Raw genomic sequence first — 144,179 nt, 5'->3', positions numbered from 1 at the left:
CAATGGGGGCTACAATATCAGAGAAGAATGGAATAAATCTCCTATAATAGTTAGCAAAGCCCAAGAACCTCTGAGTGGATTTGAGGTTAGATGGTTGAACCCAATCCTTAATGGCCTGGAGCTTTACTGGGTCCATTTGAAAACCCTGAGGGGAAATAATGTAACCCAGGAAAGAAATGCTCTCCACCTCGAACTCGCATTTCTCCAACTTGGCATACAAATTGTTCTCCCTCAATTTTTTTAGAACTGCGCATACATGCAAGCGGTGCTGCTCCAGTGATGGGGAGAAGATCAAAATATCATCCAGATATACTACGACAAAAACCCCCAAAAACTCCCTCAAGACGTCATTAATAAAATCCTGGAACACTGCAGGTGCATTAGCGAGACCAAAGGGCATAACCAAATACTCATAATGTCCCGAATGCGTATTAAACGCAGTTTTCCACTCATCACCGGCTTTAATGCGGATTAAATTGTACGCCCCTCTCAAATCAATTTTAGAAAAAATGGATGCCTTACGAAGCTGATCAAAGAGTACAGATATGAGTGGAAGAGGATACGAATTTTTTACTGTAATGGCATTGAGCTGTCTAAAATCAATGCACGGGCGAAGGGAGCCGTCCTTTTTCCCCACAAAAAAACCCCCGGCTCCGACGGGTGATTTTGAGGGCCTAATGAACCCTTTCTTCAGGTTTTCCTCAATATACTCCTCCATCGCCTTCTCCTCAGGAAGGGATAAGGAGTATAATCGCCCCTTGGGAAGTTTGGCCTCAGGAATGAGATTAATGGCACAATCATATGGTCTATGAGGGGGCAAGACGTCTGCTTCTTTTTTGGAAAACACATCGGAAAAAGACAAATAAGGTTCAGGTAACCCAGAAACTGAGGGAGTCACCATGCGGACTGGCAGGGCTAGACAATTATGAGAACATTGCTCCCCCCAACTTACAAGTTCCCCTGACTGCCAATCAAAATGTGGGTTGTGTAGTTTAAGCCATGGTAATCCCAGCACTACGGGTGTAACGGGACTATGAAAAATAAAAAAGGATAAGAGCTCGGAATGGGTAACCCCAACCTGGACCTGTAGGGGAACGGTGCGCTGTGTAATAACTCCATTGGGCAATCGATTGCCATCTAAGCCATACACCGAAATCTCTGGAGATACTGGTATGAGGGAAATCCCCAGTTCTTTGGCTAACTGGGAGTCCAGAAAATTACCCGCAGCCCCACAATCAATAAATGCCTGGCCATCCCACCTATGAATCTCAGAACAAATACATATGGGGATTAATAAAGAATTACTGGGAGATATAAGAGATAGGCCTGATAGGATGTCTCCCCGCATCCTCAGGCCTTGGCGTTTCCCGGGCGCTCAGGACAAGCATTTACCAAGTGTCCCCGCACCCCGCAGTATAAACAGAAGCCCTGAGCACGCCGTCTGTCCTTCTCCTGCGGAGATAAGCGAGCTGCGCCCAACTGCATAGGTTCCCCAAGGTCAACAGCAGAATCCTCGGGGACACTGGGCAATGGCACCAACCCTGCCCCTCGCTCTGAGCGTCTCTCACGGAGCCGGCGATCCACCCTGATAACCAGCTGCATGAGATCGTCCAAGGACATTGGTGTGGGATACTGCACCAAGGAATCTTTTATTTGGTCAGACAGCCCAACCCTAAATTGGGAGCGTAAAGCTGGATCATTCCACCCTGAATCATTAGCGTATCGCCGGAATTCAGAGCAATAGGCCTCTGCCACCTGGCGACCTTGTTTGAGAGATCGAAGGTGAGCTTCTGCTGCGGCTGCCTTATCTGGGTCATCATATAAAATCCCCATTGCCTGGAAAAAAGACTCCACGGACCGGAGAGCCGGACTGTCTGACTTCAGCCCAAATGCCCACGTCTGTGGATCCCCCTGGAGGAGAGAAATAACCAACCCCACTCTCTGTATTTCAGACCCGGAGGACAGGGGCCGTAACCGAAAATATAATTTACAGCTCTCTTTAAAATTAAAGAACTGATGTCTATCCCCAGTGAACCGATCAGGAAGGCTCATTTTGGGTTCTTTAACAGACATAGCCGTTGCAGGAGCTGCTCTACGAACCTCCTCCTGAGACTCAACTCTGAGAGTGAGATCCTGCAACTGCTGAGTAAGGTGGTGTAACTGTTCAGCAAAAACCTGGGCCGGAACCCCCGCATTGGGATCCATGCTAAACCAAGAGATACACAACCACTGTAAAGGTAATATGGTTGTGTTACAATATTATCTGGCCGGTTATAATGTTATGCGAAGGGGACCCCTGCCGGACCCTAACTCCGTTGCCTCAGACAGGAGTCAGCAGCTGTGTGCAGAGCTAGACTTCACCTGGGCCCGTCTCGGCTGGGGAGCGAGTTAGGCCCGCTCCGCTCCGCTACAGGCAGGTCTTAAGGGTGGACAACACCAGCTGCTGAGGCCAGGAGAGCGCAAGGGCAAAGCTAACTACACCTACAGAAGGCAGGGGGACCCCGGACGCCTGGCGTGTAATAAACGTAACAATACGTGAAGATGGTACTAAATGTAAATGGTGAACAAGGAAGCAACAATGCTACAAAGATGGGATAATATCACAACAACTGAGGGCAACAATGCCGAAGATGGAATATAAAGATAAAAGATACAGCTGGCAGCAATGCTTCTAACCAGGTGGAATATAGAGCTAGAAAGCACTGACAACCAGGTCCTCGGATGACACTTATCTGTAGCCGGACACAGGTAAACGGGACACGGCACGAGGAACAGCACGAGGCACGACACAGAACGGGAAGGCACAGGACTGCAGAGTACTTCTGGAACCAGGAACACCAAGGCACACTAAGGTATGACCAAAGCTATAACCGGCGTCTGTTCCCAGCAGACGCCAGCTATTTATTTGAATCTGCCGCCTGTGATTGTGCTGACGTCAGCCGCGCTGACGCCGCACGCTGCTTGGAGACTCGAGAGCGTTGCCCAGCAACGCCCCGACGTCCAGCAGCCGGAACCACGGAGCCGGAAGCTCGGGGCGTTGCTAGGCAACGCCCCCGACGCTCCCCCGGCGCTCCATCTCCGCCGCCCGTCCCGGACGTGACATCACGCAGAGGCGCTCTGGGACGGCGGCGGCTGACAGTGTTGGCGTTTTGCGATGGAACTACCATAGGTGTGCAGCGGTCAGCATCATATAAAAGATGGTCACAGGTGTTACCTTGCAATCAGAGAGGATGAGTCTTGTAAAGGTATAACTTCTTTATGTAGAACTGGGTAACAGGATCAATGTAACATGACAAAACATCATTATTCAGTAACAGCTTATTAAACTCAACATGTCTGCCACATGTGCTTCTTCCTTCACTTCATCAGACAACAAGAACAGGAAGCATCAGAGAGAGGTACAGGAATATGACAGCAGACACACAATACATATCGCAGTATATCGCCATCTACTGTCCCTCCGGTGTACATGCATATGTATATGCATATGAATGAAACCCACAGCCTGTTGCATATATTCCAATAAAAAGAGCGGCAAAATAATTTCTCCACCTTTATTGTATGCTGGAAGCTAGGGCGGTAACTAGAGATTTGCAACTGGGGCCACTACACAGAGCACAAGGCTTTGTTGGTTGCACCATCACACTCCATGGCCCTTGGCACAGAAAGTGGTTGGTTCCCAAACTCAGACCTCAAGACACCCCAACAGTGCTGGTTTTAAAGATATCCATGGCTCAGGAAATTGACTGAGGTACTAATTAAGTCACCTGTGACCAAGCATGGGTATAGTGAAAACCTAGACCGTTAAGGTCCCTTTGGCAGCGCGTTTGGGAACCACTGTTTTAATATAATAAAATCTGTCAGGGCCCAGTCATGATTGTGAAGAGAAGCATATAGGTTGTGAATTAGATAAGGGTGGCAATGATTTGGTTAAGAATAATGCCAGTAAGCTGGCAGACTAATGGGTCGATTCAATTCACAGAGCTGTGAATAGCATTGGGAGGGATATTTTAATTCTAATCTCTCTCACTCCCTTCCCTCTCTTAAGGGGCAATGTATTGACAATGTTACACCCAGTGGCGGTTTTTACCTATGGGCTGCAGCCTCCATAGGTAAAATCCACCACTGTGTGAAGCTAGATGCAGCCTGTGAGACTGCACTAGCTTCACTGTGACTGGCAGTGGCTTCTTATTAGAGGTGCGGCCTGCCAGTCACACAAGGCTGTCCCATTGGGAGGTGTTCCCTCCCTCTGTGATACCTCGACGGGCTGCTCTGGCTGCAGCCCATAAAAACAGGTTCTGTGCATGCGCCGGACCCAGGACCATAAATATGCTTCTATGGCCTGCTGCCGAACCAGCCCATAGAGGGCTGCGCCAGTGCATGCACAGTACCAAAGAAGACTGCGCATGCGCTGGTCATGCGATCGCGATGGGGGTCAGGTTGCTGCAATACAGCTCCTCCACACACCACTTGTTCTGCTTACTTATTGCAATATTGCGTTTGATTTGCCTTCATTTATGTTCTATATCTCTACAAGTGTGGGTGTCATCATGATTAAGATAATCAGTTCAGAATACTATGCTGAACATCCCCAGACCTTGTTCACGGATTAAGAAATTCTGCCACTCTAACGTAATTTTCTCCACCTACTTCTCTGACCGTAATTGCTTCTTTAATCACTGAATTTTGTATTGCAAAAAAACAAAACACTCATCAGGAAGAAACCATTAACTCCCCATCCCTCCCCATCCCTCCCCATGACTCAGCAACAAGCACTCGCAATAAATCACTGATTTGGATGAAAGACTGAATCAATTCCTTCAGCTACAAACAGTGCTAAAAGTAGTTCAAAGACAAAATATGTACCAGGTGTTTTTATTACTTTATTATTAGCTTTTACTTGAAAGAAAATATGAAGGGAAATGCTTAAGAAATACCTGACTGCTATCTATAAATGTGCTGGTAAGCGCAACATTCAGCACAGTTACCTTGTATCTCTTTTCTTCCCCCAAATCCAGCAGTGGCAAATGCAGGATTTTCAGAAGGGGGTTTCCAGAGGGCCGGAGCAAAGCACGGAGATGGACCCTTAGGTGACACAGTATATGAATATATATATAGTTAAAGTATTATAGATAGACAAAATGTATATAAATAATAATAATAATAATATATATATATATATATATATATATATATATATATACACAGTCCAGTTTCCCTGAATAGGGAAAAATGGAGCACTCTCCGGTTTTTCAAAAAAACTTTTGTATTTTATTCATGAAAGAATTACATACCAAGCGATGCTTATCAGGAAAAAACAATCCTATAGCTCCTCCGACGTTTCGATCCACCACCGTGGATCTTTATCAAGGAGATTGTCACCATAAGAATAAGGAAAAAAGCAGTCAATCAGCAATATAGTCACCAGTTCAGGAGGTCTATCCGCGTCAGCAGCCAGAGACCTACTGGTCCGCCTCCCCGTCCCGGGTTTATATACCCAAAATGCGCGCCAATTCAAATGTGTACTAATGGGAACTCCCCCGCAGCGTCAGGCTGTACGGCACAGCCGGCGTCACTGTCAGTCTGTACTTTCCGGTCTGTGGAGCGCAAGCGGTGACCCGGCTTCCGCCGGGTGACACGCAAGCAGTCTCCACAGTAACCAGTCATCCAGCTGATCGTGCGTCCGTCGCCGTGTCAGCCTGGAGCGGAGTTACCTCATTCCAGCCTCAGCTATCACCATCCACTGCTACGCTATGTGCGCCAGATAGCGTGGCTGCTTTGTGTTATAAATTCTGTCAGGATTTGCGATGTGCTGTCCTTTGACTTTTATGTGAGAAGCGTGGGCTGTACGTGATGTTTGCAGGCTATATGGAAGAGGCTATCTAATATATATATATCAGTGTATTTTGAATGCGTGGGTAATACCGGGGGGCTCGAGTGGCATAGTCTAGGAAAGCACAAAAAATGTTACAGAAACTGACAAAAATGAGTCAGTGAAAATTGTCTATAGGGGTGTGTCCACTGTTATAGTGGATGCTCATTCGTTGAGTCAAATATCACATATGGGCATCTATGGACAGTCACTGAATAATCAACAGTCTTAAATGCGGAAAATAAGGGGAAAAAAGGAGGAAAAAAAAGGAGGAAAAAAAAGGGGGGGATTTAAACTGTTCTGTACATTTGAGCAGAAAAAATAGAAATGATAAATAAACATATATGAAAAATCATTGCAGGTGTCTTGACACCAAAAATGTATCTGTCCAGTGGCTCAATGTAGGGCCAAACAGCTAAGTACAGTGATATATACATGTATGGAAAAACATACTGAAAATAAATATGAATCAATGTGAAACAATTTAAGAAGAATCTTTTCATCTGTACAAAAACCGTTCGTCCATAAGTTCACACATGGTCCATAGGTCCAAAGTCCATACAAGTGGTGGCGGACAATAATTGGGTGGATCAGGAAAGTCAAACAAATGAATGAAAAATGAAAAATTGTGAAAAATGTAGAACAATGCAAAAATTGCAAAAAAGACGCATTAGGGATGTCCAGAGATATATATCATGGGTTTATTTCAAAAAAATGGATAGCGGATTGTTTTCGTTCATCCCTCTCGGGGAGATGGTGTCTAGCTGGTGTATCCACCTGCTTTCACATTTGCGCAGTTGCAGTACCCGGTCACCTCCTCTTATGGGTGGTGGGACCCAGTCAATTAGGCGGCACCTTAGTGTGGAGGTTTGGTGACCCGCTTGCAGAAAATGTCGGGGGACGGGCTGGTCTGCCTTCTTGCTTTCTAAGGCCAACCTTACTGAATAGCGATGGTTGGCCATTCTTTCTCGAAATTTGCGTGCTGTCATCCCGACGTATGCCAAACCACAAGGGCATTGTAGGACATAGATGACGTGGTCGAGCTGACAGTGAAGTCTGTATTTGATCTTGATAGGTTTCCCTGTATGTGGATGTGGGAAAGTGGGCCCCGTCTGCATGCTGTTGCAGGTCGTGCATCCCGTACAACGATAACAGCCTGGTTTTCTGCTATGCAGCCATGTGGTGCCAGCTGTTTCGGTGGGGTCAGCAAGTGGGCGCATCAGAATTTGCTTCAGATTCGGACCCCTCCTATAAGCCATCATCGGAGGGCCAAAGTGTTGGAGTTTCAGTGAGTTGTCCGTTGCAACGATAGGCCAATGTTGCCTTAGACTTTTCTGTACTGCATGTGACGTGTGGTCGAAGGTATTGACGAATATCATCCGCTTCTGTTTCGTCTGCGTCTGTGTATCTTGTTGTAGATCTCTGATGGTTGCTTTCGACATGTTAACACGAGCCTTCTTTAGACATCGCCTGGTGACACTCCGGGAGTACCCTCTCTCGTGGAACTTTTGGGCCATCTCCGCTAGTTGGATTTCCATCTGGGTCTGATCGGTATTGTTCCGTATGACTCGCATAAACTGCGATACAGGTAGATTTTCTTTAAGGGTCGGTGGGTGTTGGCTAGAGTTCAACAAGAGGGTATTGCGGTCAGTCTCTTTGTGGAAAAGACTTGTTTGAATTCGTCCCGCGGAAATGCTGATGTTTATATCCAGGAAATTGATGGATGTCGCATCCACCTGGTATGTAAATTTTATGGGGTGCTCCATTTGATTTAGGTGGTCCACCATTGCTTCGAACTCCGATTTATGACCTTTCCATAGTAGGAAGATGTCATCGATGTATCTTTTGTACATCGTGACATGTTGCTGGTACCTGGGATAGATGTGGCTTTGTTCGTAGTCGGTCATGTAGATCCCGGCGTAAGAGGGTGCCAGGTTAGATCCCATAGCCGTTCCCGCGATTTGCACATAATACGTGTTATGATACAGGAAATGATTGCAAGTGAGGACCAGTTCGGCCAGGTCTACCAGGAAAGCGGTTGGAGGCGATAATGTTGCTCGTGTGTCAAGGGCAGATTTCAGTGCCCGTAGGCCATCGGTGTGTGGGATCACTGTGTACAGTGAGTGTACATCCATGGTGGCAAGAAGGTTCGTGGTGTCAGAAATGTCCATTTCGAAGAGATTGTTCATAAAGTCTGTGGTGTCCCGAATGTAGCTCTCTCCACTGGTCACCAGTGGTTGGAGATGTTTATCTACATAAATAGCCAAAGGTTGTAGCAATGATTTGCGAGCCGAGATGATCGGCCTACCCGGTGGGCGAGTGCAGGACTTGTGGACCTTGGGTAAGGTGTACAGTATGGGACAAACAGGGTGGTCCACCGTGAGAAAATCAAGAGTGTCCTTATCAATCCATCCCGCCTGAAGTGCCGACTGTAAAGTGGCATCCACCCTCCTTTTAAATTTGGGGATGGGGTTAGTCGGAACAAGTTGGTATGTATCGGTATCATTGAGTTGACTCATAATTTCAGAATGGTAATCAGACCAGTTCTGGACAACCACGGCCCCACCCTTATCGGCCGGACGGACCACCAGGTTGGTGTCCCTCTGTAGGCTCCTAAGGGCGGACCTTTCGGTGTGTGTCAGGTTATCGTATCTTTTCATGGATTTGACCTCGCGTAGGTCTTTATCGACCAAGCGTGCGAAAGTCTTGAGGCTGGGGTTGGAAGAGATTGGGTCGAACGTCGAAGGTTTTTTTAATTTTGGTGTTGATACAGGGTTCGCGGTATCACCGAAGTGTTCCCGAAGGCGAACTTTACGATTGAACTTAAAGAGATCTACGGTCGCATCAAAAGAATCATGTTGCACCGATGGGACAAAGGAAAGGCCCCTTGAAAGAAGTTGTATCATGGCTGGTTCAAGTGGGGTGTCCGACAGGTTGAACACTAGGTTCTCCCCCGTCCCCTCCCTTTGTGGCCTGTGCCTCCCCTTCCTAGGGTGGGGTCTACGCCTTTTGGTTTGATTTGGCGAGCTGTACGCCGAGGGCCAACCTCTAAAAAATCTTCGTGATTGGCTCTAGAACGGGGTTCAGAGGATTCGTTCTCTGAAGCAGAGGTGGAGGAACCTGTGCCAGGTCGAGAGGGGCGGTTATATTGGCGTCTATTTCTGGGGAATCTTTGGGATCTACCAGTACCTGGTTCGCCCAACAGCCAGCGGTACACTGTATGGTTCTGGTAGTCAGCGGTAACCGTGGCGAGCTTATTCCGCTTAAATGACACCAGATCCCTTTTATAGGTCTCTATCTGGGTTCTTAGTTGTTCAATGAGATTAGTGGACCTGTCAGTTTTGATTGTGGCTAGGTGTGCCCGGCCAAAGTCTTCGATCTCTTGTTTAATTTTCTTTAGCTCAGTACCAACCTCTTCCACCACCAATACCATCAAGTCAAGTGAGCACTTATTAAGAACGCCACACCAGCGACTACAGAAGGCTGGGTTATATCTCCCGATAGTGGGTATGTTGGCTATACGGAAGCCCCTGGGGATATACTTTTTCCGATGATATTCGGATAAAAAGTGCCCGTGAAGTGATAAATCGGTTTCCCGTTTGCGTAATCTGTATAGTCGGTGGTATAGGTCTAGTGGTGATTCAGTTGGCAAGATGTCAAAATCTGCCTGGTCAAATAGGACTTTTTCTACGTCGTCGTCCGTCAAGGATATAATGCCGTGCTCAGCCTGGGACAATAAGTTATCATCTAAGAATCCAGGGTTGTCAGTGGCCATGTCAGGGTGGAGGATAGTGAGGATAAAGATAAAGATAAAGAAGCAAAGTGACTGTTGTGGACTGTCATGTAACACAAAGTGCAAAATGACTATGCTGGCGGGTTTCAGAGGTAAGTGACCACTGTACAGTTGCAAATAGACAAATACGTGGGTGTCAGGTAAAGGGAGTGAAAAAATTGGATTTCCAATCCCAAACACAAGCGAAGGAATACCTGCACTCGCACTCACACAAGTAGCCAATGTTGGGGTGCCCCAAAGACACACCTTGGTACTGAGCTAAAGAAAATTAAACAAGAGATCGAAGACTTTGGCCGGGCACACCTAGCCACAATCAAAACTGACAGGTCCACTAATCTCATTGAACAACTAAGAACCCAGATAGAGACCTATAAAAGGGATCTGGTGTCATTTAAGCGGAATAAGCTCGCCACGGTTACCGCTGACTACCAGAACCATACAGTGTACCGCTGGCTGTTGGGCGAACCAGGTACTGGTAGATCCCAAAGATTCCCCAGAAATAGACGCCAATATAACCGCCCCTCTCGACCTGGCACAGGTTCCTCCACCTCTGCTTCAGAGAACGAATCCTCTGAACCCCGTTCTAGAGCCAATCACGAAGATTTTTTAGAGGTTGGCCCTCGGCGTACAGCTCGCCAAATCAAACCAAAAGGCGTAGACCCCACCCTAGGAAGGGGAGGCACAGGCCACAAAGGGAGGGGACGGGGGAGAACCTAGTGTTCAACCTGTCGGACACCCCACTTGAACCAGCCATGATACAACTTCTTTCAAGGGGCCTTTCCTTTGTCCCATCGGTGCAACATGATTCTTTTGATGCGACCGTAGATCTCTTTAAGTTCAATCGTAAAGTTCGCCTTCGGGAACACTTCGGTGATACCGCGAACCCTGTATCAACACCAAAATTAAAAAAACCTTCGACGTTCGACCCAATCTCTTCCAACCCCAGCCTCAAGACTTTCGCACGCTTGGTCGATAAAGACCTACGCGAGGTCAAATCCATGAAAAGATACGATAACCTGACACACACCGAAAGGTCCGCCCTTAGGAGCCTACAGAGGGACACCAACCTGGTGGTCCGTCCGGCCGATAAGGGTGGGGCCGTGGTTGTCCAGAACTGGTCTGATTACCATTCTGAAATTATGAGTCAACTCAATGATACCGATACATACCAACTTGTTCCGACTAACCCCATCCCCAAATTTAAAAGGAGGGTGGATGCCACTTTACAGTCGGCACTTCAGGCGGGATGGATTGATAAGGACACTCTTGATTTTCTCACGGTGGACCACCCTGTTTGTCCCATACTGTACACCTTACCCAAGGTCCACAAGTCCTGCACTCGCCCACCGGGTAGGCCGATCATCTCGGCTCGCAAATCATTGCTACAACCTTTGGCTATTTATGTAGATAAACATCTCCAACCACTGGTGACCAGTGGAGAGAGCTACATTCGGGACACCACAGACTTTATGAACAATCTCTTCGAAATGGACATTTCTGACACCACGAACCTTCTTGCCACCATGGATGTACACTCACTGTACACAGTGATCCCACACACCGATGGCCTACGGGCACTGAAATCTGCCCTTGACACACGAGCAACATTATCGCCTCCAACCGCTTTCCTGGTAGACCTGGCCGAACTGGTCCTCACTTGCAATCATTTCCTGTATCATAACACGTATTATGTGCAAATCGCGGGAACGGCTATGGGATCTAACCTGGCACCCTCTTACGCCGGGATCTACATGACCGACTACGAACAAAGCCACATCTATCCCAGGTACCAGCAACATGTCACGATGTACAAAAGATACATCGATGACATCTTCCTACTATGGAAAGGTCATAAATCGGAGTTCGAAGCAATGGTGGACCACCTAAATCAAATGGAGCACCCCATAAAATTTACATACCAGGTGGATGCGACATCCATCAATTTCCTGGATATAAACATCAGCATTTCCGCGGGACGAATTCAAACAAGTCTTTTCCACAAAGAGACTGACCGCAATACCCTCTTGTTGAACTCTAGCCAACACCCACCGACCCTTAAAGAAAATCTACCTGTATCGCAGTTTATGCGAGTCATACGGAACAATACCGATCAGACCCAGATGGAAATCCAACTAGCGGAGATGGCCCAAAAGTTCCACGAGAGAGGGTACTCCCGGAGTGTCACCAGGCGATGTCTAAAGAAGGCTCGTGTTAACATGTCGAAAGCAACCATCAGAGATCTACAACAAGATACACAGACGCAGACGAAACAGAAGCGGATGATATTCGTCAATACCTTCGACCACACGTCACATGCAGTACAGAAAAGTCTAAGGCAACATTGGCCTATCGTTGCAACGGACAACTCACTGAAACTCCAACACTTTGGCCCTCCGATGATGGCTTATAGGAGGGGTCCGAATCTGAAGCAAATTCTGATGCGCCCACTTGCTGACCCCACCGAAACAGCTGGCACCACATGGCTGCATAGCAGAAAACCAGGCTGTTATCGTTGTACGGGATGCACGACCTGCAACAGCATGCAGACGGGGCCCACTTTCCCACATCCACATACAGGGAAACCTATCAAGATCAAATACAGACTTCACTGTCAGCTCGACCACGTCATCTATGTCCTACAATGCCCTTGTGGTTTGGCATACGTCGGGATGACAGCACGCAAATTTCGAGAAAGAATGGCCAACCATCGCTATTCAGTAAGGTTGGCCTTAGAAAGCAAGAAGGCAGACCAGCCCGTCCCCCGACATTTTCTGCAAGCGGGTCACCAAACCTCCACACTAAGGTGCCGCCTAATTGACTGGGTCCCACCACCCATAAGAGGAGGTGACCGGGTACTGCAACTGCGCAAATGTGAAAGCAGGTGGATACACCAGCTAGACACCATCTCCCCGAGAGGGATGAACGAAAACAATCCGCTATCCATTTTTTTGAAATAAACCCATGATATATATCTCTGGACATCCCTAATGCGTCTTTTTTGCAATTTTTGCATTGTTCTACATTTTTCACAATTTTTCATTTTTCATTCATTTGTTTGACTTTCCTGATCCACCCAATTATTGTCCGCCACCACTTGTATGGACTTTGGACCTATGGACCATGTGTGAACTTATGGACGAACGGTTTTTGTACAGATGAAAAGATTCTTCTTAAATTGTTTCACATTGATTCATATTTATTTTCAGTATGTTTTTCCATACATGTATATATCACTGTACTTAGCTGTTTGGCCCTACATTGAGCCACTGGACAGATACATTTTTGGTGTCAAGACACCTGCAATGATTTTTCATATATGTTTATTTATCATTTCTATTTTTTCTGCTCAAATGTACAGAACAGTTTAAATCCCCCCCTTTTTTTTCCTCCTTTTTTTTCCTCCTTTTTTCCCCTTATTTTCCGCATTTAAGACTGTTGATTATTCAGTGACTGTCCATAGATGCCCATATGTGATATTTGACTCAACGAATGAGCATCCACTATAACAGTGGACACACCCCTATAGACAATTTTCACTGACTCATTTTTGTCAGTTTCTGTAACATTTTTTGTGCTTTCCTAGACTATGCCACTCGAGTCCCCCGGTATTACCCACGCATTCAAAATACACTGATATATATATATTAGATAGCCTCTTCCATATAGCCTGCAAACATCACGTACAGCCCACGCTTCTCACATAAAAGTCAAAGGACAGCACATCGCAAATCCTGACAGAATTTATAACACAAAGCAGCCACGCTATCTGGCGCACATAGCGTAGCAGTGGATGGTGATAGCTGAGGCTGGAATGAGGTAACTCCGCTCCAGGCTGACACGGCGACGGACGCACGATCAGCTGGATGACTGGTTACTGTGGAGACTGCTTGCGTGTCACCCGGCGGAAGCCGGGTCACCGCTTGCGCTCCACAGACCGGAAAGTACAGACTGACAGTGACGCCGGCTGTGCCGTACAGCCTGACGCTGCGGGGGAGTTCCCATTAGTACACATTTGAATTGGCGCGCATTTTGGGTATATAAACCCGGGACGGGGAGGCGGACCAGTAGGTCTCTGGCTGCTGACGCGGATAGACCTCCTGAACTGGTGACTATATTGCTGATTGACTGCTTTTTTCCTTATTCTTATGGTGACAATCTCCTTGATAAAGATCCACGGTGGTGGATCGAAACGTCGGAGGAGCTATAGGATTGTTTTTTCCTGATAAGCATCGCTTGGTATGTAATTCTTTCATGAATAAAATACAAAAGTTTTTTTGAAAAACCGGAGAGTGCTCCATTTTTCCCTATTCAGGGAAACTGGACTGTGTATATTTGACACACTAAGGTGTGTCTTTGGGGCACCCCAACATTGGCTACTTGTGTGAGTGCGAGTGCAGGTATTCCTTCGCTTATATATATATATATATATATATATATACACACACACACACACATACATACATATATATATATATATATATATATATATATATATATTAGGGTTACCACCTTTTTGTTGAGAGATTCCCGGACAGTGGCCCGCCCCTTGACAAACCCACTGCCCCACCCATGTCCCGCCCCCAGCTCCGCCCTTTGACCCGCCTTATGTTGATTTTTTTTTTTAAACCTTTGCTTCAATTTCATTCTTGATTTTGCATACCATAATGCCAGTTACATGTTACATCATACACAGTAATGCCCATTACACGATATGCGAGAACTGAAAACGTTTTTTGGTAAGGCGGAACAACACAGACAGTGCGCGCCGAAGGCGCGCGTCAAAAATTTTCAACATAATGCTGATTACATGTCACACACCCATTACATAGTGTACAAAATGCCATAGTATACCACATGCCATAATGCCCATTACACGTCAAACAGCGTGATGCCCATTACACGTTACGCCATACACCGCAATGCCCATTACACAATATGCTAGGACTGAAAAAGTTTTTTGTAAAGGAGGAACAAAATAGACAGTGCGCGCCGTAGGCGCGCGGCAAAAATTTTCAACATAATGGCGATTACACGTCACACACCCATTACATAGTGTACAAAATGCCATAATGCCCATTACATGTTATGCCACACACGATGATGCCCATTACACATTATGCTTATTACTTGTTATGCCAGGACTCAATTTTTTCCGAAGATAGGGACAACACAGACACCACTGCCACCTCATAAACAAGCGGAGGGAGCTGGGCGGCCAGGGCGGGCAGACGGGGGACTCATTCCCGCACTATGTATAGTCCGGGGAAGCCACCTGTCCGGACTCCGGACGCCGGTCTAAATTACCGGACTGTCCGGAGTAATCCCAGACGGGTGGTAACCCTACATCATCTGTGTGTGAAGCACCTTTCTCATCAGTAAACCTGACTTCAAAAGCCATATGTAATATACACATATCATATTATACACATCATATATGTATTAGACACACACTGCATATAGTAAGGGCACACTATGTCCTGCACATACAAATTATACACACAACAAGCATATATTATATGCATGTCACATATGTATTAGATTACACATCCACTACACGCATGACACATCATGTATGACTCAAACAATACACATGTATGTTACAGCCCCCAGACCTGTGATGTAATTGGTCCATTTGTAGAGCACCCCTTCCATGGCTATGCTCAGTGCCGGCTCATCCTGCTGCTAGACTCCGGGACCCTGGGGCTGTGGGGCCGGCCGGCTACTCATGTCGGGGCCGGGGGATGCTTCAGCGTACATCCCGTACACTGCGCTCCGTCCTCCCATCCAGACAGCCGCTGAGCGCCGCCGCCGCCTCCCCCTCCTCTGTCACCTCACCGCGCTTCCCGGTCACCCTGATGCCCGCATCACTTCCTGGGGCCGGGGTGACCAGGGTCATCGCGTGCAGGCCAGGCTGCCAGCCTGTGTGTGTGTGACTGCTGCAGTCACAGTGCTGTGCAGCGGAGGGAGCCGAACAGCCGGGGCGGGCAGACAGAGCGAGGGGGGGACAGACTCATTCCCGGACTAAGTATAGTCCGGGAAAGCCACCCGCCCGGACTCCGGACGCCGGTATAAATTACCGGACTGTCCGGAGTAATCCCGGACGGGTGGTAACCCTAATATATATACATACTTATATATACATACAGGGGCGTCAACAGCAGTGTAGACCCCTGGGCATAGCAATGTATTGTTGCACCTACCGATCCTCCAGCGGTAGGGGTGGGGGAAGCTTTGATGTCCCGTGGGTGGTAGGGGGTATTATATCAACCGCTCAGCATGTAGGGCCTGGATCAGTAATTTCCACTAATTACCCCTTAACTGCACAGATGGTGGGAGAAGGGGGCATTGGGCTGAATGAAGGGGTCCTGATACATAACTTCCAGGGTGGTAGAGGATGTTTAATATGCAGAGGAGGTGTGCATAGTGGAGTGGGCTTATTATTCATAATTTTCTGGTGGGAGGACAGCTTGCTTGACTGCAGATATCTCCAGTTTCCGGAAATAGATTTCTTAGATTTTAATGGAATTAAAAACTAGAGGATCCCACCTACCGAATGGTACTGGGGACTAGCAGATGAGAGTTCAGGAGGCAGAGCAATCTGCCAACGAGTATATAAAACTACATACCAGGTGTGAGGAGCTGGAGCAGTAACCAGCTGCTGGAAGGCTGATATCTCTGGTACTGGGCACAGTAGACAAGCTGCTAGTGTCCATCAAAGGGAGAGAGTCCCAGCTTTTGGAATATACCCTTAGAAAAACTCTAAGTCAAACAGAACCTGAAATATCTGACTGGGAAGAGCAATTAACAGGCTTGGATGGGGACCACTGCTTTGAAGTCAGATATCTCCGGTTCCCAAGGGCCGATTTTAAAAATTCTTGTACCCATGGAAATAAGGGACCCTCAGCTTTCAGCCTAGTGCCCTCAGACTCCTGGGGTGGGGGGTTCTGGGTACTCAGAACCCCCCCCTGCGTGCGCTACTGTCCAGTTATCTTTTTCCAGGAATTTCCTCTCAGTCCTAGTGCAGGCATTCACAACCTTGGTCCTCAAAGCACACTAAGAGTCCAGTCCAGGTTTTAGTGTAACCAGGCTTGAGTACAGGTGGCTTATTAGTACCTCAGTTGTTTTGAATCATCCATCTGTGCTGGAGCCTGGATATCACCATAACCTGCACTGTAGTGTGCTTGGAGGATTGAGCGTGGGCAAGCCTGCTTTAGGGTGATCATGTACAAGACTCCATGTTTTACTGACTGAACGCCATGCCTGCTTCTCCTGTTGTTGTTAAAGCAGCTACCGCATATTTTACTGAAAAAGGTCTGGCTGAAGCAGGGGAAAGAAAAGTCACCCTTTCTATGCAGGACCGGCGAGAGAAATCTTGGGGCCCGGTACAATGATGTCTCTGAGGACCCCCCAACACCACCCCCTTGAGTGTGTTTTTTATTAAACTGTATATTAAATGTGTTTTTTATTACAAAAAACCCTGCAGATAATTAATATTCACTATGCAATGTATAATTTTATTAAACTCAGTAGTATGGAGAGATAAACAAGTAACCAGGTCTAGGGCTTACCGGAGGGGGTTCTCTTCCAGGAATCCAGGCCCGGTGATGCACTTCCATAGATATGCTTACAGCCCCTGCATCCTTAAGAACCTTGGGGCCCTTCACAAGGTTGGGGCCCTGTGTGGGTGCACCCATTTACTCCCCCGTCACTGACCCTGCCTCTGTGGCACCTGCAAAGGCTGGTGCGGAGTGTGTGGACTCTTACCTGTACCTCAGTACAGTGACTATGGAGGTTATTCAGACAGATGTGAGTTCACAGGCTTGATGATTATCTATAGACTGCACATGCGTACCGATCATAGTATGCATGCGCAAGGCCATACCGAGATGAACTTTTTGTCAATCACCAGCCGCACGCAAGTTGATTGGCAGAAAGTCGCCGTTTAGGGGTGGTAACCGGACGTTTTCTGGGAGTGTCAGGGAAAACACAGGCGTGCTCAGGCAAGGCATGTGATGTCAGCTCTGAGCCCCCGATATAACTGTTTGGACTGCACACACTGGGAAAATCATAGAATGGTGAGTGGATTGCAAATGGATTTGTAGCAAATCCCCAATCCAGATACTTTTGAAATCCTTCCCAGGCTTCCACGGGGCGGGATTTCACTTAGACTGGGCAGTGGCTATCTAATCGCAGGGTGATTGCAGGGCACTGCTAAATTGTGCCACACATACTCGTTCTAAATAACCCCCTAAGTAATTGCGTGTATGACATGGGATATCATGGGGTAATTGTACAGGTTGAGTATCCCGTATCTGAATATCCGTTATCCGAATTATTCCTAAAACCATACATTCCAGAAAGTGAACCAAAAAAAATTTTTTTTTTTGCTAAAAACTTACTGTGGACATCTATAACAGCACTACTAAGGGAATGATATGTAACTGCCACTACTGGGGACATCTATAACAGCACTACTAAGGGAATGATATGTAACTGCCACTACTGGGGACATCTATAACAGCACTAATAAGGGAATGATATGTAACTGCCACTACTGGGAAGCACCTCTCTCAGGTATGCGCACAACATACTCCCACATAATCAAAAATGGGCACGTGCCTTCTTCAGCCCACAATTTTGTCCCTCTTCTGGATGGGAGAAGTTGGCAGGTGTAGATTAAGGATTAAAGGTGAAAAATGGTTTAAAGAAGTATAAACATGTCTATTTTGGCTGGGGTTACAGAGAATAATCAAACTGTGACCATTCTCTTAAAACAAGTGGGAACAAGTATTGTTCATAACAATATGGGGCTATTAAAGCTAATAAAGAAACACAGGAATCAAAATGTTCTTTTTTGATGCATTGGTCAACTTGGCTGAGGGCAGTATTCCAGAGCAAGTGGTGACCTCTGGTGGTCAGGAGTAGGAAAACATGTCAATAAATTTACTGACATGTGGCCACCATTAGTCAGGAGCAACTGTCTTACCTTTTTGTCTACTTGTCAGGGCCGGCTCTACCATTAGGCAGCTTTAGGCAACTGCCTAGGGCGCCTGGATCTGGGGGGGCGCCACAAAGTCTGCCTATCAAAAAAATCAAGGATGTCTATGAGGATCCTTGTTGTAAGTAATGCAGATGGTGGCTGTGGAACCTCTAAGACTTCACTTCTATACTTTCCCTAGGGTCAGATTTCCCTACTTTTCTGCCCCCTCCTCCTTGTACTCAGTTGTGGGTGGCAAAGGGGGACCTACAGGGAAAGCAGGGGACATGCCCACCTTCACGGGGGGGATTTTTAGGAACCTCACCCCCATTCCAGAATGTGAGGCAAGTATGCCTTAAGGGGTTGGAAAGTGGGTCTTGGTGGCAGTATAGGGGGGCGGTAGTTTGAATTTTTGCCTAGGGTTCTGAGAAGCCTTGCACCGGCCCTGCTACTTGTTAGCAATCATTCTTGTTTTATGATGTTGCATGTTCCAGATTGTAAATCACCACAGTGTTTGCTGGCTCTATATAACTAAATAAATTAGATCCCATCCTGACATGTGGGGGAAATGTAATAGGGTGTGAGAAGCCGGAAATGCAGGAGTTCATCAGAAAAACCACACCTGGCACAAATTAGAAGAGAAGACAAACCTGTATTATAACTAATAAATGGCGAGGTGAGCATCTTTGATGGAGTTTCCTGTCTAATGTGTCATACACACTGCAAGGCCATTCATGATTTCCCTTGAACTCACTGGAATTTCTGGACAAACGATAAAATGCATATGCACTCATCAGTGGTATAGCTGTCATTGACCATATCCTCAGATTGAGCTGTATGTACAGAGGACATCGCTAACGACATGCAGGAGCATGCATCGTTAATGATATAGTGTGTACACACTAGCAATATACGTACTAACAATTTGTGTGTCATTATGACTGGTCGTTATCGTACATATTGTTTAAAATATTATCTAATGTGTACGCGGCTTAAGTCAAGGAGACACTACTATCTCTGATTTTGTGACTATACTGCAGAACCACTAGTGGCCACAAGAGGGCAATACTGAATTATTAAATTAACTCATATTTGTGTCATATTATCCAATCTCTGATACTGCAGCTGCTGATGAGAGCCAGGATTTGTACATTCTGTTCAAAGTTATGCAATTTTTGTGACAAAATGCTATGACTACATGAAAATCATCAACAGATTTTCAATGAATTACTCATTTTGAAATTGTGGCCACTTGAAATCACCAGTCTGGGCAAATCAGTGGTGGAATGGACTTAAAGATTGGTAAACACTATACAATTTGCTTTAACGATTATCCACAATAACAATATTGGGTACTTGTGGATTATCACGGCTCCCATCGCATGCCATCGCATGCCAAATGTAGTGGCATGCAATGGCATGCGATTTGATACGATTTTTGCCGTTTTTAGGCATTTTTCAAAAATCGCATGCAATTGCATCGCATGCAATCGATTTGATCGCATGCGATTTTTCACAGAAAAGCATCCAGAAGTATTAAAATTAGTATGAAACATGTTTAATGGCCCCCAAATGGCATTTTTGAGGCTGTACCACCCCCACTATCAACGTGAACCCAAAGCGTGGCGAGCGCAGCGAGCCCGCGAGGGGTGTCGGTACGCGTCCTACGACCTTTTCATACCCCCACTATCCACGCCGGCGTGGAGTTGAGAATACAAAGTGTGGCGAGCGCAGCGAGCCACCGAGCCCGAAGCGTGGCGAGCGCAGCGCGCCCCGCGAGGGGACGCGGATACCTTCACAGGTATCCGCGTCCCCTCGCGGGCTTCACAGGTGTCCGTGTCCCCTCGCCACGCTTCGGGCTCGAGAAGTTGAGAATACAAAGTGTGGCGAGTGCAGCGAGCCACCGAGCCCGAAGCGTTGCGAGGGGACGCGGACACCTGTGAAGCCCGCGAGGGGACGCGGATACCTGTGAAGGTATCCGCGTCCCCTCGCGGGGCGCGCTGCGCTCGCCACGCTTCGGGCTCGGTGGCTCGCTGCGCTCGCCACACTTTGTATTCTCAACTCCAAGCCGACGTGGATAGTGGGGGTATGAAAAGGTCATAGGACGCGTACCGCCGCCCCTCGCGGGCTCGCTGCGCTCGCCACGCTTCGGGTTTGCGTTGATAGTGGGGGTGGTACAGCCTCAAAAATGCCATTTGGGGGCCATTGAACATGTTTCATACTAATTTCAATACATTTGGATGCTTTTCTGTTAAAAATCGTATGCGATGCGATGCGATTTTTTCATGTACGATGGCCATCGTGGGAGCCGTGATACTCCACAAGTACCCAATATTGTTAATGATATAATTGTGCATTTCATTCAGTGCGTTCCCACTACATCATTAGCGGTGCACGCTCCCCTGGATCGTTAGCGATAATCCCTATTGTCTGAACATGCAGTCCAATCTTATGATATCGCCAGTGACTGCATGTTCGATGGGGCTCCCGGTGACATCACTGAACAATATTGTTAACGATATCATTCAGGGCCAGATGTACTAAGCTTGAGAAGTGATACAATGGAGAGTGATAAACCACCAGCCAATCAGATCCTTACTGCCATGTCACAGGCTGTGTTTGAAAAATTACAGGCAGTAGCTGATTGGTTGGTGGTTTATTGCTCTCCGTTTTATCACTTTTCAAGGCTTAGTACATCTCGCCCTCAGTGTTTAACACAAAGATCATTCATTTCATGGCGAAACGCATTAGTAGCCAACTTACCAGCCTCTCCCTGATGTCTGCCATTCTATTTTCTGCCATTCTATTTGGAACTACTGCACAATTTTGAGCCATCTGTCCCGAACCAGACCTAGGACCGTAAGTCTCAACAGGATCCACTGAGAATCCCCATTTATATGGGCATCAGGATCCCCCTCTCCAAAGAATTCTCCACTCCAGGAATAGCTCAATAACTCATAGCTCCCAATAAGCCAACAGCAAGTGAGAATCTGCACTAGTGAGTGTGTGAGATCTACATCTGAGGGTATTGCGAATAGGATTCCAAAGGTCCACCTAGGAACGGGACAATGCATTCATAATTTAATACCATTGTAAGAGACTACCTAACCACTACAGTACCATTAATGCCTACTGTATTATATGTTTATCCATTTTTTTATGCCTTATAATTATGTTTTATACATTATGAACATCATATTAATTAAATAAATAATATTCTAATATCCCATGGTATTTTGTTCCTCCTCAAAACAGCGCTGTGTACCTAGGTTGAAAGATTATAACTGGGATTTGTAGCTCTGTATGGAGCGGGTGGGCTCAAATTATGCGAAAATGCATCATTTTGCTCAGCCCATACCTGTAGATCATAACATTTTAATGTGAAGGGGTGGAGCCTAGTGAAAGCCTAGAGTGGCAATGCAGCGACGTTGCACGTTCACATTTCTTGTCACGATGGTGGCATGACCAGCTCTGTGACAGAGATGGAGGGAGGGACTTGCTTGAAAGCTTACTTATAGCAGTTGCCCCAACCTGTCTTGTATCACCGCTTCCTAGCATATTAGCATTGTTTCTTATTAAGAAACACAACAGAAATTATTAAATTAAGTCTATTGTGCATACAACATATTTGGGTTTAGTGATGCGGTTGCAGATAGTGCTGCACTTCTCTTTGACCACATATTTTGTAATTGGCAGTCACCAGAACTCTTTTGCCTGTCACATTAACCAGAAATAACTTTAATTGATAATGGACCACCAATCAACCCTGCAAGTATCCTGTGGAACCCCAATGTGCCACGGCACCAAGTTTGGGAACCACTGCTCTATAAGATATACAGAGGGAAATTTAATAGGATGAAAGATTCAGAAACTGAGAGATTTGGTAAGAAATCTCCAGGGTTTTTTTAAAGCAGCAATCATTTACACTGCAAAATCAAACTGATTTTGCAGTGTAAATGATTGCCGCTTTAAAAACATGGAGATTTCTTACCAAATCACTCACTTTCTGAATCTCTCATCCTATTACATTTCACCCATTGTATCTACAGTCATTTTTTCTGTTACCTCTGGATTCATGTGAGTCGGTTCCTTTAATTTGTTGTGCAGTGTTTGCAACCTACCACTAGATGTCCTTGCTGTCCTATATCAGGAGATGAAGAAATGGTAAGGGCCTAACCAGAAAATAGACTAATGCTGGGTACACACTGGGCGATATACCGTTAATGATATGGATAATATCATTAACTATATGTATACAGCAATTTGTATGCTCCTGCGCTTCGTTAATGCCCCCCACGATTTGCGTCACTTTAGCCCCTCAGGGGGGGGGAGGGGTGCAGCTCAGTGTGGGAGGTTTGCCCACCATTCCGGGGGGCGGGAGGGAGACTAGATTTTCTGGAGCCTCCTGGCCATTCTGGGAAATAGGCAAGTATACCACCTACCCATTGTGCCAAGTGGATTTGGAAAGTGTCATGTGAGCATGTACACCCTCTACATTACCTGCTCCAATGTCTCCCCAAATACATAAATCTACAAAAATGTGATTATTTTGTATGTAAAAAAGAAATACATATTGTAACAATTCTGTTTCTGGCTGACCATGTGACCATGCTGCCATGATGATGGGACGATTTTTATATGGATGCCTGAAGTTGGAGTTCCCTCTGCCCCACTGTTTATCTGAAACGAATGGTGTGTACACACGATACAATCCAGCATGAGATTTTGACTATTTAGTCAAAATCGCATGCAGATCACATAGGTTTTTTACCTTGCGATCCTGATGCGCGCTCCCGGGACAGCACAAAATCGAAACCCAGATAGACAGGGCAGCAATGACTATATAGTGGAAATCTAATGCAGATTCTATGAATTGTATGTAAAAAGCACATGAGACGGGGTTTAGATAATACTTGCCTACTTTTGAAAACGAGTTTCAGGGAGATTATAGTTGGTAGCGGAATTTTGCACAAGGGGCGTGTTATGCTCCACCCAAAGGGGCATGTCTAGTTCAATATATGGAGAGATTGCGAAAAGAGATTGTCAACGAGGCATCTAGAATCGTGGGTGTATACAGCTATATCTGAGTGAAATCTTTTAAAATGACTTATATCCAAATGTAGATGAGCCCCAAAGCAGTTAGCAAGATATACTATACTTGGTAAAGTGCTGGGAAATAGTGCTGATGATTCAATGTAAATGTATCTGTGTCTTATTCCTTTTTAACCCAAAAATGAAAACAGTCTAATGTGGGCTAGGTGAAATGAGGGAGATTGGTATACTAATGAGGGAGAGAGGGAGATTGCTGTTCTTTCAGGGAGTCTTCTGCAGAATGCAGGAGGGGAGGCAACTATGGATTAGATACTGTAAGAATATACAAAAACAGAAGTCGTTCGAGAAGTGGAAGCAGAAGCTATATTGAGGATGGAAGGAAATGACATCCAGTCATTCTGCCGGTAATTTAGATAAAAGGCTGCAGACAGATTACAGGGACAGACTTTACTAATACTCTCTTCAGTCCTGATAGTAGCTGCCAGCCTGTTACATAGTCTACTTAAGCTGTATTTGTGGCCATTATGTGCATTGTGTGAAATCGCTATTCATTCAGTGTGAGGATAAGGAATAATGACCTTCTAATCTAAATTATTAGTTAAACTGAGTGTGTGAGGTATCTGTATCATTCTTTGCTGTATATTTATTTTATAAAGCTGTCAGGCTCTTGCTGGAAGACCAGAATGGCAGATAAGGAACAGGTATAGAATCCACATGTGGGAGTGAGTCAGGCACTACCTGACCTCCTGTTGCGTAGTGCTTAAAAACATAAAGGGACAGTGGGCCTGATTCATCTTTGTAAGTAAAGCAAAAAAGCAAGTAACCATGCTGCATTGCAGGTGGGGCAGATGTAACATGTTCAGAGAGTTAGATTTGGGTAGTGTATATTTTTCCTGTGAAGGGTAAATCATACTTAGCTACTTTAAAAATCTAGATTCAAGGAGATTCCATGTAGTAGCAGCTGGACCAGACATCAAAGTCTGCATTCTGGAGCTGAGCTTGTAGTGTCCGGTCAGGGGGGTGTCCTTTCCGGTGGTGGCCCTGTGATAGCTTTCACCAGGAAATGGGGAAGTGAAGATTCCAGTTTTTAATATATCCACCGGACCATACAGGGAGGCTTTATTCTTTCCCTACTCTTCTCCCTGGTGACAGCCCCATCGGACAGGACACTACAAGCTCTGGAATGACAGAGATTGATAAATGGAGCCAGTCCGGTCAGGCCTTCCGGGGTGTTGTCCGGTTCTGGTTTTTTTTTACCCATACCTGTAGCAGACTGCATAGCATGAAGCCCAGCACACCTTTGAAGGGGATTCATACCCTCCAACATGACCCATTCCATTAGGTACAAAATGCTCTAGTCCTGGACTTCCCTGCCAGTGGTAGTTACAGAGGTAGGACTCCAGCACAGTCCAAAATTCAAAGAGGGGGGTCACATCAACTGCCAGTGAGTCCAGGACAGTGAGGCTTGAGGTGGCAGTAGGTGTGGCTCCCCAGTACTTGTTTTGTTTCTCGGCCCCCGATATATCGGATGCGATATTGGCCGATATATCGATGCGATCCGATGCAAATTTTTACCTGTTCATAACCTCACTATCCACTTTGCATGGAGTTGATTTTATATAGTGTGGCAAGCGTAGCGAGCCACCGAGCCCGAAGCATGGTGAGCGTAGCGAGCCCCGCGAGGGGACACGGATTACTGCGCTCGCCACACTATATACAATCAACTCCATGCATAGTGGATAGTGGGGTTATGAACAGGTAAAAAAATCGCATCGGCTCGCATCGATATATCGGCCGATATCGCATCCGATATATCGGCCGATATCGCATCCAATATATCGGGCGCCGTGAAACGAAACAAGTACCGGCTTCCCTTTTTGAATATTGGATAGTGGTGCAGTCCCACCTCTGTAACTGTCACTGGCAAGGAAGTCCAGAAACAGAGCATTGTGTACCTAATGGAATGGGTTGGAGGGTATGGGGATTGTCATGCCCTGGCCAAAGATCATGTCTAGCTCCACCTATGGGCATACGTATTGTTGCACATGGGACCGTCTTGCTATGGCAGCGGAAAACTCTAGTACTAAAATAAAAAAAAATAAAAAAAAAAGTTATAATAATATAGGTACACTGGAATAATAATATACTATAGTACTAGGTGTACTATATATTATTAATGTGCCGTGTACATTTGTGAAAATAAACTGACAAATAGAAACTCTGTATACACAAGTTCCAGCATGCCTTGCCCCAGCTTTGCTATTAGAGAATGCTAAAACTGTGGCAATGCATGCTGGGTATGTGTAGTTTCACAACAGTTGGAGAGTCACAGGTAATGGGCTATAGCAGCTGGAGAACTGATGTGCCTGTGAGAGTGCATCCAAAGCTCGCCAGGGATCTAAGGGACCAAGAAATTATACAATGACAGGGAGGAATTCACACCAAAAGATCTAAAGCCTAACATTCATTACAAATGCGACTGAAAAAAGTGATAAAGCATATATAATATATATTTCATATATTATATATGCTTTATCATTAATACAATATATGAAATGTTTTATGATTATGTACTTACTGTATATTTTGATATTGCAGACACACACCCCTGATGAAGTCTACCAGAAGACAAATCGCATCAGTTTTTTTTCTATCATGTCCATTGTGTCCCTGAAATTGTAAAGTGGAATATTTATTGAATATCAACATTTTCCGATGTATCAAGAATCTTGGTGATGGCAGATGGAAGCCACTCTCAGCCTGCCATAATGGCATCACCCTATTGCTCATGCCAGACTGAAAGAGACTTCCAACTGTGGTAAACACTTTATCGAGATCACGTTCACACCTGTCATATCCCTGTATACATATTATGAAGCTATGCCAATATGAAAAACAACTAATATCATGAATCAAGAGGATAAATGCATCCTTCTTTAATGGATTTTCTTTTGAATTGTTCATTTCTGCATTCTCATCCATTGCCTGCTCTGTTATTCTTTCTTTTTTATTTTATATTTTGGAATATATTTGCCTTATTGTGCATGTCCTTGTCATTATATCGTCTGTTTATATGAAATTTTTTATGATGTATATTTTGATATTGCAGACACACACACACACACACCCCTGATGAAGTCTATCAGAAGACGAATCGCATCATTTTTTTCCTATCATATCCATTGTGTCCCTGAAATTGTAAAGTGGAATATTTATTGAATATCAACATTTTGGGCGGGATGTATTAATATACATCGCCGCCCTTCGCGTAACAGCCGCCGCGATGCTGCCGCATATGTACTAACATATGCGGCTAGCATCGGGTTGCGGTGACGGAGACCCCCACGATACCTGTGATGTGGTCTGCGGGGGTCTCCGTCACCTCCTGGCGGCTGCCAGCGTCCCCCTGCGTCTCCTCCTCCCCCCTGAAGCCGGATGTCCTCCCGGCTGTGACACCTTGGGGAGGAGAGCAAAGGAGGACTGGAGGGGGGGGGGGGGGGCGCGCGGATGGCGGATGGCGAAAGAAGCCTATAGGCTTCTACAGGGTATCGCCACCCAGAGGGTGGGTTTTCACTGTTTTTTTATCCGAATGTCGACACAGTCGACATGGACACAGTTGGCAATGAGAATCGGACCATCGCTCGCTTCGCTCGCGATGCTTCGGGCACGGTGCCTCGCTGCGCTCGGCACACTATTTTATTCTCCCACCATGCCCTAGTGGATGGTAGGGCATGAAATACCGCCTGTCGGCACATGTTGGCTCAAAAAACAGTGAAAAACCCATGTCGACCTTATGACCAGTCGACCCTTCTCATGTCGACCTTTATGCAAATTCGACCTTAAGTCATGTCGACCTTGGCCCATGTCGACCTTAAGTCAGGTCGACCTTCCTGCCAGTCGACCTAGTGGGGTCGACCTAATGACTGTAGACCTAAGTTCATTCTAATAGATGACCGCTTCCCTTCTATGCGTTTCCAATGAAAATACTGGATGTTCCCTTAAAAATCGCTGGGTGTACAGCTCACATCACCGGATGTGAACGGCCCGCTCAGTTCCTCCCGAATGTGCACGCATATATAAGTGACCTGAGAGTCACTTTATATATGCGTGCACACACCACATCTTTCAATGGTCAGCTACCATCGATAGATGTGGGAGTTTCCCACCGGCCTGTGAATGGATGTTTATGTAAAACTGCCATTCGCAAACCATGCGGATGTGCACGGTGTGCGAATGGGGTGTGGGCAGCCTGCCATTCACAGGGCCGGTTCTGGTGGTCTCGCAAGGGTGCAAATTCACATCCAAGTGAGTGAACCAGAATAACCCCCTCAGTTTAGCAAGGGAATTCCGGCAGCGGGGGAGCCCTGCATTCACCAGAGCGGTGTTAACCTTTTCGCTATGCTCAGAATATACCCTGTCTAGCAAGCAGGTCTGAATCAGGCTCAAAGAGCAGATTTTTGAGGAACCCATGTAATGACTCACTGAGACATGAGACAATAGAAAAGGACCGTTAGTATGTTTCAGGTGGTATGTTCAGTATGTGATAAGGGCTAGGAGTCCCTAACGACACAAGTACAAAACAAGAATTCCTTGGGTGTCTCTCTCCTTGGCGTTGTCAGGTGCTGCTCCAACGTGTCCAGACTGATCTTTTCCCAGTAATTACCAGCAGCTCGTCGACTGGATCAGATTTCCTATTAAATGATTTTGACAACTTTTAATTATGAATAAAAATATTTGTGCTGTGGGTGTGAAACCAAATTGTCCTTGAGGATAAACACTGTGTGCTAGTCTTTTGTGATAGGAAAAGTTGAATGTGAAATACAGTAGTAAATTACATTTAATACGAGTCATAACATACTTTGCTGCAACTGACAGCTATTGCAGATGTTTTACTGTGTATCTGTCTGGAACAAGGACTTCACTAAGAAAATATGGAATTACAATTGTATAAAACGTACCCTGGGTGGTCACATGACTATGATTGAGCTGTGTACAACACTTGATGGTCACATGATTTTATGGCATATAATATACAGTTACTCACTGCTAAACTGAGATACACTAGATCATTACAGGTATACATGATGAATGGTACAGACTACTTCTCTATGCACTCAAGATCCAAACACAATCTGTTTTCCAGATATTCCAATATTTGTTGGTAATAGACTTAAGCTGCCCATACACGTACCAATTACCAGGTACTTTTTGTGCTAAAATAGCATCGCATCGCATCACATGCACAACGCATGCACAACGATGCTATTTTAGCACAAAAAGTACCGGGTAATTGGTACGTGTATGGGCACCTTTAGGCATTTATAAAATATCACATTACTATGCAATGTTAGGAGGATTTTGAGGCAGGTGTGGAAAACCCCTGGAAGCTTCACGAAACACACCAAATAACCCCCAACATTCCAGAAAACAAAACTGACCGAGTTCCTGATTTCCCAAAATCATACCCCTTTTAGGACATGCCCCCAGAGAGCCACAATCAGCAGCAATTAAACAGAGCATGATCAGACAATCCAGGTAATTTTCATGAGATCTTTGGGACTAGAGTCAGGGACTGAGAAGTCTCTCTAGAACACTCCTTCCAGGTGACAAGAAAACAGAGAAAGGATTAGCCAGTGGGCAAATTGCAGTAAGCAAGTTGTATAAGCTTGGAACATGGTGAAACATAATTAGATGCTGGTAGCTCGGAAGAAAGGTAAAGTATATTAATCTACCAGTCTTTCAGAGCAACTTCCAGACAGTTTGTTCTCCAGGCAATGGAACAGAGGAGGCTGTACCTGACAAAATTGGAAGAGGACCCAGATGAGATGGCAGAGTTGGACCCAGAGCAGGGAGAATCAGCAGCTGGATTTGAACTGAAGTAGGTGACACTGATGCACCCAGAACAGGGTAGGTCACTTGCTTTATCCAAAAAAGTATATGGATGTCAAGTTGCAGCAGTATTTTTGTGGTATAGTGGTTGCCACACCTCCACTGTTGCTAAGCAGCAATATGGTGGATGTAGGGTTACCACCTTTGTGTTGAGAGATTCAGCCTGGTCAGGTAAGTCCTGGAGGGGGGGACCCCTTTATTGGGGGGGTTCCCACTCCCCCAGGGCCCCTGGCCAGGCTGACTGGTCGGTAGGGTGAATGTTTTGGCCGCGGGACCTTATATAATAAGTGACCCCCGGCTGTGACATAACCCTGCTGGCTGGTTTGGCCTGGGGCTGGTTCTTAAAATATGGGGGACCCCTACTCATTTTGTCCCCCGTATTTTGGGAACCAGCCCCGGACCTGGAGCCTGGGGCTGGTTACAGCTATGGGGGGGACCCCATGCTGTTCTTTTTATTTATTTATTTTTATTTCTATTTTTTTTTACACTCTGCAGCCTGCACAGATCTGACTGATCCGTGCAGACTGCCTACACTAATTCGTATTAGCGGCCGTATATACGGCCAGCTAATACGAATTAATACGACATCGGAGGGTTACAAAGCAGTCGTATTTGACTGCTTTGTAAATTCCCCTCCGGAACATGACTTTTCATACAAGGTATGCAGTCGTAATCATTCGTAGCAAGAATACGAATACAATTTTTTGTATTCGTATTCTTAGTAAATTTTCCCCATTATGTCACACACCGCGACGCCCATTACACCAATGGGGTGGGCAAATGCTTGTTGCCAAGGTGGAGGGAAAATGCTCATTGCCAAGGGGGAGGGCAAATGCTTGTTGCCATGGGGAATGCAAATGCTCGTTGCCAAGGGGAATGCAAATGCTCGTTGCCAAGGGGAATGCAAATGCAGGCAGGCTGGCAGCTGGAGCCGGGCAGAGGAGATTGCTTTGCAACCTGGACACTGGAGGCGACCGTCAGCGGGAGATCATGGCGCTGCCGAGAAAAAAACAGACAGCTAGAGACCGGCAGCATCATGAGAATGAGGCAAACAGGAGTCTGGAGCAGTTCTGCCTGCGGCTATTTCAAATAGCCCGCCTGCCCTGCTCGTGGTCCGGCAGCCAATCAGAGGCTGCTGCTCCTGATTGGCTGGTGGACCGCGAGCAGGGCAGGCGTGATATTTGAAATTGCCGCAGGTGGAACTGCTCCTGCTCTCCTCATACTCATGAGGAGTCTCTAGCTGGCTGTTTGTTTCACCGCAGCGCCATTATCTCCCGCCGATGGTCGCCTCCAGTGTCCAGTTCCCGAACATTGTATAGTCCGGGAATGCCACCCGTCTGGACTCCGGACACCCGGTCTAATTACCGGACTGTCGGGAGTAATCCCGGGCGGGTGGTAACCCTAGGTGGATGAGCAGGACTGACTGTAATTGGTTATGATATGAATAGGGCAGCAGGACTAACAGAAATACAGAACAGTGCCCTGTAAGCAATTGAAATGAAGGAAGCAGCTTACATAGGTCTGGGGGGGAATTAATGAGCATCAGGTGCTGGTAATTTATTAAAAGTAATTTGTTGTTAATGACCTATGTCCAGTTAATTGCTCCCTTTAAAGGTACCATGATCTGTCATCAAATTGTTGAATGAGTATTAGGTTCAATGCACAAAGTCTGATTTGCAGTGACACCTAATAAATCCATGTTTGTGCTCAAAGTCTGATCAGTCATATTCCATTGCAGGGCACAAATGTTTAACCATAAATTGAGGTCCTAAACTAATGCTTTCAGTTAGTGCTGCCCTTCCAGAACTGCCATTATGTTAGTCCTGGCCTGCCGACAGATGTACGTGTGTTGTGACTTGTCAGTGAACGAGAATAATACCAGTAAAGGGGTGTACACACGGTGGGATATTGGCTAATGGCCAATTTTGACTAAGCAATTTTGGCTAGATGCACTGGAGATTTCGACTAAGTGATTTTGTCTTAGTAATGATAGTATATCATCTAGTCAAAATTACCTTGCCTGCACATTCAATCTATGCTAAGCATTCTATGCTAGACGATATTGGCTAAGCAGGAGATTTTAGCTAACCTAGGAGATTTTGACTGTATCTAGTCAAAATCTTCTGCCAAAATCACTGGGGGCGAGATTTATTGTGTTTACCGTTTTTGAGAAAATGCGATTTTTACTCAAATCGCCCTATATCGCCGTTTTTTAAAATTGCATTTTTGCCGCGAATTCGCATATTTAATGAGGTGAGTATTCCGGCTTGAAAAGTGCGAAAAAGTGCGATATAGGGCGATTTTAGACATGAAAAAGTGTGATTTTTTTAGTCATGAAAAGGTGCGACTTTGGTAAAAGGTGCGATTTTGTGATAAAAAAAAAAAAAAAAAACGGCGTGAGGGCCCCCCTCCTGTACATAACCAGCCCCGGGCTCATTGAGCCGGACCTGGTTCCAAAAATACGGGGGACAAAAAGCATAGGGGTCCCCCGTATTTCTGAAACCAGCCCCGGGCTCCAACAGCCTGCAGTGTCATGACACAGCCGGGGGACACTTGTTACATAAGGTTCCCTGGCCGTACCATGAGCACCGTGGCTGGTCAGCCTTGGACGGGGTACCTGGAGGAGTGGGGTCCCCCCCCAGGCTTCACCCATCCAGGGCTGAAGCCCGGGGCTGTCACCGGCGTCCCTGGCCAGTGGACGCCGGCCTGATAGGGTTAAATCTTTCAATCCTAACATTGCTTTATACAGGAGAACTACAAGTACCAGCAGACCTCCCCCGCAAGCTGGGACTTGGAGAACCACAAGTCCCAGCATGCGGGGCATTAATGGGCCCGCTGGGACCAGGGGCGTAGCGAGGGCGGAGCCGGCGGAGCATGGGCTCCGGGTGCAGGAAGATAGCAGGGCGCCGGAGCCGTTCATGCACCGCCAGCTCACCTGCTCCCCTGCCCGCTTCCGGCTGCGAGCTGTCTGGGAGACGTGCTGCTATTTTCAATGCACATCTCCTGCTGGACCGCTAGCCAATAGGCGCTTGCGGTCCAGCAGCCAATCAACTGGTGGCTGCTGGACCGTGAGCGCCTATTGGCTAGCGGTCCAGCGGGAGATGTGAATATTAAATAGCAACATGTCTCTCGGACATAGCCGGGAGCGGGCAGGGGAGCAGGGAAATTGAAAATATCAGCGGGGAGCGGGCTGGGTAGCTGCGGGCAGGGGAGCTGTTGATTGTCAGGAGCTGGTGCTCAGAAAAAGACCTGTGTGAGAGATGTGGCGGGGAGTCAAGCGACGCGGGGAGAAGAGGAGAAGTGTCAGTGCCCTGGGAGATCCGCAGCTTCTAGTGGTGACTGGCGGCGCGGAGGAAAGAACTTGAAGGCCGCGCAGTGTGACCTGAGGCTCTGGCGGTAGGCGGCGGGACACTGCTAAATCAGGTGACCTACAGGTGCCAGAGTTTGGAGACAGGACTGCAGCGGGAGAGTCGGGAAGCCCAGCGGGAGGGGAGGTGAGGCGGCTGCGTCCTGAAAGATCACCAGCACAACCTCTGGTAATAATTGGTGGTGTGTTGGGGGGATCCGGAGGGCCCACAGAAGGGGCGAAGAGTATGCCAGGATACTGGCTTGGGGGTTTGCAGCTGATTGGTGGCTGCAGGGTGCCTTGCTGAAGCCTGGAGCCCAACCTGGGGTGAGGCCACTCAGCTGCTGATACCACAGAGTACTCCTTTGAGGTGAGAAATCCCCACTCCCTTCCCTAGTTAGAGGACTAAAAGACTCATAACAGGAGCTGTCTGCCAGCTTTGTCAGCACTAGAGCTGACAGCATATACTGATCTTCCATTCCTGAGAGGGGGTACATTCTTTAACTTCCAGGGACTGAGAGGCAACTTAATATTTGGAATTGAATGGGAGTGCGTTTTAATTCCCCTTCTGTCACGAGGCACCAGAATGTCTAGTAATGGCACTGGTGCACATGGCCATTGCAGCCAGGGAATGGAAAGAACATGGGCTGCGCCAGACAGAAAGTTAAGGCCCTCTTCCCACCCTGCACCCCTCTCTCACACTGAGTGCTCTCCCAGCAATGGGCATCATATGTGGCTTTATGTGTAATTGGCATTATGGCATGTGGCTTTATGTGTAATTGGTGTTACAAAGTTAGCTAAAATGTGCAATGGGCATTATGGTGTGTGGTATAATGTTGGGCCGTGCCCGCTTTTCACTGCGCATGAGCCTCACCTACTTCAAATTGGGGGGGCGCGAAACATGCCCTTGCTCCGGGCGCCGTGGCACCTAGCTACACCACTGGCTGGGACTTGTAGTCCACCTGTAAAAAGAATGTTAAAAGAAAACACACAGAGAAGTATAACTTTATTACATACACATCCACACACCTCACTTTTACACCCACATACTTACCGATCCAGGATCCAGCGCTGGTCTCTCTGCAGCATAGCCGGTCAGCCCGCACTGTCAGCGGGCTGAACCGGCTTTCTCCGATGAAGCTAACAGCTTCTGTCGTGCTGTCCCACACAGGCTGAAAGCGTGATTGGGTGATGCGTCTGGAGACGCATAGCTGAGCCCTGATAGCCTAACTTTATTCTGATAGCCAACCCCAATATTTCATATGGCAAATCTACAGGGGGTGCATTCAGTGGCATAACCAGAAGTTTTGCTAACACCCCCCCCCCCCCCCCCCAGCCAAAAATAAATTCCAGGCACACACACACCCATGCATTTATTATATTTTTTTACCTAAATGCTTGTTACCAGGTGTTTCATGCTCATTGCCAGGGGTTTCACATGCTCTTTGCCAGGAGTTTCATACTGGTTGCAAGGGGTTACATGCTCATTGCCAGGATTTTAATGCTCATTGCCAGAAGTTACATGCTCGTTGCATGGGATTCATCCTCTACCCGGCCGACGGCACGTTCAATAGCAAACGGTTCTGCAGAACCAAAAGTACATTAGGTATTGGTTCTGCATAAACAGGCTTAATCACACTACAGTAATTTTCCAAAGGTTAAAATGTTGCTGCTCCCACCCCCTGTTCTACGCAACAGAAAAACAGGGTGTGCAAAGTTTCATCTCAATCGAACAACTGCTAGGCGACTCTCAAACGCCTTGAAGTTGAAACATAGCATATGCAACGATTAATTCTGTTCAAAAGTGTTCAAATTTTTCAAAACTTAATTTGAAAAAGTACTGAAATAACAAGAAAAGTGAAAGAATGTGAATTTGTGGTGTAAAAGGGGTGATAATAAAGGTGAACTATTCAATGTGTATGTGTATTTTTTGTAACATTCTGTTTACAGGTGAACTACAAGTCTAAGGGGGCCCATTAATGCCTTGCATGCTGGGACTTGTGGTTCCCCAAATCCCAGCATGCGGGGGAAGGCCTTCTGGGACTTGTAGCTCTCCTGTCAAAAGCACTGTTTTTATTCTACTTTTCACACTTCAATTATCAGCCCAGCCCAGGGGGGACGGGGACACACCCAGGCTTCAGCCCTGGATGGGTGAAGCCTGGGGGGACACTCCTATATTGGGAGTTCCCCACTCCCCAGGTACCCCGTCCAGGAAATCCCGGCACTTTGTCCTTCTATGGGTGTCCATGACACCCATAGAGGGAGAATAAATACAGGGAGAATATATTAGTGTGTCGAGCATAGCGAGGCACCGGGCCTGCAAGGGGGGGGAGATCCACGTCCCCCCTTGTCGGGATTCCGACCGACGGGATTTCATACCAATCCCATATATATATATATATATATATATATATATATATATATATATATATATATATATATATATATATATAAAACCATATCTGATATCCGGCACTCAAATGAAATGGAATACTTGAACGGGTGACCCCCGATAATCACTTCAAGAAGAAAAGCCCAGTAATCACACATAAATTGTTATATATACATATATATATATATATATATATATATATATATATATATATATATATGAAGAAACAGGAGAAAGTGCAAATTAATCAAGTGTATTGATAATTTTATGTAATAAAAAGATTCACATACATCTCAGTAAAAATACATCAGCTTACCATCAACGAGTATCGGGTGTCCAATGGTTCTGTAGAGCGTCTCTGCCGGAGCCGCACAGCAACCAGCATGCCGCCGAACAGACCTAGGTCACTGATAGCCATGCCCAACGTGTTTCGTCATCTATTGGACTACGTCAGGGTCCAATAGATGACGAAACTCGTTGGGAGTGGCTAACTTCCTATGTACACTTGTTAAAGCCTTGGGATCGGCTTAAAAGAGATAAAGCGGCACCATACATCCACTACTCATTAAAAAGATCAGTGTGGTCTTTTTTTGTTTCCATACACAGATGAAGCAGGGGCTGTCGAAACTATTGATTATTGATATAACTATTATTTCTTATGCACATTATTAGTCTTGTATGCTACTTCATCATATTTTCTTATCTTCCACACCGTGTGTGTCTCTGAGGATTTTAAAGACACTTTATTAATAACAACAATAATTATTACAAATATTTTTACTAGATAATTCTAAAAATATATATTCACTAGAGAGATCCACTGCTTTCCATAGTCGCTAGCTGGAGGGTTGGTGTTATAATTACTTTAATTAAACTAATTTATATCGGTGCACAGATCATTATAATATGTCTTACAACAGATCCTATGGGTTTCTGAGAGCCATACAAATGAATTGTTGAATAGGACAGATTTCCAGAAACAGGTGCACACAGTTCATGTAGTCGGTGACAAACATGAAGAGGTTAAGATGCCTCATGAAGCACCTCCTGCGCAGTTAATCTGATCCTCTGTTTTGAAGTCCGTGTTACACATGTCTCTCAGAAGATAATACTCGTAGTGGATAAATAGGCTTAGATTGGTCTCCATGGTAGCTGAGAATGATAAACTGCAGTGCTGGGTCTCTCAGGTTATACAGTACTTTAGGGAGATAGTCAAGCACCCGCCCTCAGCCAAGCACTCCCTCCCCTCCCCAATCTCCCAGAGCAGGCAGTAGCTGGAAGCAGAACCTGTGCAGTCTCTAGTAACAACCTGTTGCAAAAGGATCCAAATTAGTCATTGAAGATTTAATATACAAGCAAGCATGAAATGCAGCTAAAGTGCCCAGATAACAATTTGTTGTTCTGGGGATCGTCAAATTGAGAAAAAATATGTAATGGTTTTTTTTTTTTATGTTACAAACTATATTTTTTTTACATTTGTCTACGGTAATATAAACAAGCAATTTTCTTGTGTTCAAAATGTTGTGCAACTCCTTCTTTAATAGACAAAACCATGGGGTTTATTCTAGTTCATTCTTTCTGACAAAATCCTTCTTAGATGGACAAAACCATGTGCACTGCAGGGGGGCAGATGTAACATGTGCAGAGAGAATTAGATTTGGGTGAGTTATTTTGTTTCTGTGCAGGGAAAATACTGACTGCATGATTTTACACTTCAATATAGATCTCACTTTGAAGAAAAACCCCACCCAAATCTAATTCTCTCTGCACAAGTTACATCTGCCCCACCCGCAGTGCACATGGTTTTGTCCATCTAAGAAGGATTTTTTCAGAAAGAATGGACTAGAATAACCCCCATGCGCTGCAGGTGGGACAGGACTGATGTAACGTGCAGAGAGAGTTAGATTTGGGTGGGCTGTGTTCAAACTGAAATCTAAATTTGCAGTGTAAAAATAAAGCAACCAGTATTTACCCTGCACAGAAACAAAAAAACTTCCCAAAATGTAAAGGCCCATACACACTTGGTGATTTGCAACTGAAAATCGGCAAGTGTGTACGGGCCAGCGACACCCGACTTGCGCAGAACCTGTGCATCTCCATTAAAGAAGGGGTTTGCTTTTGCAAACCAACCAGAATCACCCCCCTGATTGCATGGCTGATAATTTGCAGAGCCCTCGTGTCACTCCCACAAGGTGGATCAGTTCAGAGCATCCACACAGTCAGTAGCCACTTAGATTTGGCCCATTTTACAGATGTGAGATCCAGCCACGCACAGCGCGAACTGGCTGCCCTCAAATCCTCTGTCACGCTGCATATGCATAATGTGGCAAACGCGCAATTTGCAATTGCTTTTTACAATAATCTCGCTTTTGGAGCCAGATGTACTAAGCTTCGAAAGTTATAAAATAGAGAGTAATAAAGTGGAGAGGGATAAAGTACCAGCCAATTAGCTCCTAACTGCCATGTTACAGGTTGGGTTTAAAAAGAGCGGATTGGTTGGTGGTTTATCACTCTCCATTTTATCACTTTTCAGGGCTTAGTACATCTCATCCTTGGCCTCGCATCCAAGTCAAAATCAGGCTCTGAAGTTTTGTTACACAAATTCTTTGAATATTTTTCCCCAAAATTTAAATATTTGTAGCACAATTTTTTATTTTGTTTTTTATTTGTTTTTTTATTGTAATGAGGCATCAGTGGAAACGTAATACAGCAATATACAATATTGTATGACAGGTACTATAGATTATACAATGTTATCATTCAGAACAGTTGTTATCATAACAAAAGACTTTGTAGCACAATCTGATGATACTCAAACTATTTGCCTAATATCATAAATGTTACACATTAATACTGTAGGAAAGAGAGAGAGAGAGAGCGCAGTGGAGGATTTGCACTAGTGACACAAGTGAGTAGTGTGTCAGCAATGCTGCTGCACACATGATGCCTCTCTTACCATATGACCTGCCCCAGACACAGAACCAGGCAGCTCTCTGCCAGGCTGTAATCTGCATTAGTAGAGATTGTACTTCTCCAGCTGACTCACCCTGACTACACATTGTTATCCTGTAACAAGTGAATCCTCTCAGCCTGCTACTCACACACACTTCAGCTGCATCCTGCGGAGCCACAAGAGGTCCAATGCACTCCCACATGTACTCTGTCACCCCAGCACCTTAATAGAGAGCCCAGAGATGCTGTCTGATGCTATTACCAACTTCATCCTCACCTTCAGCAGCACCATGCACTTGTGGTACAAACACTGAGCTGATGTATCAGTGCTGCTCACCCTGTGTGTATCACTAGCCCTGCAGGAGGAGGCCACCACAAACCCTATTACCTACAGTTCATTTCTTCATCACTGGCTGAGCTTCTGTGGCGTCAGGAATAAGGTAACTGTGTCTTTATTCATTCAGTATGAGGAAAAATTCATTGTTACATGTATGTATCTTTTGTATATCTATATGTATTAACACAAATGTGGGTGATATTCTTTTCTGTGTTTGGAGGAAGTAATATCATTAGATTAGACAGGGATTTGCTGGAACTTTACAGACTTTTCCCCATAAATGTATTGTCTGCATCCTGGGTGGCAATAGGTCAGTCTGTGACCAGTATCATTGGGTTACCCCTGTGGCTGCTTTATGTTGTATTCTGCAAATTGATTTTAATAGAATGTATTTACTTTAGCAATTAACCCTTTCAGGTCCAACATCTAGTCAGACTCAACAGCCCTAGCGCTAGTAGCAGATCCAGTGGTGAGCCACTTTAAAATAAGAACAATAACATCGTTCAATATTTACTGTAGACCATTTAAAAAAAAAATACAATTAATTTAAAAAAATAAAATTGGGAAAAATAAAAAAATGAGACTACAAATATATTCTAATTTTTATATAATCCAGGGAACATATATAATTGTATATCTTTGGAAATTGTTAAAATGCTCCTTAATTTGCCATAAGGTGTAGAACTGTGTGATCCCCCAATGGGGTGATACTGTGCTGTGCAGTGGCGTAAGTTTGTCCCAGTTGCCCGGAGGCAAGATGAATACTGGTGCCCCCCACACCTCCACCCTCCCACCCCCCACACACACACACAACGTTATTCAAAATATTTATAGTCCGTTATGAAATATATATTATAACTGTATGTAGAAAGAGAGGGAGAACACATATTTCAGAACTCAGCCACATAAGCGATTTTGATGGCTTTCAATTAATGGATTTAAACTGGCAGTGGTGGAGAGGTGCCCCCTTGAGAGCAGGAGCCCGGCGGCAGATGACTCCATTGCCTCCCAGAGTTCTGCCTCTGGTGCTGTGTATATAGAGATCACATACATAATATGATACATAATATATTTTTTATATATCTTTACATTACTTGTCTATCAGTAAATGTCCTGTATACATAAGAAATGTTGTGGAAAAGGACAGCAATCAGGTATGTGCAATGAATTATTGCAGAGAGTTGCAATGTGAGATGAGCATTTGGTCTGATAATAGATTGTAAGGGGTACATTTACTAAGATGGGAGTTCTATTGAAGATGGGATGTTGCCCATAGCAACCAAGATTCTACTTCTCATTTATTTTATTTATTTAGCACCTTCTCAAAGAAAATAGATTGTATCATTTTGGTACCCTAATTCTACATTTTTAAACATAAAGGTTTTTAGCAGAATATAAAGTCCAACAACATTCTACTTGTTATTTTTTAAACTCCTTTCATTATAATGTATCTTCAGTATAAAACTGTGACTTCAGGTTATGTCTGAAAGAATTAGCACATTTAGCCCATCATCAAAATAAGCCAATAAGGCCACTTGGTGGCATCTGAAATCTAGCTTCAGATCACAAACCTTTAGAAATAGAACCTTTTGGAATTAAATTTCACGAATGATTGTCTGCTGCTTCTTTTTCAACTTTTTCCAATATTCTAACTTCAGTTTAATTTCCTCTGAAGGTGTAGCTTGTGCGTCTGAAGTGCTAGTCCATCCAAATACATCCCCTGACATTGAAAACACCCTTTGAATTGGTATTCGTTTAGCGGATAGAAGCTGTCTAGATTGACCATTTTATGGTCGACCACCCTTAGTTGAACCCGTGTAGTTAGATGCCTAAAGATAATCAACCGTGTCTAGATCGACAGTAACGGAAGTTAGACACCAGCGTTAGAGCGACGAGATCTAGTTGAAATGAGTTTTTCACTTTTTTTTGGTGCTGAATATCATAGGGGTCCCCGTGGACACTGTATATGTGCACAGTGTCTGCTCGCCATGCCTCGGGCACAGTGCCTCGCTACTCTCGGCACACTATTATAATCTCACTTTGTCCACTTGGAACTTAAAATATGAACCAAGCCGACCTGTGACATTTGACACCAAAAACTGTGAAAAACTCATGTGACCGTAGCCCACGCTCCCGATGCTCTAATGCTGGGTCGAGCTAGACGTGGTCGACTATCTTTAGGCGTCTAACTAGACAAGTTTGACTAAGCGTGGTCGATCTAGCCATCGCAGATCCATCGACCGGATACACTTTGAATTAGCCTATTAACCAGGGGCGCCTACTAATTTGGGATTAATAACGTGAGATGTCCCACTAAAATCTGTACAGGTGTGAGCATAGTTACCAACTTTACAGCGGATGGTGTAGGTTAGATGGGTGGCAAGGGGATGTGATGGTGCGATTGTGACATCCTTGCCCACTATACAATATTGGCATTTTTAAACATGTGCACATGGCTACAGTGGTGCAAATTAGCACAAATTGTGTCATCACCCTTCCGGGCCATGCTTTTTACTAGGGAAGTGGGTGGTGCCAGTCAAATGGTGGCAACAGTGGGAGATTTGAATGCTCTTCTAAATGATATCACTTATTCTGTGGTTTTCTTTCTAAATTTGGTGACCAAAGCAAAAACCTAGGTTTGCAAAGCACCGTCCCTAGGCAACATGATCTATTTACATACTAGTTCAAGATGTGATGGGCATTTTGCTATCTATCTGTTGTACTCTTTCATCCTCTACTACTGTAAGTAGTATAGGGCTAATGTCTTCTATGAATCCTATCCACAGAAGTCCCTGGTGTTCCATGGATACCTCTCTATGGAAATTAAATGTCCTGTTCTACATATAGGCCCTTATTCTGCATCGTGCGGTACGGCCCGCGTGCGGCCGTACCGCCGATGTTTTCAGTCTGCACATGCGCAGAGGTCAATCTGCGCATGTGCAGCCCCATTCGCCGCAGACGTATTTCGTCCGCCGCAAAGGGGGCGTATAGGGGCGTGAGGGGCTTCATACCCTCATTTCCCTATGTATACGCCCCGCGTTTCATGGGCGTTCCCATGCAAACGCGGGGCGTATGCATGCTAATGAGGGTATGACGCCAGTGATGGGGGCGGAAAGCTGACGTCGCCGGATGTCAGTTCTCCGGCCCCATACAAGCTATCACACGGACGATTGTCCGTGTGGTCTCAGCTTGCGGGACCTGGTGGGGCGTGCGGCCCTGCCTTCGATGGTCGACGACCATCGAATGCAGGGGGCAGCTCCCACCATGGTGGAGGCGTACGCCCCACCATTTTCTTGCGGATCGCCAGCCGTCCGTGTACGGACGGCCGTGGCGATCCGTATCGTGGGCGGGGATTGGTTTGTGCGGCCGGAGCCCCGTGTGCGGCTCTGGCCGCACCAACCAGAATAAGGGCCATAGTATGTGCTGCATTATGCAGGCAAGTTCATGTGCTACAGACATTTTAGGGGGAAATTTACTAAGAAGGCCGATTACGGCTGATCCCGTGTACAAATGGGTACAATGGTATCGGCCATGATCAACCCGAAAATACGAATGGGGAATACGCTTAATTTACAAAGCTCCGGATTCGTATTTTCCAATGGTAAAGCGATTCATATTTGGCTGTCAAGTTTCCCGGAAGCCAAATACGGACGAGCCTGTGTAAAAAAATATGAAGAAACATAAATATTTAAAAGACCGGCATGGGGTCTTCCCCCAGGAGCATAACCAGCCCTGGGCTCATTGAGCTGGTCCTGGTTGAAGAAATGCAGGGTGAAAAATCAGATGGGGTCCCCCTGTATTTCTATAACCAGCACAAGGCTCTTGGCCCGGCCCTGGTTCCCTAAATACAGGGGACAAAAGGAGTAGGGGTCCCCCATATTTCCAAAATCAGCACCAGGCTCCAACATCCAGTGGTGTCATTCCACAGCCGGGAGACACTTTTTTACATAAGGTCCGTCAGCCAAAGTATGAGGATCCCCCTGCTCGGGCCGTGCTGATCCCTGGGCTGTGAACGCCAGGCTAATGGTATAAAAGGAATAAATAAATGTGTTAAAAGTAGATATTGGGTTCTGTAGAACAACAAGGATCATTAAGCCTTTTCCGCATGCTGGAGTTTGGCGAACTGCAAGTCCCGACATGCGGGGCATAAATGGGCCCACTGGGACTTGTAGTTCTACTACAGAACTAATACCCAAAGAACATACACAGAATAAATTACAGCTTTATTACACCCCACATACATCCATACTCACCTAAAGGGTCCCTCATAGGCCTGTCCTTTTCTCCAGTAGATAATCCATAGGGTACCTTTTGAAAAAAATTATAGGTACTTGTGTATTATCACGGCGCCCATCGCATTGCATACCATAAGGCTTAATGTGGTATGCAATGAGATGAGATGCGATGCAATGGGACCCGATCTTATACAATTTAAAATTGTATACCATTGTATATGGCATACAATGAGATGAGATGAGATACGATTTTAAATTGTATAAGCACACTAATGGTTGCTTTCAATGTTAATTGGCCCCCATATAAGATTTTTAATTGTATAAGCACCCTAATGGGTGCTTACAATGTTAAATGCACCCCCACGCCACCCCCACTATCAACGCCAACCCGAAGCGTGGCGAGCCCGCGAAGGGCAGCGGTACGCGTCCTCCGACCTTTTCATACCCCCACTAACCATGTCGGCGTGGAGTTGATTTTATATAGTGTGGCGATAGTGGATAGTGGGGGTATGAAAAGGTCAGAGGACGTGTACCGCCGCCGCTCGCCACGCTTCCAGTTGGCGTTGATAGTGGGGTGGCGTGGGGGTGCATTTAACATTGTAAGCACCCATTAGGGTGCTTATACAATTAAAAATCTTATAGGGGGGCCAATTAACATTGAAAGCACCCATTAGTGTGCTTATACAATTTAAAATCGTATCTCATCTCATCTCATTGTATGCCATATACAATGGTATACAATTTTAAATTGTATAAGATGCCATAAGATGGAAATCGTGGGCGCCGTGCCAGTATACAAGTACCAAATTATAAGGTGTAAGCCTGTAAGCGTGTAAGCCTGTAAGCGTGGTTTACACCTTTGGAGTCCAGCGATGGGGGAGTCTTCATTCTCTAGTGCTCAGACCCTACTGCGCTGAGTTAACTCCTGGCAGAGGGGAGGAATCCAGCTGAAGGACGCTGCACAGATCAATGATTCAAGAATGCAAAGCATTCCAGAGATGGTAGCCAATGCCACCTTCACATGGTGTCATCCATTGCAGCATAGGATGACATGATGGGAGAGAGGACCATAGGATTAATCACTGGCAATGAACGCTCACGCATTTGCAGTCTTACGATGGTGGAAGCACTGTAGCATTGCTGGGTCCCAAACATAGAAATCAAGCGATTGCATTACTGTGAGAAAAGCAGTGAAGTTTGATTACTTTCTGCTTTGTCCCCATTTGTGTGTGGTGCTCCTCCCCTTAAGCATTACCCAGAAGCCATTGTTCTGTATGTGTGTGGTTATTACAAGCATAACATTTATGAATATATATTTGTTAATGTGAATAACTGAAGTTGTTAAACTGTTGCCTGCCCATGTCTTCTATCGGCCTGTTGCTTTTTCTGTATCTCCTCCTTCCGCCCTGTCACTTCCCCATATCCTCCTGGTCTGTCGCTTCTTCCATATCTTCTCCTCCAGACATGTTGCTTCTCCATTTCCACCTACTGACCTGTCGCTTTCCCATCTGAGGACAGTCCCTCCTCTACTCAACAGTCTTTAAAGTACAAAACATGCCATTGTCATTGTTAAAAGAAAATAAAGAATCTCACCCTGGGCACATTTTGCATTGTATTAGCTGTTATTATTTTGCTAATATGTTTCTCTTTTGTTACTGTATTATAAAATGTGTAATTCATTTAGTGCAGCTGACCCTTTCTATCTGCCTTTCGGGCTTGCAATAACCCTGTTACTATAGCCGACTATACAGCGCCACTTGAATTGCTAAAGTACAAGTCTTTTTATTCAGAAACAAATGTAGTCACTCCCAAACTGCACTCACCATTCTCTTCAAACGTACTTAAAAACACACAGGGCCTCAATTTTAATTTACAAACCTCCCATACTTACGCTATTACCTCTTAGCTTTTCCATTTCTCCTCTTCTTACTAGAGTATCTTTCTTTGGGCCAGATGCACTAAGCTTCAAAAGTGATAAAATGGAGATTGATAAACAACCAGCCAATCAGCTCCTACCTGTCATGTCACAAACTGTGTTTGAAAAATTTTGCACACCCTGCATTTCGCCCCCCCCCCCCCCCCCCGTGCCGCGGGGGTACCTGTCCTGCGGCTTTGTATATAAATCTTGCGGCAGCAGCGGGGGGTCCCTGCAGTCAAGAAATAACGAGCGCTATCCGCCTGGCTACGCGGAAGTGCTTCTGTTGTGGAAACACTGGCCGCACGCTGATTGGCTGAGATTCAGCCAATCAGCGTGCGCCATTCGGCCAGTGTTTTCACAACAGAAGCGCTTCCGCGTAGCCAGGCGGATATCGCTCGTTATTTCTTGACTGCAGGGACCCCCCGCTGCCGCCGCCGCAAGCTTTATATACACAGCCGCAGGACAGGTACACACCCCCCCACCCCCACCCCGACTCGCCTGGGGCGCTCCGGTGCCTTGCATCGGCCCTGCCATCACCTCACATATAACCATGCCCCTAAGCACCACAGACAACATATCAGCATACACATATTCCGCCGCGCCTTACAGGTAATATTTGACCATTCACATCAGTCCTGCATCATTTTAAATAGGTTTTCATTAAAAAATAGTTTAGGTTTTAATTCAGAGCTTTCATTTGTTATTACAGAGGTCCAGAAGCTCGTGAAGAAGTACAAATAATACATTCAGTATAGCCAGACAATATTACAAAAATGGAACTTGGAACACAGTATTCCGGGATCGGGAACAAGGAAACAGGCTAAACTAGATTGAGGGACAATGGCCCTATGATCTGCAGGAAGGTTACTCTGGGTTTATAGCTGGGTACAGGCTAGGTGTCTAACCACAGGTATGTCTGCCAAAACCATTAGGAAGCCTCCAAGTTGTAGAGACAACAGTACACAATACCTCGCCTGCAGATTTATATGCTCAGGTTCTGGTCTTGGCTGCTCCTGGCGCATTTTAATAAAAGAATGCGGTGTAATATTGTCATTGGTTATCAACTGTGGCATCTCTTCCGCCTTGTGCTTATATCTACACAATACGTTAAACCTTTTTATAACAGTTTTTTTTGTTTTTACCAGTGCATATTTACATGCTCTCCCCTCATTTTGCCTTTGCATTAGAACTCTGGGGGTGATTCAGGTTGATTTGCTATTTATCGTATTTGGCACGCGGACCTATGTTGCAGGTCTGAGCATGCATGCAGACCATCTGTATGGATGCCTTCCGCGAGTTACAAACTCACCAAGGCGTTCGCACACAAAGGGGGGGCGGGGGTGGCTGCAGGGGAACCTCAAGTGTTGTATGGGTGACAGCATGAAAATGCTGTGCTTTCCCCTGATAATGCAAATGGACCGATGCCTGTACACATCCGTTCGTATGGCGGTAGGGATCTTCGCATGCCATACAGCTCACAGCCCACTGCCAACCAGTCACACACTGCTTGGCGCTGCTGAGGAAGTGGTGCCGCCTCACTCCTAGCTCCTGGACATCACAGAAATCCCGGCGGCCATGGTGGTGACTGTGAAAACCCATGGGAGGATGACAGTAAATACAACAGTACCTTGATGCGTGATGCTGGCCGCAGCTATAGTGGTGAAATCGCAGATACAGCTGCATCATGCTGGGCTACGATTTCAGTACTAGTGTCATGCGCTAATCAGGGGGAGAGTGTGGGGGCCCCTAATGTGGGGAGGCTTTGGGCACGACCACGCCTGTTGCCCCTACTTGGATCTTACCATAATACATAGGACCAGATGTACTAAGCTTGAAAATTATAAAATGGAGAGTGATAAACAACCAGCCAATCAGCTCCTAAATACTATGTCACAGGCTTTGTTTGAAAAATGTAACGTAGGAGCTGATTGGTTGGTGGTTTATCACATTTAAGGCTTCATTTTAAATGTAAACTGAATTGTCCAGTGATATGTGACCAAAAACCTCACTGCTAAAGTTCTGTTCTCAGTGATACATGAAATAGAGTATTTGAAGTCCAAGGGTGAAATTTAATAGGGTGAGAGATTCAGAAAGTGAGAGATTTGGGAAGAAAGATTTGTTTGGGCCAATAAATCTTTCTTGAAGACTACTACCACTGACATCACTGCTTTCTTGTGTTGCTCATGTCTGCTGCCTGCTATCATTTTTGTCTCTAGCCATTTCATTAATCCCTAAATCCAGTAAATAGATACCTACTCTCCCAAGTAGGTCCAATCTTTTGGGTAAATACTGGAAGAGGGGGTGGATCTGCTGCATCTCCCCCCATCCTAGTGATGTATGAGGAGGATGCGGAGATCCAGCAGGAATTGCAGATCTGTAGAGAGGGGCAGGGGCCGCAGGGCCAATATGAAGAGATTCTATAAAAATAGCATAGACCGGAGATTTTCTGCTTTCTGCTGAGACCTAACAATGGGAAGTGCCTGGAGTAGGCACCTGATTCTGCCTTCTGGGTTACTCCCAGAAAGGAGAGAAATCAATAATCCCTTTCTCCTTTTATAGACAATTCCTCACCTATTACACTAACAAAACTCCTATTCACTCCATCCTTGTCTCCACCCAGGACTGCCACAACCACAGCAACCTCCTCCAGTCTCGCCTCTATATCTCCCACTGTCCGCATTTCAATCTATCCTTAAATCCATGGGGAGGCTGGTTTTACTCTCCCGCTGCTCTGCTTCTGACTTCCAGATCTGGCATTCTCTATTATGGCTCCCCATACCATACAGAATACAATTTACCTTTCTCATCCTCACAAAGGGCCTTATTCTAGTTCACTCTTTCTGTCAAAATCCTTCTTAGATGGACAAAGGCATGTGCACTGCAGGTGGGGCAGATGTTTCTTGTGCAGAGAGAATTAGATTTGGGTGGGGTTTTACTTCAAAGTGAGATCTATATTGCAGTGTAAAACTAAAGCAGTCAGTATTTACCCTGCACAGAAACAAAATAACTCACCCAAATCTAATTATCTCTGCACATTTAACATCTGCCCCCTGCAGTGCACATGGTTTTGTCCATCTAAGAAGGATTTTGACAGAAAGAGTGAACTAGAATAAGGCTCAAAGCTCTTAGTCTCTCCTCTCTTACATCTCCAGCATCATCTCACTCAACATTCTCTCCCACCCAGAGCTGAATTAAGCCTTCGGGGGGCCCGGGGCACTTTAGAAAGGGAGGCCCCCTCCTACTTGTCATTTCTGGCTGCAAACTGCACAGGAGAATATTACACTGTCAAAACACAGAGTTAGAGCAGTATAAACTTGGTCAATGGTCAACTGCAGGGGGGGGGGGGGGGGTTAAAATAAACATGAAAAGCCTGTGTTTGTCCCTCTGTACCTTACTCTGTAGGAGCCCTGACAGGCTCAGCACTGCCTCTGATTAAAAACCCTCCCATAACAAGGCAGCTGCTGCTGCTGCTATCCTTCATGGGCCTGAGAAGCATATGATAAGCTCCACGAAGCAGAGCTCAGCACAAGCCACTCAGCCTCTGACCTCTTGTGCAAAGTCTTGTGGGACTTAGTCAACTCCCAGTAGTGCACTGCACTACTAGTAGTACTGCAGTAATGCACTGCACTACTAGTAGTGCAGTCAGTGTGAATTGACTCCTTATGCTCAGCATTATTAATCATTGTCACATTGGCAGATAGGTGAAGCTGCAGCACTACCCCACTCCCATGCACAAAACCATTAGCTTAAAAAATACATGCCAACCACAGGGGGCCCCTAGATAGAGGGGGGCCCAGGGCTACTGACCCCTTGTGCCCCATTATAATCCGGCCCTGCTCGCACCCACCAATATGTAGAGACTAAACTCACCAATTACAGCTACAAACCACTGCCAACTCCAAGACTTTGCCCACACTGCTCATCAACTAGGGAATAGACTTCCACGTCCAATAAGAGCCTCGGTTAGCCTGTACTAAATTCCCCAAAATCTCTATGCTCACTGGTGCAGTCTCCCTCTGCCACATATGCACCCCCCCCACACACACACACAATTACACACATACAAATACTGCATCATCTACAATTGACCAAGGGTCACATGCACTAAGCTTCAAAGGTGATAAAATAGAATGGAAAGTGATAAACTGTGTATGAAAAATGTCAGGCAGGAGCTGATTGGTTGGTTTTTTATCACTCTCCATTTTATCACTTTTAAATCTTAGTGCATCTGGCCCCAAGTGAGAGGAGCATCTCCATCAAAGCTTTTATGTTACATCCGTCATACATACTAACATTCCCTTCTGGAGATTTGTGGGCTAAATAAGCCACACCTCCAATCTGCCCAAACCAACACATTTCTGGTGAGGTCGCCCCCTTTTTACTACCCAGTCCTTTGGCTGACAACAATAGAATTGTCCTGAAAAAATCAGGACAGTTGGCAGGGATTTTGATCCAAATACCAAGGTGCTTTTTTTGTGTACCGGAAAACTTCTGTTTCCCCCACTTTTTCACATTAGAGTTACAACGAATGTTACTTATACTGTAGATTTAGCCCATGCGAATTCAGCGCAGTATGTGTTAATAGGAGAGTCTTAATTCATGCTGGATGCAGTGAGTCATGCTGGAACGTACCGTACCGTATGTATATTTACTGAACTGTTGTTTATCTGTTAATCTTTTGTCTTCATCTTCATTTTACCGTTCCCTCGAGACAGTATAAATAATCAGCTCTGTGATGCTGCACATCAGCCATTAGGGACACTGCTGCTTACCTGAGGGCCGAAGTCTCCTACAAAACAGAATCATTTACCTTCCAGCTCCTGTACTTCTGTATTCCGACTGAAATACATTATTATTTATTTATATAAAGCACTGTGTATTGTGGAATCATGATGCAAATACATTAGACACACAAATAGACATGAAACAGACGATAAAGATGATCCTGGCCAAGGGGGAGAGGTATTAAAGTTTGGAGATAAACTACTAACCAATCAGCTCCTAACTCATTTTCTTAACCCTTTGAGTGCCAAGTGAATTTGTCAAAATTGGTGTGAAAATTGGCAAGCAAACATTGTTATCCATCATAATGACCGGTAATGTTTACTTCAGAGGCGTAACTCTGGGAGGCAATGGAGTTATCTGCCGCCGGGCTCCTGCTCCCAAGGGGGCACCTCTACTCATCTGCAAGTTTGAATCAGTTAATTGAAAGCCATCGATATAGCTTCTGAGGCTGACTCCCCCTCCTAGCAGGAAAATAGATGTCATACAGACATAATAACGTGTGTGGGGGTGGGGGGGGGGGCACCCAACATTTATCTTGCCTCCGGGCAACTGGGACGAACTTACGCCACTGATTTACCTTATATAAGAAATATAAACGTTTAAAAAAATACTTTTTTATTTAAATTTATATAACAAATGTGGGCGACTCTGGCATGTTTAGTGGATGTTTTTCACATCTCTCACAGAGATGTTGGTACTCAAATGGTCAAAAACAGCCTGTAAAATGGCAGAAATGTAGTGGTTAGTACTAGGGATGCCAAACCCGGGGTATTTTTTTAATCCCGGGAATCATGATTGAAAAATGCTCAATCCCGGGATTCCCAGGATTGGCATCCCTAAAACAAAAACACCCCCATCTCCATTAACTTACTTTGGGAAGTAGGGCAGAGCATACTTGCCTATTTTAGATTTCACCTCTCCGGAAGTAGCCCGGAGAGGCAACACGTCAGGGTGGTAGGGGCAAGGCTGACATCACTTGCCGGAAATGCTGTGATTCGTGGGCCGCGGAGAGGGGGCTTAAATGATGTGAAATGCCGCAATTGCGTCATTTAAGCCCCGCCCCCTCACAGCGGACCCGCAATTTACGGTAATTAAACCAGCAGGCAAAGGGGAGTGGGGCTATCACCAGAAAGCGGGAGACTTGCCCACCTTCTCGGGGGCAGGAAGAAGGACCCGATTCCGGGAGGTTAGCACCATTGTTACTTGAGGCTATACTTGTGTATTATCACGGCGCCCGTTACGTAGTTAGCGTAGCGGCGCTGTCAGAATCAGCGTTGTGTACGCGCGGCCAGCATAGTCGGAGTATCTGTCAGAGTCAGTGTCCCTGTTAGATTTGGCATAGTGTTCCCGCGGCCAGAGTAGTCAGTCAGCGTTACGTACTCAGTCAGAGTTGAAGGGGAACTGACTGCGTTATGGCTGCAGAACCTGTCACAATGTTTAACTTGCCGCAGACAGAGGAGTCAGTGTTTTTTTTTTTTTTGCTTTTTTCTTCTTTATTATTAACTAAAAATCCAGTTACCAGTTAACACATGTCGTCATTACTGTTTCAGATGTATGATATGGCCGATGTGAAACACCCCCGCTATCCACGCCAGCCCGTAGTGTGGCGAGGGTACGTGTTACGTGTCCTCCGACCTTTTCATACCCCCACTATCCACGTCGGCGTGGAGTTGATTTTCTAAAGTGTGGCGAGCGCAGCAAGCCCGAAGCGTGGCCAGTGCAGAAAGCCCCACGAGGGGACGCGGATTACTTTACATGTAATCGGCGTCCGCTCACCACGCTTTAGTAAATCAACTCCGCGCCGACGTGGATAGTGGGGGTATGAAAAGGTCGGGAGGACGCGTAACGCGTGCGCTCGCCACGCTTCGGGCTGGTGTGGATAGTTGGGGTTTCAAATTCAAATGGAGGCATATGCCAGTATGCAACATGGAGCACTGGCAAATGCCTCCTTTATTGTGCATGAGACGCACTTGCATCCGCACCCCCTCTTTGTACAGGAGAGGCACGCGCTACCGAACCCCTAACACTGTCGGCAGAGTTACTGTACCCTGCTGACAGTGTAGCTTAGGCTACGCTGAAAACATAGCGTAGAGCCGGGCGCCGTGCTATTACACAAGTACCCTTGAGGCACTTTGGTATGCACGGTACCTGAAACAGCAGTAGAAAGAAACTGCCTGAGTGTCTTTTGATAGTTCTGGGCAAGTTCAGCTTCTCTCCAAGGCCCTTACACCTTATACTCATACTTATAGCTCCCTCTTCAGGGGAAAGAGACAGAACCACATTTCTATTGTGTAAATATATATAAATAGCATACTGTATGTGTCTCGTGTGTATGTTCAGTTATTTGGATTTGCACGTTTCTAACTGTTGCAGACCCTTAGGCTTTCTGAGGGGGATCAGGGCATTCTCATACAATAGCAGAGCAGGAAAAGCATGCAGATGCAAATAAGCGTGTCTGTATCTGGCATAGCTTTTATTCTGGGTTAGGTATATTATGATATTTATAATGTCAACATCTACATTATGTTGTCCGTGAACATGTTGGCATCCTCTCACACAATATCCACAATTGTGACCATGAAAACGGGTCAGTTATCAGGGATTTTTTTCTCCCGCCAAAGTCAGTCACTTAGCACTAGGACAAGTTCGTACTCTTTTTTACTATGCTTAAATACAGGGCTGCAAGTATGGCGGTACGGGGTGGTACGGCGTACCGGTAAAACATATTGCGCCGGTACCCCGTACCGCCATAAAAAATACTTCCCCAAGTGCTCAATGCGCATGCGCGCATATGTGAGTGGCGGGGGGCGTGGCCTCCGCCTCCCCGCCACAGCTGATTCCCTTCTGAAAGGAGGTGAGGGGAGCGCATTGCACGTTTCCCCTTCCCCTCCCTGTGTCACTCACTGGGCTGTCAGCCAATTAGGGCTCGCGGGCTGGCAGCCAATCAGGAGCCAGCCCGCGAGATATGATTAACTGACAGCCCAGTCACACAGTGAAGCCGCCGGGGTGCCGCAGCGCTGTGACAGGTGTGCCGTGGGTGGCCAGTGTCCTAGACCTAGAGGCAGCCTGTCAGGCAGCATGTATAATCTAGTGTCCACAATGCGAGTGAGCGCCCGGTGGGGTGGGGGCGAGTTCCGGGGCCCGGGAGGCAGTGGAGACTGGAGTGAGCGCCATGAGGGGTGGGGGCGAGCGCCGGGAGGGGCGGGGATAAGCGCCGGGAGGCAGCGGGGAGTGAGAGCCGGGCGAGTGCGCAGATTGAGGGGCCGGGATGCACACACACATATTCCTGAAGTCTTCAGTTCTGCATGTCATCAGAACTGCAGGTGAGCTGCCCGCTTCTGCCATTACTTGTTACCTGGATGACGGTCCTGAGCAAACAGACATGCTGTTAGTGACCCCAGTCTGTGTCCATTAGGAGAGTATAGGCATCGGTGCTACTGTACCTCTGCTGCTGGAGTGTGCAGGGGAAGAGGAGACAAAGCACCAAATGCCCACACTCCCTTCTCCAGTGTTCACACTGCTCTCCCCCTTCCCTGGTTCAAGCTACATGGACAGGATATCAGAGATTACTGGGCGTAGGCTTCCACCACCTGAGTCAGAGGATTTGTAATTCCCACCAGTGTGTCTTGGTCCCATGTGTTCCAGTTACCCCACATAACAATGCTATTAAGTTAGGCAGGCCCAAGGCTTTGAATGCCCCTAGGCCAGTGGTTCCCAAACTGTGGATCCCTGAAGTTCGACTGGGACTCACAGCGACCCAGGTTATTGCCATGTCGCTGATGTCGTCCAGGGGGCGCAGCAGCGTGTCAGGCGGGGGAGGAGGCAGCACTAAGGAGATGCTGCTGCCTCCTCCATAGAGGAGTAGTAGCTCCGGGTAGCTCGGAGTTACGTGTTCACACTGCACAGCAACCCGGGTCCGACCCGGGTATAACCCTTTCTTTTACCCGTGACGGATTGCCTGGTGTTTTTCAAAATGGCCATTCACACAGCACAGTGATCCAGGTCCCGGGTTATTGTGTGGTGTAAAAGAGGTATAATATCCCATTCATACCGCAAAAGCTGGGGTCGCTCCTGGGATTAGGACACAGGTCCATTCCAGGAGCGATCTGGCATTTGCAGCTTGTAACTGGGTGGTCTTAGGGCCCAATTCAGACCTTTTTGGTGTGCTGCAAATTTGCAGCATGAGCGATTATCAGACAACCGCACATGCGCACAAGACGCTATGCCCGAGCTGTCTGTATGAAGACAGCCAGCGATATGACACCGTGGGATTTCCCCAGAAAATGCAGGCGTTCCCCAGCCGTTGGGAGGGAGGGCCTCTGCCATCACCAGTGGTCTCCTTCCCACTGCTTTAGCAGCTCTGAATAAATCTAGACTTACTCTGTGCTTGCGAGCAGGTAGAGGATCATTCGATGGTGAGTGATTTCCCCCCTGTGCGCACGTCTGCAAACACTTTCGCAGCTGTGCACAGGGGCGGCGGGTTTGAGCTCAGTGTGGCGGCGTTAACCTGCTTGCTGGGCTCTGAACACTTGCAGCTTAGCAAGCTGGTCTGAATCGGGCTCTTGGTGCATGAATTTGATAGAACGTCTGGGCTGTTTTTTTGTTGTTGTTTTTTGTTTTTAAATGGGTCCAGGTGACCAGGTATGCACTGCATTATTTTAGCTTAAGGGTGCCTTGAAAAAGTCATGGAGATCCAAAGGGTGCCTTGGACTGAAAAAGTTTGGGAACCACTGGTGTAGCTGCTTCTGCTGTGAGTGCGGGATCACTCCCTACATACCCCTTTAGAGAACGGGGGGAATCAGTGGGCTGAGAGATGGCTAACCTCAGCGCAGGTGGCAAAGGGATTGGAGCGGACAGCAGCACAGTCTCCAGGTACTAGAGGCAGCTCAGCTATTATTACTTCCAGTCTGCTGCTGCTGATGACTGGAGCAAGGAGCCGAATGAGGACTTCAGTAGCAGCTGATGTCGTATGTATGAGCTGCTGAGGCTACACACAGTGACCGGCTCCTGCCCAACACGCAGACATGGGGTAAGTGTAACAACTCCCACAGGTGTAAGGGTACTGTGCTATCTGTGTGAGAGCGGCAGCGGGTGACTGGAGGGGGGGAGAGGAGACCTCAGAAACCCGGCACTGGGGTCTTATGTGTGGTACGTACTGTGGGGGCATATGTATGGCACTGGGGGCATATGTGTGGCACTGGAGGCATACCTAGCACTGTGAAGGTATATGTGTGGCTCTGGGGGCATACTTGGCACTGTGGGGGCATATCTGGCACTGGGGGCATATATGTGGGGACATATCTGGCACTGGGGGCATATAAGTAATGGGCATAATGTGTAATGGGCATTATGGCATGGGTCATATGTTTTGGGTGTGTGACGCGTAACAGGCATTACTGTGTAAATTTTGGCCACGTGCCTTCGGTGTGCAATATCCCTGTTTGTAGTTTATCTGGCTCCTGCACTTTGATCCTGGCCCAAACAGAAATGTCATCGTGTTCTAAAGTTTTGCCATGCAGCCACTCCCCCTCATGTCATATGACCACGCCCCCTAACCACGCCCATTTTAACACGCGCCTTCGGCGCGCAGCAGAGTACCACTATATTGTTTTTTCTACTTGCACCACTGCTTAAATACATTAATGAACCACTCTAATGCTGCTTTCACACCGCAAAACTGGCTTTGACCCTGTATTTGAAAACGTTTCCAAAAACGGGTCTGCCAAGTAAAACCCCTTACACACCGCATCTCTTAAACGGTATATTACCGTTTAAGTGCGTTTTTTTGGCACTGGCAGACCCGTTTTTGGAAACTTTCCAAATACAGGGTCAAAGCCAGTCTTCAGCGCCCCACTATCCACACCGCTAGACTAGTGAAGCCAGTACCTCCTGAGTTTGCAGATGATCCCAGCAGCCGCAGTACTGTATGGACGGCTGGCTGCGCTTATGAAAAAAAAGGGACTTTCTGAAAGTGGCTGCCCCATTGGAAACCCCATTTAAAAAAACTGTCTTTCGTATGGGGGGCAGCCATTTTCCGAAAGTCACTTTTCTTATAAGAAGTCCCTTTTTTTCCATAAGCGCAGCCGGCCGTCCATACAGTACTGCGGCTGCCGGGATCATCTGCAAACTCAGGAGGTACCGGCTTCACGGGGGGGTTTCTTAAACACAATGCAGGGCGGGGGGGGAGTCGGGGATGTTAACCCGCGCGGGGGGGGCGGTGGCGTCGGGCCCAAGTGCAATGAATATTTAATGATCTCATTAAATAATCACTGCGCTGAATTTAGGACCCAGCTTATTGGCTGGGTCCTAAATACCGTTTATGACCCGATTTTGATACCAAAATACCGGGTCTGAAAGGGGTAGGACCCTCCATTTTAACCGTTTTACAAAAACGGCTTTTGTAAAACGGTTAAGTGGTCCTGCACCTTTCAGACCGCACAGATTACCGTTTTAAAATGGTAAAACATCCGCAAAATACCAGTTTTTAAGTGCGGTCTGAAAGGGGCATTAGACATCCTGACATCATTTTAATTAGATCGCAGCTTCTTCATACATTTTGTTATTTTCATCTAAAAAGCAAAACTTTAGGTCTCTTGCCAGAACAGAAGATGTTGACTTAGAGCAAAACGCTTTTGCACTTTTCTTATTCATGCCAAGTCACAACTTTTCCACACTGGCCGATTTTGATTATCTCAATTTCAGCTTTTTCACTCCGCCCTAGTATACACATTAGCGGCCAGATGCACTAAGCTTCAAAAGTGAAAAAATGGAGAGTGATAAACATCCAGCCAATCAGCTCCTGCCTGTTCAAATGATAAAACCTTGAATTGATGATGATTACACATATTTGCACTGGACATATATTAATATCAATATTAACTGAAGCATTTACTGTGTGTCTGTCCAGTGCAAATATGTGGTAATCATCATCAATTCAAGGTTTTATCATTTGCGCTTAGTAAGGAATCTATTTCAAAGATACCACGGCGAATTGACCCGCACGTCTGCGAATGGATGTTTTGCATACACTTTGCATTCGCAGGCGCGAGGACCATATCATATGATGGTCGCTGACCATCGAATGATGTGGAGCGTACACCCAAAACTAAGACACTCTCAGGTGTCTTAGCTCTGCGTGTGTCAGGTATGAGGACAGGGCGGGCAGCTTACATCCGGTGATGTCAGCTGCCTAGTGTTCATTCTAGCACCCGCCAACTTTGAAAACCCATGCAGTTCCTCTTCCCTGCCTGGGGTGTCGCTGTCTGCTGTGCTGTTTCTAGCACAGGTCTGGTTTGCATATCAGTGCTTATATACAGACCACACTGGTAGAAGCACTGCACCAGACAGCGACATCCCAGGCAGGGAAGAGGAACTGCATGGGTTTTCAAAGTTGGCGGGGGCTAGAATGAACACTAGCTGCCCGTCCCCGGCCCCTGCGTCATCGGGGCATTACCATGAAAACACCCAGCATTTTCATGGGAATGCCCATGCAACGCTGGGCGTTCCCATGGGCGCATCCTCCGGCCCGTCATCCCACCCTGTTGTGTGCGAGTACCCGGCATACACTCTATTCACTGTGGCCGCTCGCACACAGCACATGTGCAGAAGAAAAACATTGCGCTCCCATGCAAATTCGTATCAATGTCTCTTCATGCGGTTCTACTGTTCTGTCCTACATTTTACATTCATTTACCTATATTACCTAAATTACAGTCATTTATTTTACTGTCGATTATGATTGCATTAGACAAATCATACTTTATACATTTTACTTCCCATCGTTTTGCTCCACATTAGGTAATCACCCATCACTTCTCTAGCGCAAAATGAATTTGTATTTATGAATGTATTTCCTGTAAAAAGCAAACGTGATGCATCTGTGGCTGTGGCTGACTGCAGGTCGTATTCAGGCTGTGTGTTATCATGGTTTTAAGATCGGTAACTATTAGCACTTTTAGGGACAGGATAACAGATGTCGCCAGACTGTAGCCTTCCCCAGCACATGGGATTTATGTAGCTGTAATCCATCATCTGACCACCTGCTCTAAAAAAAAGGCTGTCTGCGTTAGACAGTTGTGTAAGAATAAAGCTTTCATGATTTAAAAAAAGAAAATGCCCATGATCTGCGATCAGACCATAGTGTACAGTACATCCCTCTCCATACTTCTATTTTGGTGCAATGACACTGTCATCCCAATGCAACTACAATCCCTTTTGTGGCGGATCTGTGAAAATATGCTAATGCTGCAGTCGCTGGGATTTGTACCATGACGTCCAAAGGCAGCATGTTCTGGATAAACACAAACATTGGTCACAATACTGAATTTCTGAGCAGCCCTATGGTTGCTTGGAATAACTGACTGGACTTGTGTGTGGATTTTCTACAGACACTCCAATTTCCTCCCACAGTCCAAAAATATACTGGTAGGTTAATTGGCTTCTGACGAAAAAAAAAAGAACCCTAATGTGTAAAGACTGCCATCCACTAGTGCGATATGGACACTTTTTATGCGATTCCATCGAAATGATGCGACGTATCACATGAAAAGTGACACATCGCATGTTATTTTCCAGCGATTGCAATGTGTTTCGCATGGCAGTCGCAGATCCTACAGTCTGTCATAAATATTAATCAAAGCCCATAGCCTTTGCTGGAGTTGCATAAGGTACATTGTATGCAAAAAAACGCATACAATGTATCATATGCGATGCTGCCGGGTGAGTTGGCGGTGTGTTGCATGCGAGGTGCATCACCCAAATGGATGGGGCTTTAAGAGTGTGCCTGTAATGTACATGTGTTTAAGGCAGGCTAGATGGGCCAAGGGGTTCTTATCTCTGTCATCAGATCTACTTCACACCTAAAAAACCCCTAACACTAATGTCACAAGATGAAACTGCCAACACTAACATAAGGGTGACCTGCTCCACTCATCCTAAATTATAATACTGGAACAAGCTTCAGTCTTCCCAGCAACTACAGTCATGGCTCCTATTCCAACCCTTTTATAACGGGATGCGGTCATTTGGTCTACAGCACGATGGCATGATGGTTGACAGTCATTATGTCGACATGGTTAAAGGTCGACATGGGTCTAGGTCGACATGGGAAAAGGTCAACATGGTTCTAGGTCAAAAGGTCATTAGTTTGATAGGTCATTAGTTCGACAGTGTCTAGGTTGACAGTCAAAAGGTCGGCATGGGGTTTTTCACTGTTTTTTAAGCCGACACGTGCCAACAGGCGGTATTTCATGCCCTAAGTAAACAAAGAGTTAACCAACGCTGGCTTGTTTCTCAAATAAGGTGACGGTTTCTTTCAAGTTAAAAATTTTATAAAATTAAAAAACATACATATAATAAATGTATAGACACAAGAATAACTATAATGAATAAAGTTTAAATAATTCAATACCCTTGTAGGACATTTGGGGACTCCTATATCCGGGATGATTTGTTCCACTTGCGGGAATGTCTCTAATTATAGCAGCATGTACTTGCAAGGTGGCCGAATCCTCATGCAGTTTGCAGACCAATGGAATTTGTAGTCCGGTAAACCTTAGTTTGCTTGGAGTAATTGCTGCAGGCCCAATCCAAATTTATTGTAAGCAGGATGACCAGGTAGAGAGAGTAAGACCCGTATCCAGTGGAGCTTGTTGATAAGCGATATTCCCCAGGAGTCCAGCTGCTGCAGCTGCTTCTGATTGGCTGTCAGTCCGCAAGTTCTAATTGGCTAGTGGCTGGAGCTACATTTTAAATGCTGCTATCTACAAGGCTGCCAGCAGGTTAAGTGGCATGGTCCTCGCTGATAGCGAGTCACTGTCTTTACTATACTGGCGGTACTGGTTGGATGGATGTGCCAGTGGCATAACTACAAATTTTTCTCCTACCTGCATGAAAAGGAGCAGGAAGAGCGGACCAGCAGCTGGACAAATCACAGCTATGCCCCCATGATGATGCAGCCAGGAAGTACCTAATGAAATGTTTGCGCAGCATCTACCCGGTGCCCCCACAGAGGCTGCGGGGACTGCAGGAGGACTGTTTTTGTTAATATCTAACGATACTTGTCAACTTTAGAAATCTCCTCTCCGGAGTGGAACAGAATAATTCCCATGGAGAAAGGGAGCTGCGAAGACAAAGATTAGAAGAAGGAGCAGATGATAACTAGTTGTAGGGTAGAGACATAGGCGTGCACAAACGGGGTTCCGGGGGTGCCCTGGCACCCCCTAATGGCCGGCACCCCCTAATGATCAGCTCCCTCTTCATCAGACTAGGGAGCCAGCGCCTCAGTCTCTGTCCGCGGTGGCCACTTCAAAGATGGCCGCCGTCTTGGAGGAGACAGACACTAGAGGTGGGCATGACCTCTAGTGTCTGTCAGTGGAGCGCTCAGCACAGCGTGCCCAGTGTTAGAAAGACTACTGTAGGTAACTAATCTTTTTATGGATTTGAACTGCCCTGTCTCACCCAGCAACCGCACCATGGATGAAGTGGTACCTCCCTGAGCCTCACAGCCACACCATGGAGGAAGCAGTAAAGTTCCTGCACAGGGCTTACTAGTACTTTCCTCAAGCCGGGCAGCGCTGTGGTACAGAGCTTGAGCCTCTCCATGTGCTCTGTGTAAAGCCTGCATTCCTCCTGCCGCGGGCCGCCCCTTTACCCTGTCCCTGCATCCACGGGCCTCACTGACACCCTGCACCCCCCTCCCCCCCAGATTAGTGAGTGCCTAGAGATCTTTGTACCCACCAACCCCTCTTTGTGTGTGTGTGTGTGTGTGTGTGACACCCCCCTTCCTTTTTATGTGTGACCTGTACACTACTATCCTTGTGTGTGTGAGCCCCTCATCCCTGGTGTTTGACCCCCGTGTACCCCCTTCACCTTTGTGTGACAACTTGTGTATGTGACCCCATCTTCCCCAATATCTTTGGTGTCTGATCCCCTCTTACCCTGATCCCTGTGTGTGACACCCTCTACCCAAATACCCCCCTCTATGTGTGTGTTTGACCCTGTTCAACCCCCTATCCATGTGTGTGAGACACTATTCCCCCAACCTCACGCCTCTATCCCCTAATCACAAGGGTGTGACCCCTGGACCCTTATCCCAATGTCTATGGCACCCTCTACCCCCATCCTGTGTACAGTACACCCCCTACTTCTGTGTGTGTGACACTACTCTTGTATTTTTGAGGCACCTTTTATCCACACACTTCCCATGTCTGTGTCACCCTGCACCTCCCTTCTATAAAGAATGGGGACCCTTTCAGAAATTTTGTTATGGGCCCACAAACTTATTGTTATGCCCCTGAAGGAACCCCTTGGCAATGAGCATGTAGGTCCCCTTGGCAATGAGCATGTAGATTTCCTTAGCAACGAGCATGTAACTCCTAGCAATGATCATATAATCCCCCTTAGAAACAAGAATGAAACCCCTGGCACTGAGCAAGAAACATCTGTCAAAAACTATGTAACCCCTGGCATGCAAGAACTCTGGCAATGAGCATGTAACCCATGACAATGAGCATGTATGTACAGTAAGTGGCACTTATGTGGCATAATATGTACAAGGCATTACGGTATGTCGTATAACGTGTTATGGAGTGGCATAACTTGTAATGGGCATTATCGTGTGTGGCATTGTGGTGTTTGCAGGGCCGGCGCCACCACTAGGCAGCTCTAGGCATTTGCACCTGGAGGGCGGCAGTTCGCCCCTCACCCCCAGCGAACTGTGTAAAAAAATTGCTGCCCCGGCGTCCCTGCAGTGCTGGGGCGGTCAGGGGTGTCCGTGCCGTAGGGGTACCTGCGGCGCCGTCATGTGTATAAAGCTGGCTGCGGCCGGCGGGGTCCCTGTAGTGAATAGAAAATAACTAGCGCTATGCGCGCGGCGGCGCGGGAAGCGCTAGTTATTTGCTATTCACTACTGGGACCCCGCCGGCCGCAGCCAGCTTTATACACATGACGGCGCCGCAGGTACCCCTACGGCACGGACACCCCTGACCGCCCCAGCACTGCAGGGACGCCGGGGCAGCAATTTTTTTTACACAGGTACCCCCCCCTCCCTCCCCCCGGCACTGGGGCGCCCCCACCCCGACTCGCCTGGGGCGCTCCGGTGCCTTGCACCGGCCCTGGGTGTTTGGTATAATCTGTAATGGGCATTATGGAGTGTGGCATAATGTCTAAGAGGCATTATGGTGTGGTATAACTTGTAGTGGACATTACAGTGTGTAACATAATGTATAATGGGCATTATGATGTGTGGCATAATATGTAATGATTATTTGGTGTGTAGCATTATGTCTAATGGGCATTACAGAGTGTGGCATAATGTGTAAAGGGCATTACAGTGTAAATATTTGCATCTTCCTTCAGTCATTACTTATTTAGTTTAAATTGATACCCAGTATGCAGTAATAGACACACCCCTCCAATGGTGCATCCCCTAATAAAATGGGCTGCGCACGCCTGTTGGTGGAGAGTTTGTGGGCTAAAAACTGTCAATGTAAAAGTACACTGCACAACGACTCATTTTGATGGCTTTTAACCAGTTTCTTATAATATGTCTTTTTCTTTTAACTCCTGATTTGTTATATTTGAAATTATGTTTTGCTTCGGTACTTTTGTAGTTTCACGGTGCCAGCATGGCGCCGTGCGCCTGAGTCCCCTTGCGGGGCTAGCTTTGCTCGCCCACGCTGCGGGCTCGGTGGCTCGCTACGCTCGCCACGCTATTTAAAATCAACTCCATGCCAACATGGAAAGTGGGGGTATGAACTATCCATGTTGGCATGGAGTTAAGTTACTTTTTTGGACATATTTCGTGGCGAGCGTACACCCGGAAGTAGCACAGCATGCTGGCGCCGTGAAACTACAAAAGTACCTTTGCTTCTTGCACACCTTTACACCTGTATTACCACTTCTGTAGTGTTACGTCTCATGTTAGCTACTCCAGTCAATCAAAAATGAAATAAAACCTAAATAATCTTTGATTAAGAACACAGTTTGCTGATTTGTGTATTTTAGGTATAATTCCTGGTGAGTGATGGCCCTTACATCCTGGTTTAGGTGGAATGAGTCTAACATGAGAATATCCCAGAGGAATCCCACTGACATGGTGGTAGAAACACTAATGATGGAGCTCAGCTGGCAGATGAAGCAAGCAGAGAAACAACAGCGGGAAAAGGAGAATGAATATCGCAAGATTAAGACAGGGGTGGACTACAGTTGGCTTGTTAGTTATCCAAAGCACAACTATGACATCAGTCCAGGAGAAAGGCTACAGCTGGAGGATGCCTGCAGCAATATCCACCCATCATACTGCGGACCAGTTATCCTCAGGTAATTCATACTTACCTACTTTCTGGCTGCCCTTTCCGGGAGAGGGCAGCCAGCTCAAGGGGGGCAGGGCTGCGGGGAGTTAAAAAGGGGTGGGGCAGGGGTGGAGCCACACTAGTGGCTATTTGTTTGGGGGAGTGTACCAAGTGTGATTGTGCCATTTTAGCCACGCCCCTTACGTGCAATGCCATTTTTAATGCATTGTACATGGTGGGTGGGGCTAAAACGGCGCAATTCGCTTTATTTGACCCGCGGATCCCCCCGTCGAGGGGGAGGTCGCGGGTGCCGGGGGGTGAATATGCCGGCGGAGGGATCGCGGGAGCCAGGCGGCTTTGCGGGAGGGTTGCCCCCTTTTCCGGGGGGGGGGGGCGAGAGGGGGACCCAATTTCCGGGACCCTCCCGGCCATTCCGGGAGGTTAGGATATCCTGAGGTAATTAACTTAAATAGAAAGAGGGTCACTGCTGTGCCTGAAATTTTGGGGGTGTGGTCTTGAGGCAAGGGGGTGTGGTATATACATCTGGCACTCCCATGAGGCCACACCCCATTTTTTGGCACTGTGGGGTCATGGCCAGCGGCTCTGTGAGCTCCTGCCAATGCCCCCAGCCCTGCTGGCTGCAGGAATACATGCTGTGCGCATGCACACAGGGTCTATTCAAGGGTGACTTCCAACTGCCACACCCTGCCGTGGGACACTGCCGGCCCCGGGCGTGAAGCGGAATACAAAACTGAGCAGAATTATTAAATCATCAGAAGATGTCACCACGGTTCAAAATGATCTTGACAATCTAGATGAGTGGGCAAAAAAGTGGAAGATGAGGTTCAATGTGGACAAATGCAAGGTCATGCACCTTGGGAGACATAACCAGTGTGCTAGTTATAACCTAAGCTGGTATGAATTGGGTAATTCAGTACTCGAAAAGGATCTAGGAGTCCAAATAGACAACAAACTGGGGTGTAGTGCTCAATGTAATATAGCAACAAAAAAGGCCAACACAATTCTAGCATGTACAGTATCAAAAGGGGCATGGAAACTAGGGACTCAAAAGTAATTATGCCTCTGTACAAATCATTGGTTAGACCGCACCTCGAATATGGAGTACAATTCTGGGCCCCACACTATAAAAATGACATCATAGAATTAGAAAAAATCCAAAGAAGAACAACAAAGCTTCTTTGGGGAATGGAGAATTTAAGCTCCGAGGAAAGATTGTGTGAATAGTATCTTCAGTCAGAGAGCAGGCTGCTCTCTGACTGAAGATACTATTCACACAACTGAAAACAAATATACCACAGAATGTCAACTCTGTGAAGACATCAGTTGGAAAGTTGCCTATATTTGTTCTGAGATTATGATTTTTTGACAGTATACTCTGATACTGTTCAAATTGATCCATCCTATGGTTCTGTCCATATTTAGTTTTTTCCACCATCTGAAAGAATTAGCTGTAGATCAGATTGATACCTTGTTACCCCTGAAGAAATCTCTATGGGACGAAACGCGTAGGGTCATTTCAGGAAAACACTGGCAAAAAGTTGGATCAAGTATCTGATAATCTGATGTGAAACTATTTATTAATAATTACTTTTATACTGTTATACAAAATAAATTGATATCTTTTTTTTTTACCATTGTGTATATGTCTCTGGTGAAACATCTACTAGTGCACCTCTATACCCTCTCTTTCTTCATTCCTATTCCGTACCTCTATTAACAGCGAGGTCCATAGAAGTGCAGCTACCTATACAGCGCAGGAAAAGGTCACAACCTATATAGCGCAGGAAAAGTTTCTTATAGAGCGCAGCATATTCCATTGCACTTTACAAAGGAGACAGTGATACAACAAACAGGGTATTTACAGACAGTCAAAATGTAGGAGGGCCCTGCTCGCAAGCTTACAATACTGTATATATATATATATATATATATATATATATATATATATATATAGCAGGGAGGGTGGGTTCCCAGCACTCACAGGACTTGCAAAAAACTGACAAGTCCTGTGAGTGCCGGGAACCCACCCTCCCTGCTAGTATTGTCAGTTCGCCTGACCTCTCCGTGCACCTGGGCACCTCAACCCCTGTTGGGGTTCACTCTCTGGAGTGCCAGCCACCTCTCTACTGTATGTATATATATATATATATATATATATATATATATATATATATATATATATATGTATGTCGGCCCGGCACTCTCCTCTCGACAGTCTGCTGCTCACAGTAAACTCAGAACTCCTATTCACCGTCTCACCTATTCACTTTGAAGACGGGGCTAAAAGCTCCGAAACGTCAGTTTTCTTCTACCAAATACAAGATTTGAAAAGACCCGTCTGAGTGCCGCTACCCTTTTTTACATGATATATATATATATATATATATATATATATATATATATACAGTGGTCGAAGTGGAAATTTTGAAGTGGGGGTATGGAAATTTTGAAGTGGGGGTATGGAAAAGTAAAGAGTGAATATAGTGCGCACCTTCGGACACCCCCCTGTCCATCAACGTCCCCTGCCAGACTGCCCCGTTGTACAGGGGTATTACAAAAGCACAATATGCGCTGCTGAGTGATCAGAGAGCATCCTGAGGGGATTAAAGTGGCGGTATGGCATACCCCCGTATATCGCCCCACTTCGACCACTGTATATATATATATATATAATTTCTGCTCCCTGCAGTACAATATATTGCTTTTCCACTTAAAAAGTTCCGTATTTTGTCACTTTGCTCCCACCTCAGAATAATCCCCGATGTGACCTATATATGCCACTTATTATGCTGAAGAGAACATAAAAGTATTTGTTCTTAGGATATTACTCACAAATTAAATTACATGATCATGACCAGCTCCCAGTTGTCATGGCTACACAAGCAATTTATAAACCACAGTTGTAGCTCGATGATTTGCCAGAAAGAAAATTCTTAAATCGAAGCTTGTTTACTGGAGGTAAATATAGGCCATTAATACCAAGAACTTCATCTGAACTAAGGTGCTGATTACTGATTATTCATCGTACATTTCGGAAAAGTCCAAAACAAGTTTAACAAACTAAATCACAAATGTTGATTAAATTGCTGTTTCTCATAGCATTGTATCTGTATTATCTGATTATTATGTAGATATTTCTCATTCAGCGTGCAATTGGGATACAAAATGTTTTTTTTTTTTTTTTCCTAGCCAGAATTACCCCTCCCTTTTGGCACCTGAGTGACATCACCTCTGATTGAGCAGCTTACCAACAAATGTGTGGTGTTTCTCATAGCAACAAGTCAAATAACTGTATTAAATCATCTAAACTCTACTGGGAAAATTACATATATAAGCTGACTATTGTAACTTATTTGTAGTAGTTTACACAGGGCTGTAGAGTGCGGCCTAATTGAGGCATCTGCGCCATTTTCCCCAATTTTTACACATTTTTCTATGGCCTCATTTTAAGTATCTATATATCACCATTGAAGGAAAGCACCGTGGGCCTAATTCAGACTGGTTCACTAAGCTGCGTTTACTCACAGCCTAGCGAACAGGTACGTGCCGGCCTGCAGAATGCCCCCCCCCCCCTTACCGCCGGAAAATCCCCTCACTAGCATGCGAGGGGTGTGCACTCAAACACATCCCCTCACATGCAGCTGAAGAAGAAATCGTTTGATAGTCGCTGACCATCACCTTCGGTAGTAAAAGTCAGTCAAAAATTACTTTTATTTCCGCTGCTGATCTCCAAATACAGGGCAGGCGCTGATGTCATGTGATGGCAGCCGCCCACCCGAAGCAGGCAATGCCACGACCTGCATTCCCAGGGGAACGCCCAGCATTTTTGTGGGGACGCCCATAAAACGCTGCCCGTTCTCTTGCTCCAGACCCCTGTCCTCTCCCGCCTGCCCCCACTGGAGCCAATTGCCCAGCGAGTGTGAAGCTCACTAAAGCCATTCACTTCTGTGAAGGGGCCGAATTCGGCCTGCTATGAGCAGGTATGTATCTGCCCCTGTGTTTTTCTCCAATAGCAATGCACATTTCTCACTATAGGGTCAGATGTATCAAGCTTCACAAAGTGATAAAATGGAGAGTGATAAACAGCCAGCCAATCAGCTCTTACCTGACATTTTTCAAACCCAGCCTGTGACATGGCAGGTAGGAGCTGATTGGCTGGCTGTTTATCACTCTCCATTTTATCACTTTGTGAAGCTTGATACATCTGGCCCTAAGGGCCAGATCTACTAAGCTTCAAAAGTGATAAAATGGAGAGTGATAAACAACCAGCCAATCAGCTCCTGCCTGACATTTTTTTCAAACACAGTATGTGAAATGGCAGGCAGTAGCTGATTGGCTGGCTTTTTATCACTCTTCATTTTATCACTTTTGAAGCTTAGTACATCTGGCCCTTAAAGGTCGATACAATTTTGATCTCAAAGTAGCTCAGTTTTTCCGTTCTGGCTTTGAGATCAAAATCTGCATTTGGCCGGGCGATGAGCTGCTGCTGCTAGCCGTCAGCCTGTTGCTGGGCGAGTGAACCACTTTCCATAGTCTCCTACTGTGAAAAGTGGTTCACCCCCCATGAAAATCGATGGGCCTGGTAAAAATCGCTAAGTGTGCAGACACTGATCGGTTTATCGGTCAGAGATTTTTATATGATCGCTCAGCATACACACTGGGCAAAGATTCCCAATGTGTATGCACCCTTACGTTCACTTTCCCTAATGGCAAATGATTTCTCCTGGTAACTAGGTTCATGGTGCTTACGTGTTTGGTATTGCTACGACTCCAAAGTAATTACAGCATTTGAAGCACCAGTTTTGTTATATGTATATTCTATTTATAAATAATCATAAGGTATATGTATCAAAGCTTAGACCAGTGGTTCCCAAACTTTTTCAAATCACGGCACAGTGATTTCTTTCACGGCACCCCTAGGCCAAAAGTTTATAATTTTGAAATTTTGAAAAATAATGAAGTAAATTGTTTTATATGTCATACAAAGGTTTAATTATGGATGAGGGGCAGGATTAGCTTCTGTTTGCCCACATGTTTTATTATAGGCAGCACACCAGCAATGTTTTTGCTTTTACATTGACCATAAATAATTGAATGGTCCTTGACCACCAATCCAAGGCACCCCTGCAAGTGTCCCGAGGCACCCCAGGGAGCCACGGCACACAGTTTGAGAACCACTGGCTTAGACAGTAATAAAGTACTAACCAATCAGCTCCTGTCATGGTACAGGCTGTGTTTACATTTTTTAAAAATGACCGGATCTGGTTTGTTGGTAATTTATCTTTCTCCACTCTATCTCTCTCCAGGCTTTGATACATACATATAATATTCCCCCACATCTCTTACCAGTAAACACATTATGACACAGTCTCAGGTTTTTTTGAAAAAATCTGTGGCGCTATTATGATAGGAATTCGCTCGTCCTGGGTATTTGGGATATTCCCCCTATCCCTGATAAACATGTAGGGTGACATTCTATGCTATGCGCTAAATGCGCATGTTTTATTTGCGCACCACATCGCCGCAAATCGCCTATTTTAAAATCGCATTTTTCAGCCTAAATGCGCATATTTAATGTGATGCGCATTGGAGGCTGAAAAGTGCGAATAGGGGCGATTTGCAGCGAAGTGGTGCGCTGTTTTTAGTCCTGAAAATGTGCGATTTTCATGTCTGAAAATCGCACATTTGCAGGACAGTGCAAGGTTGTAAAAAAAAGAACCGAGCGCGGGGTCCCCCGCCCGAGTCTAACCAGCCCCGGGCTCACTGAGCCGGTGCTGGTGACATAAAATCAGGGTCCCCGACAAATAGGGGTCCCCTTGATTTTATGAAACCAGCACCGGGCTCAAGGTCCGGCGCTGGTTCCCAAAATACGGGGGACAAAGTGACTAGGGGTCCCCCGTATTTTAAGAACCAGCACCGGACACAACCAGCCAGCAGGGTAATGCCACAGCCGGGGGGAGACTTTTTATACAAGTCCCCCCCGGCCAAAGCATTAACCCCCTGGCTGGTCAGCATGGGCAGGGATCCTGGGGAAGTGGGGACCCCCCCAATGAAGGGGTCCCCCCCCTCCAGGACTTACCAGCCCATGCTGATAGTCCGGGGCTGTCCTCCATGCCCCTGGGCTGTGGGCATGGAGCTGATGATTTGTGTAAAAAAAAGAATGAAAACTATTGTTTTACACTGGCGAACTATGAGTCCCAGCAAGCCTACCCCGCATGCTGGGACTTGGGGAACCACAAGTCCCAGCATGCGGGGCATTAAAGGGCCCGCTGGCACTTGTAGTTCTGCAGTGTAAAAAATAGTGCACAAAATCACACTGACACCCTGTAAAATAAAACTTTAATACACACAAAACACACACACACTGATACTTACCTACCTTGAGCCCGTAGGTCGGTCCCTGGATCCTGGGTCCGTCCTCCGGGGCTCCAGGGCAGAAGAGTCCGGTTCCGGGGCCTTGGTCCTGGTTCCGGGGCTCCTGGCGTGAAGAATCCGGGGTCCGGGATCCGTGGTAGTCCCCAGGGGTACCTAAGGAGGAAAATCCAACTCACCTGCTCCCCGGCGACGACCTCCGGTGACAGCGCTGTTTCAGACTGGTACCCGGCTTGCAGGAGTTTGTCCGGCGCTGAGATGTTTCCTCCTCGCCGTCTCTGAACAGAATGATTTCTCGGCCAATCAGGAGCCGAGAAAGTCGGCTCCTGATTGGCCAGAAATTATTCTGAATACAGACGCCGACGAAGTAACATCTCTGCTCTGGATGCGCTGAGATGTTACTTCGTCGGCGTCTGTATTCAGAATGATTTCTGGTCAATCAGGAGCCGACTTTCTCGGCTCCTGATTGGCCGAGAAATCATTCTGTTCAGAGACGGCGAGGAGGAAACATCTCAGCGCCGGACAAACTCCTGCAAGCCGGGTACCAGTCTGGAGCAGCGCTGTCACCGGAGGTCGCCGCCGGGGAGCAGGTGAGTTGGATTTTCCTCCTTAGGTACCCCTGGGGACTACCACGGATCCCGGACCCCGGATTCTTCACGCCAGGAGCCCCAGGACCAGCCCCGGAACCAGGACCAAGGCCCCGGAACCGGACTCTTCTGCCCTGGAGCCCCGGAGGACGGACCCAGGATCCAGGGACCGACCTACGGGCTCAAGGTAGGTAAGTATCAGTGTGTGTGTGTGTTTTGTGTGTATTAAAGTTTTATTTTACAGGGTGTCAGTGTGATTTTGTGCACTATTTTTTACACTGCAGAACTACAAGTGCCAGCGGGCCCTTTAATGCCCCGCATGCTGGGACTTGTGGTTCCCCAAGTCCCAGCATGCGGGGTAGGCTTGCTGGGACTCATAGTTCGCCAGTGTAAAACAATAGTTTTCATTCTTTTTTTTACACAAATCATCAGCTCCATGCCCACAGCCCAGGGGCATGGAGGACAGCCCCGGACTATCAGCATGGGCTGGTAAGTCCTGGAGGGGGGGGACCCCTTCATTGGGGGGGTCCCCACTTCCCCAGGACCCCTGCCCATGCTGACCAGCCAGGGGGTTAATGCTTTGGCCGGGGGGGACTTGTATAAAAAGTCTCCCCCCGGCTGTGGCATTACCCTGCTGGCTGGTTGTGTCCGGTGCTGGTTCTTAAAATACGGGGGACCCCTAGTCACTTTGTCCCCCGTATTTTGGGAACCAGCGCCGGACCTTGAGCCCGGTGCTGGTTTCATAAAATCAAGGGGACCCCTATTTGTCGGGGACCCTGATTTTATGTCACCAGCACCGGCTCAGTGAGCCCGGGGCTGGTTAGACTCGGGCGGGGGACCCCGCGCTCGTTTTTTTTTGTATTTAACCATTTCTTTTATTTTTTACAGCAGAACCCTGCACGGAACATTGCGATCTGTGCAGGGTTCTGGCTAATTCGCCTAACAGACCCAGGTCTGAAATAAGTGCGATAATTAGTCACTTAAAAAATGCGATGTGCAAATGCGCATTGCATTAAATAAGCGACTTGTATACTTTTCTGTGCGAAAACATCTGGATGCGATAAAAATGCGAATTAATCTCGCATTTTTATTCACCAGACCTTAACGCACATAATATGCGATTTCAGCCCCTGTGCGCATCCCATTAAATAAACGATTTCATGGGAAAATGCGATATCGCCATTTTGTGGTCTAATTACCGCAAAATAACGAAAATCGCATCCCATAGAATGTCACCCGTATACTGGATCTAAAATATATACTCAGGATTTAAGCGCTTTCCTTACAGACTTAAAAGGAGTTTCTACTCCAAATCTTATAATGTATATTGGTGACAGGTAAGTAAAAAAAAAATGATAATCATATACTCCCCTTCCGAGAAGTGTAGAGTCCTTTGTCTGTTTCCTTCTTTGTATGACTCCTCATTTGTTTATATGAAATGAAAAACAAAAACATACACCATCCAATGTGTAGATTTGTTTACACAAATATGAAGCAATTTAATGATGGTGTTTTCAGAAGTGGGTTTGAACTAATGCCTACCCAACTCACTTAAAACACAGCTTTACACACATATCTTTGGGTTTAGGGTAGCATACCCGTACTCACGATGCGATTCGCTGAACAACACGACAAAAGGTATCTTTATCCCGTGGATTTAGATCAAACAAATTTTATTCTGCAATACAGCTCATTCACAAATATATGGATAAAAAACCAGGATACAGGCAGTGTCAATACCGGAGACAATACTCAGGTACCCAAGGGTCCGGACCTGGGACCTATGTGAGCCTCCAATCTTACACTTACCTGCTTCTCTGGTGATAGAACACTAGTCCAGGATCAACATGTTTCGAGACCTGAGTCTCTTCTTCAGGTTCCTGGCTAGTGTATTGCTTATGCTCCTTATTTATACCCTGTCCTCTCAAGGTTTCCGGTTCCGGATACCCGAAACCGGAAGTGCATCTTCCGTGTATTTTTTCATCTCAGAATCTCGCCAAAACACTTCTCATGCTCCACCTGGCAGTTCTGCTGTCCCCATTGGTGGTGATTTTAACTATACCGCTTGTCTCCAGAGACAAGCACAGTCCGGGGAAGACGCTGTGTTTCCCGTTCTTTCGGCCGCGTCTGACGTCACTTCCGGTCCATGCGGTTCTGCCGGAAGGAGATGTGCATCTTGTGAAAAGATTCCCCGGCGTCTCTCCGATTCCCGCTCTTTTACTTAGTGTTGTTTGTAGTATTGTGTCCACGTGTTAATCATTTTCCACGCCCATATGTATTTTATCCTTTGGTACAGCGTTATTGGGAGTCTTCTGTTTGTTGATGTCGAAATAAACAGTGCTAATTGCATTGATTCTGGGAAAGATATAGATATAAGTATCTTCCTCTAAATAAGCCCCATTTATAAGTGCATATACAATATTAAAATTTAATTAAAATTTATAAATAAGATAATAATATCCAGAAGTATAAATTTCTGGGATATAAAGAAATTCCTGGGATATGGTCATTCTAAATGTCTTAAAATTAAGCTAAAATATAACAAAATATAATGAACTAGAGATTGTTAAAAGACTCAAATAGATATCAATTATAAGAGATTCTGGGACTAAGACATTTCAAGATAAAAAATTTCAAGATAAAATATCAAGATATAAATTTTCCAAGCTAAAAAATGATTAATTGGATCAAAATTAAAGAAACCACTTGAGTTCAAAATCGTTATTTAAACCCAGCGGAGCCAGAGTTTTGAGTTTGTAGATGAGTTTCATCTCAGCTCTCGCCAAATTTTCTTCAATATTTCTGCTTCTCCAGCTGCCCAGAATCTTTTGTAGGCCAACGATTTTTCTAATGGAATTTGTTGAACACTGGTGGTTCTCTAGGAAGTGTTTCGAAAGGTTGTGTGTGTCAGAAGACCTTTTTTAATGTTCCTGAAGTGCTCAGCAACTCTCGTTTTGAGAGGCCGAGTGGTCCTTCCTATATACGATAAACCACAGGAACATTCAATCAGATAGACCACATTTGATGTTTCACACGTTATAAAATCTCTGATCTTGAAGATAACATTATTGACCAGGATCTCTGTGGTTTTTGAGGTTATTGTCGAAACTTGTTTGCATCCGACACATGACCCACATCGATGAAACCCTTTTGTCCGTACTAGATTCTTCCTCTCTTCTGGGAGTGCACTGCGTACTAGATGATTTTTTAGATTATTCGATTTTCGATAGACAAATTTTGGTTTCTTAGGAATCAAATTCTTCAGTACAGGATCTTCCTGTAGCAGATGCCAATGTCTATTGATATTCTTTTCGACCTGCTTGTGGTTCCTGTCGAATTGTGTGAAAAAAGCAAACTGAAGAGTATTGGAATCTTCTGTTTTTCTTTCACTGGAGATCTGTCTATCATTTCCTTTCAATATAGTATCTCTATTTCTTCTCCCAATTTCTTCTATGGTTCCCAGGACTTCCAATTCCTCATATCCCTTCGTTACGAATTTAGATTTGAGTTTCAGATTTTGATGAAGTAAGGTTTCTGGGTCACTGCAGTTCCTCTTTAGACGCAGGAACTGGCTTTTGGGGACTCCCTTAAGCCATGGGCGATGGTGTTGGCTGTCTGTAGGTATGAACGTATTAACGTCTTACCACAAACCTACCACAAACCGACCGACGTTAATACGTTCATACCTACAGACAGCCAACACCATCGCCCATGGCTTAAGGGAGTCCCCAAAAGCCAGTTCCTGCGTCTAACGAGGAACTGCAGTGACCCAGAAACCTTACTTCATCAAAATCTGAAACTCAAGTCTAAATTCGTAACGAAGGGATATGAGGAATTGGAAGTCCTGGGAACCATAGAAGAAATTGGGAGAAGAAATAGAGATACTATATTGAAAGGAAATGATAGACAGATCTCCAGTGAAAGAAAAACAGAAGATTCCAATACTCTTCAGTTTTCTTTTTTCACACAATTCGACAGGAACCACAAGCAGGTCGAAAAGATTATCAATAGACATTGGCATCTGCTACAGGAAGATCCTGTACTGAAGAATTTGATTCCTAAGAAACCAAAATTTGTCTATCGAAAATCGAATAATCTAAAAAATCATCTAGTACGCAGTGCACTCCCAGAAGAGAGGAAGAATCTAGTACGGACAAAAGGGTTTCATCGATGTGGGTCATGTGTCGGATGCAAACAAGTTTCGACAATAACCTCAAAAACCACAGAGATCCTGGTCAATAATGTTATCTTCAAGATCAGAGATTTTATAACGTGTGAAACATCAAATGTGGTCTATCTGATTGAATGTTCCTGTGGTTTATCGTATATAGGAAGGACCACTCGGCCTCTCAAAACGAGAGTTGCTGAGCACTTCAGGAACATTAAAAAAGGTCTTCTGACACACACAACCTTTCGAAACACTTCCTAGAGAACCACCAGTGTTCAACAAATTCCATTAGAAAAATCGTTGGCCTACAAAAGATTCTGGGCAGCTGGAGAAGCAGAAATATTGAAGAAAATTTGGCGAGAGCTGAGATGAAACTCATCTACAAACTCAAAACTCTGGCTCCGCTGGGTTTAAATAACGATTTTGAACTCAAGTGGTTTCTTTCATTTTGATCCAATTAATAATTTTTTAGCTTGGAAAATTTATATCTTGATATTTTATCTTGAAATTTTTTATCTTGAAATGTCTTAGTCCCAGAATCTCTTATAATTGATATCTATTTGAGTCTTTTAACAATCTCTAGTTCATTATATTTCGTTATATTTTAGCTTAATTTTAAGACATTTAGAATGACCATATCCCAGGAATTTCTTTATATCCCAGAAATTTATACTTCTGGATATTATTATCTTATTTATAAATTTTAATAAAATTTTAATAATGTATATGCTCTTATAAATGGGGCTTATTTAGAGGAAGATACTTATATCTATATCTTTCCCAGAATCAACGCAATTAGCACTGTTTTTTCGACATCAACAAACAGAAGACTCCCAATAACGCTGTACCAAAGGATAAAATACATATGGGCGTGGAAAATGATTAACACGTGGACACAATACTACAAACAACACTAAGTAAAAGAGCGGGAATCGGAGAGACGCCGGGGAATCTTTTCACAAGATGCACATCTCCTTCCGGCAGAACCGCTTGGACCGGAAGTGACGTCAGACACGGCCGAAAGAACGGGAAACACCACGTCTTCCCCGGACTGTGCTTGTCTCTGGAGACAAGCGGTATAGTTAAAATCACCACCAATGGGGACAGCAGAACTGCCAGGTGGAGCATGAGAAGTGTTTTGGCGAGATTCTGAGATGAAAAAATACACGGAAGATGCACTTCCGGTTTCGGGTATCCGGAACCGGAAACCTTGAGAGGACAGGGTATAAATAAGGAGCATAAGCAATACACTAGCCAGGAACCTGAAGAAGAGACTCAGATCTCAGACATGTTGATCCTGGACTAGTGTTCTATCACCAGAGAAGCAGGTAAGTGTAAGATTGGAGGCTCACATAGGTCCCAGGTCCGGACCTTTGGGTACCTGAGTATTGTCTCCGGTATTGACACTGCCTGTATCCTGGTTTTTTATCCATATATTTGTGAATGAGCTGTATTGCAGAATAAAATTTGTTTGATCTAAATCCATGGGATAAAGATACCTTTTGTCGTGTTGTTCAGCGAATCGCATCGTGAGTACGGGTATGCTACCCTAAACCCAAAGATACCATGATATGTGTGTAAAGATGTGTTTTAAGTGAGTTGGGTACGCATTAGTTCAAACCCACTTCTGAAAACACCATCATTAAATTGCTTCATATTTGTGTAAACAAATTTACACATTGGATGGTGTATGTTTTTGTTTTTCATTTCATATAAACGACTGAGGAGTCATACAAAGAAGGAAACAGACAAAGGACTCTACACTTCTCGGAAGGGGAGTATATGATTATCATTTTTTTTTTTTTTACTTACCTGTCACCAATATACATTATAAGATTTGGAGTAGAAACTCCTTTTAAGTCTGTAAGGAAAGCGCTTAAATCCTGAGTATATATTTTAGATCCAGTATACACATTATGACACAGATTTATTAACCTTTTACTAAAATAATGTAGTAAAACAGGTGACTGTGATAAAAGGCATTTGGACTCGTTTTCGTTAAAACTGTTCCAAACCCTTTAACTCACATTTTTACAGTAAGCAGATTGCATTTCCCATACTTTTAATGGGAAATGTGTTCTGACTGAATTGACACGCAATTTTACATTTCTTTAAAACACAGCCGTGTGCTCTGTGATAATATCACTATCCTGAGATAGCAAAATCATAGGGCGCACAGCTTTCTCTGCATGCTGACTGAGAAAGTTGTGCTGGGCTCCAGCCAGTGTGATCAGGCTGATCACTGTAGGGAAAAAAAAAATAGGATTTTGGGTACCTACCGGTAAATCCTTTTCTCGTAGTCCATATGGGATACTGGGCTTCACTACTATGGGGATTGAGACCTCCGCAGGAGAGACAGGCACATAAAAGAACTTTCAGTGTGGGTGCACTGGCTCCTCCCCTCAATCTCCCTCCACTAGTCAGTTAATGCAAAAACTGTGCCGAAGGAGAGCATGTGAGGAGTATGTGATAATGTATTGTGGTGAGATTCATCCAGCACACCCAAACGAACAAAAAACATATAAAAGAGGTGAATCCTAACAACTTAAGAGGACACCTGTAACTAGAACAAATCTATAGTCATATTTATCCTATAGAAAACAAGGCCAAAAAGCCTAACAATAAAGTAGGTCTGACAGCAGAAAAAGCCGCACTGAGGCGGGCTCCCAGTATCCCATATGGACTACGAGAAAAGGATTTACCGGTAGGTACCCAAAATCCTATTTTCTCTACCGTCCAATGGGATACTGGGCTTCACTACTATGGGGAGGTCCCAAAGCTACCAGAACGGGTGGGAACGTGCGGATTCTGCTGTAGAACCGCATTCCCGAACTGGGAATCCTCCCTGGCCAGGGTGTCAAACTTGTAGAACTTCACAAATGTGTGTTGCCCTGACCAAGTTGCGGCCCTGCATAGCTGCATTGCCGACACCCCTCGAGCAGCCGCCCAAGAGGTACCTACAGACCTGGTTGAATGAGCCTTTACTGAAAAAGGAAGCGACAAACCAGCTGATGCATAAGCCTGCTGGATAGTACATCTTATCCACCTGGCAATGGTACGCGTTGAAGCAGGTAAACCCTTCTTCTGCGCATCATAAAGCACAAACAGGCTGTCCGTCTTACGGATCCTAGCTGTGCGCTTGACATACCCCTTAAGGGTGAGGACCACATCCAAGGTATCTGGTATATCTGGGTGTGTCGCGCTAGAAGGAACCACAATAGGTTGGTTTAGGTGGAACCCTGACACCACCTTTGGAAGGAATTGTGGTCTAGTCCTGAGTTCCGCCCTATCGTTGTGGAACACAAGGTAAGGGCTCCGACAAGATAAGGCCCCGAGCTCGGACACCCTCCTGGCCGAAGCTAGAGCCAGCAAAACAACAGTCTTCCAAGTGAGGTGTCGCAGCTCAGACTCTTCCAATGGAACAAACCGGGCTGATTTTAAGAAAGTAAGAACTACTTCCAAATCCCATGGTGCAGTGGGAGGCACAAAGGGGGGCTGAATCCTCAGCACCCCCTGTAAGAAGGTTTGCACTTCCGGCAAGGCCGCAATCTTTTTCTGAAAAAACACAGATAGTGCGGAGATTTGGACCTTTAAGGAACCCAATCTGAGTCCCTTATCTAGGCCAGCCTGAAGGAAACGTAGCAGACTGTTTAATCGAAAACTGGCCGGAGGCAAGTCATTCTTCTCACACCAGGCAATATATCTGCGCCATATTACATGATAATGAGCAGCCGTCACCGGCTTCCTGGCTTTTATCATTGTAGTGACGACAGAGGGATGGAGACCCTTGTGGACTAAGATCTGCCGCTCAACCTCCAGGCCGTTAAACGTAGCCGCTGTAAGTCCTGGAAGACGAACGGGCCCTGGAGGAGCAGGTCTTCTCTTAGGGGCAGACGCCACGGGTCTTCCACTAGCATGGCCTGAATGTCCCCGTACCAGGCCCTTCTTGGCCAGTCTGGTGCCACCAGTATGGCCTCCGTCCCCTGATGCCGGAGCCGCTTTAGCACCCGAGCCAACAATGGGAGAGGTGGGAAGAGGTACACCAATTGGAAATCCCCGGTCCAGGTGAGAGCGTCCACCGCTATCGCCCTTGGGTCTCTGGTCCGTGCACAGTACATTGCTACCTTGTGGTTCAATCGTGAAGCCATCAGGTCGATCTGAGGGAGCCCCCACAGATCCACTATGGCATTGAACACTTGAGTGTGAAGGCCCCACTCTCCCGGGTGAAGATCGTGACGACTCAGGAAGTCCGCCTCCCAATTGTCGACCCCCGGGATAAAAATGGCAGACAGGGCCTGGACATTCTGTTCCGCCCAGGACAGAATTTTTGACGCTTCTCTCATGCAAGGCATGCTCTTGGTACCACCCTGCCGATTTATATAGGCCACAGTGGTGGCATTGTCCGACTGGACCTGGATCGCCTTTCCCTGTAACAATGGAGCTGCCTGTAACAGGGCATAGTAGACCGCCCTCAACTCCAGCTTGTTGATATGAAGTCCTGACTCCAGTGGAGACCATCGACCCTGTAGGCGGACTCCCTGTGTCACAGCTCCCCAGCCCCTCAGGCTGGCGTCCGTGGTTACCAGAATCCAGTCCTGGATCTGGAACCGTCTGCCTGCCAACAAATTGGATGAATCTAGCCACCACTGTAGCGAGATCCTGGTTCTTGTTGCAAGGCCAATCCTTCTGCACATCTGCAGGGGGGAGCCGGACCATTTTGTCAGAATATCCAATTGAAAGGTCCTGGAATGGAAGCGGCCAAATTGTATTGCTTCGAATGAAGCCACCATCTTGCCTAGAAGCCGGAGGCAAAGATGGATCTGTACCAGAGGTGACTGTAGGACCTCCCTGACCAGCTGTTGTATTGCAGTGACCTTTTCCATCGGCAGAAAAACTTTTTGTTCTGATGTATCCAGGATCATGCCCAAGAAAACCATCCTCTGGGTTGGAACCAGCGATGATTTGGGCATGTTTAGGATCCACCCGTGGTCTCTTAGAACCTGTATGGACAGATTGAGAGCACTGCTTAAAGCCTCCGCCGACCCTGCTTTTATTAGCAGGTCGTCCAGGTATGGCACTACATTCACCCTTCGGAGCCTGAGTAGTGACATCATTTCCGCCATTACCTTTGTGAAAACCCGCGGGGCTGTCGACAGGCCGAAAGGTAACGCCCGGAATTGGTAATGGTCGTTCCCCAAGGCAAACCTGAGATAGATTTGGTGTGGGGGCCAGATAGGAATGTGTAGATAGGCGTCTTTGACGTCTATAGAGGCCAGGAACTCCCCTCTTTCTAGGCTGGCGATCACAGAGCGCAAGGACTCCATCCTGAACTTGAACACGCGCAGGAAGGGGTTCAGTGACTTTAGATTCAGGATGGGTCTTACTGAGCCGTCTGGCTTCGGTACCAGGAATAAGTTGGAATAATATCCCTGGCCCTGCTCCGTGTCTGGCACCGGTACAATTACCTGAGACTGAAGCAGCCTGGTAATGGCCCCCTGAAGGAGCACCTGATCTTCCTGGGATGCTGGAAGTGCCGACCTGAAGTATCGTCTGGGAGGGGGTTTGTCGAATTCCAGCTTGTAACCTAGAGAAATGAGACCTCTGGCCCAGGTATCCAGACCCGAGGCGTCCCACACATGGCTGAAATGCAACAATCGCGCTCCCACCGCGAGAGAGTCTCGTGGCGGGAAAACCCCGTCATGCTGCAGGCTTAGAGGAAGTCGCGGCATTTGGACGGTCCTGGGTGTTGGAGGTGTTAGGCTTCCTAAACTTGCCTCTCGTGCCCCTGCTGGCATTGGAGGCGCCCCTAGCCTTGGGGCGAAACCTGTTCCCACGAAAGGACTGCTGGGAAGCACCTGTGAAGGTACGCTTTGCAACCGTGGGGGCTGATGGAAGGAAGGTAGATTTTCCTGCCGTGGCTTTGGAAATCCAACCGTCTAATTCACTGCCAAGCAGCCATTCTCCTGTAAAGGGAATACCCTCCACACTCTTCTTTGAGTCTACATCTGCAGACCACTGCCGCAGCCACAAGGCCCGTCTGGCTGAAACCGCCATGGCTGAATTGCGCGCGTTAATTGCGCCCAATTCCTTTTGTGCCTCGCACAGGATTTTTGCGGTATCCTGAATGTGACGCAGGCTGTCCCCTATCTGGGCCACAGTCATGTCACCCAACAACCCTTCCTGAATCTGGGTTGACCAGGTATGAATAGCCTTGGCCATCCAGCAGCTGGCTAAAACTGGACGCTGGGATGCCCCACTAGCCGTATATATGGACTTGAGGGTAGCTTCCAGCCTTCTGTCCGCCCCGTCCTTAAGGGTGGATACCCCTGGGACTGGTAACAACACCTTCTTAGAGAGGCGGGAAACAGAGGAGTCCACTACCGGTGGCTCCTCCCATTTCTTTCTGCCCAAAGGTTCAAAAGGATATGCATTTGTGAACCTTTTTGAAAGAGTAAACCTCTTATCAGGGTTTTGCCATGCAGCCCTGAAAGCAGTTTCTAACTCTGCCTGCTCAGGGAAGTACACTGGCTGTTTCTTCTGAGTCATGAAGAAAGGATCTCCTTCTGTGGATGCCTCTACTGGGAGATCTAAAACATCCCTAATGGCCCTGATAAGGGGCTCGGGACCATGTACTGCCGTCTCAGGAGCTGGTTCCTGCAGACCCTGCTCCTCACCCTCCTCCAATATGTCCTCATCGTCCTCATCTGTGTCAGGATCCATAGCAGTAGCCTGCCTCTTTTGAGGCTGTGCGGGCGGAGGAGGTACATTTTGGGTATGAAGAATATCCACCCTGGCAGCTAACATGGACAATTCCCTCTGAACCCTCTGCGTTTGCTGAGTGTTAGTGGAAAGCTGTGAAGCCACAGAATCCAACAAGGTCTTTATGTTGGAGGCCCACGCAGGCTCCTGCTCGTCTGCCTGCGATTGCCCCGCAAGCTGTGGGGGAACCCCACTGATCTGGGTGTCAGCACTACTGGGCTGTGGTGACATACAAGCCTCACAAGTAACCTGGGACTGTGACTTGGGCACAAACTTGGTGCTACACACCATACAAGTGAACTTTTTCACCATGATGAGATAGTACTACAATGTCTGTAGTAACAAACACAACCCCCACGCAGTCACACACGTGCACACACTGCTGGATGTGTTTCTTCTGAGTGAAAACAGACTATGTGCTTGCTTTATGCTGTGTCTGTAACTAAACAGTGGGGAAAAAACAGAGCAATTGGGGAGCCAAGTGCACCCTTAACCTGAACTCACAGATCTGGGTGAGCTGGTAACGCTAAACACAGTGATATAAACAACACAGTGTCTGACTAAGCTAGATAGCGCAGCAGCGCTAAATCGCTATAAAAACCTGCTGTCTCTGCCGTGCTGCAAGTACCCGGATCCACCACGCCAGTGAGGAGCCCTGTAATGGAGTCTGGCAGCGTGTGAAGAAGCAGGAAGTGACAGCGCGCGCCCAGCAGAGCTTGGTCCCGCTCTGAGTGAAGCCCCGCCCCCTTACACGGAGCTGGCGCTTACATATAATTATACTGACATTATTAAAGGTGTAAAATATATATCATACATTATACCCTGAGGGGTGTCCCTGGTGGTCCAGCGGCAGCACCCCTATGCCAGTTATCAGACGCGGTGTTCACGCGGTCCCTGCTGGAGAGCCGCCATTACTAGCCGTCGTCTTGCCGCACCAGAAATGGCTGCGGGGACCCCTTGTGGGACCCCCAGCCTGTACTCACCACCGATGTCTTCAGACCTGTCAGGGGTGTGCGGCGGCTAGGGGACTTGCTCGCTACAGCGCAATGCTGTGCGGTGACAAGTCCCACGCAGGACTGGATTGTCCTGTAGCAGGGTCAGCTCTGCACCTGAAGAGGTCGGGGACTGACCCTTCCCCTGACACCCACGAAGCAGGACAGCTGTGTGGTCACCACAGCGCCCCAAAATAACAAACTTGAAAATAAATGTGGAAAAAACTCTGGAGCATCCAGAAGCACTGCCTCTCCTGAGGCACATTTTTCAAAACTGACTAGTGGAGGGAGATTGAGGGGAGGAGCCAGTGCACCCACACTGAAAGTTCTTTTATGTGCCTGTCTCTCCTGCGGAGGTCTCAATCCCCATAGTAGTGAAGCCCAGTATCCCATTGGACGGTAGAGAAAACATGATTTAATAATTCTGCTCAGTTTTGTATCGTCCGCAAAGAACGATACATTGCTGAGTAACCCCATCCCAATATCGTTAATAAAAATGTTAAATAAAATGGGCCCAAGAACCGAACCCTGTGGCACTGGTATCATATTTGATACGGCACTGTCCACGACTCTTTGTTCTCTATTACACAGCCAGTTCCCTACCCATCTACAGATATTTGCTTCTTATCCCAGGTCCTCCATTTTATTTATCAACCTCTTATGTGGTACTGTGTCGAAGACTTTAGCAAAATCTAGGAAAATCACATCTACAGCGTTTCCATTATCAAGGTTTTTGCTAACCTCTTCATAGAAACCAAGTAGATTAGTTTGGCATGAACGATTTTTCACGAACCCATGCAGGTTATAACTGAGTAAACTATGAAGGTCTAAATATTCCTGGATACCATCTCTTAAAAATCCTTCAAATAGTTTACCCACTGTTGATGTTAAACTAACAGGTCTGTAATTATCCTCCTTTTTTCCTTTTTTGAATAATGTCACTACCTCTGCTATTCTCCAGTCTTTTGGTACCTTTCCTGATGATAGTGAATTACCAAAGATATAATGTAGAGGGGAAGCAAATTCCTCCCTTAATTCCATTTGTACCCTTGGATAAATTCCATCTGGCCCAGGTGATTTATTTGTTTTGATTTTGCTGAGCCTCAATATTATTTCCTCGGTAGAGAAATCAATATTGAGGTCCAGCTTGTTCATCCCATTTGTGGTATGTGTGCGTTCCACAGTCTGCACTCCCTTAGTAAACACTGATGAGAAGAACTCATTTAACAGTTCTGCTTTTCTCTTATCCTCCATAAAACTTTTTCCAGTGATATCGGTTAGTGGGCTTATGTTGTCCTTAATTATACGTTTACTATTTATGTATTTGAAAAACTGGTACTTGTTTCCTAGCACGGCCACAATCTCGGGCATCGTGTACCTTAAAGTTAAGGTACACGAAGCCCGCGATGGACCCGATTTCCTTTGAAATCAGGCCCATTTTGCCGGCAAAGGAAAAATCGCGGGCATCGCGTCGGTTGCGTCCTCCGACCTTTTCATTCCCCTACTATCCACGTCGGCGTGGAGATGAGAATATAAAGTGTGGCGAGCGCAGCGAGCCACCGAGCCCGAAGCGTGGCGAGAGCAGCGAGCCCCGCGAGGGGACGCGTATACCTGTGAAGTAATACGCGTCCGCTCGCCATGCTTCGGGCTCGGTGGCTCGCTGCGCTCGCCACATTTTATATTCTCAACTTTACGCCGATGTCGATAGTAGGGGAATGAAATGGTCGGAGGACGCGCACCGCGGTGTAGGGAATATTTTACATTGAATATAATAGACCCAGGGACCCTGTTCACATTTGATTCAATTATAAAAAATGTAAAATCGGGTCCCAGGGACCCTGTTCACATTTGATTCAATTAAAAAATTGGGTCGGTCGCGTCGCATGCGATGCGACCGACGCGATTTTTCCGACACGACCACCCCGACGGAAATCGGTGTGGCCGTGCTAGGAAACAAGTACCGAAAAACTTCTTGGGGTTAGTTTTGCTTTCAGTGGCTATGCGCTCTTCATATTCCTTCTAGCTACTTTGCAAATTTTGTTTGATTCTTTGTATTTGGTGAACGCCTTCTCATTTAAGTTATTTTTATAGAATTTAAATGCTCTTATTTTATTGTTGATTGCTGACCTAACTTTTTTGTCTATTTAAAATCCCGACATGGTCAAAATTGCGACAAGGTCAAAATACCGACATTTAAAATCCCGACAAGGTCAAAATACCGATATATAGAATGTAGACAGGTGAAAAAAGTCAACATGACTTTTGGTCGACAGGTCGCGAGGTCGACATGGGGTTTTTTACTGTTTTTTGTGCCGACAGGCGGTATTTCATGCCCTACCATCCACTAGGGCATGGTGGGAGAATAGTGTGCCGAGCGCAGCGATTGAGGCTGCGGTTGACTTCCAACTGTGTCCATGTCGACTGTGTCGACATTTGGGTAAAAGAAACTACGAAAAACCCATGTCGACCGAAAGTAATTTTGACTTTTACACCTGTCTACATTGTATATGTCGGTATTTTGACCTTGTCTGGATTTTAAATGTCGGTATTTTGACCTTGTCAGGATTTTAAATGTTGGTATTTTGACCTTGTTGGGATTTTGACCGTCTGCCAGTGGCTGTCGTTATTTTGACCGTCGGGGATTTCATACCGAATCCATCCCACATTTCCTCAGCATTTTTCCCCTCAAAAACCGTTTCCCACACAATTCTTTTTAGGGCTTCTCTGAATAATTTGAAGTTAGCTTTTCTGAAGTTTAGTATTTTTGCCGATCCTTTATGATGTAATTTACTGAACCCACTGCTTCTTGCTGTTTTACATGTTTCCTTTTTCCAATCAATACCAGGTAAATTAAAATCCCCCATAATTAATACCTGACCCTGATCTGATGATTGTTTGATTTGGTTTAAAAGAAGAGACTAGTCCCTTTCGTTTATGTTTGGCGGTCCATAGCATACCCCTATTTAAATTTTGTGATTAGGTTTTTTGTTATTGTTGGTTATCTCTGCACACACCGCCTCCGTGTAATCTTCCTCGGTACCTGTGCTCATTTCTTTCTCACACGATGTTAAGTTATTTTTTACATATAGGCACACACTCCCCGCCCTTTCTATTTTCCCTGTCTTTTCTGTAGATATATATATATATATATATATATATATATATATATATACATACATTGCCTACCCTCCTGCATTCTGCAGGAGACTCCCTGAAATAACAGCAATCTCCCTCTCTTCCTCATTAGTCTAGCAATCTCCCTCATTTCACCTTACATTTTTTGGGAAAAAAGGAACGAGAGACAGATACATTTACATTGAATAATCAGCACCATTTTCTAGCACTTTAGCAATTATAGTATCTCTTACTAACCTCTTTGGGGGTTATCTACATTTGGATATAAGTTATTTTAAAAGATTCCTCTCAGATGTAGCAGTACACACCCACGCTTCTAGGTGCCACATTCACAATCTTTTCTCACAACCTCTCCATATATGGAACTAGACACGCCCTTTGGGTGGAGCATGACAAGTCAAGTCTATAAGTGTGTACATACTTTGCAATGTGGTGGCCACCCATATCAATGGCCGCTGGAACCCGGCAGGGAGGGAAGGACCGCACAAAGATGGAAGGGAGCAAGATGGATTAGTGATTGCATATCTGCTTTAACAGAAATGCATCCAAATGCATTGAAATTAGTATCAAACATGTTCAATTGCCCCCAAATGTCATTTGTCAGGCTGTACCACCTCACTATCATTTGGGGGCCATTGAACATGTTTGATACTAATTTCAATGCATTTGGATGCATTTCTGTTAAAAATCGCATGCGATTTTGAAAAAAAAAAAAAATGCTTAAAAACGGCAAAAATCGCATCCCATTGCATGCCACTACATATGGCATGCGATGGCATGCGATGGGAGCCGTGAAAGTACACAAGTACCCCCCTTAACATTACAACAAAAAAGACACAATTCTATGTAACAAACTCAATGGTTTGCACTTCCTGTTATATCAGGCGATCCTCTTGTGGACATTCATGTTTGAGTTCCTTATTGGTTGTAATTACAGACTGAATATGTTCCTTATTTCTTTCAATTGAATGTATACTGTTTGAAACAGGTTGTACATGATAACTTGAATGTTGAACAACATATTTTGGATATGAACAATTGCATATTAGTGTACAAGTTTATATTAAATGGTGATTCAATAACATTTTGAAATAAAGAAAAAAAAAGAACAGATAAAACTGTTAATCAGTGGTGCAAGTAGGAAAAACGACTTAGTGGTACTGTGCGTGGTCAGGGGTGTGGTCATGACACTAGGGGGAGTGGCTAGAATATTGCACGCCGAAGGCATACGGCCAAAATTTACACAGTAATGCCTGTTATGCGTCACACACCCAATACATATGACCCATGCCATAATGCCCGTTACACATTATGCCCCACACCATAATGCTCATTGCACCGCACAACTGATGCCCATTACTAATATACCCCCACAGTGCCAGATATGCCCCCGCAGTGCCACACATATGCCCCCACAGTGCCATATATCATATGCCCCCACAGTGCCACACATATGCCCCCAGTGCCATATATCATATGCCCCCACAGTGCCACACATATGCCCCGTGCCAGATATCATATGTCCCCAGTGCCAGATATTATATGCCCAACAGTATAACACATATGCCCCCTGTGCCAGATATCATATGCCCCACAGTGCAACACATATGCCCCCAGTGCCAGATATGCCCACACATTTGCCCCCAGTGCCAGCCATATGCCCCCACAGTGCCAGACAGAACCATATATGCCCCCACAGTGCCAGATATGCCCCCAGTGTCAGATATGCCCACACATATGCCCCCAGTGCCAGCCATATGCCCCCACAGTGCCAGACAGAACCATATATGCCCCCACAGTGCCAGATATGCACCCACGGTGCTAGGTATGCCCCCACAGAGTCAGATATGCCCCCACAGTGCCACACATATGCCCACAGTGCCAGAAATGCCCCCCCACAGTGCCAAATATGCCCCCACAGTGCCAGATATGTCCACCACAGTGCCACACATATGCCCACACAGTGCCTGATATGCCCCCCACAATGCCAGATATGCCCCCCACAGTGCCAGATATGCCCCCACTGTGCAAGGTAGGCCCCCCACAGTGCCAGATATGCCAACCACAGTGCCACACATATGCCCCCAGTGCCAGATATGCCCCCACAGTGCCAGTTGCAGAACAGTCTCACTCTCTCCTGCTCCAGCCGCTGCTTCCCCCCGCCGCCATCTCCGCGCCGCCACCTCCGCTGAGGGAGAGGAAGGAGAGACGCGAGATGCACTCACCGCCCCTCCACTCCATAGGAAATCTGCTGTGGCAGGGGGCAGTTGACCTGTACAGGCCTCGCCCCCCGCCACTTACATATGCGCGCATGCGCACAATGTTCCTGGGGGGTAATTTCTTATGGCGGTACGGGGTACCGGCACCCTATGTTTTAGTGGTACGCCGTACCACCCCGTACCGCCTCTCTTGCAGCACTGCTGTTAATCCTCCATAGCTATCCTGCCGAACTGAAAACATCACTCCCCCTAAATGAGACCTCAGATCTGTGGCCCATGATCCATGCTACATACTCACTCTACTGCTATCAGCCCCCTACCATTCCTCCCAGCATCCATCTTAACACTAAAATTTAGGATTTAGGGCCAGATGCACTAAGCTTCAAAAGTTACAAAATAGAGAGTGCTAAATAACCAGCCAATCAGCTCCTACCTGCCATGTCACAGACTGTGGGTGTTATTTTGGTTCACTCCTTCTGGCAAATTCCTTCTTAGATGAACAAAACCATGTGCACTGCAGGGGGGCAGATGTAAAATGTGCAGAGAGAATTAGATTTGGGTGAGTTATTTTGTTTCTCTGCAGGGAAAATACTGACTGCTTTATTTTTACACTGCAATATAGATCTCACTTTGTAGTAACACCCCACCCAAATCTAATTCTCTCTGCACAAGTTACATCTGCCCCCCCTACAGTGCACATGGTTTTGTCCATCTAAGAAGGAATTTGCCAGAAGGAGTGAACCAAAATAACCCCCAGTGTTTGAAAAATGTCAGGCAGCTGATTGGTTGGTTGTTCATTCCTCTCAATTTTATCACTTTTGAAGCTTAGTGCATCTTGTCCTGAGGTAGTCTAGAAGACGAAGGGTACATCAACAGGAAAGGTGTCAGGGGCACAATGGTAAAAATGGGTGATTGTGCAAAATACAGAGCAAATATAAAAGGAATAAGTGGAACTATTGATGGTGTCATAACCTACTGGTTCAAATTTATCTGTATCCTTAAGGAACTTTTCATCTACCTCGTACTATATATATCACAGGCTAATCCTCTCTTCTAAGCCGGGATGCCGGCATTTCACTGCAATTAGGAGATTGGAAATTAGCCCAGGTTAATTGACGGAGAACTCAGTCCTAACTTATAAACAGGATCATTATATCAAATATATTCTTTCCTCAGCTACATAGCAATTTAGGACACCATCAATAGTACACTGTGTTCTCTAATATACCCAAGCACCTCTATGGATTGGGTTACATTCTCAGGGATCATTTCTTGGATGTTTTATCATGTGTATTTGTTTCATTGGTACTCTTTACCTAGAACGGCGCCCATCGCGGTGATCGCGACATCGCGGGCAGTACATAAACGGCCGCGACGCGATGCCCGCGATCACCGCGATTTTCCCATAGGGAACAATGTTAAAAAGCCTGATTGACCGCGATTTTGCATTCAATGCCTCAATGCCCGCGATTTTCACATAGGAATCAATGTTAAATGGGCTACAGAGCCCAAATAGGCAGAATTAACCCTTAAATGTCCCCCCAATTTTTGTACGCCACCCCACGATCCACGCCAACCCGAAGCGTGGCGAGCGCAGCGAGCCCGCGAGGGGCGGCGGTACGCGTCCTCCGACCTTTTCATGCCCTACTATCCACGTCGGCGTGGAGTTGAGAATAGAATAGTGTGGCGAGCGTAGCGAGCCACCGAGCCCGAAGCGTGGCGAGCGCAGCGAGCCCCGCGAGGGGACGTGGATACCTTCACAGGTAAACGCGTCCCCTCGCGGGCTTCACAGGTGTCCGCTTTTCGCCACGGATACCTGTGAAGCCCGCGAGGGGACGCGTATAACTGTGAAGGTATCAGCGTCCCCTCGCGGGGCTCGCTGCGCTCGCCACGCTTCGGGCTCGGTGGCTCGCTGCGCTCGCCACACTATTCTATTCTCAACTCCACGCCGACGAGGATAGTAGGGCATGAAAAGGTCGGAGGACGCGTACCGCTGCGCTCGCCACGCTTCGGGTTGGCGTGGATCGTGGGGTGGCGTACAAAAATTGGGGTGACATTTAAGGTTTAATTGTGACTATTTGGGCTCTGTAGCCCATTTAACATTGATTCCTATGTGAAAATCGCGGGCATTGAGGCATTTTAAAGTAAAATCGCGGTCAATCAGGCTTTTTAACATTGTTCCCTATGGGAAAATCGCGGTGATCGCGGGTACACGATTTTTATGTACCCGCGATTTACCCGCGATGCCTGCGATTTTTTACCCCCGACGCCCGCGATTCTAATCGCGGGCGCCGTTCTAGGTAAAGAGTACCGTTTCATTATTTGTATCTGTTTTAATAGCCTTTATTCTGCTTTACTCACAAAGGCAAATTCCTTCTCAAATGGACAAAAGGGATACAGTTTAAATCCCGGCGGTCGGGATCCCGGCGTTCAGAATCCCGACGCTGGAATCCCGACCGCCGAAATGCCGACACTTTCTCCCTCCGTGGGTGTCCACGACACCCCTGGAGGGAGAATAAATTAGCGTGCCTAGCGCAGCGAGCCCGCAAGGGGGGGCGATCCACGTCCCCCCCTTGTCGGGATTTCAGCGGTCGGGATTTTGAACGCCGGGATCCCGACCGCCGGGATTTCATACTGAATCCGGACAAAACCATGTGCACTGCAGGTGGGGCAGATGTAACATGTGCAAAAATAGTTTTTCCACCTGAAGTGTCTGGGAATTATTTATGCTGAAAGGTATAACTACCACATTTAAATATTACTCTTACCTTATTCTTCAATTATCCTTTCTTTATACCCACCACCACTTTTTCTTTCTTTCTTTTTTCATCTATTTTTTATTGTTTCACCAATGATGTATCTCCAAATTTGAACCTAATTGGTCTATTGTGAAGCATGTGTTTTATTATATATTTGAAACAATGTTTGTATTTGTAGATTTTAATACTGTTTCCCTGATGAAGTCTTTGTAAAGACGAAACTCGTTGATTGCTGTTTTATCTATGACAACTTGTTGAAGAACAAAATAAACAAACATCTTTCTTTGCTTCACTGAAATTGGATCCTTGATTATTGTATATGGACATTTAAAATGTAGGTACTTATGTATTATCTGGGCTCCCATGTTAAATGCACCCCATTTTTTCATACCCCTACTATCCAACTACGCATGGAGTTGATTTTATATAGTGTGGCGAGCACAGCGAGCCACCGTGCCCGAAGTGTGGCGAGCGCAGCGGTCTCATAAGAAAAACGGGAGCCCAGATATTACATAAGTACCAAATATTAAGTTATAGGCACCATACCACAATTGGGTTTCATTTTGTGGGTGTGTTTCCCCAACCCTCAGGGGAATTTGTGGTAAGGCAGCCAACTATTATCTTCACAGAAAATTGATTAGCGCGAGGTGGAATATCAGGATTATACTTCTATAGATATATTTACTTATTATCCCAGGCGCAGCAAGATTTGGGTGGGGTTTGTACTTCAAACGGATATCTATATTGCAGTGTAAAAAAAAAGCAGCCAGTAATTACTCTGCACAGAAACAAAATAACTCACCCAAATCTAACTCTCTCTGCACATGTTACATCTGCCCCATCTGCAGTGCACATGGTTTTGTCCATTAGAGAGATAATTTGCTTTAGCAAGTGAACCAGAATCAGGGGCTAAAGTCCATACCACGCGCACACACATTCAGGGGCGGATCCAGGATAAAATGACAGGGGGGGCACCATGATAAAAGATGTTTAGGTGGGGGGAGGGGCGGTGTTAGTGGTGCCAGTGTACATGCTAAGAGAGCATCAGAGAGAGGGTGGGAATGGGATTACAAATAGGCCCTGGCATTTAAAGTACGCAGGCCCACCATGGTGACAAAAGTGAAGGATGTAGTTGGGGTGTGGCCACTCAAAAGGGGTGTACACCACCATATACAACTTCTACACATTGTGAAACAAAATAATAGACCCCATTATACTTGCCCCTTACACATGATGCCAAATGGAATGAGCCAAAATTCACATAATGCCACATGGATTGGGTCAAAATTCGCATAATGCCACACGGATTGAGCCAAAATTTACATAACAACACACGGATTGAGCCAAAATTCACACAATGCCAAATGGATTGAGCCAAAATTCAAATAATGCCACATGGATTGGGTCAAAATTCGCATAATGCCACACGGATTGAGCCAAAATTTACATAACAACACACGGATTGAGCCAAAATTCACACAATGCCAAATGGATTGAGCCAAAATTCACATAATGCCACATGGATTGTGTCAAAATTCACATAATGCCACACGGATTGAGCCAAATTCATAAAATGTCATACGGATTGAGCCAAAATTCACATAATGCCATATGGATTGAGCCAAAACTCACATAATGCCACATGGATTGAGCCAAAATTCACATAATGCCACACGGATTGAGCCAAAATTCACATAATGCCACACGGATTGAGCCAAAATTCACATAATGCCACATGGATTGAGCCAAAATTCACAATACGCTTCATAAACAGGGATATTGTCCACCAAAATCGCGCATTACACATTTACACCATAATGTCCATTACACATTAAGTTACACACCATTATGTCCATTATGTATTATGCCAAACACCATAATGCCTATTAAAAATTATGCTACATAAGTGCTGCTTATCTACATGCTCATTGCCAAGGGTTCCATGCTCATTGCAAGAGGTTCCATGCTCGTTGCCATGTGGTATTACATGCTCATTGCCAAGGGGGAATACATGCTCGCGTTAAATGGAGGACACCCGCCGCCAGGCAGAAGTGATAGCCATTGACAGTGGCAGAGCCTGGCTGTATTCAGAGCACTGCAGGTCCCGGCTATTTGAAATAATACACCTTTCACAACAGAAAATGCATTCCCAGGTTGGCGCCTTTTACACCAGCCTAGTCCCTGCAATTTCTGATGTGAGGGGGAGAGAAAACCACCCCTCCCCCCTTTAACCAGTTATCTCATTTAACCGGCTATATCTTCGGAACCAACTGACCCATTTACATGAGACAAGTATCATATTGAAGAACTTTTGAGTGGGCTTTAAATGATTTTGGTCCAGTGAAACTGGAACGTTTGGTTCCAGAGTAATCTGCCCTCAAAGAACATGAACAGCCATGAAATTACATTTCAAAAATAAAAAAAATCGGCTTACATGCAATATCTCTGGAACCGATTGACCGATATGGACCAGCCTGGTATCATATTGAAGGCCCAGCGATTTGGAATTGAATGAATCAACGCCAAGCTTCTGTGATGCCAGGGGAGGAACTGGCAGTCGTCGGAACCGGGTGGGGGTCGGAATTGACGGGTCCCATATTATCCTATTGGGAAAAAAACGTTACAGCTTTGCCAGGGGATATCTCTGGTTCCCGGGGGGCTAGAGACATGGGGCTGGGCTCGTTGGAAAGCTGTAGTCCTCAACTACAAAATGAAATGACAGGGGGGGGCACGTGTCCGGGTGCCCCCCCCTGAATCCGCCACTGCACACATTCATTCTACAGGTAGGTTTGTTGGGAACCAATTAACCTACCAGAATATTTTTGGATTGTGGGAGGAAACCGGAGTACCCTGATACAAACGTAGTCATGGTGGGAATCGAACCCATGCTAACCATTACACTGTCTGTTCTGCCATTGAAGTGGGACACTGGTTAGTAGGTTCTTTTACTAAAAGGGGCAGAAATAGAACTTTCCAACTAGGCATACTGAACAGTTATATTAGCACAGATACATTCAGTTATGTAGAGATATATATTTTAGTCTTATTATCTTAATATGGAGCAATGGAACTGCCATGCTATAGATTCCTATCCTTGTGTATCCCTCCTATTATCCCTATAGATTGTAAGCTTGCAAGCAGAGCCCTCCCACCTTTATGCCTGGCTGTTATCACCCAGTTTCTTTTATCACTGATGTTTCCAACTTTAAAGTGCAAGGGAATAAGCTGCGCTTTATAAGAAACTGTAAATAAATAAATAAATAAATACAGTGTGGTACTTACAAAGGGAACGTTCAAAACTCATTGCACAGTTGGCTTGGATACATGTCAGTTGTCTTTAAGCAATTACGTTGAGCCACAACATTTTTGGGGTGTGTAAAATACCAATTAAGTGACAACATGCCCCTCATTGAGGGGTAGATGTATGAAGCAGTGATAAGGGAGGAGAAGTGATAAAGAGCCTGGAACTTTATCACCAGCCAATCAGCTCCTAACTGTCCCTTTTTAAACCCAGCCTGTAACTTAACAGTCAGGAGCTGATTGGCCGGTGATAAAGTACCAGGCACTTTATCACTTCTCCTCCCTTATCACTGCTTCATACATCTACCCCTTACTGTGTATTTTCCATGCAGCCTCTCTGCTGGCTGGTCTTGGTGAGGGTCAGGGCAGAGTGCCCTGATGAGGGTCATTGTGAGGATGTGGGGGGGCAACGGAAGATTGTCTAGGGCACAGGTTCTCAAATTCGGTCCTCAGAACCCCACACAGTGCATGTTTTGCAGGTCTCCTCACAGAATCTCAAGTGAAATAATTAGTTCCACCTGTCGATCTTTTAAAATGTGTCAATGAGTAATGAATGCACCTGTGCACCTGCCGGGTGACCTGGCAAACGTGAACTGTGTGTGGTCCCGAGGACCGAGTTTGAGAACCCCTGACCTAGGGCACACAGAATACTTCCCCTAGCCATGAGTGTAGAAAGCTATTACCTATGGTAAGAAATGACAGGCAGAAAAAAATAGGTTACAGTAAGAATGTATGGGGAAAATACATCCTAAAGCTGCCCATACACGGTCCGTTTAACGGATCCGTTCGGGACTTACATAGTACACATCGCATCGCATTGCATGCCTTGTGCATGCAGTGTGCATGCAATGCTATGTGATGTGATGAACAGCTAGTACAAAAAGTATGTGCAGCACATTCTTTTTGTACCGTACGATGAGATGCGCGGGAGCGCGCTTCTCATAGTACAGAACGGATGGTCCGGAAACGGACCGTCTATGGGCAGCTTTACAGTAACCTTTAACAGAAGAAACGTTTAGATTTGAACTGTGTCGCTGTTTAAATAGCTTTTATCCTTAATTCCGTCCAGATCTCTAATTCTACCCAATGGCTCCCCCATATCTTTTTTTAAATTACATCTGTAGCAGCACTCCATGCCATAAACAACTTGTAAGTGAGGACACAGCAGGAGTAATTGGTTATAAAACGCATATATGAAAGCTCAGAGAAATAGAGTATGAAGTGAGACAGGCTTTGTAGTGAGAAGCTGCCAGGCTGCCGTTATACCAGAAGCAAATAACTCCTAATGACCTAGATATTGCTAGCTTAAGCTTTGTACTTAAAAGACTGAAAATCCTGCTATTGCCCTATTCCCCGTGAGCTGAGCGACCTGGCAAGAATAGTGTTAACTGCACACAGAACACTACAGAGGATGGCAGCAAATCACCATGATGTGGCCTTATTACCATGACATCTATTTAATCACCTTTATTGGCACATTTGCACAGATCGGGGAATTAGTGCTCAATCCTCCACTGTATCAAGTCTTTACTATTAGTCAATGGAAAAAAAGAGTTTCTATGCAAGACTACCTGAACACGTGGGGGACCTCTGCATATCGCTATTTAATATGCTTGGGATGAGGAGCCATGGAAAAAACCTATATCTTGTGATCATAATGCTGCAGCAATTAGAGGCGGTGGTTATTTACAGTACACACATGCATGACTGTCATCTTATAGCAATGTGACCAGCCAGGGGTCTAGTGAAGCCTCTAAGTGCTGGACTCCATGTACTGTAGCTATTCTACAGAGATAACCAATGTGTGCTCAGGTTGTTGTCTGATAGCAGGTGATGGCAGGATATGGGTTATATCCTTGGTCAGGCCTGGCCAACCTGTGACTCTTTAGCTGTTGTGAAACTACAAGTCTCAGCATGCATTAACACTGTTTTGCTATTAGGGAATGCTATAACTGTAGCAAGGCATGCTGGGATGTGTAGTTTCACAACAGCTGGGGAGCTGCAGGTTGGCCAGGACTGTCTTACTGTAGATATGGGTGATCTGGACATTAGAACCATTCCTGGTTATCCGGACTCATCATAGATTGACTCTAGGTTGACAGTCATAAGGTTGACCACTACTGGCCAACAGTCAGAAGGTCGACAGGATCCAAGGGTCGACAATGGAAAGATCAAGAGGGTCAAAGGTCGACAGACAAAAGGTCAACAGGGTCCAAAAGTCAACAGGATCCAAAGGTCGACAGCCAAAAGGCCGACAGGGTCAAAAGGTCGACATGGAAATGGTCGACATGCATAATTTAACATAACTTCGAGCCGACATGTGCCGACAGGTGGTATTTGACACCCTACCAGCCACTACGGTGTGGAATGAGAATATACTGTAATAGTGTGCTGAGCGCAGCGAGCCCGAAACATTGTGAGTGTACCAAGCCATGCAAGTGGACACGGTACACTTAGACAGTGACCATGTCAACATAGACACTTAAAATGATAAATTGTCGACCTTTTGACCCTGTAGACTTTTTGACTGTCTACCATTAGTGGTCGACCATATGATTGTAGAGCTAGACCGTGTAGATCTAATATACCATAACCCCCTTCCATCTCTAGCTTTCCTAAAAGCTTCTGTAGTATAGTGTGTCATTGACTGATCCACAGACAATAACTAAAGATGGGGAGCATCATTTGAAAATGCGGACTCCCTTCTTTCATATGAGGGTACCACTCTGTGTGTAAGTGTTATGATTGGCAAGATTACAGTACATTAAGTGCCCTCACCCAATCAACTCTCTTTTACTATTTCTGCAGGTTGATATAACACATCATTTGTAAGATGGAGTCCTCCTTTTTCAAATAAAGGTGTCACTGAGTCTATTGAACACTATTGTGGGGTACACACCAGGACGACCCGCTCACGATGCACGATGTGAGCGAGTCGTCAGTGTTTCTTCCGACTCGCCCACAATGACGAGGCGGCACATCCCGCTCACGATGTGCACCGTGAGCGGGTCCGATTCGATGGCGACCCGGAAGTATGGTCATTTCCAGATCCGACCTGCTGCAGGTAGGATCTGAATAACGACCGACCGACCCGTGGGACCGCGCATTGGATCGGTATCGGTCCACACCAGGACAGAAAAGGGCCCAAACACCACACAATCTACATCCAATCGGTCGGAAATTGGATCTAGATTGATGGGATCGGACCCTTGTCATCCTGGTGTGTACCCAGCATATCACTGAACTTGATAATGATTTCAGCAATGCATTGTGTTCTTCCAGGAGTACAGGTGATCACCAGAGAATAGCGTCTCATGGGCAACATCATTTGAAAGAGGGGAAGACCGCAGCAACTTTAAAGCTTTCTCCTACATTTCCGGGCTTGTAGAAAATTCACCAATTTTGTCTGAACAGGGCTTAAGAAAAACATTTTAGCATCTTGAAGCCCCTCCCCCTCTGAGTTACAGCAACTATATTGGGGGTACTTTTAGTTTGTTCCAGCCATTCTTAAGAACCTCAATAGCATTTAGGACAGTGCCCACACTTCACTAGCAATGTAGGTATTATTAGTAAATGCACCCAATAAACCGTGTTCAACTGGGATTCGATACAGTCTTGGCTGACACGGGAGACACTACAGTGGTCTGCATGTCTGGTTTGCTGAATTGATATATAAAATACACTTTTATTATTTTAAAAACACCAATTCAATAAATATTAGCTTAAAAAACTCAGAGAATAAGAAATACATTTATTTTCTGCAATTGTGTGGTTACTCAACATTGAACAAAGAGAGTCCATATCCATTCTCATATCTATAAAACTTGGGGTTATTCCTGATAACTGGGCAGAAATAAAGAGTGATCTAGTATGAATAGAATAATCAACTGTCACACACAGTATACATATAAAACAAAGAAACCCGTCCGGTTCTTTCTAGAGTTCTAATCCTAACAGTGTATTTTGCTGCAAAATTTGAACAAATCTAGCAGCCAATCAGAAATAAGTCTAGATCTGCTAGTTGGACAATGGAAGCAAGCATCGCATTCTAGAATAGTCAAACCTAACATTTGCACCCTGCTATACCCCTTAGGAATACGGAGCAGTCACGCATGCAGACACCCCAGGTGTCTATGGAATCTGAAGAACATTACCCAATTCTCATTCCCTACAAAACATTCAATTTCTTTAATTAATATGTGTACCAGAGGCACTACTGTGCACACATTTGTACATGTTGGTACAAACATGCTAATTGACAGAATGGCAGAGTAGTCCTATCTAACATAAAGGTGCCCATACACGTTACAATTATTGTATACAAAAATGTATACAATATCGTATCTCAGTTTTGCGATGAGATGAGATCTAGTACAAAAAGTATGTGCTGCATACTTTTTATACTAAATCTCATCGCAAAACCGAGATGCGATGAGATATGATATTGTATACAATAATTGTAACGTGTATGGGCACCTATAGAGTAGTGCTCATCTGCTCCTAAATATGTTTGGAAGTGAACCCTTCTATGAGTTAAAAATGTGCCTCTCCCTCTCAAACACAGTGATAATAATTTTGATAACAATGAATATTCCGGGTGCATGTAATGAGCCGAGTCACAGGATTGCTACTTTACATGCACTGAATTGTCTGCCGTTTCCCATAGATCAGAGAGAGGTTAATCAGCACTGAAGATCACAGAGATGAACGATACGTTACATCAGAAAGAAACATAAAATGAGTCACTAATGTTCTCTACGTGATGTAAATATATATCAGGCTTCTGCAGAAGTAAAATCTACTGCGTGGGTCATTTATCAACCACAAGGGCAGCTAGACCCAAACTCTCCTTTATATCCACTTAAGCTCCTGATTCTCTCTCTCTCACACACACACACACACACTGCATTGCAAGGGGGGAACATACTTTTATATTTTTCCTTGCATGGTAAATACTGACAACTTTTGCATGTAGCCCACAAATGTTGGCCAAATTTATTTTTACAGTGTAACTTTAGATTTCAGTTTGAACATATCCTGCCCAAATCTAACTCTCTGTATGTTACATCTGCCCTACCTGCAGTGCAGCATGTTTTTTCTCCCCAGTTGCTTCCATTTGTGCTTCACATATAAGCATGAATCTGGCCCTTAGGGTCCGATTCAGATCTGATCGCTAGGCTGTGAGTTTTCAGAGACCAGCGATCAGGTAATCGCCGTCCCACACACGCAAATTCCCGCCAATGTGCATGGCTGTGAATGCGTTTGCCCTGGCCCTCCCTCCCAACAGCCGGAGAACACCTGCATTTTCTGGGGCACTCCCAGAAAACACAGGTTTACTGCCCCCAAACGGCTGCAGGGTGTCAATCACCGTGCAAGTAGCCAGCGATGGCTAGATCACAGATCACACCTGACCTAGGGCATCTAGAGTGTTACTTTTGTATTTGTGAAGATTTTGATCATATTGTTTGGTGTAGCTTAAAAAGACTGTGACCATATGAGGGCAACTAGAGACTGGTACGTGACAGATCCAGAGGATATTTATTAAATGTGAATGTTCCACAGACAGCAGATTGTGCATACAAAGTGCCATTCGCACAGGAATATATATTAAAAGTGCGGCTCTAAGCAGATCTTCTTGTGGATTGGGCCTTACAATGTGGTTAGTGTGTGGATACATGTAACAGATACACCTTGTGGGAGTTTAGGACAGAGGGGGTTTTTCTGGTTGCTTCGCTCAGATGCAAATTCGCACCCTTGCGAGTCAACCTGAACCATCGAATGACGTGGAACGTGCACGCATGTCTAAGTGACTCTCAGGTCATGTAGATTTGCGTGCACCCTTGGAAGGAAGTTAGGAGGGCTGCTGACATCCGGTGATGTTAGCTGTCAGTCCCCGGCCTTGACGTCATGGCCCGATTACAAGGGAACGCCCATGAAACGCTGGGCGTTCCCATGGGCGCAACTATGAACATGGGCGTTCCCATGGGCGTGCACCCAGCAAACAGTCTATTCGCCGTGGCCGCACACACACAGTGCATGCACATGCGCCAAACATCGGTCCCTGTGCAAACGAACACTGACTGCGAATGGACCAGAATTAGGTCCAGAGATGGGATGCCAGTTCGGCCATCCTGTCCCGATAACAGTGATGGCAGCTTCAGATAAGTTAATAAGCAGGCTGCTGCGGGCATATGGAAAGTGGCCACAGATGTGTCTGACAGTGTCAGCCCCAGCATCTTCGTGCACCTATGGGTGAGACTGTGTTTGTATATTGCTGGCTTTTAGAAGTTCACGAACATTGCTTTTTCACTGCAAACTGGGGCTGGTTTCACACACTCCGGCTCCTGCCTGACGGTGAAATCCCGCACGGCCAGGGAGCCGTGCCGCACACATTAGTTGTGAATGGACACTACTGCAGCCGGATCCCGCCACTGGAAGGGACGGCTGCCGGGCTGTGTCCATCCCCTCCATGATAATCTACTGTGTGCGGCACGGCTCCCTGACCATGTGGGATTTCACCGTCCGGCAGGAGCCGGGAGTGTGTGAAACCGGCCTAACACTATTGCTGGCCTCTATTTCTGCATGGACTGTGTGTTAGCATACATGCTAAAGAGGCTTGTTCCATCTGCATGCGCTAAATCACATTTGTGAGCTATATTACTGTGCTAAAACAACTCCAATTAAAATCTCAGCAATTTACTATCAACTGCAAACAGCACAGGCTCATTACTGGACTCATTATTTCCATTGACGAATAAGGCTATTTTAATAAGCAGGCTGTATCGGAATGAATCTAACTTGATTTGTGTAAACCATGTATGTCTATTTGGATTTTGTCTCTGCACGTGCAAAATTTATTTATAATGTTGCTATCAGATTTATAAAGATCATTTTTGTTAAGCCGCATGTCCTGTGTACTTGCAATCGGCGTGAATTTTATATATTTATTTATATTCATTTATTGTGTATCCCCCACCAGCGCAGTGTAAATATTTATTTTCTGTTGGTCCACCGTTGGCATAGAGCAGTGATGGCTAACCTTGACACTCCAGCTGTTGTTGAACTACACATCCCAGCATGCCCTGCATCAGTTTTAGCATGGCCAAATAGCAAAAACTGTAGCAAAGCATGCTGGGATGGGTAGTTCAACAACAGCTGGAGTGTCAAGGTTCACCATCACTGGTACAGAGCCTAGCAAGCGCTTACACTTGCAGCAGGACGTGGCTATCACTACAGTACATTGTTGCTATTTTAACAATACAATTTATTTCTTTTGAACAGCACCAGGGTTTTCCTGTAGTGTGGTTAGAGCCTTGGCATCTTTCCACTTTTCAATTTTTTCCAAAGTGCCAGGCAAACACACCTTGGTGCAGTGTATCCATTAGCATAAATGTAACTGTGGGGTAAATTTATTAAGCTCAGTGAAGTGATAAACTGTCTGGTTTTTATCAACGGCCAATCAGCTCTTACCTGTCATTTTTCAAACCAAGCCTGTAGCTTCACAGGTAGGAGCTGATTGGACGGTGATAAAAATCAGACAGTTTATCACTTCACTGAGCTTAATAAATCTGCCCCTGAGAGTAGATTTATGAAGCAATGATAAGGGAGGAGAAGTGATAAAGTTCCTGGTACTTTATCACCGGCCAATCAGCTCCTGACTGTTAAGTTACAGGCTGGGTTTAAATAGGAGCTGATTGGCCGATGATAAATTACCAGGCACTCTATCACTTCTCCTCCCTTATCACTGCTTCATAAATCTACCCCTGAATGACTGCAGCATTGTTGATACTTCCAGATTAGTGATAGGCAACATGACACACTTCAGTGTTCTGGATGGAAAGCCCCTTAACCTTCAGAAGGGCCTCACACATCCTTAATCTGAAAAGAATACATTGTATCAAAGAGCAAACATTTTAATCAAGTTTTGCAAGCTAGAACAATTGAACAATAATGTAGGAAGGAGTTGCTGATGCAAGTGAAGTCTCGGAAGGTTGTTAGAAGTCCTAGGATCGTGTTGTCTGTCACTGTTCCAGGTCAACAAAGCCAGAAAATAAAATATTGAACTTCCTTGTATTCTTTTTTTAACTCATCATGAAATTGTGACCCTCCAGATCTTAGTTTACAAATGTCACATTTCAAATGCACAGATCCTTAATGATCTTCTTTTCTACAGATTCCGGCAGATGGTTGCCGAGTATGAACCAGACGTACAGGAAGTCCCCCGTCTCTTCCGATCAGTTCTGCAGGAAGCTTTTGAGAAGATGAAAGAGGAGGAGGACGCAAAGAAACTTGCAAAGCAGTGGAACTCAAAGCGAGCTATGAGCTTGTCCCTCACCACCTTCAAGTCCAGAGCCAGGATCTATCCTTTCATGAGTAACAACATTAAGACCATTTCTGAGGATGTCGAGCGAGAAGTTGAACCCAACCGACGAGTGTGGAGCATGCCGGATTTTCACACAACAAAAGATGAATAAATTAACCATAACACAACAATTTGGGCCTTATTTGCACTAGCTGAGAAATAAAAGTCGAATTTTTTAAATAAAAAAATAAATAGAAGAACTTCTTGGGAGAATTATATTTTTTAGAGTTGCTAATGATTTTATTTGTTTAGTTGTGAAGTAATAGTCTTACAGCCTCTATTTCATTAATGAGCATACTGTATATATGATCTGGGCCGCTAGCTTACATAAACTAGACCACTACATGACAGATGTGGCATGTACGCCCATATTCAGTTTTGCTACTGCCTATTACTGTAGTACTTTCAGAAGGTTTTGACTTGTTTTGTACCTTGTTGGATGTACACTAGATATATACACAATGTTTTTTTAAATATGTTCATGCATCTTTTCAATTAAAAAGGAATAAAAACACCTATGCCTGCGAATATTAAGGTTTCATTTGCTGGGGCACTCCTAAAATGACAAAGAAGCATGCGGAATGACAATCAAATGAGTTGTCTTCATAAACTACAGATATGTCCTCATATATCATTGTAGCAGTCATGCCGAGCAGCCCCTCTCAGGGCACTGGGCCTGTGAGACTGCTAGCGTACATACCAAGAGACTGTGCCGATTAGTTTCATATGCAACACTTGTATATCTGTGTGCTACAGATGCCAAAGTAGGGGAGTGAAAACTCCCACTTATGACTATCTCCCCAAGTCTTTGGCGCACAAGTCTAACATTGGTTCGTGGTCACTTAATTGCTGGCTGTTCCACATGCGCAAGATCTCACTGGTGTGCTATTTTAGAGATAAAGCAGTTCTGATGGTGACGGGTGCATTTGTCACAGCTTTCCTCCTTCATAATTAAGGGAGAAGTGGTTTCAGCACATGATGATACCAATTCTCCCCATAACACAGTTTCATACATCTACCCCTATAGACGTGAACCTGTATGAAGTGCTACAATGGCGCAGCCGCTGCGTTTTTCCATGACAAGTTCCATTGTGCTCTGTATACAGACTCAGTCGCATACATATATGCACTTGCACATACCAGTCACTAGGTATGCCCTAGTCAATGAACACTGCATCTAAAACACATAAAAAAAAAAAAAAGCCCAGAACAGCCAAAGGCTAGCTGACCTGCAGGGGATCTAGCGACTCCCCCGCACCAGGCATCACGAGCTACATGGTGTACTGAGGCTAGTTGTATGAGGACACATCTGTATGTTGTTGATTATATGAGGGCTGTAAGTACACATCATGCTGCCATGCGAAGTTTGCAAATACTTTGTTCTAAGCATTGTAAATCCCGGACAGCTTTATTTTTACACTGCGATTTATAATGGAATTGGACATGCCCCTCATATCAGAATCTCTCTGTACATTTTGATTCTCCCCCACCTGCAGTGCAGTCTAGTTTTTCTAAACTGCAACGTTACTTGTTTGTTCCAAGTTCAGAATTAGCTCTATGATGCTTTGCGCACAGAACAGAGGATTCACCATAACTGTCGAGGTTTTAAGTATACCCGTGCTTGGCCACAGTTGACTTAAATAGTACCTCAGTCAGTTTAATGTAACCATCTGTGCGGGGTTGTGATTATACGTAAAACCAGAACTGTTAGGGCGATGTAGTTAATATGCCGATAGTTGGGATCCCAGCGCACAGGGTCTATTTTCCCTCGTGGTGTCTATGGCCCACATAAAGCGGCAATAGAACCTTGTGGTGAGCAAAGTGAGCCACCATGCCCACAGCACGGCAAGCGCACGCAAGGGGCCTCATTGCGCTCCCCAGCTGCCGGCATTCTAGCAGCCTGGATCACGCTGTCGGCATCCTGACAGCTGGGATCCCAACTGTCGGGAAATCATACTGGACCCCCTTTGAGGAACGTGTTTGAGAACCTCGGGGGGTAGACTGCAGTCTTGTTGTGCACTTTGCCACCTACAGAGGTCACTGATGAGTTCTATTGCATAGTTGTATTATACAAAAAAAAAATTGTATAATGGTGACAAACAGCAACAGTGTCAGTAGTTTATAGCCAAGCTACAGCTGAGATCACAAAGGACTATTTTGTTTAGGGCAGTGGTTCCCAAACTATGTGCCGTGGCTACCTGGGGTGCCTCGGGACACTTGCAGGGGTGCCACGGGTTGGTAGTCCTAGACCAGGCCTGGCCAACCTGTGGCTCTCCAATGCCTTGCCACAGTTTTTCTATAAAGGGAGTGTTAAAACTGTTGCAAGGCATGCTGGGATTTGTAGTTTCACAACATCTGGAGAGCCACAGGTTGGCATGTCCTGTCCTAGACCAATTCAAATATTTATGGTCAATTATTTATGGACAAAACCAGTGCGGGTGGCTGCCAATTATAAAATATGTGTATCATGTCCTTTACCAAATAAATGAACCTAAGGATCACATACTGTATAAACACAATCTACTTAATTATGTGATTTTTAGACATTTTTATTTATGGCCTAGGGGTGCCGTGCAAAAAGTCTGATAGTCTAGAGCAGTGGTTCTCAACCTCGGCCCTCAAGGACCCCCAACAGTGCATGTTTTCCAGGTCTGGCAGGTGAACAGGTGCACTCATTCACGGACACATTTTAAAAGATCACAGGTGGAGCTAATTAGTTCACCTGTGATTCTGTGTGGAGACCTGGAAAATGTGCACTGTTGGGGGTCCTTGAGGACTGAGGTTGAGAACCACTGTTGTAGATTGCCATGATTCAAAAAAGATTGGAAACCGCTAGTTTAGGACCATAGAAATCCCCTAACTACTCAGCTCAGAGGAAAGGGTGTCCAGTCCTGGACCTATAAAAGATCTTTCACACAGACCCACAGAGTTGATGTCAGAAATTAATGTGTTTATTTTTTTTGTAATTTCAGAGACTTAAAGTTAAATTTACTTTTTCAAGAAATATGTCCATTTCTTATGAAAGTACAAAATATTTACAAATGACATCACAGTCCTGAACACAAATGTCAGCGAGGGTATGAAACGAAGAACCAATACTTCATTACGAGATAATAATTATACAAAGTTGCATTGTCATTAGACAGATGTGATACAGCATATATCAGACGGGGAGATGGAAATATCCGTCTCCAAGCACCATTGGAGTGCGGTTAGCATTTGCAAAACCATAAACTCACTTTGCATGAGCCTGCAGCTTACCAGTGCACTAGGACGCGGTGACATTACTGATGCCAAACATCAGTAATGTGGAGCTAAAATAATAGGGAACAAAAAAAAAAATCGACTGAGTAGGTAACGGATGCAATGAATGGTAAAGGTCAAGGCTAAGTTATACTGTCAGGCATTAAATTACATCAAACCGTAGATGGGGGGAAATAAAAATATAACAAAAATAAAATAACCTACAATAAAAATACACACCAAAAAAAAACAGTAAATATCTTTAAAAAAAAGTCCCCCTCTATTTAATCGGTACAATAGCTGTACTTTACAGAACGATTTTCCAAACATATACAATTATTCCGTAATAAAAAAATCCCCCAAAAGCTTGGGTATGGATCATTCGTCAGACAAGCATTAGGTCGACATGCAGGAAGGTCAACATGGGTTAGATCGACATTGAGTTTTTCACTTTTTTCGGCCATAATTTCGACACAGTAGACATGGACACTGAAGCGTAGCACCGCTGCGCTCGCCATGCTTCGGGCACAGCGCCTCGCTGTGCTCGGCACACTATTTTGTTCTCCCACCATTCCCTAGTGGATGGTAGGGTATGAAATACCGCCTGTAGGCACATGTCTGCTCAAAAAAAAAAAAGGTGAAAAACCCCTTGTCGACTTTTTGACTGTTGAACTTCACCATGTCGACCTAATGACCCTGTGAACATAACCCATGTGGACATAGTGGTGTTGCCCTAATATACTTGTAGACTTCGTGACCGTATCCCCAAAAGCTTCATTACAACTGTGTTTCCGTATCATAAACTACAAAGTAACAAGATCATTATAAAGAGTAACATCGAATTGAAGATTCAAACTGGATACTTCTCCTTTGATATAATAGAACTAATATGGATTAGTAAACACCCCAGAGATGCCTTGTTTGGTCATAAGATGTTGCTATTGTTCATTAACAGGAATTTAACTAAAAAATTGTTGGCAATTATGTTGGTAACAAATAACGTAAGTATACAAATAGTGCACCATGAATACTCTTTCTTTTTTCAACACAAAAAAAATATATATTTATACATATATGTACATACATATACAAACGCTGGCAAGCTGCTGCTTTGAAATAAAACGACACCAACAAAGAAATGGAAGTCACATGGAAGAGTTTAGGAATTCCAGCAGTTGAGCACGATTTCGATCTCTCTGTTGGAATAGAAGTATAAAAAATGATCAGAGAAATGTCCTGTTTCTGTGGATGCCACATATGTCCATCAATGCCCTGCCCGAAGTCTCCGCTGCCCGGCAAAAATCCCCTTATGGTAAATCATGTATTTTAAGTAATGTGGGAAGAAACCATAGAAAATAAATTAGTGTATGGTGTTTATGGCGTGGTTCATTGAAAATAACGGATTATACTCACGATAATTCCTTTTCTTCTGAATACTTCATGGCAGCCTTACAATGGGTTATCTCCTTATCTCCCCCTCAGTCTTTGAATGTCTCCGCTGGATCCTAGCGAATTATCGTGAGTATAATCCATTATATTCTCTTCCTACTTCATGGCAGCCTTACAATGGGACATACCAAAGCATATATGAGGGAGGGTAATACAATACCTTAAGACAGGGGTTCCCAATCTTTTTCTAATCACGGAACCCTAGAGTATCAGAATTTTTCCACGGCACCTCTAGGCCCCAAAAAATATATATCAAATTAAGTAGATTGTGTTTATATGTGCTTCTTAGGTTCAGTTATGTGGTAAAGGGCAGGATTTGGTTCTGATTGGCACCCACCAGCACTGGTTTTGTCCAGAAATAATTGATCATAAATAAGTTGAATATGTCCTGGACGACCAACCCAAGGCACCCCTGCAAGTGTCCCGAGGCACCCCAGGGAGCCACGGCACACAGTTTGGAAACCACTGCCTTAAGACATGACCTTACTGAGAACCTGTCTTCCAAACTGTTCTTTAGTCACATCCAATTCATAGTGTTTGACAAACGTAATAGACCAAGTTGCAGCTTCACAAATATCCTTCATGGATACTTTTGCCTCTTTAGCCCAAGACACCGCTATTGCTCTTGCCGAGTGTGCCCTCACTATTCCTAGTAATTGACATACAACCTTCTTGTAAGAAAACGGAATCATTTCTTTAACCCATCTGGACAAAGTTTGTTTCGAAGGCATAAATCCTTTCCTTATGCCTGACGGGGGAAAAAAATTGTGTTTCTGAATGTCTAAATGTTTTGACTCTGTTCAGATAAATAGACAGCGCTCTTACTAAATCCAGCATATGTAAATCTTGTTCCCTTTTACTGGACGGATTTGGGAAAAAAGAAGGTAAGATGATCTCTCGATTTATATTAAAAGCGGAAACCACTTTAGGTAAAAAAGATGGATTAGTCCGGAGGACTATTCGGCCTTCAAAAATCTTCAAGTAAGGTTTGTGCGCCCACAATGCCTGTATTTCTCCAATGTTTCTGGAAGGTATGATGGACACAAAAAATATAACTTTCCAGGTTAAGAATTTTAATTTAACCCTATCCAGTGGTTCAAAAGGTGGCCGCATAAGTGTATTAAGGACTAAATTAAGATCCCATTGAGGGACAATAGATTTTATCCTTGGTCTTATCCTTTTAATGGCTTTAAAAAATCTATGAATTAACTGGTCTTCTGCCAACTTCTTGTCCAATAGGATACTCAAGGCCGAAATGTGTACCTTTAGCGTTGCGCTAGCCAAACCCTTCTTGTAGCCGTCACCTAAAAACTGTAGTACATCTGAGATCTTCAAATTGGATGTGTCCCATTTATCCATACACCAGTCAAGGAATGTTTTCCATATTTTATAAAACATTTCTGATGTAACCTCCTTCCTTCCTTCCTTGAAGAAGGTCTGCTACAAACACAGACAGTCCTTTACTTTTTAATAATCGCCTTTCATTTTCCAGTCCGTTAAAGCCAGCTTTTGAGGTTCCTGGTAGAAGAAAGGACCCTGGCTCAACATTTTAGGAGATATCGGTAAGGTCAGAAGTTCTTCCAGCGCCATGTCCAGTACCATTGGAAAACAAGACCTCCTGGGCCAAAATGGCAGAATAAACTATTGCCAGTACATTCTCCTCCCGAATCTTCTTCAATGGGAATATGTACACCAGTCTGAACTCCCACTTCTGGGACAACGCATCTATTCCGGAAGACCCTTGCATCTGGTATCTGGAAAAGTAAAGATTCACTTTCTTGTTGGTGTTGGTTGCCATTAGATGGATCTCTGGTCTTCCGAACCTCTGGACTATCAACTGAAAGAGAGAAGTCTGCAATTCCCATTCTCCTGGACGACTTACTTTCCTGCTCAAAAGACTGCAGATTTAGTTCTGCCTAATTCATAATATTTGTCAGTTCTTTTAGCAGGTTTGCACTTTTTCTGCCTCCTTGTTTGTTTATATATGTCACAGTGGTGATGTTGTCTGACATAATTTTTACATGAGAACCTTGAATCTGACTCTTGAAGTAACAAATTGGCAACCATACTGCTCTTAATTCTCTTTGATTGGAGGAAAGTTTGCTTTCTCAAGTAGACCAGGCCCCTTGACAGGTCTTGTTCTGGAGGTGAGCTCCCCAACCTATTGCACTGCGTCCGTGGTGATAACGATAAATTGAGGAATTTCCAAAAGACTGTCTAGAAAGGGAGAGTTGGTGTGTACCCAGCGCTGAAATAATGATAAGCAGCTGGTCTCTTGTAGGGGGTTAACGCCAAAAACCCCCAATATAGTTGCAGACAAGAAAAAAAGAAACAAGTGACCAGCGCTGTAGTGGATACCCAATTAAGGTTATCTTCAATGTAGTTTTCTTTAAAATTCTCCGCAAATAATCTTCCTGATGTTATTAGGAAGTGGACTTACAATTAATTTCATTCAGGCGTGCCCGTAGCAGTTTCTTTCAGACAGCCCTCACATATGCAGAGGAATCGACATGCAAAACTAACGACATGAAATCAACTTACATGAAGTTTCAATCTCGCGTGCACGTAAAGGGTTTCTTTGTTTGCCAAATCAACGTGGACATCAAGGAACAGGTAACAGGGTCTTTATTCTGACACTTTCACAAATCCAACAACGACAAACAGGGGATAAAACAGAAGGTCCAAACAGTGCGGGTGGGCGGATCGCCGGCAAGACTTCTCCCTCGCTCTGGAGTGTGCTGCAGACAACACCACAGGTCGGGGGTCCGGGGTTACAGGTAGCGCCGCACAGATCCGTCTCACTGCGCCTGGTGTATAAGCGGCTTGATCATCAACGCGTTTCGGATATGTCACTATATCCTTTTTCAAGATGTGCCGCCATAAAGCAGGGAGCTGTTCTTATAGCACGTCTGAGTGGGTCACGTGATCCTCAGCCGGCCAATAATATTTAACCTGTGTCCGGCTATATTATGTTAGCTACATTCTAACTGTATCCATTAGAATAAAGTGCTCTAAGTGCCACAGAATATATACAATAACAATGTATAAAATTACCGGAGACATGGTGAAATACAAAAGGTACAAAAAAGTAAAAAAATACAACAGTATTAACAAGTTTATAAAAGTGAATGTATAAAATGGTTAAAAATTTTTTTTTTATATATAAAAAATATTTAAAAAATACGATTTTGCACAAAATAATAGCAGCATAATATAATAGCAGCATGTATATATAAGGCTGGCTTACAACTCATTAATAGCCGGACATTTAGAGGAAAAAGAGAAGGGAGAGAATAAAACAAAATTAGTGGTATACTTATATGGTGTTCCCACCAGTTGAGGGAAATTTTTGACTACGTAGGGATGGTCACATAGTAGCTTTGAGCCGTTTGATACCAGGTATACTTGAGCAGACTCCACTGAAACACTCTCATCCTCCATCTGGCCCAAGGAACAATCTTGATAGTGGATGACATAATGCCTAAAAGGCTTACTGCTGTCCTTAACTGAACTTAACTTGTTTGAATAATAGAAATTAGTTGTTGAATCTTTAAACAACGGTCTTCTGACAGAGACACTGTGAATTCTGCTATATCTATTACCACTCCGAGAAACTGAATTACTTTGGATTGCTGAAGTTGGCTTTTTCCAATTTATTAACCATCCATGATTTTGTAATATTTCTATGACCACTGTAGCGTCTGCTGCTACAGACTCTCAAGGCCCCCATGATGAGGAGGCCTTCGATATATATGCCCAAATTTTGATACCTCTTTTTCTGAGATGAGCAATTAATGTCATTAATACTTTTGTGAATATTGTCAGGGACGACGTGAAACAGAAAGGCAGGCAGTTAAACTGGTAATGTGTTCCTTTCACACAAAACCTTAGGTACTTTCTGTCTGATTCTTCTATTGGAACATGAAAATAAGCATCTTTCAAATCTATTGAGATTATATAATCTCCTTTCCTTACTCACTTCTTCTACTGCTCCGGATAGGACCAGTTCTTGTATACTTTGAAATAGGACTGATATTTATGCTTTTTGAGCTGGGAGACCGGATTCTATAAATTTGTCCTTTCTTGGTCTTATGGCAAACTCCAATTGATATCCCCGGGTTACTACTTTCAAGACCCACTTGTCTGTTATTGTTTGTTTCCAAATTCTTGAGAACTGAGCGAGTCTTCCTGCCACTGACACAGTAACCATGGGATTTAAACCATCACTACTTATGACCACCTCTTCTGTTGGATTGTCGAAAAAACGTTTTTCGACATCCCTGAAGCATCTCTCTCTCTCTATATGAACGACCAGGATGATAAGATCTCGCCTGACTAAACATTTGTCTGGAAGAGAAATTGCCAAATCTGCCACGTTTATCCTGGGGTAATCTAACTGATTTTCCCCCTGACATTCGTTGAATCATGGCATCTAACTTAGTGCCAAACAGACTTGAACCTTCAAAAGTTAAATTTGCCAATCTGTTCTTAGAATGTGAATCTGCCGACCATGATCTGAGCCATAGAGCTCTCCTGGCCACCACTCCAGATGTGATAGCCTTAGCTGAAAAATCTAAAGTGTCCAATGACGCTTCATAAATATAATCTACAGCATCTTGTATAGAAGATAAATTCTTTGCAACTTGTTCTCTAGGTACTCTATCATGTAACTGCGCCTGTAGAGATGCACACCACAGGTGTAATGCTCTGGATACTGAAGCCACCGCTACACCAGATTTAACAGACACCGCATTTGAAATGTGTAGCCTTTTAAAAGTGCTTTCCATTTTGCGATCCATTGCATCCTTCAATGATACCCCATCCTTCAAAGGGATAGTAGTCTTAGTAATTAATTCTGCAACCGCAGCATCTACTTTCGGAACACTGCACCATTTTAAAAATTCTTCATCATTAATTGGATACATCTAATACACCCTTTTCATGCTGCCATATATCTATGACCACCTTGTGCACCGGAAAATGTCTGCCCTTCTTATCTCTATCCTCAAAGAGTGCATCACTTTCCTCTTTTATAGCTTCCGTGTAATTCAAGGTTTTGTACAGATTTTTTAAAACCAAATCAACTACATCCAGATTAAAGGTACGGTCATTTTCAATCAATTCCCTTAAATCCATTGAGGTGTCTAAAGAACCTTCATTATCAGACAAAAATGGAATAATATCCTCTGAATCCTGATCCAGGCTTGCCTGAGATCTGCTTTTTAGAAGTAGACAAAAAATCTTCCTTAGATACAAAAGTCTTTTTCATCCACTTCCTTAACTCAGTAAACTGAGCCGATGCATTCTGTGCCTTTTGTGCAGGAGCTTTAATTTTGACACACTCCTTATATAATGTTTCATCCACACTTCCAATAAATGTTATATCACAAGAAAGACATTGCTTAGATGAATACTTCTTCTTTCCAGTCTTCTTTTTTGGTCCAGAAGGCACAGTACAAAAGAGAAGCAAACTAACTATGTAGTGTAACATGATAAAAATAAATAACCAGTCCTCTTATGAGGACTTACCTGGGCAGCGCAATAATAGTCTTAGAGGGCTCCTCCATAGTGGCACAACACACCACCAGCTCCATACAGCCTTGCTGGTTTTTTAAACACTGCGCTAAAATGGCACCAAAATATCCCCTTCCACCCCCTGGAACCCAAACTTCCGGGACCGGAAGTGCGTCATCTTGCCGGGCTGTACAGATACACACTGGGAAACACATGCTGTAAGTGGCAAACGCCTCCAAAGCTGGGCATTATGAGAAGGGTAAGGAGAATCCATGTCTGCGCACATGTCACTGCCGCCGGCCTGGACTAAGCGCTGGGATATAGGCACCGCCAACCCATCCTGCTGCTCAGGGACCAGCTGCATAACCAGCAAGCTGACCAGGTAAAACAAAAAACCTATCTACACCTACTCCTAAGGAGACAGGAAAAAAACTGAGGGGGAGCAGGGGAAGAGAGCAGATATACCATAAGGAGGAGGAGCAAGGGGAGGATCCTAGCGTCATAGATGAAAAAGCTACCTGTCTACAGACTGGGAGAAAAGGGGGTAACCCATTGCAAGGCTGCCATTAAGTAGGAAGGAGAAACCTTTATTACATTCGGGGGAAAAAATTGGGGTTTATGAAGCATTTCTGTTCCTGTTCTTTTTCTAGATTGTAAGCTCCATGGAAAAGGACCCTCTTCCCTCCTGTTCTCACAACCCTCTTCTCTTGCACATCAATTACAGCACTCTTACCCACCTACCATTTAAACTCGCATCTCTTCTCACTTGTGTTCATTCCTTTCTATCACTGACTACTTACCCCTGGTAGCATGCATTGTGTACTAAGAATTGCGTTGCTAACGGTTACCTGTGCTCTGTTTCTGTACTTCAGTTACGGTTATGTTTAGTCCTGTGCACCCTGTAATGTTCTAAGTATGTGCCCTATGTACGGAGCTGCAAAACACTTGTGGCGCATTATAAATAAAATGCAATCATAATAATAATATTTAAAAAGGGCAATGCTTTTGCTAGCAAGACATAGCTAATAAAAGCATATACACAGTGATAAAACCAACTCAAATCCCCGGCATTATGATAATACAGAGAGGGTTTATACAATACGCCCCTTATATGTAAAGTTACTGATCCTAGTGGTGACGTCAGTTCCGCTAAAGTCTTTTGCTCTGACTTGTTTGTTCAGACCGTATAAACAAGAAGTGAAACAAACAGAAACTATGTATCAGTTTTACACCCTCAGTGTTGTTCTAGATTGTAGAACAATTGTATAAACCCTCTTTCTTTTATTATACGCGCCGGGGATTTGAGATGTTTTTATCACTGTGTATATGTATGCATGTTCTGGAATGTGGCTGCGTTCCCTTGTAAATTCCCTTTCGGGGTGACTGTTATTACGCAAATCACTGTGGATCCATCAAAACATTTTCTTCTTATAGCTAATAAAATCATTGCTCTTTAAAATATCACACATAAACAGGACAATTCATAACTAAACCTAAGTAATTAAACTTTATATTTATATATAGATAGGTAGATTTGCATCATGATTGATCAAAGAGGTGCTGCCAACCATCACTATAATATCAGCATCTCTACAGAAAACGTTGAATACTTGAAGGGAGTAAACATTCCATGGATGAAAAGATTTAAGCCCATACACACTAGACAATTTTCGAAAAGATATCGCTCATTTTCTCCCTTCTGAGTTATTTTGACATTTTTCAGGAAAAAAGTGAACAAATTAATTTGATTTTATTAAACTCTTACGGGAAATCAATTTTCCATTAGTGTTTTTTCAGTTGGATTTAATGCATTCCTTTATTAAACTAGTGTTCCAACACCATTCAATTTAATGGGAATACTTTTTTCTACTCCTGAGCACAAATCCTGGAATCCCGTGGGTCCGGAACAATAGACTGAGACTAGTAAGTGGATCTCATTTATATGAAAATGTTCTTATTCCCACTACAGCAGAATTTTTCTCTCTCGATATCCAGCACCTCCGTAGAGCGGCCATATTGTACTGGGAGGAGTTGGTGGGAGACGGGGACTGTTTGCACTTGTACAAGACACATACAAAGTCAAGAATATCAAATAGTTTTGGGCAATTTACCTCTTTGTCTTCTTTGCTTTTCTTTACTTTCATTTTTATCTTCTTCCCTGTGATCATACTGTAGTTTTTATTCTTCTTTTTTTCTTTTAGAAACTATAGGAAATAAAATTTATTTGGTGACAGGCTCTAAAAGCAGCAGAAGTATTGGCATATGTGTAAGGAAAATGTGTGAAATCTGGTGCAGAGGGAAGGAAAAGTTATTGTGAACCAAAAGAGTCTCTCTTCTTATTGGTGAATGAGTATAAAGGGACGGTGACCTCAATAAATGTATTGCTCAATCATGCTTATGGAAATGTATATTCTAGACACTGGGGGAGATGTACTAAAATGCCATTTTCGTTTTTAAAATAACAGGTCGGAATCATGACTGCTGGTAGCTCGTACTCAACCCCACTACATATAATGGCTATTTGATTATGTTGTAATTAAAGATCATGGGTGAGATTTAATAGGATGAGATATTTAGAAAGTGAGAGATTTGGGAAGAAATCTCCTGTTTTTTTAAAGCGGCAATCTATTTACACTGCAAAATCAAACTGGTTTTGTGATTTCCGCTTTAAAAAAAACTGGAGATTTCTTACCAAATCTCTCACTTTTTGAATCTCTCATCCTATTAAATCTCACCCCATATACAGAAAGATGCATTTAATCAAACACCCTGTACACAGATAAATTGTGTTGGTCACACTGTCCACACCTCAGCCCGGTGGGTTATCATGGAAACACAATTAATGAATCTTTGCAGCATAACCATCGCATTTATCACACTTTGCAGGTTGCAAAGTCTAAAAAAAAGACATTTGGTATCTCTGTACTGTTCATACGCACATAGTTGTGTGTACACAGAAATACACACATCATTATTACATATTATTTATATAATAATACTAGTAAGCCCGTGCAAAGCTAATGCTTCGAAAAGCTAGTAGATGCAATCTCACTTGCTGCCAACAGATGGCAGTGTTTCATGGACACTAGACATCTAGGTACTTATGTAATATCTGGGCTCCCGTTTTTCTTACGAGACCGTGTCCGCTCGCCACGCTTCGGGCACGGTGGCTCGCTGCGCTCGCCACACTATATAAAATTAACTCCATGCGTAGTTGGATTGTAGGGGTATGAAAAAATGGGGTGCATTTAACATGGGAGCCCAGATAATACATAAGTACCGACATCTATATTATAGATTGTTTTGTAGCAGAAATAGACAGCTACCTTATTTACTTAATGTGGCTACTATACAAGACCAAAGTCAAAGTGAAAACGGAAACACGAGAGTTATACTGCCACAGGTAAACATGTATCAATGGGCCAGATGTACTAAGCTTAAAAAGTGATAAAATAAAGTGATAAACCACCAGCCAATCAACTCCTAACTACCATGTCACAGGCTGTGTTTACAAAATGACAGGTAGGAGCTCATTGGTTGGTGGTTTATCACTCTCCATTTTATCACTTTTCAAAGCTTAGTACATCTCGCCCAATGATTGAAAACATTTATATGGATGCTTATTACACTTCTGTTTGGCCTTAGGTTGAAGAATATACAACTTTCGACATCAATAACTTTTTTTAATCTGCAAAATCATCTATTTGCAATAACATCTGTTTACTCATCACTAGGGCACTAGAGCAGGGCCCGCTGATTACTTGGCACTCCTTGGGTAATGTATCAGGAAGCAGCAGTCGGTAACAGTTAGACACGCACAACCCTTTATACAGAACCAGCATGGCACAAACCTACCATCCATTCACTATACAGTGTGATGGACTTAACGACGTCATATAAGAACATATATACAAAAGGCAGGTACAGGTCACACCTTGGATATCTGTACAGGTTTCTCTTCCTCTTGTTTCTTTTTCTTTTCTTTCTTTTTCTTTACCTTATTGTCTTTTTTTCTCTTCTGTAGAAATAAAGGACAGGATTACTCTTCCATGGTCGCATGCCTTCACAAACCCAGAAAAAAAACAACTACTTTGGTGACGTCGGTGGCCGGGCCCGTCCCATTTGGTGACGTCGGTGGCCGAGCCCAACCCATTTGGTGACGTCGGTGGCCGAGCCCGACCCATTTGGTGACGTCGGTGGCCGAGCCCGACCCATTTGGTGACGTCGGTGGCCGAGCCCGACCCATTTGGTGACGTCGGCAGCCTGGGCCCGCCCACAACGGTGATGTTGGTGTGCCCAGTCCGCCCCCGTGCAGCACCGCTCTGCCCAGTTCCTAGAAGGAACACTGGCCCTTATTCTGGTCGGTGCGGATATATCCGCGTGCGTTCGGGCCGCCGATGTTTTGTATCTGCGCATGTGCAGAGGCGTCTCTGCGCATGTGCGAGCGGGGCGTACGGCCACATCCCACATGATATGTGAACACTCCGAACAGGGGGTGGAGAGGGGCGTGAAGGGCTATTTGGGCTCATTACCATATGCATACGCCCCGCGTTTCATGGGCGTTCCCATGCAAACGCTGGGCGTACGTATGGTAATGCGGCCGTGACGCACGTGTAGGGGGCGGACATAAGACATCGTCGGATGTCAGCTGCCCGCCCAGATCCCTGCTTTTGCACGGAAAAATGTCCGTGTGGTCTGAGGTTGCGGGAGCTGGTGGAGCACTCGGTCCTGCATTCGATGGTCTGCGACCATCGAATGATGGGGGAGGTTCCCTTAGATGGAGGAGGCATATTCCGTGAAAAATACACGTGCGGTCCGTTCGGCCAGCTTCTTACTGTGTACGGACGGAGTTGGCGATCCGTATGGAAGGCGGGGTTTCGCACGCACGGTCCTGGCCGCATAATCGGATCCGGCCGCACCGATCAGAATAAGGGCCACTATGATATCATATGTTTTGTTGTTCTGACAAAGCTGGATGTTCTAGCCAAGTGAAAAGCGTTAAGATTTTTCCTGATCTTGATTTCTGTATTTCCACTTTGTGACATTACATATAAGGAAAATCTGCCGGGTTGTATTAACTGTTTTAACATATGAAGGACAGAATAATGTCTAAGGGATTTTTTTTTCCCTAAATATATCCTTTTCTTCTATGTAATCAAAATTAAATATTCATAAGTGGCCCGGTTAAATGTACAACCCATAGACACATAAATATGAACAGTCTGAAAAAAAAAAAAAGAAGCGGATAAGGCCACGGTTACCTTCTTGTTGTGTTTGTCTTTAGATAGTTTCTTAGAATGACATTTTGGAAAATCTAAATGAAGAAAAAAGAAAATTACATATTTATTTTTCCTGATTTGACATCACACTTGGGAACATGGCTAACTACAAAGAGAGACTCACAATGGGAGCAGACTAGCCAGACATCAATGACATGAATCGATAGAAAGAGGGAAAAGACACGCCATGCTAATAGTACAGCATCACATGGCAACAGCCGGCCAATGGAATATGTTGTTCTCAACACAAGCAAAGCAGAGAGAGGAGCCCGATGTACAAAGCTGCTTGTCCAATCATTTATTATCTGCATAATTCATGAAGTACAGTGCAGAAGTCTCCCCTCGTGATCAAACTATATAAGCACATCTTGCACGTATCTGTAGCTAACTATTGGAAATTTAATAGTGGACATTATGACAGTATGAAAACCACCAGGGCCAAAACTCAGATAAAGCCAAGCCACCATCAAACAGAGAAAACAGGTAGGGTGTGTAAATGTTGCTGCATATATCTGCATCAGCAGTGTCACATTGCTTAAGCAATATAACTGAAGGACCCTGCTCTTTCCATTAGGTAGCTTTCTATTTGTGGTAATCTGCTATCTGAGAGGTTCTCAAATGAGGTACTCGAGGCCGTGCCAGCGGTCGGGATTTTAAGCATATCCTGAGGTGCTAATTAAATCACCTGTGGCCAAGCATGGTTAAACCTAAACCCTGGACTCTTGGGTTGCCGAAAGGACTGCGTTTGGGAACCTCTGTTAAAGCCTCAAACACAGCCCTGTCCTCACTAATCGCAGCTGTATATAATCTGCGCCCAGTGACTAATAGGCTGCAGGCTCAGAAGTATTTGCATACAACAAATTGGGCAAAATCAAATGTATCCTGGGACCATACCTCCTCTACCATTCTGAAAGTGACAGGTCTTCGGAGTCAAAGTACCGTGTAGGTATGTGTACAGGCAATGGAAGGCTTATGCAAAAACAACTCCAAAAGTACCTCTGCTACTGGTGCTGCTTCCACTGCTGGAAGATGAGGATGACCAGGAAGAAGAGGAAGACGAATGTGATGATGATGATGATGAAGAAGAAGATGAGGAAGAGGAGGAAGACACAGATGATGATCTGCTACGGCTGCGTTTCCTTTTCTTCTTTTCCCTTCCTGGGGGAGAGAGAGAGAGAGAGAGAGAGAGAGAGAGAGAGAGAGAGAGAGAGAGAGAGAGAGAGAGGAAAGAAAGGTTTCTACATTTTTATTTAGGAGCGATATCAGATCTTGCATTTCTCTTTAGCAGTAAAGGGATTACTGGTACAACATCTTAGCAGTGTGCTTAGGGATTCGGTATAAAATCCCGACGGTTAAAATCCTGACAGGGTCAAAATCCCGAATGAGTCATAATACCGACAAGGACAAAATCCCGACATTTAAAATCCCGACAAGGACAAAATACCGACATATAGAATGTACAGGTAAAACAGTCAACATGACTTTCCGTCGACAGGTCGACATGGGTTTTTTCACTGTTTTTTTTTACCCGAATGTCGACACAGTCGACATGGACACAGTTGGAAGTGAACCGAAGCCCCTTGCATAGCTCGCTTCGCTCTCAATGCTTCGGGCACGGAGCCTCGCTGCGCTCTGCACACTATTTTATTCTCCCACCACGCCCTAGTGGATGGTAGGGCATGAAATACCGCCTGTCAGCACATGTCGGGTCAAAGAACAGTGAAAAAACCCATGTCGACCTTGCTACCTGTCGACTGAAAGTCATGTTGACTGTTTCTTTGAAAGACGGGAATGGTAATCGCACAGGAGGGAATAGATATAAATTAGAAAGGATAGGCCCCCCAATGAGTGTCTTAAATGATTCAATTCTTTATGACAGATGAGGGTGTGCCACCACAGGACATCAAACGATTACATACATGGTTTTGGACAGAAAGAAATGTCACTGTGTGGTGCACCAAGTAAAGAGTCGATTAAAATCTAACCTTTATTGTTATTGGTTAAAATTATAGCGAAAATATAAAAGACACAAAACATAAATGACATACACGTTTGTTAAAAAAGGAAACAAATTATCCTTACGACGTGGGGTCCCACACTCCCACTTTCCAATTCCCACTTGTAATGAAGTACGTTTTTCTGTCTAGTTTATTTATATATATGCGGCGGGCAATGAACACACATTATAAATTACCCCATTTATGGGGAGAGAGTTAATACACCTTAAGGTAGGCTGCTGGAGTAAATGTGCCAGTTAGTTTTCAATTATTTAATTATGGCTCATGCGGCAGTTTAAGAGAGTACAGGAGCAGTGAGGAGCAGTACTTGTGCTAAAGATGCCAATTAATTGCTCAGTGTGTAGTGTTTCCACATTTGATAGAGCATTTTGGCAACATCTAATCTCACGTTTTAATCGTGTGCACACATCATATAACTGATCACTCTAAATTGGCCAAATAATCAGGTAATTATGTTGATACAATCCCTGGAGTGCAACGTATCTAAAATATAAGACAGTTGTCTCACAATACAATAGGACTGAATAACAAATTTGCTCAGTTGTACTTTACATGCCGACTAAATAGTTTCATATGAATTGTTCAGAGTGCTTGTACCAATTAGTCTTTTATTTGAAGGATATAATTTGCGTGGCGGCGTTATCAGAATATAATTTCATGTAATCAATGCTCATTTCTTAGAGACATCGGTAACCGCTCAAAGCTGACACTGGTATGCTGTCCCTATAATGTGTCAAGTGCTGGTATTAATTTACACTTTTAATCAAAATTTCAGCAACGTGAACAGTGCTTAAGTGCAGAGGTACTGGTAATTGCTTGGTGTGTATTGTTCACACAATAACTCTCAAGTGAGTCAAGGCTGAATAGCGACAATGGATGAAGTGTATTTAAATTATACTTCAACTAAGTATACCAGTATATCAATACTGGTGGTGGTCAGTACACAATTGACCGGGTACAGCGTTACAAGTGCACAATCTATAGTCCCTGGAGCGCGGCGTGTGTAGTTATTACACGCCGTCTCACAATAAACAGGACTATGAGACAATCAAAAAGACCGGATAGTAATATATTAGTGGTGCTGCGATTGCACGCCGGCTGAGTATATCAGTGACAGCGGTTATCAGTATGCATCCACAAGGTACAGCACTAATGTTCGTGCGGTCATAAGTCCCTGGAGCGCGGCGTGTGTGATAGTTACACGCCGTCTCACAATGGACAGGACTGTATGACAGTTACAATTCAAATGCGCGCCTAGCAGCCAACGGGCTGTGTGTTCGTGCGCTCGCTCGCTAATACAGTTTTTAGAGTTTTTAAGCTAGACAGATCAAAAATTTTTGTACATTTCAATAAGGGTAGGGGAGTGGGGATAGCCCACGAAGTGTACGGTCGGCGTACGCTTCGCTAATGAGCTTCGTCAGGACCTGACGAAGCTCATTAGCTAAGCGTACGCCGACCGTACACTTCGTGGGCTATCCCCACTCCCCTACCCTTATTGAAATGTACAAAATTTTTTGATCTGTCTAGCTTAAAAACTCTAAAAACTGTATTAGCGAGCGAGCGCACGAACACACAGCCCGTTGGCTGCTAGGCGCGCATTTGAATTGTAACTGTCATACAGTCCTGTCCATTGTGAGACGGCGTGTAACTATCACACACGCCGCGCTCCAGGGACTTATGACCGCACGAACATTAGTGCTGTACCTTGTGGATGCATACTGATCACCGCTGTCACTGATATACTCAGCCGGCGTGCGATCGCAGCACCACTAATATATTACTATCCGGTCTTTTTGATTGTCTCATAGTCCTGTTTATTGTGAGACGGCGTGTAATAACTACACACGCCGCGCTCCAGGGACTATAGATTGTGCACTTGTAACGCTGTACCCGGTCAATTGTGTACTGACCACCACCAGTATTGATATACTGGTATACTTAGTTGAAGTATAATTTAAATACACTTCATCCATTGTCGCTATTCAGCCTTGACTCACTTGAGAGTTATTGTGTGAACAATACACACCAAGCAATTACCAGTACCTCTGCACTTAAGCACTGTTCACGTTGCTGAAATTTTGATTAAAAGTGTAAATTAATACCAGCACTTGACACATTATAGGGACAGCATACCAGTGTCAGCTTTGAGCGGTTACCGATGTCTCTAAGAAATGAGCATTGATTACATGAAATTATATTCTGATAACGCCGCCACGCAAATTATATCCTTCAAATAAAAGACTAATTGGTACAAGCACTCTGAACAATTCATATGAAACTATTTAGTCGGCATGTAAAGTACAACTGAGCAAATTTGTTATTCAGTCCTATTGTATTGTGAGACAACTGTCTTCTATTTTAGATACGTTGCACTCCAGGGATTGTATCAACATAATTACCTGATTATTTGGCCAATTTAGAGTGATCAGTTATATGATGTGTGCACACGATTAAAACGTGAGATTAGATGTTGCCAAAATGCTCTATCAAATGTGGAAACACTACACACTGAGCAATTAATTGGCATCTTTAGCACAAGTACTGCTCCTCACTGCTCCTGTACTCTCTTAAACTGCCGCATGAGCCATAATTAAATAATTGAAAACTAACTGGCACATTTACTCCAGCAGCCTACCTTAAGGTGTATTAACTCTCTCCCCATAAATGGGGTAATTTATAATGTGTGTTCATTGCCCGCCGCATATATATAAATAAACTAGACAGAAAAACGTACTTCATTACAAGTGGGAATTGGAAAGTGGGAGTGTGGGACCCCACGTCGTAAGGATAATTTGTTTCCTTTTTTAACAAACGTGTATGTCATTTATGTTTTGTGTCTTTTATATTTTCGCTATAATTTTAACCAATAACAATAAAGGTTAGATTTTAATCGACTCTTTACTTGGTGCACCACACAGTGACATTTCTTTCTGTCCAAAACCATGTATGTTGACTGTTTCCCCTGTACATTCTATATGTCGGTATTTTGACCCTGTCGGGATTTTAAATGTCGGGATTTTGTCCTTGTCGGAATTTTAAATGTCGGGATTTTGTCCATGTCGGTATTATGACCCTGTCGGGATTTTGACTGCATCCCGTGCTTAGATACTCTCACAATAAAACAAATGGCAACTATCAAAGATACCTTTCTCTTCACAAGAGGATGAAGACCGGATCCTGGGTTTTTCACTGATTCTGTCGGACATGCCTGCAGAATGTAAACACTGTGTTACCCAATGTTCATTAGATGTGCTACAATCGTTGGATTTTTGGAGTTAAGTTTAACTAGTGTTAATTCTAGCTTCCTGCACGTTTCAAAACCCGAGCAGTTCCTCTTACCTGTCTGGGGTGTCTTTGGGGCCCATTTATTAGGGATCGCATATACAATGTGATTTTAACACCCAGGATCGCGTATGTCTCTGCAGATGCTGGGACAGGGGCTCCGAAAGGAACGCATCCCTCGTAGAAACCTATGGAGGATGCAGCTGCCGGCTGGGCAGGAGGGATCGGAGATTCCTGCTGCGGTCCCCTCCATCTTTAATTTGGGGGATATTAATATTTGCAGCTAAACCCCCAAAACTGATGTTTTGGGGGAATTAGCCACTAATATTTAATAGTAAATGGGCCCCTTTATTTGCTGTTTCTAGTACAGTCTGGTCTGTATCTCAATACAAACCAGGATGTAAATAGAGGGTAGCTTCCCAGCGCTGGTTGGATCCAATAAATGATAAGCGCACGATATTCCCGGGTAAGTATCCTATGGGACCACACTGACCTTGGTGTTGGTCCCTATGTGCCAAACAAGGTATCTTTACAGGCTCAAATCCACAGGGTCTTACACACTCCTATCCAAACACGGGAAGATTACAACTGACCTGGTTATAGGTCCCTACAGTATATGTACATCACGGTTTCTTTCAAGGCTTCAATTTTCTGTGACAAACACACACTTTGTTTCAGATAGTACTGACCTGGTAACAGTTCCCTATGTTCACATAGGGGTTTCTTTAATGCGTCCCAGCCAGCATAATGAGTTCCCAGAATCGGACAACGTGATTTCCAAACACTGGATGATTTATTGTGATTGATAAAAATTTCCAATACAGATAAAAAATCATCCGGACTGAGCTGGAGAACGGTGGGAACGATGGAGAGGGTCTATCCAGAAGCTTCTGTGGAGGCACGGACAGTTTCTGGATAGACCCTCTCCATCAGTCCCTCACTCTATATTTATTCGTTTTTATCTGTATTGGAAATTTTTATCAATCACAATAAATCATCCAGTAGGGAACTGTTACCAGGTCAGTACTATCTGAAACAAAGTGTGTGTTTGTCACAGAAATTTGAAGCCTTGAAAGAAACCGTGATGTGCATATACTGTAGGGACCTATAACCAGGTCAGTTGTAATCTCCCCGTGTTTGGATAGGAGTGTGTAAGACCCTGTGGATTTGAGCCTGTAAAAGATACCTTGTTAGGGCCACCTTTTTCCACAACCTTTGGCAGTGCAGCAAAATTGCTACATACTGGAACAAGCTGTTTGCATTTATAAACTGCACCTTCCACCTGACACTAACGAAAAACCCCACGGCCTGATCGTTGTTGGAAATGGGGGAATGGGATTGGGGGGGGGAAAAGAAAACTTTGCTACCAATAATAACAACGATACTAGGCATAGCAAAGAAATTAGTGATGAAGCACTGGATAAAAAAACCGCCCCGTCTATATTGGAGACAAAGAATACACTGTTAAGTAACCTTTATATGGAAAGACAAGCCACAATACCAGACATTGAGTCTGGGGTAATGAGATTTTATAAAAAATGGGGGCCATACATTGAAACCTTGCCTAGTAACACCCAATCACAAATATTACGCTTATACGAAAACACCTCATGGTTCCTGGTCCGCCAATTGAACACTGCTTGATTCGTAGGAAGAGGTTCTAGTCTAGGAAAATTCTAAATATGCAAATCCAGAAGTTATAGCCACCCTTGCGCCTCTCATGAAATATAGATATAGCTGTCCAGTTACCTATCCTTACCCATACCTTTCCCTTGTACTGTCTACTCTTGTATGTACATGTATGTTTACAGATATTGTTTCTCGGTAAAATTGAAAATATTGGTCACCCTGCGCGGTGTTTTGTTGTCAAACAAGGACTGTATTATCGCCTTGATATAACCATGTCAAATTGTGACCTTTACAATAAAACGTGTTAAAAAAAAAAAAAAAAAAAAAAAAAAAATACCTTGTTTGGCACATAGGGACCAACACCAAGGTCAGTGTGGTCCCATAGTATACTTACCCCGGAATATTGTGCGCTTATCATTTATTGGATCCAACCAGCGCTGGAAAGCTACCCTCTATTTGTTTTCTGGTATATGTGTAAAGGAGTGGTGCTCCTGGATTGCGATCCAGCTGCAGTTGAAAGCGATGTTATACTGAGAATCTATCTTGTTTGAACAAACCAGGATGTACTAGAAGCACCAAGCAGACAGTGACAACTCAGGCAGGAAAGAGGAACTGCACAGATTTTGAAAGGTGCAGGGTTCTAGAATGAACAATAGGAACAGTAAATTATGGATGGGTGCATATTACTTAGCTGCAATCTGGAAACGCTGTAAATATAAAATCTGGTTTGTTCAAATAATCCCGAAACAAAAATACATTTCACATGTATTAATCTGCTTAATAGGTATAAAAAGGGGGATGTTTGTTATATCTCACAAGCCCTCAGATAAATGCATTTAAACAGTCCCTTTTATAATATTACTGTGGGAATAAGTAACAGCTCCTAAGGGTCACCCTCATTCTTTATTTACATCACAATGATAATAATATTAATAATGCCATACTACAGATTCCAAGAAGGGTGTCATGGGAGGCGATGTCACTAAAGAAGCCTTGTGGAAAGGGTGTAACTACCATAGGGTACCAATGTATTAATAATCGTGTGTGAAAATATGAAAACCCCATAGATAGGACCATTGTTTAAAAGAAACTCCTGGGCACATGCTTTAAAGAAATAATGCTAACCACTGTGCTATCAATAATTTCTATTGCATGACATAAAAAGAGCACAGGCGAGGTACATAGGCAACTGAGGGTATCAGATATGTATTAAAGGGCACCTATGATTCCAATAATAATAAACAGGAACATGCAGGTGTCACATTCCCAGGGAGACCGTCTGTCAGTCTCCAGCTGCCATGTAACTACTACAAGTCCCAGCTGCCAGTCGCCTAGAGGATTGGTGAATTGGGTATGGCAGGGCATGCAATTACTATTTTTCCCATAGCTAGTGATAAACTGTATGATATATGTCCCATATAGTCCACTGGCAGGACTTGTAAACCCTCACAGGTTACATTAGCCTGGTTTACAGCTCCCCAGAATAACTACTGACTGACCTGTCTAGAGCAATACACAACTAGCAGGGGAAATATTAATATCCAAGTGTCAGCAGCACTTAGCACAGATTTCCACCGCAGCCATGGCGCTTCTGAACATCACTTCCGCCCCAACCTGGCATGTAGCGGCAAGTACTTCCGGGACAGTAGCCGCAGCAGCCGCCATGTTTAGAGCTGGCGGAGTATGGGAGTAATTGGGTAGATTACTGCAATTGTAAACGTTGCGTTTGTTTCTACAGATAACACATTCTTGCTGTGTTGGAGTAATATTTATAGCAGTGGCAAATGTTTCCCTGCATCTTATGTTCCCTTGCCCCAATCAAGTATGGCGGATCTCGTGCTTCCGGTTTATAATAACATTCTGCGCGCGCAGTGAAGGGCAACTGAGCACCGTGACAGGAGTTTCCGTAGCGGCCAGGCTGTGGAAGACTGCTCTTCAGGATCCCAGGACAGGGAGGTGAGAGATCGGTTCATGTCATTGATCACATGCAGAGGTGTCTGTTCTCAATGGCACAGGGGAGAGCACACCCATGGAGTGCAAGTTGTGTGGTCATCTCCAATGATACGTACCAGTGGAATTAGCATGGGGAAGGTGTCTTGACATTATGTTGGGTGCTAGCATGGTTACACCTTCTGGCTGGCTGTGCTCTTCAGCAGTGCTTTATCTGTGGGGGGAAATTTTTCAGCATGAATCTAGACAGAGCAGTGGTGCTCGCACATGTTGGAGCAATGATAAGCCATGTTTTCCATGTCACCCACCAGGATCACAGGTGTATGACTTATTGTGCAGTATTCAATGCCGGTGCGAGCGGCCGGCGAGGGGGTTAAACTGCGAGGATCACAGAAAACCAGTGATCCTCGCAGTTTAACCCCCGCGCCGGCCGCTCGCACTATGCAACGTTCCGGGGGAATCCTCGCAGTCACAGAACGGCGAGGATTCCCCTAAATTGCAAGAGCCGCGGCTAGTGCAGCAAACTCGCTGTAATTAGCCTCGGCTCTCTTAGTTTTTGGAGGCACATTCGCAAATTCCCCCTCGCTCAAAAAACGGAGCGAGGGGGAATTTGCGAATGAGGGGGGTCAGTTGAATACTGACAGGGTGAGCGGTGACTGCGAGCAAAAAGTCCTGCTCGCAGTCACCGCTCGCCCACGGCATTGAATATATGCCATTGTCACTCTTATCCACCTCCCCTCCTTTTTTTTAATTTAGAATGGTCCGCCAACTATACAGAATAAAAACATCTGGGCTGCTATGTGTAACGTGTAGCATTACATAAATATCCTCCATTCTCTTGTCACGAGTCAAGGATGACCCCTAGGCAGCGAGCTTGTGGAGTAGGATTAATTGTTGTGTTCTCAACAGTGATAGAGATATCAGGTTGGTAACTACTCTTGGCTGGTGGGAATATAATTAATTCTGTTTTGGAAATGTTGAGTTTAAGGTGGCAAGATGACATCGTACATGAAATGGCAAAAATACATTTGGAGACACTGAGCAATACTGATGGTGACAATTCCGGGGAGGATAGACAGATTTGAGTATCATCGGTGTACTGATGATACTGAAATCCAAAAGAGTTGATCAGTTCCCCAAGTGAGGAGATATAGATTGACAAAAGCAGAGGACCTAAGACTGAGCCTTGTTGTACTCCAACTGACAGAGGTAGTGAGGAGGAGGTAGAATCAGAGAAGCGAACACTGAAAGAGCGATTAGATAGGTAGGAAGAGAACCAAGAAAGGGCTGCGTCCTGAAGACCTAGGAATTGTAGTGTTTGAGAGGAGAGTGGTCGACCGTTTTAAAGGCAGCTGAGAGATCTAGAAGAATAAGAAGTGAGAAATGGCCTTTAGATTTAGCAGTGGCCAGATCATTGACTACTTTAGTCAGTGCTGTCTCTTTGGAGTGTTGAGAGCAAAAGCCTGACTGAAGTGGGTCCAATAAGTTGTAGGAGTTAAGAAAGTGTGTGAGGCGAGTGTAGGCAAGTCTCTCAAGTAGCTTGCAGAGGCAAGGGAGCTGAGAGATAGGACAGTAGTTAGAGAGACAGTTTGGATCAGAATTGTGTTTTTTTTTAGAATGGGAAGTGCATGCTTGAGCAGAGAAGGAAATATTTTAGTTAAGCTTGGGATAAGCACAGGAGACAGAGCTTTACTGACTTGATCAAGAGGAGAGTTAGTGGAGTAGGAAGATGAGAAGAGTGTGGATACTTCTTCCTCACTTGTGGGGTCAAATGAGGAGAAATTGGCAAAGGACTCAGGAAAGGAAGTAAGCAAGTCACTGGCTGAAGAAGTACAAGCCATTTCATCTTGGATTTTAGCAATCTTTTCCTTGAAGAAGGAAGCAAGCTCTTGCACACTGATATTGGCAGTTGGGGAGGCTAAATAAGTGATTTAAATGTATTAAGTCGGCTTGGGGTTATTGGCATGAGAAGAGATGAGAGATTGAAAATAACTTTGTTTAACAGTGTCCAGAGCATTACGATAGGAATGGTAGGTAGTCTTAAATGTGACAGTCACTTAGATTTTGAGGTTTACGCCACTGACTTTCAAATCTACGTGATGGTTTTTGCAGGTTTCTTGTTAATTTAGAGTGCCACGGTGGGCATCTAAGCCTACGTGGATTGTGAGGAGTAGCTGGAACAGCTTCATCAAGGGCAGAGTCTGGTTTAGGTGGGTTACAGCTGTCTCGGGACGGCCAAGTGTAGAAATGGGTGAGAGCAGTTGTTGCAGAGAGGTAGAAAGTTGTTGAAGATCAATAGCATTAATATTTATTTGGATTAGCGGAGGCTTGCATGATTTAGGTATTATAGAGTTATAGGGGTATTAAGGAGAGAGTTCAGGAGTCTTATGCACCAAGTCCCAGAGAGGATAATAGATGGGCCGGTCTATTGCTCAAGTATAGTGCCGCTGATTATAAATACTAGATAATATTACATTCAGGCTGGGTGTATGTGAAACATAAATGTATTCTGTCAGGGTATGGATTATAGGGTCGACAGGCAATAGGTTGACCACTATTTGTAGATCGCCAAAAGGTTGAAAAAGGCCGCATGCATTATGGTGACATGGTTAAATAATCGACATGAGTTTTTCATAGCTTTTTTTTTTTTATGTTGTCTGTTGATCTAAATCGACATGGGCCCCATATAAGTGTACCACGTACCCTCTCATGCTTCGCTTTGCTCGCCAAGCTTCGAGCACGGTGCCTTGCTATGCTCTGCACACTAGCGACTGCATCCCTTCTATATGGTTAGACTTGAATCCCATCACCAAGAAATCTCATTATGGGTATGCAAATATTCCAAAATCCAGAAAAATCTTATATCCAAAATACCTCTGGTATCCAAGAATTTTGGATATCAGACTCAACCTGTACAGCACATTTATTCTACTTTTTAAAAAAAATCTTATACCAGACATGCATATTTTGGGCAAACTGCCCATTGTGTGTGAGAACGAGGGTTCCTCCATATAACCTTACCTCCACATATAGTTACAATAAAATCCCTCAATATTGCCTCTTACCAGTATGTCAATTTAACACCAAAATATTATTAGGGGTGGGGAACATATAATACATACTTGCCGACTTTGGCATACTCCTTTCCGGGAGAAGCCCGGAGAGGAGTGAAAGGGGCAGGTAGAGGCTTCGTTTTGGGCGCTGGGCACAGGTGATGTCATCAAGCCCCGCCCCCATGACGGGCTGAAGCCTCAATTTGCGGGTCCGTGGGTGGGGGAGGGGCTAAAAATGACGCGAAATGCGTCATTTAGTCTCGCCCCCTCCCCGCGGACCCGCAAAAGTCATAGTTTTTAGACCGCGGGGAGAGGGGGAGCCGGGGCTGTAGGGAAATGCGGGAGACTTGCCCCCCTTCCCGGGGGACCCGATTTGCGGGACCCTCCCGGCCATTCCGGGAGGGTAGGCAAGTATGATATAATATGCATATCCCAAATGATCAATGTGTTATCAGCAATTTATAACAAGGTAAGGCTAGGGGCTTTGAAGTCTGTCCTCAGTAATTGTTTATACAGGTTAGAAGCCAACAATTTGGAACAAACCGTTTGAGGCGATTTACTGTAAAGATACCATCTTACCAAGGACAGCATGTATGTTTTGCTGCCTGGAAGCAGCATTCCCCAGCAGCCCGCACAGTAATACCGCTTTCACATCGCAGTACCAGTATACAAACTCCACACAGTTAGGGCCATGGTGGGAATCAAACCCATGACCTCAGCTCTGTGAGGCAGTAATGCTAACAATTACACCATCCGTGCCCTGCTTTTGGCAACTGCTAATTGTCTGTCTCTTCCCTAAGTCCTTTTCTGTTAATCGCTTGGAGTAGAATCTCTTTAAGTGAACTGATGGTAAACTTTCACACCACATAATGGGCGTCTTTATCGTGTGCAGGCGACTCACGTAAAGTTTTGCAAACATTTCTTAGAGCTTTAATTTATATTTGCTTCTGTTTATATTTAGAATCCAATCTAAGATGTTCTTGACGAATGTCCTCCTCAGAAAGGGGATACCTGGTAGTCAATGGATTGGGAAGTACAGGAGACCCAGAGTGGTCACTTGGAGTATGAAGATGAAAATGATTAAGAGGCTGGAGATAGAAGCAGAGACCGAGTACTGGATAAGCCGCCCCTACATGACCAGAGATCAGGAATATGGCCATACTGCAGCGCGGCGGTACAAAGAATTCCAGGAGATAAAGGCCCGGCAGTTGGCAAAGTTTCCTGAGCATAAGTACTTGGGGGATCACTTAAATCATCTAAATGTCACCAAGAAATGGACTATAACATGATTTATGTAATGGGGTTTGCATGTAGTTGAAATATATTAAATGTATTTTCTAAGATGGCATATTTTTTTCAATTTATATAAGAACACAACGTGTTTAGTGTATATTTTGTGTATTTGTTCAGTCCTGGAGGTAGTGTTCACATTAGGCTCTTCTAGTAGGACCAGGGCTATTTTTCAGCAGGAACTGAGGCCCTTATACTAGTTCACTCTTTCGGACAAAATCTTTCTTCGATGGACAAAACCATGTGCACTTCAGGTGGGGCAGGTGTTACTTGTGCAGAGATAATTAGATTTGGGTGGGGTTTTACTTCAAAGTGAGATCTATATTGCAGTGTAAAAATAAAGCAGCCAGTATTTACCCTGCACAGAAACAAAATGAATCACCCAAATCGAATTCTCTCTGCACATTTTAAATCTGCCCCCCTGCAGTGCACATGTTATCGGCCATATGGTTCAGCGTGTATCTTTCTTGTCCATCTAAGGAAGATTTTGTCAGAGTGAACTAGAATAAGGGCCTCAGTTCCTGCTGGAGCCTGCTGAAAAATAGCCCTGAGTAGGACCATGCTAGAACAGTCTGCCCGTTAGTCCCCGCGTGAAGATGCCGTGTGTGTATGTATTCACCTTAACCAGTGCGCTTGGAGGAAGCCCATTACCTCCGCCCACTACAACCGGCCCACCTCCCTCATGCTACCCCATTCTACTCTCATGCTACTCCTTGAGGAACAAGGTTGGGAATGCCTGGTCTAGGCTCTGAAAAATCTGGTGCATTCATTTTTCTGTAATGTACTGACATTTGGGGCAGAGCCTGCTTTTGCCAGTAGGAGCATTAGAATGTTTTGCAGCATAGAGTATTTAATGTCAAGCAACTTCTGCATGTCCAGATCTAAGGAAGTTTACGTAGAGGCTACATCCATATTGGCATCTAACAGTATTATAAAAAGAGTGATGCAATTCTTCTGGAACATGGAGTATTTTAGGGTTATACAGATCTGTCATAAAAGCAATAGATAAGATTGAGGATAATTCAGTAGCCGGCAAAAATTGCAGAGCTACGCATACACGCCATTGCGCCAGGTTGTGAATTGTCGCTGTATTAGGGAAAATGTGACCACAGTTCATAATAATTGCACTTTAGTGCTGCAAATGCAAAAATTTGTGCTTGCATCGTGGGAGGGACCTGACATGTGGGTCAACCTGGTACAGAATAATCCTGGTCCTACACTGTGAGATTTAACCCCCCCAGCAGGCAGACCAATTATCTGATATCACCATACACTGTCAGATAATTTGTCTCTCTGATGGTGAGTGTATGGAGTATCCAATCTGAGCATCAATTATTGCATCTGTTGCACATGCTGAAAGACTTTTGCTCAGTCATGGCTATACACTCCGCACTTATTGGTCTGATCAGCCTATAGTAAGCTATTTGGGCCAATAATTGCAATGTATGCCCACCTTTAACATACTGAAGCAGGAAAGCTTTAAGTGCAGTAACAAATATAAAGGACCCTATACTGTACATCAGTAATCAGTTGGGGCAATTTGGTGTTTTGCAGATGATTGTGCAAAAAATCTGCAATGCCACAGACCAAACATTGATGGTGATTGGAATCAGTAAATCAGGTTGTTCTACATATTGGATTTCACAGCTCAATTGAGGTTATTGGGCCTCATTCATTAAAAGTTGCGAATAAGTACAACTCCCGACAGTAGCACACAGGGCAGGGCCGCTTTGCACGCTGGATCCCTCCAAGGGATGCAATTGCAAGGTGTTGCTATTGCATCGCTATTATACAAATGCTTCACCTATATAGTGAAGTGCTTGCTTGTTAAGTATAGCCCCAGGCTACGTGGCCATTGGCTTGGCTGTCATCTACTGTATCACTGCCTGTGATATCGTGCAGCTGACATGGCCTGCTGTACAAATGGTCCAGACACACCTGCATTTTTCTCGACTGCGCCCCCTGCTACGCTGTGTCGCCATTTTCGCAACGCTGCAAAGTGAAACAAAACCCCCAGCATATCCCCTTTTGGCTTCAGTTGATTCCTGACATCAATCAAAGCCTGGACTGGATCTATGTTTAGCTGGGTTGTGCTTTATTCAGGGAAATCCTTTTATCCCTACTAGATATATAATCAAACAAATTGTGAGTCACTCACGGTATAGATCTAGAAAGGAGGACTGAAGGTCTCCTACCCTCCTTTATGGATATATACTGTGAGTCCTGTCACCATTTGTTTTCCTGTGTTTAAATTCTGAAGCACCCTTCTGATGAGCAGATCACAGCAGGTGCAGGGACCTGGATAGAACGGACGTGCAGGTTACCGGGATAGATGCAGGTACCGTGAATATCTGACGAGCAACAGTAGTGTAGCGCAGCTACCTGGTAGAACTGGAGAGCAGTTGTACAGCTACTCAGAATAGCTGTGGAGCCAGACCGTGCTATGGATGGAGAAGCACAGTTCATTGGACAACCAGCAGCAGGATAGCAGACTGCATACATGGGTAAGTACAACAAAGCACTGGCAATCCCCACAGTGCTGGAGGACAGTCATATACTCCTGGCTAGAATGTGATTGGCCATGACACCTTAGCGGACCGGAGTGTATGAGATCACACGGCCAGCTGACTCAGATTGCCATGGCTGCGCCCAGAACTGGGCCTGTAAGGAAACTCCTGTATAGCAGATTCACATGGAGACTGTAATGGCTGTAGAGGCAGCGGAGGCCATGAACATGCTGGGATACATGCATAAGGCCTGCAAGGGCTGACACATGGAGCTGAAGTATATGACGTGCCTCTGCACGTGGCACAGACAGGTGAGTACCCGGCAGGGCAACGCTGCCAAACCATGCTTTCCTCTACCTCCCCATGGCAGCCACATATGGGTTTCCTCCACTTAGGTAGATATCTGGAAAGGGAAACAGAACAACCAAAAAAACATAGGCACGGCCCCCTATATAAGGTCCTGGCTCTTGGCTCTGTGTCTTTTTTTCCCTTTCCAGGTAGATGGAAGGTTTACCCTGTGAAGAGCCTTCTCCGCTGCCAAGTGCAGTTAGGGGTTAGGCAGGAATATGGAAAGCCTCCTGCTACCTAGTGTAGTGGGGGAGACTTAGGCTAGGCACCCGCTGCTATGGGCAGTTAGGGATATGCGTTACCTTGGTGTAAAGGTCCCCCTCCGGCTGAGTGATGGTGGTGATCCAAGCAGGGAGCCGGGTCAGTTCACGCGAGGTGAGCCGGCGTGTGTTGCACTGTGAGAAGGCCGTGGCGTCTGACGCGTGCGATGGCGCGGCGTGTGAAGTCAGCAGGAACAGCGGCGCACAGGCATGACGTGGAGTTCACCCAGCGTGGGACGCTGGCGGCGGCTGGATTATTTAAGGAAACCGCGGCTATGGGCACAGCGCTAGGCGTACTGCAAGGATTGTGGAGGGGGATCACGCAGGACCAACAGTGCCACAAAAATTGGTGGGTCCTTTTGCCAGCCGACCAGGTAAGACCCTATGGAGCAGCGGCGCTGCTGGGGTACTGGTGATATCTCCTTTTCAACTAGCATAACATTGTTTTTTTTCTGTTATGTCTATGCTGGAGTGTGCAGTAGCCCACTATGGAGGAGGAGACAAAGCGGACTCCTAAGCCAGGGTAAGCCAGGGGACCTTGTATTTTTATTTTTTCTGGTCAAAATCTGCTTATCTCATTAGAGTAGAGAAATGCCTCGGTATTGTGTTTCAGAGGCGAGACAAGCAAAGAAAAACCTGAGACAAAAGTAAAGCATAAGAAATTGCACACGGCAAAATGTACACTTTGTGACAAAGTATTGTCTGACAAAGCAACAGGATCAGTCTGTCAGAGATGTAAAGGGGTGAAGTTCATGGCACCAGCACAAATGAATGACTTGGTGTCTATGTTGAGATCGGCATTAGCTGATACCTTTGTGACAAAGGAGGACTTCGAGAAAATGTCTAAAAAGAGGCCTAGAGAGCCATTATCTGAAGATTCAGATGGTTCTGAGCAGGTCGAGGGCGTAGCTGCAGGAGAAGACATAGAAGAGGGTGGAATTTCATCGGACAAAGCTGAACTGGATTTCAATCCAGATTTGTTAAATAACTTCCTACGACTGATTAATAAGTCTTTGGATATAGAGGATCCCCAAGAAGAGGGGAAGTTGCAGGATCTCTTGTTTAAAGACAAGAAGAAAAAGTGTAAAACATTTCCTCTGTCCCAAGCACTAAAGGATATAGTAGAAGAGGAATGGGCCAATCCCGATAAAAAGGTGGCGGTTCCGTTAAAGATTACTAAAATGTATCCATTTGAAGATCAGCAAGTTAAAAGGTGGGAGACTGCACCCAAGGTTGATGAAGCTATAGCCCGAATTTCCAGGAAAACCACTCTTCCCTTAGAAGATGTGAATGTTTTCAGAGACTCAATGGAAAGAAAAATGGAGATGTGTTTACGCAAACAGTATATGACTTCTGGTGCGGCCATAAGGGCTTTATCAGCGGTGGCAGTGACCTCCCGGTTCTTAAGGTCATGGTGTCAGGACCTAGAGTCCAACCTACTAGATGGAATTAAGAGATCAGAGATACTCAAAGTAATCCAAAACATGCAAGTGGCCATTGAATTTATATGTGATGCCTCTCTGGATAATGTACGCTGGGCAGTCAGGAGTAATGCAGCAACAATAGTTTCGAGGAGAGCTCTGTGGCTGAAGCCATGGGCAGCAGATGCCCAATCTAAAAACAAATTGGTGTCATTGCCCTTTCAAGGGGAGTATCTCTTTGGAAAGAACTTAGATGATATAATATCAAAAACTTCAGGAGGGAAATCGGTGTGGCTCTCTCAGGAAAAAGCTACAAAAAAGCCTTTTGTTAGACAACAGAAGTTTCAAACAGCGGATTTCAAAGAGGCAAGAGCTTACAGGCCGGGAAGGGGGTACAGTTCGGCAGTAGAGGCTCCTTTCTTGGCCAACGAGGCAAGGAAGGGAGATTCGCATTCAGAAACACGTCACAATGACATCAAATTAAAGGTCGGAGGCAGACTGAGAGAATTTCATCACGTCTGGGACCGATCAGTAGAGGACAAGTGGGTGAGAGAAGTTATCTCATCAGGTTACAAGATAGAATTTGTAAAGACACCAGGTTCCTGGTGAGAGGAATCTCCAGTTCTGAGAGTGCCGGAAGAAAAGAAAGCATTGTTAGAAAGCCTTCAGAATATGATAGAACAAGGGGCGGTAGTTGTTGTGCCACAAGATCAAGAAGACAAAGGATGGCAATCAAGGTTCTTCTTGGTAAAGAAAGCCACGGGGGGCTTCAGAACAATACTAGATTTGAGAAGGCTGAATACTTTTGTGAAGACGCAAAGATTCAAGATGGAATCAGTGCGAACAATACTTCCAGACATAAAAGAGAAGTCTTTTCTAACAACTATAGATCTGAAAGATGCTTACCTGCACATTCCGATAAACCATCTGCATCAAAAATATTTAAGGTTCCGCCTAAGAGGCATAACGTATCAGTTCACAGCATTACCCTTCGGCCTCTGCACCTCACCAAGAACTTTTACAAAGGTGCTGATAGTGCTTATAGCAAATTTAAGAAAAGAAGGTATTCCAGTTTGGGCATACCTAGACGATTTACTTGTCATGGCGAAGTCTGTAGAGCAGTCCAGAGAATATACGGACATAGTTATAAACTATCTACAAGAACACGGTTGGATCGTGAATTTAAAGAAAAGTCAGCTGGAACCGGACAATACAGTAAGGTATTTAGGGTTCATCATAGATTCAGAAACAATGACAGTGAAATTAACGGAAGAAATAAGCTGCAAACTGAGAGAGGAAGTTGCAGCTTTACTGAAGAAAAAAGTAGTGTACTCCGGAGATTGCATAAGAGTACTGGGACTTATGTCAGCGGCCATAGAAGCCATAAACTGGGCAAGGTTTCACATGCGAGCCTTCCAAAACTGTTTACTAGCACAGTGGAACGGAGACGGAAGGAATCTGTCACAAAGAGTGCGTATATCAAAGAAGGCAAAGGAAGATCTGCTCTGGTGGTTGAACCAAAGAAGAATAGGAAAAGGAAGATCATTCACAGTAGGGGAGCAGGTCATTTTTACAACAGACGCCAGCCAAACAGGTTGGGGAGCAGTCTGTCAGGGACATGCAACCCAGGGGGAATGGAACAAAAAGTGCAGTCAATCGCATTCCAACTTAAGAGAGATGTACGCAGTAACGAGAGCATGTCAAGAATTCCAAGATATGCTATACAGAAAGGAGGTTATAGTCAGATCCGACAACAAGTCTGTGGTAGCTTATATTTGCAATCAAGGAGGAACAAGGAGTCGGAGTATGATGAAGGCCATAGAAGAGTTGCTCCAATGGGCAGAATTACATGTAAAAAACATCACGGCAGTGTTTATAGCAGGAGAACAAAATCTGGTAGCAGATGCATTGAGCAGGAGGAGAGTGAAAGCCGGAGAATGGGAGCTATCACAAGAAGTGTTTCAGCTCATAGTGAGAAGATGGGGGTGGCCGGGAGTAGACCTCATGGCAACGAGAAACAATGCCAAAGTACCCGTCTTCATGTCAAGACACTGGGAGCCGGGAGCAAGCCAGGTAGATGCACTAACAGCACAGTGGGACACAGGTCTGGCATACGTGTTTCCTCCATTCCCGATAATATCAAGATTACTCAACAAAATACAAAGGGAGAGAACAACGGTAATAGCAATATTACCTTTCTGGCCAAGGAGAGCGTGGTTTCAGAAGTTAATGAGAATGTCGATAGATGTGCCCTGTAAGATACCAGACCGGGAGGATCTACTGAGACAAGGCAATTACACACAGCCACAACCGAACAACTGGGGTCTGACGGCGTGGCTACTGAGACCAGAACACTGGTAGAAAGAGGGTTCTCTCAGAAGGTGATAAGCACATTACTTAAAGCCAGGAAGATTAATACATCAACCACATATTATAAAATATGGAGAACTTATGTGCAGTTCTGTGGCAGAGGGAATAAAGGCCCTAGGTCCATACCTACAATCCTGGATTTTCTACAGGCAGGATTAGAAAAGAAATTGTCAGCCAGCTCTTTGAGGGTGCAGATCTCAGCGCTAGGGGCTATGCTTGATACAAAGATATCGGAGGATAAGTACGTAAGAAGATTTGTTCAAGCACTGAGAAGGATCAGGCCACAGTTTCATAACCCGATGGCTCCATGGGATTTGAACTTGGTCTTGAACGTATTAACAGAAGAGCCATTTGAACCCTTACAGGAAGTATCAATTAAGAGATTAACAATGAAAGTTGCGTTTCTAGTCGCAATTACATCTGCTAGAAGAGTATCGGAGTTGCAGGCACTCTGGGCAGAGGAACCATTTCTTAATTTCTTTGAAAACAAAGTGGTCTTGAGGACGAACCCTAATTTCCTTCCGAAAGTAGTATCCCAATTTCACATTAATCAGGAAATAGTACTACCAGCATTCTGTGCAAACCCAGTAAATGAGAAGGAAAGGAAATTCCATACCCTAGATGTTAAGAGAGCTTTGACAATTTATCTACAAAGAGTGAAAAGTTGGAGGAAGTCAAAGAGACTGTTTCTGGTAACAGAAGGAAAAAATAAGGGCCTAGGCGCATCAAAAGTTACGCTGGCAAGATGGCTGAAGGATTGCATAGCAGAAGCATATAAGATAAGGAAGTTGGAAGTACCGAAAGGAATAAATGCTCATTCAACGAGAGCAGTTGCTGCATCCTGGGCGGAAAAAGGATCAGCTTCCATAGAGGACCTGTGCAAAGCAGCATGTTGGGCTTCAGCTCACACTTTCTCAAAGCACTACAGAGTGGATGTAGGAGCTTCCAGTGATGCTAAACTGGGGAGGAAGATTCTTAGCGCAGTTATATTAAAAAAAAAAAAAAAAAAAGAGGAGAAAAGTATCAAAAGAACTAAAAGGAGAACACGAAGAGGTGAAGATAACCTCGTATCCTTTTAAGTTATTATTATTATATCGAATTGTTTTTCTGTCTTTCCACCCTTCTAAATGTACTGCTATGGTATTACCCATATGTGGCTGCCATGGGGAGGTAGAGGAAAGTACGGATTATTACCTGTTAGTACGCTTTCCTCTACTCCTCCATGGAAGCAGTTTCCCAACCCTTAAAGTGGTATCACATAGTGTATTGGAAAGCTGTATAATCAAGACACAGAGCCAAGAGTGGGCGGACCTTATATAGGGGGCCGTGCCTATGTTTTTTTTGGTTGTTCTGTTTCCCTTTCCAGATATCTACCTAAGTGGAGGAAAACCCATATGCGGCTGCCATGGAGGAGTAGAGGAAAGCGTACTAACAGGTAATAATCCGTACTTTGTGACAGACTGGAGCTGATGTCACACACCCTCCCTAAAAATGTCTTGGCACGACTGCATTTTCCCTAACATTCCCCAAAAACATCCAGGTTACACCCTCAAATGACAACTTCCTGTCAACCAAACTGCACCCAGGTTGTGCATATAAAAAAAAATAAATCACTTCTGGTTGCCGTTTGGCATTGTGCATGCGCGTTGAGGTTCAGATGTATGCGCAGTCATTTGGTTGCTCACCAAATGACTTCAACAAATCACAAGGTAGTTATACTGCATCAGCAAGGTCTTTCCCCAGGCAAAAATTTCAGAGCAGACTGGTTTCAAGATGTGCTGTTCAAGCACTTTTAAAGAAACAGGCAACGTTGAAAACTGTAGTCGCAATAGTCTGCCAAGGAAACTTAGTGCATCAGATGAAATACACATCCTCATGCTTATTTCCGTTCAAAATCTGAAGATGTCCAGCAGTGCTATCCCTCAGTACTGACATAAACCAGTGTACACCCATCTAATGTCCAGAGACATCTGGACAGAAGTGGTATTTTTAGAAGAATTGTGGCAAAAAAGCCATACCTCCGATGTGGAAACAAGGCCAGGTGAATCAACTATGCACACAAACATGGAACTGGCATGCAGAAAAATGGCAGCAGGTGCTCTGGACTGATGAGTCAAAATTTAAATAGTAGGGCTGTAACAGAAGGCAGTTTGTTTGGGAATGGGCTGGAGAGCTGTGCACTAATGTTTGTCTGGGATTATATGGAGAATCGGAAGAACTTGAGCAAGCATACATCCACAGAGAAACTTGGAAGAACTGATGTTGTTTTGAAGGCAAAGGGTGATCATACAAAATATTGATTTCATTTCTCTTCTGTTCATTTACTGTTTTGCATTTTGTTATTTAAGAAAAAAACACACGCACACACATACTAAGGCAGCGGTTCCTTAACTTTTTTTTTTTTTTTTTTTTGAATATATTTTATTGGGTTTTTTCAATACAAAGTAAAGAAACAATTGTCAAACATATGACCGATGAGATATAAGCGTGACATGGCAGGATCATGGTACAGAAACAAGGTATACAACAGTCCTATCTGACAGCGTCACACACAAATAACATTACCCTAAATCAATAGAAATAATATAATGGCGATCCTAAAAAAGAACAAAATATACTTATATCTGGTCTAAGAAAGAATACAAAAATAAATTAGAATGAGATAAACCCATTCTTGAAAACAAAAGAGCTGTGTGGGGGGGGGAATACAGACATACAGGGGGGGGACACACATTAGGAAGACTGTGTAGGGGAGTGTAGAATGAGAAATCAAGGTCAGCAAATCTGGTGATGCAGTAATAAAATACAAATAGTAAATATCATACATAATCAGGAATTTCAATTGCCAGTCGCAATCCGACGTAGTAGACTCCAGGAGGTATTTTCAAACAGCCTCATAATGTGATCTTGAGATTGGGTATCTAGAGTATTAATAAAGTACACCCATTTTTTGTAGAATTTCTCTGCACCTGTCTCTATATCAGGAATCGTAGAACGTCTGTCACAGTATAAAATTTGGATCAATTTCTGTTTAACTTCTATAAGTGAAGGGGCAGACCGGGTAGTCCAATGAATAAGGATAATTTTTTTTGCTACCGTGATTATTGTGGCTAGTAGTCGAATTTTATATTGTTTATTTTGTGTATCGGATCCTAAATTCCAATTTTTAAAATTTCCGCAGATACACGCCAATGGGTCAGGGGTCAGGTGCAGGGAGAGCATGGAGCATGGAATTAATAAATTGTATCACTTTGTTCCAGAATTTCCGTATCTTCCCACATCCCCAAATGCAGTGGAAGAAATCTGCGTGCGATGATGTGCATTTGACACACGCCCCTGTCTCTAAATCTGTCATATGTCTCCTCTGGGCAGGAGAGATGTATGCTCTGTGGATCATTCTGATATGGACTTCCTGTAAATAGGAGGAGTGTAGATACTTGAGGGTAGAGTCATATTGGGACAGAAGATCGGGCAGTGCGGAAATATTTGGAGTATCTGTGGACCATTTTTGTAGGGTTGTAGACCAACTAGAGGACGCTGTTAAAGAGGTTAATGGTATATACAGGGAGCTAATTCTGTATGGGACAGAGGGGATAAGTTTGAGAAGGGATTGGAAAAGGCATGTCAGATTATCGGAATTATTAGGTTTAGGGAGTGATTGGACATAGTGCCTCACTTGAAGGTACATGAAAAAATTTTGGGAGGGGAGTTGGTATCGCGATTGGAGTTCGGCAAATGAAAGCAATTCCCCTCCGGGGTCAAACACTTTATTAATAGAGGCCAGGCCCTTCATTTTCCATTGGGAGAAGGTGGAGTTAGTTAGTGACGGGGGAAATGCTGGATTGCCCCATAAAGAGATATACGGGGAGTATAAGGGATTACCATGAAATTTCTTTGAGATATTTATCCAGGCTCTGTATGTATCCGTAAATAAAGGATGTTCTTTAATAAAGGTTGGGAGTTCCGACCATTTAGTGTGAAGCAGACCATTTGGGGAGAACGGGGCAAAGAGAGCGGAATCCAGATGGGTATCTGTATATGAACTGTTGTCAAGCAGCCAATCACCAATATATCTGAAAAATATGGCGTTGGAGTATTGTGTCAGGTCTGGAAAACCCAGTCCTCCTTTGTTACGGGGTAGGCGCAGTTTGGCGAGGGCTATTCGGGGTCTTTTCCCTTGCCACAAGAAGCGAGAGAAAAGAGAGTTAAGGATCTTTATATCTTTGGGTTGGAGTGTTATGGGTAGCATCTGCATTATATAAAAAATTTTGGGGAACAGTACGCTTTTGATCGTCGCCATTCGTCCTAAAAGGGAGATGGGCAAGGCCATCCAACTATCTAAGTACCTCTTGATTTTTTCAATTATTGGGGTAAAATTTGTTTTATATAGGTCAGCAAGGTTCGAGGGAACATTAATGCCTAAATATTTAATGGAAGTGAAAGAGATGTGGAAGGGTTGGAGTGACGGTAATGTTTGGAAGTATAATGGTGTACCCTGAATCGGGAGGACCTCTGATTTGCTTAAGTTCACTTTATATCCCGAGACCCGGCCAAAAATATCTATCAATTCGAGTACTGCGGGAAGAGATGTAGATACTTTATAGTCAAAGTTAAGTAGTGAAATGGGTCTGTAGGATCCCGGCTGAGCTGGATCTCTGCCCGGCTTGGGGAGCAGCCTAATAACCGCAGAATTGAAATATAGCGGAATGGATTGAGTAGTGATGATATGATTATAGAATTTGACCAAATAGTCGCCAAGCCGTGGCAGGAGAATCTTGTAGAATTCCGCGGACATGCCATCCGGACCAGGGGCTTTCGAAGGTTTAGACTGTTGGATCACTCTCGTGACCTCGTCTAATGTGATTGGGGCTTCCAACCTATCAGCATATTCTTCAGGGTATTGGGGGAGGGTTGGGAACACCCAGGAGGAGGGGGATGGCTCTCTCGGGGTTTCATTTATATTCTGGGGTGGTTCTGCATATATCTGAGAGTAAAAAGTCCTCATCATATCGGTTATCTGGCTGCTTGACGTTGCCATAGTTCCATCTGTGTTACGTAGAGGGTGTACTAATGTGGTTGGTTGTGAGCCTCTTAATATATTAGATAGGAGTTTGCCCGTTTTATTTCCATAGCGGTGAAATTTGAAATTAGATGAGAACATATACCTATCACTTTTTGATTTTAGATATTCATCGAAATGAATTTTAGCCGTGTCGTAGGCTATTTTATTGCTAGGGGATGGGGTCGATTTAAATGCCTGGAATGAGTTTGTGAGATTTGTCTGCAAATCGAGGTAGGCTTTGGCCATTTTTTTATTTTCAGCTGCAACGTAGGAGATAACTACTCCGCGCATGACAGCCTTACCTGATTGCCAGAACAAAGCTGGGTTTGATTCCGCGCTTTCTGCATTTGTGTGTTGGAAATCCATCCAGGCTGCGTCTAATTTATTTCGAAAAGAGATAGATTGGGAGAGATAGTTTGGGAATTTCCATAGTCTAAAAGAGCCTTTGTTAGTGTTGGTGTGGAGAGATATCCACATTAGGGCATGATCGGATAAGCAAATTGGTTCGATGACAGTTTCTTGGATATTAGGGAAAAGTGAGGAGGCCAGCAAGATATAATCTATTCTAGATAGAGTTTGATGGGCGGAAGAGAGGCAAGTGTAGTCCCTTTCTATAGGGTTAATTGCCCTCCACGCATCTATAAGTTGGAGTTGTTTGGCTAGGGCAGGTACACCTAATTTTGGTAATGCAATGGGGGTTCTTTGTGAGGAGGATCTGTCCAGGATGGGCGAGGATATTAAATTGAGGTCCCCCAGTAATATTAGAGTGGAGGGGTCATACGGGAGCAGTCTAGCAATTAGGGATGTGAAAAAAGCTTTTTTGTATACATTTGGGGCATATACCGTACAGAGAACATAAGGAACATTGTCAATTGTTATGTCAACTATAAGGTATCGACCCTCGGGGTCAATATCGGTCTTGGTGATGGAGACATTTAAACAGCGTTTAACAAGAATAGCCACACCACGAGATTTGGAATTGAATGGGGCGGCTGCCAGTAATTTCCAGCCCATCATCTGTAATTTGAGATGTTCAGCTGCAGTCAGATGCGTCTCCTGGAGGCAAGCCACATCCAATCCCAACCTGGCAATATAGGTAATAATTTTCCTTCTTTTGGCCGGGGAGTTGATACCTCCCACGTTCCAGGTTCCAATTTTTAAAGACATTTAAGTAATAGGAGGGTTGCAATCGCACCAGTGTAAGATAAAAATACTAAACCTAGAAGATTTCGGTTTATAAGAGGGGGGGGGGGTGGGACAGAACAGGAGGGAGGTGAGAGACATACAAGGGGGGACAATACAACACGTAAGAAAACAAAGTTAACGAAGGGCACGGTGGCCCAATTTGAATAATCTGAAGTAAGCAACTGAGCATGACTATACCATTTACCATCGCTATAAAACCAAACATAATTACTCTAGTGAGGGGTGTTAAAGTTATGAACCTCGAACCTAATCACTTTGAGTAATTGATACATATAGAATGAAATTTAAATTTTTAAATTTTGAAACTTTTAAATTTTTAAATTTTTAAATACGCTCTGACACTGGTTTAACTCTATGATAATGCAAATCAATAAAAGCAATTTTGTGGCATTCAACCCAATTAAAGAATCATATAGGCCTCTGAAAACTGGCTATGAACTTATTGTGAAAGTAACCTAACACAATTAGTTGCGTTTTTTAAATGAACACATAACAACTGTTTAAACACATTAGGCTATGCCGTTAGGCCTCGCTAGATATGGGGAACCTGTAAAGTTCATCCATGTCCTGGTGGAGGGTCAGATATATCTGGCGAATGATCAATGTGCTGTCTTTCCTCCTTGAGAAACGACTCGGCATCCTGTGGGGTGTTGAAGTCTTTGAAGGAAGTCCCGTCAAAGATTCTCAATTTGGCTGGGTAGATCATTGCAAATTTTTTCTGTTCCATCACCAGACGGGAGCAGATCGGGGAAAAAGCTTTCCGGGCACGAGACAGTTCCACGGA

At 44.8% G+C, this 144,179-nt stretch overlaps 3 protein-coding genes across 4 annotated transcripts; 2 read left to right on the top strand and 1 right to left on the bottom strand.

Moving 5' to 3' along the window:
• Positions 1 to 38,280: 38,280 nt before the first annotated feature.
• RD3 (RD3 regulator of GUCY2D) lies at positions 38,281 to 102,053 on the top strand. Its single transcript, XM_083175861.1, has 3 exons — positions 38,281 to 38,713; positions 62,554 to 62,868; positions 101,326 to 102,053. The coding sequence occupies exons 2-3, from the start codon at positions 62,573 to 62,575 to the stop codon at positions 101,624 to 101,626; spliced, it is 597 nt and encodes a 198-aa protein (XP_083031987.1). The 5' UTR covers positions 38,281 to 38,713; positions 62,554 to 62,572; the 3' UTR covers positions 101,627 to 102,053.
• Positions 102,054 to 104,443: 2,390 nt separating this feature from the next.
• Positions 104,444 to 125,654, bottom strand: LOC146063465 (uncharacterized). Of its 2 annotated transcripts, XR_014471580.1 has the most exons (8): positions 125,428 to 125,654; positions 122,163 to 122,225; positions 117,996 to 118,157; positions 116,982 to 117,034; positions 115,655 to 115,738; positions 113,832 to 113,924; positions 105,842 to 105,953; positions 104,444 to 104,828 (listed from the first exon to the last, which is right to left on the bottom strand). XR_014471580.1 is itself a non-coding variant. In XM_083175862.1 (7 exons), the coding sequence occupies exons 2-7, from the start codon at positions 122,221 to 122,223 to the stop codon at positions 105,903 to 105,905; spliced, it is 504 nt and encodes a 167-aa protein (XP_083031988.1). In that variant the 5' UTR covers positions 122,224 to 122,225; positions 125,428 to 125,652; the 3' UTR covers positions 104,444 to 105,902. The 2 variants fall into 2 exon arrangements, 1 of the variants encoding a protein (XP_083031988.1); XM_083175862.1 differs by having other exon boundaries at positions 104,444 to 105,953; positions 125,428 to 125,652.
• Positions 125,655 to 125,728: 74 nt separating this feature from the next.
• MRPL57 (mitochondrial ribosomal protein L57) lies at positions 125,729 to 130,274 on the top strand. The gene is made up of 2 exons (XM_083175863.1): positions 125,729 to 125,884; positions 129,893 to 130,274. The coding sequence occupies exons 1-2, from the start codon at positions 125,730 to 125,732 to the stop codon at positions 130,218 to 130,220; spliced, it is 483 nt and encodes a 160-aa protein (XP_083031989.1). The 5' UTR covers position 125,729; the 3' UTR covers positions 130,221 to 130,274.
• Positions 130,275 to 144,179: the final 13,905 nt, after the last annotated feature.

The sequence above is a fragment of the Crinia signifera genome, chromosome 3 (genome assembly GCF_055691185.1).
Source record: "Crinia signifera chromosome 3, ASM5569118v1, whole genome shotgun sequence".
In the NCBI taxonomy this organism is placed as follows: domain Eukaryota; kingdom Metazoa; phylum Chordata; class Amphibia; order Anura; family Myobatrachidae; genus Crinia; species Crinia signifera.
This window is presented reverse-complemented; position numbering and strand designations above follow the sequence as displayed.

Bases quoted from the DNA above. Each gene is read 5' to 3' on its own strand.
- LOC146063465 (XM_083175862.1), bottom strand. From the start codon at position 122,223: ATGTCCGACAGAATCAGTGAAAAACCCAGGATCCGGTCTTCATCCTCT. The intron at 113,925-115,654 runs GTGTGACCTGTA...TATTTCCTATAG, and splicing joins AACCTGTACAGATATCCAAG to TTTCTAAAAGAAAAAAAGAA. The intron at 105,954-113,831 runs GTAAATTGCCCA...CTATTCCAACAG, and splicing joins AAAGCAAAGAAGACAAAGAG to AGAGATCGAAATCGTGCTCA.
- MRPL57 (XM_083175863.1), top strand. From the start codon at position 125,730: ATGTTCCCTTGCCCCAATCAAGTATGGCGGATCTCGTGCTTCCGGTTT. The intron at 125,885-129,892 runs GTGAGAGATCGG...GTTTATATTTAG, and splicing joins CAGGATCCCAGGACAGGGAG to AATCCAATCTAAGATGTTCT.
- RD3 (XM_083175861.1), top strand. From the start codon at position 62,573: ATGGCCCTTACATCCTGGTTTAGGTGGAATGAGTCTAACATGAGAATA. The intron at 62,869-101,325 runs GTAATTCATACT...TCTTTTCTACAG, and splicing joins TGCGGACCAGTTATCCTCAG to ATTCCGGCAGATGGTTGCCG.